At 45.0% G+C, this 144,179-nt stretch overlaps 1 pseudogene; it reads left to right on the forward strand.

Annotated features, from left to right (window-relative positions):
• The first annotated feature begins 7,522 nt into the window (after positions 1-7,522).
• Positions 7,523-8,396, forward strand: LOC114705777 (annotated as a pseudogene).
• The last annotated feature ends 135,783 nt before the right edge of the window (positions 8,397-144,179 follow it).

A 144,179-nucleotide genomic window follows, 5' to 3' on the forward strand; every position in this document is an offset into this window, starting at 1 on the left:
TGCTTTTTGGTCATGGTGTTTCATCACAGCAATAGAAACCCTAAGACAGCAGGTATAGCGTCCTTTGGGTATATGCCCAAGAGTGATAGAACTGGATCATTATACTACATCTATTTCTAGCTTCTTGAAAAACCTCCACACTGATTTCCATAGTGGTTTGCACCAGCTTGCACTCACACAAGCAATGAATATGCGTCCCTCTTTCCCCATATCCATGCCAGCATCTGTCTTCATTTCATGTTTTCCATCATAGCCATTCTAAGGTTGATAAGATGAAATCACAAAGTTGTTTTAATTTGCATTTTTCTGATGGTTAAAGTTGTTGAACATTAAAATATTTTTCTCAGCAATTTGTGTTTTATCTTTTGAGAACTCTGTTTAGTTCCATGCCCCATTTTTCAATTGTGTTGTTTGTTTTCTTAAAGTTGTCTTTTGAGTTCTTTGTATATTCTCGATACTAATCCTATGTCAGAGGCATAGCTAGTAAGGATTTTCCCACCGTTTTGTAGCACGCCTCTTCATTCGAATGATGGTGTCCTTGGCTGTACAGAAGCTTTTAGTTTTGTGAGGTGCTTACTGTTAGTTGTTGGTCTTAATCCCTATGGTATCACAGGTCCTGTGCACAAAGCCCTTTCTTGTGCTGGGGAGTTTAAGTGTATTCCCTATTTTCTCTTCTATCAGATTCAGATTACCGAATTTTAAATTGAGGTTGCTGATCTGTTTGGAGTAGAGGCTTGTGCAGGTGAGAGATAAGGACCCAGTTTCATTTTCCCTTTGCTCTCACGGCTTTATTAGTCCCCTGGCACAAAGACAAGATGGTGCTCCTGGGGCAAAGACAAGGTGATGCTTGCAGCATCTTTGGGCCCATACTGTGATCTGCTCACAATGGCTTCCTGGAGATTTTCTTCACTTGTTTATTAATTTAAAGCTAGTCCAGACTCCTTGGGAGGCCATCAGCTCCTCCATCCTGAAATTCCCCACCCTCAGCAGCTGAGAGAGGCAACTTGACAGACTCAGTTCACTGAGGGTGAGGGTAGAGACTTAGTTCCCATCAGTCAGCATGTGTTAAGTTGGTCCTGTGGCATGCACAGGATATTTTGTATGTGTTCCTTCGTGTGTGTGTGTGTGTGTGTGTGTGTGTGTGTGTGTGTGTGTGCAACATTGAGTGTGTTCCTCATGAACCTTCCACTTGTTTTTCTTTGTGAGACAGAGTCTCTCTCAGGCCTGGCAACCTGGTAGTGTCCCAAGTAGGTTAAGCTGGCTGGCTAGTAAGCTTCAAGGATCCTCCTGTTTTTGCCTCCTCTGTTGTGGGATTACAAATGAATATGCTTTAGTATGCTGGATAGTTTTATGTCAACTTAAGACAAACTGAAGTTATTTGAGAGGAGGGAACCTCAACTAAGAAATGCCTCCTTAAGATTGGTCTGTAGGCAAGCCTGTAGGGCATTTTTTTTTTATTAGTGATTTATGGGGGAGGGCCTAGCCCATTGTGTGAGGTGCTATCCCTGACCTGGTTTTATAAGAAAACAGGCCGAGCAAGCCGTGAAGAGCAAGCCCATAAGCAGCATTCTGCATCAGCTCCCAGGTTCTTGCTTTGTTTTAGTTCTTGTCCTGACTTCCTTTGATGATGGACAGTGATATGTAAATTTAAGCCAAATAAACCCTTTCCTTCCCAGCTTGCTTTCTGGTCATGGTGTTTCATTGCAGCATCCCTAACTAAAGCAACAAGCTTTTTAATTTTTGCAGGTCCTGGGGATCAAACTCAAGTTCTCAGGTTTGCAAGGAAAACACTTTATTAATGGAATTGTCTCCCAGACTCCCCTGTCCCACACTTAAATATATTTAGGACATAACTTTTATCCTCAAAACACCAGTGTTTAGAATGGGGACTTAATTTCCAACACAGAAAAGAAAAAAGAAAAGAAAGGGAAAACAACAACAACCTCCCCCCCCCCCCAAGAAAAAAAAACCCAACAAACGAAAAGAAACAAAGGAAAATGACTGCTGAACTGGTTGAGCTCCAGAGTCAAGATTTGCGGGCAAGATCATACATGAACTCCAAGGTCAGAGAAAGAGGTTGTCCTAGTTAGGCTTACTATTGCTGTGATGAAATGCCATGACCAAAACAACTTTGGGGGTGGGGGAGAGTGTTGATTTGGTTTACACTTCCACATCACAGTTCATCATTGAAGGAAGTCAGGACAGGGATTCAAACAGAGCAGGAACCTGGAGGCAGGAGCTGGTGCGGAGTCCATGGAGGGGCGCCACTTACTGGTCCACTCCTTATGTCTTACTCAGCCTCTTTCTATAGAACCCAGGACCACCATCTTGGTGCCATCCATAAGTGGTGGGCCCTTCCCCATCAATCACTAATTAAGAAAATCTGATGAGGGCCTTTTCTTAATTGAGGTTCTCTTCTTTCGGATAACTCTAGCTTGTGTCAAGTTGGTGTGAAACTAGTCAGCACAGAGGCCTTGCCAGACTTTGAGGTACAGAGGAGCATGGCATTTCCTGCAGGGGATGAGACAGGATGGGAAATGTTTTCTGACAATAGGCAAACAAGGGCTTCAAAACAGGTGATGGCAAGGAAGTTGGTGAGTGCCAGACAGATGAGGCATTGGATAAGCCAGCACTATCACAGGCCAGGGACGATCACAGATGCCAGTCTACCAGTCCTGGTTCCCACCAGGAGGACTTCATTCTCAGACTGCTGAAGCATGCTCATAACTCATTTTTTTTTTTTTTTTTAAAGTGGGTGACTTGCCTGCCATGGGACATTAGCACTCCCAGCTCAGCCTGACTCTGTCTGCCCCAGGCCCCAGACACATGAGTGTGAATGCTGAGCTGAAGGGGATTCACCACCAGGCGCTCAAGATACCTCCCTCTTCCCTTCTTCTGAGCTGTGCCTTGCAAGATGAGTGGCCAGCTAAAGAAAAGGCCTTTTTCTGGCTGATTCTAGACAGGCTGTGTCATCTTTGCCTCCTGGTGCTAGGAATTCTGTAACTCTTCTCCACTATCAGCAATTCTGGGAAAAGACCAGAAAATGAAGCATTTCCCGTGAGGCCACATTCTCCTTTCGGTCAGGAGTTACAGGAGCCGTTCCTGTCCTTGTGGGCTTTGTCTGAAGACCCCACCTGAAACCACTGCTAGTGCTGAACAGTATGTGAGGAAACAGATCTATCTACACACTCAATGCTCTATTTCCTACACAGTCATGTCCCGCATCACGAAGTGTGGGTCGGGGCCAAGGGGACCACTTGGTGGGTAATAGCGCTGCCTTTGCAAGTTGGACGAGTGCTTTATTCACTATGGAAAGCAGTGTGGAGAACTCTCACAAAGCTAAAAATAGAACTGCCATATGATCCAGCTATACCACTCATTGACCTCTATCCAAAGGACTCAGCATCCTGCTCTACCACAGAGGCTTGCAAAAGCATGGTCATTGCCACTCCATTCACAATAGCTAAGAAATGGAAGCAACCTAAATGACCTTCAGCTGATGAGTGGATGATGAAAATGCGGCACATATACACAATGGAATTCTATTCAGCTGTAAAGAGAAATGAAATCATGAAATTTTCAGGTAAATTGATGGAACTAGAAATGTTACATTGAGTGAAGTAACACTGACTCAAAAAGATAAATGCCACATGCTCCCTCTTATTTATGGATTCTAGTTCAGAATCTTTATATATGAGTATATAGCCTGGAGCAATTATATCTTAGAAAGTGGGTGCCCACACTGTCCAGGGAAGTAGGTCGGCTAACAGCTGATCTTCCCCTTCCTCCTCTCCTCCAGATCCAATCCCCCCAGTCTCATCCTCAACTCTATAGGCCCCAACTCCAGCATGCATTCCCTGATAATCTTTCTAAGCTCCTCTCAATTCATTCCTGTGTCTATCTATCCTAATCTGGGTCAGCCAAAAATTCTATGGTTTATTCTGGCCAGCTGAACATGGTCTCCACCCTCTAATTCAAGTTTTAACTTTATTGGCAGCATTGGAGTGACAGTGTGAACAAACCTCCTGCACAGACTATAATAACGAATGCAAAAATAGGATTCATCCTTCTGCTGCATTCAGGCAAAACACTGTAACATCATGGATGGATACCACTTCAGGGTAAAAGGATGGAAAAAGATATTCCAAGCAAATGGTCCTAAGAAGCCAGTTGGTGTAGCCATTTTAATATCTGACAAAATAGACTATAAACCAAAGTTAATCAGAAGAGATAAGGAAAGCTACTACATATTCATCAAAAGAGAAATAAAGGGAGAGGACAATGCAATTCTAAACATTTAGTCACCAAACATGAGGACACTCAAGTTTATGAATGCAATACTACTACAGCTTAAATCACATGGATATGGGAGACTTCAATACCCCACTCTTGCTAATAGACAGGTATTCAGACAAAAACTAAACAGAGAAATGTTGGAGCTAATCGACACCCTAAAGCAAATGGATCTAATAGATATTTACAAAATGCTTCACTCAAAGGTCCCCTCCCCCAAAAAAAATGCCCTCTTATAGGCAGCTCATGGAACTTTCTCCAAAATTGACCAAGGACTGGGACACAAAGCAAGTCTCAACAGATACAAGAAAACTGAAATAACTTTTGATCCTACCTAACTACAGACTAAAGATTGAAACTGGGATAACAACAACAGATTAAAGCTGGGTAGAAACAACAGAAAGTTTACAAACTCAAACTTATGGAAACCGAACAACTCACTACTGAATGAAAAATGGGTCAAGAAAGAAATGAAAAACTTTTTATAATTTAATGATAATGAATACACAACATACCTAAACTTATGGGACATAGTGAAGGCAGTTCTCAGAGGCAAGCTCGTAGTACTACATGCTTACATAGATAGAATTAGAGAGATCACATACTAGTAACTTAACACATTGAAAGCTCTAGAATAAAAAGAAGAAATCACTCACAAAAGGTGATCTAAATGAAATTGCAAAATAATGGGGAAGACAGAGTCCCAGCTGGCCATCTCTTGTTACCAAATGAAGCTTCCAGTACCAGAAATGGGGTGCATCAGACTTGTTGACCAAAGGGGTCCCAAACAACCCAGACTGTTGCCAAGACAGTTTGTGGCTGCTCTCCACAAACTGACAGCAAGGTCTGTTCCTTGAAGACAGCACCCACACAACTTACTGGATGTGGGGAAGTTGAGCTGGTGCCTACATAGAGCCTTCACACCTACAGGCTAGTGTCTTTGCTATAGGAAGGTACTCTGCATGCTATCAATGGGGAACTGTAAACACCAATACAGCTACAAACCCCTTGATCTGTAATAGTGTCCTACCTGCAAGACATACACACCTTGTGGAAAGAGATGACCAAGAATCTGAGACTAGATAGCCCAGGGTCCTAGGGTAAAACCAAGTACTATTGTAAATGCGATAAACGACTCCCGGTGACATTCTGCTCTACTCATTCATCATTGCTTTGTTCAGCCATCACCAGAAGCTTCCTCATACAGCATATGGCAACAAATACAGAGATCAAAGCCAGAATATATAGAGAGTGAGATACCTTGGAACAATCAGCCCTAAATTGGACATCTCCATCAAATCCCTCCCCTTGGGCTCAGGCAACCATGTAGAAGAGGAGGTAGACAGAATGGAAGAGCCAGAGGTGATGGAGGACACCAAGGAAACATGGCCCTCTAAATCAACAGGTTTGATGCACATATGAACTCACAGAGACTTAGGCAGCATGCCCAGGGCCTGCACAGGTCTATATCAGCTGCAGTCCTAGAGCTGAAAGAAGTAGACACATGACCCCAACCCCAACCCAGAAGTAATCTCCAATTGATAAGCATTTGCAAAAGAAAATTTAGTTTTTTCCAAGGGAGTCTCACTTGGGAAACAAACTACTTCTATGGGTAGGTTGCATGCCCAGCAGGAGATGCCCAACAGCCACCAAAACAAAAAAACAAAAAACAAAAAAAAACAAAAAAACAAAAAAAACAAAAAAAAAACAAATTCAATGGTATCTCAGAAGTTCTTTGTCTCATAATGTCACCTTTTTAAACAATTTTATTTTATATATATATGTGTGTGTGTGTGTGTGTGTGTGTGTGTGTGTGTGTGTGTATTCCCATTTTTGCCCTACAGGCCCTTTGCATATATATGATGATTTCCAGTTTTGTGTTTTTATAAGATTCCTGAATATGCAAATGAGTGGGTCTCTGCATCTATTCCTGTTTTTTGGGCTCTTTTCCTTCTGTGTATTTGTATTGCCCTATTCGGATGTGTTAGCTTTTGTTTTACCTTGTTATATTTTATTATTATCCTTTAGAAATATCCTTTATTGTTTTCTGATGAGATGGAAAGGGTAGATCCAGCTGGAAGGGGAGGTGCTATACAAGTCATCGAGGGAGAAAAGCTGTCAGTAGCCCTTCACAGCTCTAATACCTATGAACCGCAACAATGACCAGGACAAGAGAGTCCTCAAGGGTGTAACTTTGGCACTTACACCTTGGGGATAACCAACAGGCATCTAATGGGACTTAAGGGCAGCCCAATAGGAGAGCATTTATTCCTGGTAGTGTAACCCTAGTAGTTTACACTGGTGAAGTCATGAACCCTAGAGGAGCAACTACTATTGCCAGTTTCATAAATCAGTATAAACATAAACTGCATTCTAAATTCCTATCCTTCTACCCACGGGTAAGTAGTTCTCACTCCCGTTCTCAAAGGAGCTCCATTTTCAGCAGATAGAAACCATCACAGGAATGTACAACTGATCAAAATGACTGTAGTGTGCCCATCTTCAGTGATACTTCTACAGGCTCAGGGGACATAATAGGGGATGGAGATACTGTAAGGACCAGGGACCACAGCATCTGCTTTATGACATAGTGTCTTCTGTATATGACGGATTGGCCCACTGAGTCTTAACAATGCAGTCACCTAATTACCAGCACAAAGACATCAGCAGTTGATGTTCCAATGTGGATGATGGGAATCCCATAATTCCATATCCTTAGATGAAATGCCACAGGCAATTCGTGGATGCTGAGAGAGTGTGAATCAGTCTTCTCCAGGGATGAGTTCCATGAGAGGTTATCCAATCCCAAGTGGTCAGCCCTAAACACATATGCATATAGGCAACACTAAATAGACTCAGCAGTATATATATATATATATATATATATATATATATATATATATATATATACACATACATACACACACACATATAATGTGTGTGTTATATGTATATATATGTGATTAAGGAAGATGTATATGTTAATATGTATATATGTAACAACATTTGTATATATATAACAATAATTAAAGACAAGGTCATAAATTTGAGAGAGAGTGAGGTAGAGAGCATGGGAAGAATTGGAGGGGGTAGAAAATGGAATGGATTATATAAATACAGTACTCACGTGTGAAATCCTAAAAAAATAAATGCATGCTAAAAAAAAAAAAGTCTGGAGGAGATGCCACCACTGCCACCAGCACAGCTGTGCCAGAACCTCAAGGAGATGGCTGTGGACTTCCCCCCTTACCAGTTGCCTAGACAAGTCCTTGGATTTGTTCCGATAGTATGTTAAAACATGGTGGTTTACTATGAAGTTCTGGGGGTGCTGAGATGTGTCTCACTTGAGGACATTAAAAAGGCGTATTGGAAACAGGCACTTAAATGACATCTGGATAGAAATCCTGAAAATGAAGAAGAAGCAGAGCAGAAATTCAAAAAAGTAGCTGAGGCATATGAGGTGTTCTCAGATGCAAAAAAGCGAATCTCTATGACAAATATGGCAAAGAAGGATTAAGTGGTGGTGGAGGAGGAGGTGGAAGCCATTTTGACAGTGGTTTGAGTTTGGCTTCACATTCTGGAATCCAGAGGATGTCCGGATGTCAGATTTTTTTGGTGGAAGGGACCCATTTTCATTTGACTTCTTTGAAGACCCATTTGTCTCGTTTTTCCCTGCCTTCAGTAGATTTCCGTCTTTTGGGGATGGATTTCCCCTTTTTTGATACAGGATTCACTTTGTTCGGGTCACTAGATCACGGGGGCTCACTGCATTCTCTTCCTCACTTGGCTGCAACGGAATGGGTGACTTCAAATCAATATCAGCTTCTACTAAGATAGTTAATGTCAAAAAATCACTACAAAGAGAATTGTGGAGAATAGTCAAGAAAGAGTAGATGATAAAAAAGACGGACAGTTAAAGTCCTTGTGGATAAATGGTAAGGAGCGCCTGCTACGCTTGGATAACAAGTAATTACACACACATGTTTAACAGAAATGCTAAACCATAACAAGCACCATTTGAGGAATAACAGGAACTTTTTTGAAGATTTCAAACGAACTCGACTTTCTGTATAACTGTACCTAATCTAAAGTATTTATAAAGCTCACCGGAGCCCCTATTTGTCATAGACCACAAAATAAGACCCTTTTTTTGTATTTAAAAATTGTTGTAATCTCTGTATGCACTTTACTTTAAGCAAAACAAAACAAAAAATGTAATCCAAGGTGAGCCCTGTGACTCTTGAGTGCTGGGACAAGACTGTTTTTAACACCAACAGGATCTGCTTCCTTCCCATCCTGTTGACATGTGAGTGAGTAGTGTCAGCCTGCAGTGAAGTTAACATTGCCAGATGAACCTTCCACAGAAATATTTCAATTTTATTTTCAGTATTTAATAATGAAAGCTGTTACTGCATCAATGGTAATACATTTCTGGTTTCATGTAAATTAAGGATGTTTTCTAGTTGTGCATGGATACTGGCAAATTTGTCAGTTCTGACAGTTGTTTAAATATGTAATGTTAAGCTTAGGTTTAAAAAAAAGCTGGTAATTTGGGTCTTTGTCATTTGCTAAAAAGAAAAGAAAAAAAAAAGAAGTAGAATGTGTTTGGTACAAAAAAAAAATAAAATAGAAGAGCCTGTTATGTTGGCCTTCATCTGTAATCCCAGCTATAGCCAGATGGAACGTGGAAGCAAGAGACTTACCCTGAAACTCCTTGGCCAGCCAGCCTGGAGGACACAGCCTAGCCTCAGAAACAAGAGAGACCCTTGACAATGTGGAAGGTGAAAACTGACTCCTGAAAGCTGTCCTTTGACTTCCACGTGTGAACCATGACACATGTATTCACACACACACACACACACACACACACACACACGTAAGAATAAGTCTCACAGTGACACCAATAAGTCCACAGAGCAGAACCCCTTTAAAGCTAGCTGCATGCAATGGCTGATCCCATCAAAGACACTACCAACTTTCCTCCCACCCGAGTGTCCCTCAGGTCCTTCTCCCTCACTTTCAGCCTTTTGTCATTGGACATAAGGTACCAAAATCACGTAGGTAAAGGAGGAGGGAAAAATAGCTTCTTCTTAGGCTGTGGATGCTACACAGGTCTCCGTTCTGCACCCTCTCAATTCAGCTCTGTGGATGGCAGTTTAGAATGTGCAACTTAACTTTGTTTGCTTAGGCAGGCTTCCTAGCCCAGGCTGGCCTCCAACTCCCTATGTTGTTCAGAATGTCCTTAAGCTTCTGACACTCCTGCCCCACCACATCCCACATGCTAGAATTACAGGTGTGTGCCACCATGGCCAGCCTCTCTTATGCAGTGCTAGCATTGAACTCATGGATGCTAGGTGAGCATTCTATCAACGGAGCTATAGCCCTGGGTCAGCTTTCCATAGCCCCAGCTGATTAGCGCCATTAGCCCCAGGGTTCTCTGCTACAGGCAGAGACATAGGATGCTGCTGCTGGTACCTGGTCCACAGAGGGGACCAGCCCCCCCCAATGTTTTGCCTCCACTCTCCACAACACCCTACCCCACTGAAAAAAACAAGGCACTCCTTGGTCCCAGTATTGTCCCGTGGGTAAGCTGCAGGCTCACTGGGGTGGAATCCTGTGAAAAGACTATGAAGAAAATAATTTCTCCTTCAATCAGGAGAAGTATAAAGAAATTCCTTGGTGGATAACCCTTCACAGATTTTGACAGTTGTTCACCCTTGATTCTAAATGTCTTTTTGCATGAATAATTTTCTCATCTTTACGCAGAACTTTTCTACATTTTTTGTTGACTAAAATATTACTAATCTAATTTCCTATTAAAAAACTAATTTCCAGCATTGCAGAGCTGAAGGGTGCTACCAACCATTTAGTCTGCAATTTACATCCACCAAATCCTGTAATCGGATGGGAGCTTTGACACACGGGTGGCCGCAATTACACAGGCAAGGAAATGCTCAGTCTGCGGCTGTGTGCTGTTCATCGGCTGAACTCCCATTGAGATTTCGGCTATTGTCAAACGTCTATTGATGGGGACTTAGAGGGGAAGTCCATCAAGGGAAAGGCGTACATTGTTTGTGCTCTAATATTCCCATTTTGACTATAGTTTGGGAAATTGGGGTTTATTAGAGAGCAAAGGAGGCACCGGACTGGAATCGTTTATTCATTCTTCACTCAGCACTGTGTGTGACAAAGACTATTTCAGCTGAAGTATTCATCTAGGACAGTTTGAGGGGAAAAAAATCTCACATCAGCAGAGACTGAGCTCTGGGGGGTTAGGACCTGGGCTTGCAGGGTGTGAGGGAGGAAGTGTTAAGGGGCTAGCCTGGGCCACCAGAGGGCTATCCACCTAAAAGGGCTTGGTGCACTTTGAAAAGCTAATTCCTCCTTTCAAGAGGAATGATAGATAGCTGCTGAGTCAGCTGTGGTCAGGCCAACACAGCCCCGTCTGGTTGACTGTTTCCCCACCTGTCCATCTATCCATCTGTCATCCACCCCCCTGTCCATCTGTCCATCCGTCTGTCATCCGCCCACCCAACTGATTGTTAAATATCTATTATGTCACTGTGTGTTCATTCAACTAACACTCTGTGCATCTGTGGGCTTAGCACCATGATAGTGGGTGCCAAGGGCACAAGTTTTTATGTAATCATAAAACATGGACTCATGTTGTTTATATGAATATATGTTCATTTGTGTAAGTTATATATGAGTTGATAAGTATAAACCATATACAGCATAAAATCATATATAAATCCTATATATTCATATATGAACTATACATATCACATAAAACAATATACAAACCAGATATTATATAAGTACATATATGAATCATATATGTTCTCTAAATATGAACCTCATATATGTTCATAAAATGGTCCATATGTCTTACATATTTACATATATAATTTTGATGGTTAACTTTTAATTTTATTTTTTGAGAATTTCCTATTTGAGTACTATATATCATTTTCTCCCTTCTTTCCTCAAATCCTCATGTATCTATTCATCCTTCTCTAATTAATGGCCTCTTTTTCTTTATTATCATTATATGTACATAATATACATACATACAATCTGCTGAGTCTATTTAGTGTTGCTTTTATGTGTGTGGTTTTAGGGCTGAACACGGGGTTGATAACAAATTTGTAAGCTCATCCCTGGATAAGACTGACTAATCTTCTCCCAGCAGATGTTAACTACCTGTAGCTCTTCATCCAGTGGTGGGGCTTTGTGAGGTTTCCTCTGTCTATGTTGACATGTTACCTGGTGTCATTGTCCTGCTTAGACAGCTGTATTGTGGAGATGTCCAGTGTGCAGCCTCCCCATCATATGTCCTGGTTCCCTGGCTCTTACAGTCTTTCTGCCCCTGCTTCTCCGATGTGCCCTGAGTCTCACATGGAGGGTTGTGTTATAGGTATTCAGATGTGGTTACACTTGATTGTCATCTTGACAGGACTTAGAATCACCATGAAAACAAATGTCTGAGTGTAGCACAAATCTTAAAAGGTCTTATTAAAAAAAATCTGGAGCCAGGTTTTGAACACTGAATGATCAGAGAAACAGAACAAGCCATAGCCTCACCTTACCAACTCTTCAGCTGACCCTGTTTCCAGAAATCCTTGGACTGAAAGCTTCTGAGTCCTCATCCTAATGGATCTCAGACAAACTGCTGCTAAAAGTTTAGAAGCTTAACCAGGCTCTAGTTCCTGGTGCTCACACCTTTTATACCTTCCTGCTTTCTGCCATCACTTCCTGGGATTACAGGTGTGTGTCACCATGCCTGGCTATTTCCAGTGTGGTTTTGAACTCACAGAGATCCAGATGGATCTCTGCCTCCGTAATGCTAGGATTAAAGGCATGTATGCCACCATTTTCTGGCCTCTATGTCTAATCCAGTGGCTGTTCTGTTCTGACTCCAGATATGTTTATTAGGGTGCACAATATATTGGGGAATACAATATCACCACATCTGAGCATATCTGTGAGAGATCATGGAGACTGACTTAGCGAGGTAGGAAGACCCACCCTGAATGTGGGCCTCACCATCACATGGGCTGGGTCCTGAGCTGAAGAGAGAGGAGATAGTAAGCTGAGAACCAGCATTCATCTCTCTCTGCTTCCTGACTGTAGATGCAATGTGACCAGATGTCTCAGACTTCTTCTGCCATGCTTTCTCCATCATGATGGACTGTGAGCCAGAATAAACCCTCCCTTTCTTAATTTTCTCAGCTATTTTTGTGAGTGCAACAAAAAAGTAACTAATATAATATTCATGCATATAAACTATATATATCATATATTCATATGTAAAGTATATATAATATGATTTTACATAAACTGTATCATATACAAGTAACATGCATCATATATTCACATATATACCATACATAGATCATATTTATTCTGTGTATATATAAACCATATTGTATATTCATATATAAACTATATAGATTTATATTCCTATACATGAACCACACACACACACACACACACACACACACACACACACACACACACACTCCTATCTGTAAAGCAGAGCTTTCTTCCTCAAAGGGTATCATAGGACCTCTAACTTCCCTTCTCTTTCCTTTTTGAAGCTGGCCATAAAGCCGTCTTGTCCTTGTCAGGTCTGCAGACCTTACTCATTCCAAAGGGCCCTCCCCTTCCCATTCATAACCTAGAGGGAGGAACTTACTGCAGGGAGCTGAGGAGAGTGGCAGAGCAGTTTGCTAGGGACTGTGTCTCTGGATGTACATTTCCATGAACCTCGAAAGGGCCTGGTGGGTCTCACCTGAAGTCCCTGCCACTGAGAAGGATGAGGCAGGAGGATTTCTTGAGGCCAGGATCTTGGAACCCAGCTGGGCTGTTGTGGTGGTTTGAAAGAAAATGGCCCCCAAAGGAAATGGCACTATTGAGAGTTGGGACCTTGTTGGAGTAGGTATGGTCTTGTTGGAGGAAGTGTGTCACTGTGGGGGTGGGCTTGAAGATCTTTTTCTTAAGTTTCACTCAGTGTGACAGTTGACTTCCTGTTGCCTTTGAGTCAAGATAAGAGGACTCTCAGCTCTAGCACCACATCTGTCTACACATTGCCCTGCTCCCCTCCATGATGATAATTGACTGAACCTCTGAAACTATAAGTGAGTCACTTTAATTAAATGTTTTCTGTATAAGAGTTGCCGTGGTCGTGGTGTCTCCTCACAGCAATAGGATCCTAACTAAGATAGCTACATAGCAAGATCCTGTCTCAACTAAGCAAAACAGAAGACTGAAAGGGGCAGAATTAGGAGGGCTTTGAGAGCCACACTCCTGGAGGTCTTGGAGGCTAGCAGTCAGGAGGGTGTGGAAACTCCTGCTCCTCCCTGAATAATTTGTCCTAAACATCTCTGACTTATGTCCTTTGTAATAAATCTCATGGTGACTAACTGTGTTTCTATGAGTTGTATGTGTGACTTAAGTTAATGGAACCCGAAGCTGAAGTAGGGCTCCAATCACAGCAGGCTAGTCAGAAGGACAGAAAACATGACCTGAGCTTGTGCAGGGCACCCATGGTATGTGGAGCAGACTTGGGCCTGATTCCGCCTCCAGGAAGGTCAGAAGCCCCTGGCTGGTGCCTGCCACTGCGCTAACACCTGCCTTTCAATCCTACACAGACCACTGGGTTCTCATAGAACCCTCTGCTGTCCAGGAGGGATGGATGCCATGTGAAGGAGGCTCTGTGTACCTGGGGGGGGGGGGCGGTGAGGAGTAGAGGCTGAGAAGCCTTTCTGTGGAGAAGGGGGATATGAAGTCTCCAGGGATAAACAGGTAATTAATTCTAAAACAATATCTGTAAGATAATAGTTGACATATAATAGCTGTGTAAATTCAGAGGTTCTGATGTATGTACACAGGTGTGAGATCAGCAGAAAGGGCAATGTAAACACCTGTCACCCCAACTCCATGATGCTGTGGTATGGACATACCACCATTTGTTTGTTCATCCCTTTGTGACCTCTGGAATGCTTTCAGGTTGAGAATTATAAATACCATTGCTGTGACATTCACGTTAAGTGGAAGTGGCTTTCTTTTCTCTTGGTTGAGCTCTGGGATCACAGAGCAGTAAAGTGCACCTGAGACTGTCCCTCATCCTGTCTCTACTTTAGAATCTCTGAAACCGCGCGGTGTGCATCCTGGTACACCAGTCACTCATGGAAGTGAGACAGAAGAATTATGAGTCGGAGGCCAGCCTAGGCAGCACTCTAGGATCTTGTCATAAAACAGGAGAGTTTATTGTATCTGTTCGCCATCCTCAGACTTAGCCCTCAATGGTGGGGCAGAAAGCATGAAAGATTAAGAGAATGCTGGAGTATGGCTGGGGTGGTGGGTTGGGGGGGTGGCTCAGCTACTGAAGTGCCTGCCCTGCAAACATGAGGACTTAAGTTCCATTTCCATGACCCAGGCACAGTGATGCAGACCTGTAATCTCAGTGCTGGGGAGACTGAGATGAAGGATCACTTGAACTTGCTGGTCAGCCAGCCAAGCCTAACTGGGCAGTTCTCAATCCCTGTGAGAGACCCTGCTTCAAAAATCAAAGTGAGGAGTAATGGAAGACAATGCCTTGTGTCCACTTCTGGTCTCCACATGCACACATGTATGGATGACACCTGTACACACACATGCACACATACACACATACATATATATATATGCAAACACTTAGACATGCCTTCCAAAATGGTGAAATTCTCTATGCAGAGACACAAGGTGTGTCCATCCAGAAAACTTGGTGATCTGATAAACCAATTTACAGTCATCTATCTTCCAAGTGGATATATACATGTGTGGGGGTACACATGTGTGTATGCATATGGAGGTCAGAAGTCTTGCTGGTTAAAGTTTTTTTTTTTTTTTTGTGGCCAACTTGACCCAAGCTAGGGTCATTTGGGAAGAGACCGCCTCAATTGAGAAAATGCCCATAGTAGATCGGCCTGTAGGTAATTATCCTGATGTGGGAGTGCCCAGCTAACTGTGGGGTATGCTGCCCCTGGGCAGATGATCCTGGGTTGTATAAGAAAGCAAGCTGAGCAAGCCATACAGAGCAAGACTGTAGCGGCACTCTTTCATGGCCTCTGCTTCAGTTCCTGTCTTCAGGTTCCTGCCTTGAGTTCCAGCTTTGATTTCCCTTAATGATGGACTGAAACATGGAAGTTGTAAGCCAAATAAATCCTTTCTTCCTCAAGCAGCTTTTGGTCATGGTCTTTGTCACAGCCATAGAAACCTAGCTAGAACAGAGGTCAATCTTGGATGTACTCCATAGGGCATTACTTCTTGTTTTTTGAGTTTCTCTTATTGGCACAGAACTCACAGGTAGGTTAGGGCAGATAGCCAATCAGCCCAAGGATCTGTTTGTCTTTGCCTTCCCTGTCTGAAAAGGAGCTGTGTTGTCCCCTCTGAGCAGGGTGGACAGTCAGAGGCTGGACATAGTCATCACTGAGGAGCATGGTCTAGCATTACCATCTGTCAGGTTTGTTGATTCCCAGTCTGCTGGGAAACTTCGTGTTTTGACTTGGACAGCGCTTCTTCTGGATGTCTGTAAGGATGTTGTTGGAAGAGATTAGCATTGTAGCCAGTGGACTGGATAGCAATAACCCCCATCAGTGTGGGTGGTACATCATGCAGCCCAGCAGGAGTTTGGAGAGAATAAAAGACCGGAGAGTGGATTTGTTGTCTCTTTACAAGTTGGGATGTCCCTCCCTATTCGTCTGCCTTGGAGCTTTGGTGTGTCCGGTTCTAGAATGTTCACTCTCCGGGACTTATATGGGTTCTGCACTCTCCATGCTGTCCCTCCGGCCTGGGACCATGAGTTAGCCCACTAGCTTTGCTAGAGCTCTCAGGTGTTTTGTTTGTTTAGATTTTTGTTTCGAGACAGTTTTATGTGTTCTAGTTTAGTCTTGAACTAGATACGTAGCTGTTGATGACCATGGACTTCGGGATCTCCTGCTTCTATGTTCTGAGTGTCAGGATTAAAGGCATGTGCCACTGTACCCAGTTAATGCAGCTATAGAGAGGAACCCCAGGCCTCCTACACGCCAGGCAAGTACTCCACCAACTGAGTGATATCCCCAGCCTCCAGGTGTTTTGACTCAGGCTGAACCATATCACCAGTTTCCTGAGGCTCAAGCTTGTGTCCAGCCGTCGTGGGTCTTTTCAGCCTTACATGAGCCAATACCGATAATAAACCCCTTCTTATGCATCTATCTATTTATCTATCTATCTGTCTGTCTATCTGTCTGTCTGTCCCGTCCCCCCGCCTGGGGTGTGTGTGTGTGTGTGTGTGTGTGTGTGTGTGTATAGCTTCTATCTAGTATCTATTTATATATCCATCCACCCATACTCTCCTACTTTACTTTCTCTGGAGGACCTTATTAATAAACCACAAGTATTATGTATCTCTCACACAATTTCTCTCTTTTTCAATAAAACAAAGACCCAGAAAGTCATGGCTCAGCTTTATTCAATTTGAGTGTTGACTATTCAGATGGTACTGGGCATGTGCAGACAGTCCCTCACATATGACAAGAAAAGTTTGGCCTTGTGACCTCAAAGGAAAATATTGGGTGATTCTTTTTTATAGAAGTTGACAAATGAGATTTGGCTTGGGATTATGACTGCTGACTGGTTGATGCTGCAATCAGATAGCTCTCCATGTTTAATGAATAAGACTGTGCTCAGGTCCTCCATTCAGGACATCCCATTGTGAATGGTGAAGGGCAGAAGGCCTGGGAAGTGGTGATTCTTTCTGGGGCTGTGCAGTGACAGTAGTGTCGTTCTCTCCTCATCACGCATTCATGATACCTCAGAGGATGAGTTCAGTCAGAACAAGATGCCACACATCTCACCAGGGTTCCTGGGAGGTTCTGAGACCCGAGCTGGGCAACAAGAAACGAGGCAACGTTTGTGGATGGCAGAATCCTGAGGCAGAAAGAGTCATGTGTTAGCTCTCTTGACCCTGAGACATGACACCTGACAGAGCGACTTGAGGGGGGAAGGTTACTGTGGCTCACAGTTTGAGAGTGCAGTCCACCATGGTGGGAAAGCATGGCAATGGGAACACGAGGCAGCTGCCTCTTGCACAGTCAGGAAGCGGAGCGAGGGGAATGTTGGCGCTCACCTCACTTCTGCCTTCTCTTTTAGTCCAGGACCCAGCCCACAGGATCGTGCCGCTCAGATTCAGGGTGGGTCTTCCCGGCTCAGTCAAACCTCTCTGGAGACATGTCCCAGATCTGCCTGAGGTGTTTCCTGGGTGATTCCAAATTCAGTCAAGCTGGCAAGTCCACCCATCATGCCAATACATCAGTTTGCTGGCATACCACTACAGTCCAGAGCTCAAAGAACAAAGTTAATTTTCTCCCTTCTGGAGGCTACAGAAGGTGTCATGGTTGCTGGTTCTAAGACCTCCTTGGCTTGGCATGGATGGGCTCCCTTCTTTCCAGGTCTTCATGTGGCCTTTTGTCTACAGTCTGAGTCCTCCTGTTTCTTTCTTTTAATATGGAGGCTGGCTGGATGAGGACAAATTCTAATGACCACATTTTGCTTTAAATGTTGATTTAAAGATGATATCTTCTCTCCAGGCAAGGTAGCATATGTCTATAATCCCAGTCGTTGGAAGGCAAGACAGGTTTATGAGTTGGAAGCCTGTCTGGGCTACTAGTGAGACCCCTGTCTCAAAAACAAACAACAAGCAAGCAAATAAAGGTGAATCCTAAATACACTCACATTCTTCTAAATTTTAAAAAAGATCTACTTAATTTTCATGTTATATGTTTGAGTGTTTTGCCTGAACACACACACACACACACACACACACACACACACACACACACACACACACACCATGTGTGTATCTGGTGCCTGAGGAGTTGAAGAAGAGGGTGTCAGATCACCTGGAACTGGAGTTTTGGAGTTCTGGGTAGTTGGGAGCCATCATGGGGATGCTAGGATCTGAACCCAAGTCCTCTGGAAGAACAATAAATGTTCTTAACCCCTGAGTACTTTCATCTCTCCAGGCCCTACAGCCATGTATTCTGAACTCTGCCCTTAATGCCTTGTCTGATGTGATGGCTGGAGCTGCTGCAGCCATCACGCAACAGCCCAAGAATGAGTGGAACACAGCATAAAGGAAGAGCGTGAAGAGAAGAGAGAGGTCCAGAGCCTGAAGTCTGAAGGCCCCGAGCTGCTCTTCCTCTTCTGTGTAGAACGACAAACTTGTCCATTAATGAATTTGAGGTGGGGTTCTCAAAGAACCTGACGAGAGAGACTTGAGCAAATCCTGAACAGCTGGCCCTTGTAGGGCTTCCCTGAGAAGGGCACACAGGCATTTCCATCAATACCCGGCTCTGGACTGCCTGTGGTCGAGGGATGTCACGGGAAGGAGGGGTTTTGTTTTTTAAAGTGGCTTCTGTTCCTTCCTCAGCTTGTGTTTATGTTTTTTTTTCTTCCCCCTCCCTTCCTCCCTCTCTCTCTCCCTTCCTTCTTTCCTTTTTTTTTTTTTTTTTTTTTTTTTTTTTTAGGCAGAGTCTCACATAGCCTACTCTGGCCTCAAACTCACTCTGTTGCCAAGGAAACTTGAACTCCTGATTGTCCTGCCCTCATTTCCTGAGTGGTGGGGTTACCGTGCATCTCCGTGCCCAGTTTCCGTGATGCCGGGGATCAAACTTCGGGCTTCCTGCATGCATGCAGGCATTCTACCAAATAAACAACACCACCCCCAACTTTGGAACATGCACACACAATATTTGAGCACCGCCTCCGAATCCTATGCCTCCGAGTTCCCGAAATCTCTGTTCTCAGCCACAGTCCCATTTCCCAGGGGTAGCCTTCTCAGTATGAGAACACCATTGCGCCCACTGGACAGTTCTCCCGCGCTCTGTGCGAACTGAACTGAATTTGTTCCCCTTTCTTTCCTACTGAGTCAGGCTCTGTCCTATGAGTGGTGCACAGTAGCATCCCCAGAAAGCACAAATCCTGGGCATTGTCAGTACACGACACACAGTCAGTGCTCTGTGACAAAAATCCACAGCACTTGATGACACTAGTCTGTTTGTTATTCAGAGTCTGAGACAGAAGCATTGCCAATGTGGGCCTGCCTGCTTATGTAGCTTAATGAGCCCCATCTCTCTCTCTCTCTCTCTCTCTCTCTCTCTCTCTCTCTCTCTCTCTCTCTCTCTCTCTCTCTCACACACACACACACACACACACACACACACACACACACAAAACCATACACCTAGCACACAAACATAGTGTACCTACATATTTTTCAGGGCTGAAGATAAAGCTCAGTGGTAGAACAAGTCCCTAGCATGTATGAGGCCCTACATCTTAACTGACAGGGAAAGAAAGAGTAAGAGGTGGGATATAAAGGGGAGGGAGAGACAGAAAGAAAACATATGGAGGGAGGGAGGCAGGAAGGCAGGCAGGCAGGCAGGATAAGAAGAAGGGACATAGACAACATGGGTTGTCCCTAAAGTATCTGGGGGCAGTGTAACTGGTCCCTCATCCTAGATGTCGTTCCCAAATACTGCTCCTGGGGACAGGGAGGAGGGCTCAAGCTCTCTGAGAATCAGACCACACACACATCATGTTACATCCACTAATCAAAGCAGTGTGGTCCAGCACTTGAGTGGTTCCTCCAAGAAGAGAGCAAAAGGAGGCTTGTTTGTGCAACCATGTGCACCTGCAGTCTAGGGCTGGCAGGGCCTTGCCGCTGGAACAGCCGTAAGTGTGGGATCCCCACCACCCCACCAGTGAGTTCCAGCTGAGCTCTTCTCCAAGGCTGTCACAGCCACTGCAGCTTGGGGCGCCTGTGATACCCAGTCAGCTGGGAAAGCCCATGGCTGAATCAACTTGAGTCAAGGATAGATTATGTATTTGGCCAGAAGTCCCGACTCAGTTCTTGGACGCTGAGTTTCCTCTTAATCTGATATATTTTTCTCCAGCTGCACAATAATATTGTCTGGGTTGCTAAGAAACTTCCAATTTAACACTGGGTCAAAGAGCTATAGGACCATAATATACTACACAGATGTCAAGAGAATGTGGCACACTGGCCAAGTCAGGGTAGATACGGCTCCCATCAGACATGGCAGACACACCCAACATTTCTACAAGTTTTCCTCACAGGGCGCTGGAGTCTTGACTTGTGATTGTGTATGTCACGATCCATCCCCAGGTCTGTGATCACATCTACAGCATGCCATCCATACATGCCCATACCAAGCTCAGCTCTGTCTTATAGGCTGGCTACCCATTGGTGTTAGCCTGAGAACCATTCTGAGCTCAGATAGTTAAATTGGCGCCTTAGTTTGCTTCATAATAATGAAATGATGCTACCTCAGCTGGCTGGTTGTCATGATAGACCTTGTACTATCTCTCTGCACAGCACAGTGCACATGGTTCTTATGCAACCTCTTCGAAGGCAAAACCTATGCCACATCAAAAGCTCACTGGAGTGATGGTTTAGTGAGCAAAGTACTTGCTGTGAAAACATGAAGACCTGAGTTCAGATTCTGGAACTTGAATAGAAAATTCTGGTATGCCCAGCTTGGTGCTGGGCATGGTGGCGCATGTCTGCAATTCCAGCACTGGGGAAGCAGAGACAGGAGGATTCCTAGGGCTTGTGCCAGCAATCCAGCCTAGCCAAGTTGATGAACTCCAGGTCAGTGAGAGATAGTGTCTCCAAAAACAAGGTAGAGAGTTACAGAGAAAGACACCCAACAATGAATTTTGGCCTCCACTGCTGTCCACACAAATGGACATGTATACATGCCTACATAATGCACACACACACACACACAGAGAGAGAGAGAGAGAGAGAGAGAGAGAGAGAGAGAGAGAGAGAGAGAGAGAGATGGGAATTTAATATTCCTAATACTAATTCTGTATTGAAAAAAAAAAACAAACAAACAAGAGATACTTCTTGACTAAATCTCTAGAGGGAGCTTGTGGTAGTTTGATTTAGAATGGACTCCATACCCTCATATATTTGAATGCTTAGGAAGTGATATTAGGGGGTGTGGCCTTGTTGTAGTAGGTATGGCCTTGTTGGAAGAAGTGTGTCACTGGGGGTGGGCTTTGAGGTTTCAAATGCTTAAGCTAGGCCCCAGTCTCTCTCTCTTCCTGCTGCCTGCCAAGATGTAGAACTCTCAGCTACTTCTCTAGCACTGTGTCTGCCTGCATGATGCCATACTTCCCACCATGAAAATAATGAGCTAAACCTCTGACTGCAAGCAAGCCCCAATTAAATGATGACAATGATTGATGAAACCTCTGGATATAAGCAAGCTCCAGTGAAATAGTTTCACCGTGGTCATGGTATCTCTTCATAGCAATAGAACATTGACTAAGACAGAGGTGAATGGAGCATGGAGAGAGTTCCTGCTCTAAGTGTCCCAGTAGAACTGATATATGCCCGTACTTTAGAGACCCCAAAAGCCACATTCATTTTATGCCAGGCAGTTTTCTTGTTTGTCTGTGGGCTGGACTGGAAGACTGGATACATATTTTTTGAGAAGTCAGATACATACCAATGTGGGCCTCAGGGTACTGACCTCAACTGGGTCTTTTATTTCTTACCTTGAGGTGCTAATTTCAGTGTTCAAAACATGCTCCGAATATCACAAAAATTACTCAATTATACAGCTTTAAAAAATCTTTTTGTGGAGTCTGGGGATGTAGAGTGATTGCTTACCTTGACTGAAGCCCTGAATCCCAGGCCTAGTTTCACATAAACTGAGTGTGGGGCTGCATTTTTGTACTTTGGAGGTGGAAGCAGGAAGGTCGAAGGTTTAAAGTCATTCTCTACATAGAGTTTGAGACTAGCCTGGACTACATGAGAATCTGCCAGAGAATAATATCTTTTACTGAGTATAGATAAATTTGTGTTTGTATATTATGTGTACCCCTTTCTGATCTCCTCTGAACAAGGAGCCAGGGTTTTCTGGTGGCAAGCTCCAGCCACGTGGCTATGAGTCTGGATGCTAGTGCTCCATCTGTCTCCTGATATGGAAAGATGATGCATATATTAGGTTCTTTCTTAGTACTCTGGCAAAGTACCAGACAAAAGAAAGGAAAGGTTTGTTCCTGTTCACAATTGGAGAAGACAGTCCATTGTGGTGGGGTGGGCAGTGCAGCAGGAGCATGAGGCGGCTGGTCACATGGCATCAGGAGATGGGCCAGCTGGTCACATGGCATCCATAACCAAGAAGTAGAGAGGGATAAATGCTGGTGCTCAGCTTGATTTTTCATTTTTGTTCAGTCTAGGACACCAGCCCATGAATCTGACTTCTCAGCAAATAGATGGTGCCTCCCATATTCAGAGGGGAACGTCCCACTTAATTAATCTTCTCTGGAAACTCCCTTACAGACAAGCCCAGAGGAATGTCTCCATGGTGCTTCTAAGTCCTTACAAGTTGACAATCAAGATTAAACCTTCAGAAGTAGAGAATATTCCATTTAGTGGCTCTGAAGGGCAACCCTGGGGTTTCTGTGGAAGAGAGACTCTCAGGGCATGGGGGATGGGTCTTGACTATGGTGAGTGTCGGTGGACTCTGGCAGGCACAGGGGTTGCTGTGATTTTATACAGGAGAAGACAAAGGATGTGTGGAAGCATTTCAAGTGATTTGTAAATCTTTTGAATGACTGAAGTCACTCCCTGGTGCTGAGACTACATGCCACCCATTGGCCCAGGACACCTTGATAGTTCCTTCAGGATGGGGTAAAGAGCAACTGGATTCTGCCTCCCCACTTTAATTACTTTAATTCTGTGGGTGACTTCTCATGAAGTAGGGTGGTCCCCGGGTGTGGATTTCTTCTGGGCAGACACCATGGGCTGTCTGTTTATCATCCAATATCTTCTGTCTACAGGTGTTGGGGAGAATAGGGACAAGGTCAAGGTCAAGGTCAGTAAACATTCTATGGCAGGCTTGAGCTGTTGGTTGCTCACTGTCCTGCAGGAGCAGGCAAACCTGAAGCAAACTACATCTAAGCCTGTTGCTGTGGAAAGGAATGAATGCTCCCACACTTAAGTCACTTGTTTTAGTTTTGTCCAAGTTTGAGTTGTTGACTAGCTGTAGAACACACAGGGATTTATTTCTTGCAGGTCTGGAGGCACAAGGAGCCCAAGATTAAGACACTGGAGACTGGTGAGGGCCTGCCTCCTGCCTCTGCTGTGTTCTCACATGTGGAGGGTGTGGGAAATCCTAGTGCCTTATTCTCTAAGGTAACTAGTGAAGTCATGAAGACCACACTCCTAATCTTGCCATCTCCCGAAGTCCATCTCCTAATACAACCACAAAATGGGGTTCAGGTTAGCACATGAATTTGGAGAATGGGGAATGAACAATATGTAGGATTGTTTTTGTAGAGTAACGGGGGCTATCTTAAAGGTGAAGCCAGTGCCTAGCAGCCTGCGAGTGATCCCATCCTTGGAGCATTAGAACAGGAAGACCACAGGGGAATCCTCCACCGGGCCCCTGGAAACAGCAGCTTCCCTTTCCCAAAACATCCTCTTACCCCACCGAGTAGCTCCTGGGGTCCCCTTCCCCGACTCAGCCCTCTTCTGGGCAAGGAGTCAGGCATGAGTGGAGGCTGAGGGGTCCTCTGGCGGGAGGCGACTGGAGAACTGCCCCTCTTTCAGAGCTCAGTTTCCCACCATCACACAGGGGTGGGAGCAAGCTTGATCCTTGGCCTCGCCTCTCAGCCTCAGAGTTCCCCCACAGGCCTCACTTTGGCTGTGGCCACTAGCTCTCTGCCCACATGCTGGTCTCCGCCCTGGCCTCTGAGCCAGTCCCGACTCCAGACAGGAGGGCTTCAGGACTTGGCACCCCATCACTTTCATTGCACAACGTCTTTGACCTTGGGCCACATCTGGCCCTGATAACTGCACTTTTATTTGTTCCTGGAGCTCCTTATGGTTTTGTATAATTGGATGTTGTCCGCTTCCCTGGACAGAGTCCCTCTGGCCACCATGACTGGCAGGATAGTGTTCTGGAAGCATGGAGATAGCATGAGTGGGTGGCTGGAGCCTTGTCCACACTGACCTGCTCCCCTGGAGTTTCTAGCTGCTTCCTGCTGGGGCCTCTCTATGTCTCTTGTCCAAATACTCAATTCTTTCCCTAGTATGAATGATAATTAGAGTGTCAACGTACCCCAAGACATGTTCCTTTGTTTATGTAAAAACAGCCTGGAGTTAAGCTGTCCAGGGCTGCCAGCTAGCCTTCTATCTTTGTGCTTCACTTCCCTGAGAGGGATCCTCAGCTCTAGTCCCTGGGAAGGAGCAGCCAGTAACATCTTCATATTCTCCCCAGGAAGAAAGGAGTAGCAAGCCGAGGGAGGCACTGAGGAACACTGAGCAGGGCCAGTGCCCTCTACCCAGGGAAGTCGAGGAGACGGTGGTGGTCTGCGGCGGCAAGTTCCTGTGTTGCTTGTTTTTGTTCTCTGGACAGGGCCTCATGTGGCCCAAACTCACTCTGCAGTCAGGAATGGTCTGGAACTCTAATCCTAGTGCTTCCTCCCGAGTGCTGGGATTACATGTACCATCCCTTTTAGGACGTTCTGGGGTGGAACTCAGTGCTGCTTCCTGTGTGCCTGGAAAGTGCTCTCCCCGCGGAGCCACATTCTTAGCGTGGTCTGCAGCATCTTGCCTTTTCCCATCCGCTGAGACAGAAGCTGACCTCTGGCTGGGGGCCAGCCTGCGTTCACCTGCGCACTCTGAGCCTGTCGTGGCCTTCTCTCCCTCCACAGCCATCGAGCCGTTCCTGTGGGATCCCGAGCTGCCTCAGTGCGTGGATCTGCAAGCGTGAAGCACAGAGCAAACTGGAAGTGGGGTGAGGCTCTATGCTCTCCATGCCCTCCCCCAGGACGTGCTTCCTTTACATCCTAAAGGCTTAAAACCCTCCCCCAGATGGCACCACCAACTGCCATTGCGCACCTATAGTGCTCAAATTCATGAGCCTATAGGGGATGATTCTCATTAAAACCGTGAAATCAGTTGAAACATCCCAGCCCCTTAAAATTTCGTTGGTCTTGCCTCTGTGCATGGCTGGTAGAAAGAGGGTTATGTCTGAGAACACTCACACAAGTGATATGTAACTCTGTACAGACTGACCTTGAGACTTGACCTTGCAGAAATGAGAGGGGGATCCTCATATTTTAGAGGCTGAGGGAAAAGCTAAATGATAACCTGTGTGCTTAACATGAATGAACCTGGATTCCCTGGCCTAGTACCAAAATAGATAAATAAATAAAAAGTATGCTTAGGGTCCTGGAAAGAAGCACATGAGTCCTGAGGTCAAGCTGGGAAAGTGGGGTGGGTGGAAGAAATTCACCATGGGAACCAGGGTGCCTTGTACTTGGGGGCACTAGCATGTGTCCCACCTGGACCTGGCGCAATACACAGAAGAGTATGAGCTGCTGGTCCTGTTCTTCAAAGCCTGCTGACGTTTCTTATTGATTAGTCAGTGAGTGCTAATAGTTTAAGCCTGTTTCTAAGAGGCTAGAAATGGTTCTTTGATACCTTTAGCACACATGGAATCCTCTGACTGAACTAAGGGCAGGTGCATTGTGTAGCTATCTGTAGTGAGCAATGCACCTGGCCATCCCGGGTCCTGCTTCCCAGCTATTTGTGACCCAGGGGAGGAAATGCCTACCTTCTCAGGAAATGAGATTCTGGGATCGCTTGTCCCTAGCCCTGTTTCCTGATGAATGTGTGTTGGTAGAGGCCTAGGAATGGACTCCCAAGTGGTTTTGAGGACTCAGCTCTGAGGCAGTGACTGAGGACAGAGTAGCTGGGCAGCTGATGCCTTGACATGATGCTGAGTATGAACCGGTGTGGGATGTGGGCAGCTCCAGTCAGGTGATACCATGGGGTTCCTGACTCTGCCCTGACTCTGGGGCTGCTAGCCCAGCGGTCATACTTTAAACTCTGATTTTCCTGCCTATCCTGAAAATCTCACACTAAGTTCTCTTCTAACTTACGTGACTAAGACTGGAATTTGTTACTTCCACCGAAGAACTGCTGGACTGAGAAAGTTGCTCATATACATGAGGACCTAAGTTCAACTCCCAGGACCTGATGAAAAAGCTGGCATGGTAGCACAGGCTTAGCATCCCAGGACTTCTTAGAGGACAGGGACAGGAGGAGCCCTAAGGCTCACTGGCCAGCCTGGTCAGCTTGATGAGCTCCAGCCGAGACAGAGACCCTGCCTCCCCACCCTCCACACCCCAAAAAGGAAAGATAGAAATAGAGAGAAAGGTGGATAGTACCTGAGGAATGGAATTTGAGATTGACCTCTGACCTCCGTATGCATACATACATGTGCACTTACATCTATTCACTCATGAACACACACACACACACACACACACACACACACACACACATTACCTCTAGCCATGTTAATTTGGGCTTCCTGTGTTGGGACTAATTCTGCTGTACCTCTTTCACTGTGAATTGCTTTTTCCCTTACTGTGAGCCTCTATTCCTGCCCGAAGAATGCAGACGTTTCCTTGGATCCTGAGGGAAGGACAGGAAAAATTGTCCCGTGCAAATGTAGTTGGGGATGTTGCTGAGTGGAAGAGCGTTTGCCTAACACATGCAGAGGTCTGTGTGTAAAACCCAGCACCACACATGATAACAGTAGGGCTGTGGCAATCGCCCAGTTGGTAAAGTGTTTGCCATTTAAGTAAGAGAAGCTGTGAACACACCAAGAGATAAGACAACTGGACAATGCACAGAGTGAGAGACTGAGGCACTCAGTCCTAAATGGGAAGTCTTCATTCAGCCCCTCCCCCACAGCTCAAGGATCTACAGTGGAAGAGGAGGCAGAAAGACTGCAAAAGCCAGAGGTGATGAATGACTCCAAGGTAACTGCCATGCGGACACAACAGGACAGATACACACATGATCTCTGTGGCAGCACACGCCAGACCTGCACGGGTTCAGATCAGACAAAATCCAGCACTGAGAAGGGAAGTGGACACAAAGTCCCACCCATAACCAAGAAGATAATTGCAAATTATACCTGCTGGAGGGAAAATCAGATTTCTCCAATGGAGTGCCACTGGGTGTATCAATCACAAAAGAAGAAGAGAAAGTGAGGGGGGCGGGAAGAGGGAAGGAAAGGAAAAAGAAAATCAATTATATCAATTATACAAAAATAGGGAGGGGCATACACACATACATACACACACACACAAAAAAAAAAAAAAAAACAAAAACAAAAAACCAAAAAACAGGAGTCCATTTTGTGTTGTCCAGCCACTCCTAGGCATGGGGCTTACCAGCCAGTGTGGTTGATACACCCAGGGACACTCCATTGGAGAATTGGTTTCCCTTCCCCAGCAGGTATCAATTGCAAACAGCTTCTTGATTATGGGGGACTTTGTGTCCACTTCCTCTTCTCAGTGCTGAGATTTCGTTCGGTTTGAAGCTATGCAGAGCTTGTGTGTGCTGTCATAGTCTCTCTGAGTTCATATGAGTATCCATCCTGCAGTGCGTAGCAGATTACTGTTTCCTTGGAGTCCTCTCCCACGCCTGGTTCTTACAGTCTGGGCTCATGACCTCTCTGGTCTCAGGTTCTTGATACATTAGCATAAAAATAGCTGCACGTGGTGGTGTTCACTTGGCACCTCAGTGCCAGGAGATGCAGCTAGGAGGATTCCTGGGACTCACCAGCTAGTCAGTCTAACTTAATAGGTAAGATCCAGGTCTCAGTGAAAGACCTTGTCTCAAACAATGAGACAGATGGCACCTGACTTACAGCTTACACACACACACACACACACACACACACACACACACACACACACACTCACAGATACACCTCCTCACAAATAAGAGAAAAACCACACAAAGGTTGGAAGAGAGACAGGTAGGAGAATGCCTGATTTTAGTGACTGATCTGGATAGGGGAAAGGAGGGTGGGCATGTAAAGGGTTAGACGGGAGGTATGGAAGAAAGCCAGGCTGGGGTGCGGGTGTGAAACTCCAAGGCCCTACAGAACAGTTGAAGAATTCTGAGCAGGCACACCACCTGAAGGGATCCAGCTGAAAAGCAAAAGTTGGTAGCCTGCTCGTCAAAACTCCACCCCCCAGATCCCAGTGAGCAGGTTCCAAAGCTGGATGGATGGTGCCTGGAGTGCCACCACTGTGCCCCAGTGCTGCAGCAGAGCTGGGGTCAGAGTTCACAGGGCATCCTGAGCAGCACTTTAGTCCAGAAGAAGGAAGTAACCACTTCTGGTCACTTTGTCACCGAGGCTGAGGTTCCCACTGTGCAGTGTTCAGATCGGCCAGGACTGTACGAGGTAGATGATGGGAGAGTGGGTGGACTTGTCAAGCGTCAGTGCACTTTCCGTGAAACACAAATCACCCAGGTTTGTGAAATTCACAACACAGCATCCGTTGTGCACCTGTCCATACCCAGGACTTCACACCTTAAAGGCAGGATGCACTCAGGTGTCGATGGGGAGGAGAAACCGAGAATGATGTGTTCGTATAAATGAGAATAAAGGAATGGAAGATGGGGAGAGGGATGAGGATAAATATTTAGTTTGGATTTTCTCACTAAAGTTCCTGGAGGTGTTTCTGATTTGCTTGCAAGAATCGGTTTCTTAAGCTCTCATTGCTTTGAAGATTCCATAACCTGTCCCTCTATCCTGGGACACAGTTATTTACAAGGATGCTCACACAGAATCATTGGTCCTGTGGCCTTACACCCCGTGGGATCCCTGCCTGAACCACGACTTCTGTCAGCAGCGTTTATTTTCTCTGGGTGTTCATAATAACACTGAAGAGAAACACAGTTAATTCCAAAGTTTGTTTTGGGGAGTTTTTTTCAGAGACGACTTTCTCAAGTGTTTTTTGTTTTTTTTTTTTTCACAGTTACCTATACCATCATGAAAAGTAATAATCTATGGACGACTGTGTGTGCATCACCACACACTGTATTTTATTATAAAAGAGGAGGGAATTCTCATTTTCTTCTCTCCCCTCCCCCCCACTTTCTAGTGAGATTCACTGTTCCCACCACACAGATTGGAAATCCAATTTAATGAGCAGTCTCACTAACTCAGCCTCACATTATCGCATATCTCCTTAAAGGGAGATACTCAGATTCCGAGCCAGTGTATTCCCAACAAGACCAATCTTTTTCTGGGTGTCTCTTCATTCTTGTGTCAGAGTGCAACCCTCTTGGGGATCAGTTTCTTCTTGTCTGAAGCTCATCCTTTGACAGCTAGCTCACTGAAAGTCTAGCTGATGGATGCTGCCAGTCTGCACACTCTTTCTTGTCTAACACAGAGAGGCGGCATCAGGGAGAATATTAACCCGGGGTACCATGCTGGCATCCCCGAGGTATCCAGTCAGTCAGACTGGAAATAAATGCATAGACAAAACCTCCAACCTGCTCCTTTGCTTCAGGAGTTCAGGATGCTGCTGGGGGTTCCCTTTGAGACAGGGTGCTCTGTGAAACAGCTCTGACTGTCCTGGAACTTGCTTGTAGTCCAGGCTGGCCTTGAACTCAGAGATCCACCTCCCTCTGCCTCCCGAGTGCCGGGATTAAATGTGCGTGCCACCACCGCCCAGCAGGACAAGCTCCTCCTTTGTACTTTAGCTACAATTTTGGAAGGTGGGGGTGGTGCCTATAAATGTCCCCGTTGGTGGTCATCTTCTCCCATTCCTAAAGGGTACTTTGCACTGGTTTTCAGCTTCGGGGACATCTTGAGAATTTAGCTCTTGGTTCTAACTGGACTCATTTTTTTTCTGTTGCTGTTCTCAGGCGTTTTTCTCTGATTTCATTTTTCCTGCAGTTTCTCTATGTGATGGGAAGGGGAGTCTTTTCACTCACTCAGCTTGGGACTTCCCATCTCCTCAAACCTGTGCTGTGGGATGTCTTTCTGTATGCTGTGAATATGTGTTGCTCCCATTGGCTGATAAATAAAGCTGCATTGCCCTATGGCAGGGCAGGATGGAGCCAGATGGAAAAATCCAAGAGAGCGAGTGAGAGGAGAAAGGAGAGTAAGAGGAGATGCCGAACTGCAGTCCAAGGAGCAACATGTAATGGGATGTAGGTAAAGCTACGGAACATGTGGCGATACACAGATTAATAGGAATGGGTTAATTTAAGATGAAAGAGCTAGCTAGTAAGAAGTCTGCCATAGGCCATGCAGTTGTTAATTAATATAAGCCTGTGAGTGATTATTTTAGATGCTGATATGGGACCTCAGGGCCGGGCGGCACCCAGGAAAACTTCCAGCTACAAACCTGTAATTCTAGAAAAGCCTGAGGATACTACTTCAATGTTTGTTTCTTTCTTTTTCCACTTTCTCTTTGGGGACATCAAATAAAATGTACTTTAGATATTTCAGTCTGTTTTTAACTCTTAATTTTTGTTTTACAGTCAAACTATGATACATTTTAGATATTTCTCCAGAATCTCAGTCTCTTTGTGTGTGTGTGTGTGTGTGTGTGTGTGTGTGTGTGTGTACATGTGAGAGAGGGAGGGAGACACATACACACAGAGAGAGAGAGGGGAGAGAGAGAGAGAGAGAGAGAGAGAGAGAGAGAGAGAGAGAGAGAGAGAGAGAAACAGAGAGAGAGAGAGAGAAACACAGAGAGAGAGAGAGAGATCACGGGGGGGTGTGAGCTAGTGAGTGTATATGAGTATATGTGTTGGCCGAGTGCCACACATGCCATTATGTAATGGCCTATTGCCCCAGGCTACACTGGAAAAAGTAAAACACAAGGTGATCAAATCACACACAAGAGAAAATAATACAATCAAGAGGCATAGTAAATTAAAGATGTGTGAGTCTGTGACTGGTGTAACACAGCATGGTGCTTTCCAGGAAACTCATATGAGAAAGAAGGCATTCTAAAATAATGATTAAAGAAAAAAAGCCTAGTACAGGAAATACTCAAGGCAGTACTCAACTATTATCATTATTAAGTGTTGTACACTGTACACAGCACACCATTATACTCTATGTGTGTAGGTATCTGTGAAAGTGCTTATGAACATGTGTGTGTGTGTACACGTGTGCCTCAGTGTGGAGGTTAGTGATCACTCTGTAATATCATTTCTTAGGTGCTACATATCTTGTTTATTTATTTTAAATTAGAAATTTGTTTTTGCGTGTGTACAGGATGTGGATGTGGGAATCTGAGTACCACGGGGCATGTGGAGGTCAGAGGACAGCTGTGTGGAGTGAGGTCTCTCCTTCTACCTTTCTGTGGTTCCTGGGGATTGAACTCAGGTCTTCATGCCCAAGGCAAACACTTTATGGACTGAGTCACTGTCTCCCCGGCCCTGAGCACAATGCCTTTTTACAGCTGGCACTATACTGAGGTTGTTTCACAGCTTGGCCACACACGTGTGAGCAGCCCATCAAGCAGTGAGTGACATTAACACAGTTGCGATGTCACCAGGCTATGGGAACTTTACAGTTCTCATATAATCCTGAAGGGCTACAATTATGTATATGGTCTGTTGTTGACCAAAATGTCAGTGACTCTTGACTAACCCTCCCTTACCACTCTCTGATAGTCATGGTGTAGAAGGCAGATAGTCCATCTCCAAAGGGTTTCACTCACAGCCAGTGGGAGGCACTAACTGCTGTCAGAGATGGGAAAGGTCACAGAAGAGGACTGTAGATGTAACCAACCGTCTTATTAAATAAGAAACACAGAACCAATGTAAAAGAGAAAGCCGAGAGGTCAGAGCTCAGAGCTAAAATCTTACCCTTCCTCCTGCGGTGCTCCTAGCTTCCCTGAAAGAGACCTATTTCCTGTGTGAATGTCTTTAAATAATCTTTCTGTTCTGCCTTCTCATTGGTTGTAAACCCAAACACATGACTGCCTTGTCACTGCCTGTAAGTACAGCCCTCTAGGTCTTAAAGGCATATGTCTCCAATGCTGGCTGTATCCCTGAACACACAGAGATCTATGGGAGCCGCCGCCGCCATGCTCTTTCTATGGCTCTAATAGCTCTGACCCCCGGGCAACTTTATTTATTAACATACAATTAAAATCACATTTCAGTACAAATAGAATACCACCATAGAGGACCTTGATTCCCTGTTGTTAAACTGTGGCTGAGAACAAACTGCATGCTCTGAATTGTTGGGTTACACAATTATAGTGCACCAAGTATAACATGAGGTGGGACAAAACACAACCCTTTGGTGATGTTCAGGTGGAAGAATTTGTGGATATTTTTGTCCTAGGAAATATTTGGAATACAATTGAGGACTTCCACACACATGAAAGACAAAACAAGACAAACACCCCCCCCCCGTCTTTTTTTTTATTTAAACAATCTATCTGCAAGGAACACCTGAGTCCCCCATGTCCTACTCTTCAGACTAGCCAGTCATGTGACTAGTTCATTGCAGTTCCCGACAGTTCTGTGAGTAAACAAATTTGCTGAGATGACAAGTTGCCAAAACCGTTATACTACGTGAGCATTTATGCAGCCAGTTCTGCTGCAGATCCCATGGAAGCTGAGGGAAGAGGCAGTGGTGGGACCACAGAAACTGCTTTGGGGAATGTGCTCAGGACCGCTGGATGACATTGACCTCTGGCTCTGTGATCCCTGGCTCCAGCTGCATTCCAAGTCCATCCCAGCAGCCAGACTATCATCCAGAAAACATGTGACAAGCAGGGTACCTCATGGGCCCCTGTGGAAGTTGAACCCTGAACATAATTCTTTTACTTAATTTTCATTAAGTGTACGAGGGAATGCCATTTTATTGTTTTTCTTGTCTTTTTTCAAGTTAATGTTTGTGCTTTATTTCACTTATTTATTCATTTTTGTTTGGATGTCTATGTGCATACTTGTTTGAGAGCTATGTGTGTGTGTGTGCAGATGTGTGGAGTGCAGAGGCTAATATCAGGTGTTTTCCTCACTCATTCTCCACCTTGTGTTCTGAGATGGGGTCTTTCATGGAAGCTGAAGTTCACTGATGCAGGTTGACTAGCTGGCTGGACAGCACGTTCCCAGGATCCTCCTGTTTCCACCTACTCAGTGCTGGGGTTACATACATGCATGGATTCTGAGGATCAAAGTCTGACTCTCAGGCTTGCAAGGCAAGTACTTTACCAGCTGCGACAACTGCCCGGCCACCTTGGATTTTTGGAGACTGGCTTTCAGGGAAGCCTGGGATGGCTTCAAACTCACTATGTAGCCAAGAATAATCCTGAGCTCTGATCCTCCTGTCTCCACCTCCCGGGGGCTGGGGTCACAGGTGTGGCTGTGCTTGACTAATAATTTTGCTTATTAGTTACTCCTTCCATTTTAACCCTTGCTTCTGCTAAGAAACCACACTTATTTTAAGAAGCTCTATCGTGGATGGAGATAAATAGGTGTGGGAACAGTGAAGTGAGGCGGCAGTGGCTGCTCTCGTATGAAGTTAGACATGTCACTTTCAGGACTCGCTGAGCTGCACAGGGCAGGTCAATGGTAGAATAGAAACTGAGGTCTCGGAACTGTCACTAGCTGTCCCAAGCAGTGGTTACTGTCACAGACCCTTCTGGGGGAGGCAACAGTAGGTCCTGACTCGTTCCCGGGTCTGGACAAGCAGGTAATTCTTCAATGGCAGGGTCCTAAGAGGGATGGCCCGGAGATGAGAAGACAAGGAAAAGGATAGAAGAGCTGGGGCTGGGAGGTCTTGCACAAGCGCTCTTGTGCTAAGCAAGCTGATGAAGAAATACTGCATCTTCTGTACTAGTTCGAGGGAGAAAATGGGAGAGTGCCAGCAAAAAGCTATCATACAATGGGATAAAGTCAGCAAGACGCTAATCAAATGACGCTGCACAAAGGGAACACAGGATGTCTCAAGAGTGATAATCATAGTCCCTCGGGGTGGGAAGAGTTGGGCTCTCAGGATCTGAAGCTGCAGCTTCCCCAAAACCCTAGCTCCAGGCCATTACTGGCTCTGTGTGCTCCTGGTTTTAGACAAGGAGCTATGTTCCTTCTCCGTTCATCAGGGACTCAGGGAAAGCCTTGGATCAGCCCAGCCCTCAACAGAGTCCCTCCTTAAAAATCAGTCAGCAAAGGATGGCCAAACATGAGGCCCCAAAGACCAAATCTAAACTACCACAAACTCTCTGTCCCTGCAACGGAAGGCAGGGCAATGTTGGCTGGCCATGGGGAAACTTGGGAGGAGGAAATGCTGAGCATTAGGTGGCATCTCCCAGGAACATCTCTCCTGAGCCCCAGAAGAGACCATGCATTGGCCAGGGACTCTAGCAACCAGAGTGAGTGGCTCCCCTAGGCACTCCATTCTCGAGTATCACCCCCCCTTTAACTTGTATAAGTCATCCCTCGCCTCCGCAGCCTCCTTTCCTTCCTGTCCTGTGAGGCTCTGCTCCTTCTTCTGCACTTCTTTTGCCGCATGCGTAGGTGTTCTAACGCAGCTGGAGGTCAGAGGTCAACCTTAACTAACATTCCTACAGCCCCATTTACCTTGGTTTTTGAGATGCATTTTCTCATTGTTCCAGAGCTCACCGATAAAGCTGGGCTGACTGGCTAGTGAGTCCCAGAGATCCTATCCTTTACAGAGCCAGTTCCCAGCCCTAGGAGTCACCTCTGAGTAAGGAGTTTGCAGATGTGTACTCATCACCTAAACTCCCGTTGCTCAAACTGTGGTCTGCAAAGTAGCAATGCCAGGATCACCTGGGGGCTTCTCAGGGGTCCACCTAGACCCCCAGAACCCAAACCTGAGTCATAGCAATATCCCCTGATGAACACATACAAATAGGATTTAAGAAATGCAAACCAGGGCAGGCACATTGTTCTAATAGACAATGCTCTTCTTCCTTCATAACCAGGCATTTGACCCTGTGTCTAGGCCAGAAAAGTAGATGAAGGCTCTTGATGAACTTGTCTTTCCTGAGACAGAAAGGCTAGCAAAAGAAACCTGGGGCTCAGGGTGGACACTGCTAAGAGCTCATGCCTCTATGTATGAAATAGGAGTTGCCGGAATTTTTTACTTTGATGCAATGAGATAAATATATCATTTGGGATTCTTTCACTCCCTCTTCACAAGATAGTTCCAGAAATAAAGAGTCATCCATAAGCCTTAGGAGGGCTGGAATGACAACTTCTGGGACACAGAATCTTGGTCCAAATGGGATTTTTGCTGGAGTTACTAATTAAGATTCCCTTCAAAACTAGGCCAGCCCATGTTCTGTAGTTGGCAGTCTGCTCAGAATCTCTCTGTAAACACGCAGTGGCTTGTACAAACAGGGAGGCTTTACTTTCCCACCCTAAAGAGGGCCTGAAATAAATCCCAGACAACTCTTGGAGTTTGCCTTGCTATAAAAATAGTGGAATTCATTGAGAGCAGTCTCATCCCACTCAGACAGGCTGGGCGGCTAATTGGCCCCGGGACCAGCTTGGGGTATGTTGGCTTTGCCCAGTCTGTCTTTGCTTTGCATTCTGGGTATTCAAAGCTTTACACTGAAGAGATTCCAGTGTTCACAGAGTGGAAGGAGACTGTACAGTACTCAGTCAGGCCTGGACTAACCCTAGATCTGTACTTGACTTGGTCTGTCTCCATGCTCTTGGAGACATGATTGTCAGGACTCTGGCCTCTGTACTGTTGATAGAAATAATTATCCAGCTCTCCTCTGTTGATACCAGGGAATGTAGTTATGGTGGTCATTCAGTCTAACAAGCTGAGAAGCTAGATGGAACTAGGCTTGGAGAGCTAGAAGTGAGTCCCCCACCTCAGCCGTGAGTTTTGACTGTGAGCCATGTCTATCCACACGTCCTTGGGTAGGTAAGCAATGTATTCTCACCAGCATCACTTGCCCGACTCCACATCCTAGCTGGCCTTTTTTTTTGAGGAAAGGACTTCTGTCTTTCCTCTTTGTTGTATTCATGTCTACAGATTCAGAAGCTAGACGGGTGCCTGACATCCAGTGGGTATTTGCTAAATATTTGAAGACTGTGTAGATGGCTTAGACCATGCATCTTTTGGAGTAACAAATGGAAGTGAGTCCACTTTGAATCACTTGACTACCCACTTTTCTGCCAATCTTGCACTGTCTGCAAAGTCCCTATGCCCCAGTCCATTACCCGATAGTTTCTTCCAATACCTGAGCTGATCTAAGCATCGTAGCTTGTACTAAGAGTAACTGCATATTTATCAAATCAGAACATGGAGAATGAGATACAGCTGAACCCAGCTTACATACTTCATATAAATGTCATTAGCTACTTCTTTTTGGTGTGACAAAATACCAAACAAAAGCAACTTCAGGAAGGGAATCTTCATTCTGGCTCCCAACAATGAGAAGAAAGATGCTGGGGTTCTGGTCTCGGGGTCCTTTTTATTCAGTCTGGGACCTTAGCCTGCAGGATGTTGTTGCTCATATTCAAAGGGAGTCTTCCTTGCTGAGAACTCCCCTACCTCATAAACACACCCAGAGGTCTGTTTCCATGGTGATTCTAAATCCCATCCAGTTGAAAATGAACATCAATTATCAAAGCAGCCACAGGGATTGCAACTTGGAAATTTGCTAACAGCTAGTGTAAGCCTGACTCATCTCACAGCATTGCAAGCGTTTTAACTGAGTCGTTCAGCCCTGCTCAGGGGCCACACACATCCCTGTGTGCCGATGTTCAGTGAACTCACATAAGGAAGCTAAACAAGCATGAGGTCTTTGGATTTTGTTCCATGATACTGGCTAGGAAGGGGAGGCAGTGGCTACAGTTGATTGTAGGAGTTGTGGAGGAGGCAGAAAGCAATGTTGCCTTGGCAGGTATGGACAGGTGTTGCACGTCTCCTCAGTGTTCACAGTCTGTGGAGCAGGAGGATGGGGGTCATTGGTTGCTCTTTCCACCCAAGCCTTGGAAGATGACATAGGGATCCATGTGCAGGCCAGGGCTTCATCCCTGTTTCCTTCCCAGAGTGAGACGATGTTCTGTCCAAACACTGCAGTGACTGTTCCATTCACAGGTGCTCTGTGGGGGAGGGGACACCTCCTTCTGACCCTCCATGCTGATTTTTCCAACAGATTTTTCTTTTTGGGGGAGGGGAGTGTTTCGAGACAGGGTTTCTCTGTAGCTTTTGAGCCTGTCCTGGACTAGCTCTGTAGACCAGGCTGGCCTCGAACTCACAGAGATTCACCTGCCTCTGGCTCCTGAGTGCTGGGATTACAGGTAACATTGCTTTCTGCCTTCTCTACAACTCCTACAATCAACCATAGCCACTGCCTCCCCTTCCTAGCACCACCACCACCCGGCCCAACAGATCCCAAGATGATAGACTGTTCTACTCTGTGATCTAAATGTTGAAAAAAGTCCATTTTGCATATGTATGTGTACTGATGTGATTTGGGGTGTGTGTGTGTGTGTGTGTGTGTGTGTGTGTGTGTGTGTGTGTGTGTGTGTATACATGTATGTGGAAGTCAGAGGACAACTTTGGATGTTATTCCTAGTGCACAGTCTGCCTTGTTTTTCAGACAGTCTCTTACTGAACCTAGAGCTCCATAAGCAGGCCAAACCGGGTGACCATGGAACCCCAGGGATCCACCTGTCTTTGTCTCTCTAGCATTTGGATTCAATGTGCTCACCACTGGACCCAGTTACTTTTTTATGTGAGTTCTGGGATCTACCTAGGTCCTTATGTTTGTAAGACAAGTGCTTTACTGACTGAGACACCTCCCCAGCTTCTAAATTCATTAAAAAAAAAAAATCTGAGCATTTTGCATTCCTACTTGGCATGGTGGTAGATATAAGTAACCTCAGAAGAAGGATGCTGGGGGATTGTGAGACTGAGGGCCCTCTGGAGGCTGACCTCCACCTGGAGTGCAGGAGAAAAAACTGCATTCCAGCTGATGGAGTGTGCACAAGAGCTTCCACCCCACCCCTAACCCTTGATCTGAAGGTGGGCAGGTCGCTGTCTCTCATGGAGTACTTCTAACTCCAGTGGCTGTTGTAACAAAGTGCGGGGCCACTCTGAAGATCACAGACAGCGACTTGCAGCACAGATCACAGCCTTTGACATGTGGTAATGACAATTGCTGGTATTTACCGCATCTGCAGGTGTGAATGTTTAAACTTAACCGTATAGGTTATAAAAGGGACAGTTATCCTAATGTGCTGACCAGGTGTGATGGCTAACATGGATTGTCAGCGTGACAGGATCTAGAGACACCGGAGAGACCATCCACTGGACATGCCTATGAAGGGTTATCTAGATTGGATTACTTGAGGTGAGATGACCTATCCTACCTGTGGACAGCACCATTCCATGGGCTGGGCCCCTGGGTGGATACAAAGGAGACAGCATCCCTCCCACTCTGCGTTCTGATTGCGAATGCAATGTGACCAGTTCCCTCATACTCCTGCTGTCAAGACTTCCCTGCCTGAACACAATGCGCCCTCAGAGAACCCAAGGGAAGCTTCCGTCCTTAAACTGCTAGTCAGGTATCTTGTCACCGCAGGAGAAGAAACTAACACAGATGTTCACGGAGTGAGAGGATGTTTACACTTTTAGTGGTTCTGCTCAGAATGGTAATTGGTTACGAAGGGGACAAGAGCCGTGATGTGTCAGAGGCTGGCTGATACTGCCATCAAGCTGGTGGTGAGCCTCGCATTAACAGGACTGTGGGAGAGTGTAGTTCCCTGTAGGATGATCAAGAGTCAGCGTCATTTCCGTCATGTCCAGCCAAATCTGCACTAGTCTAATTGGGGATTTGTTCAACCCACGTTGAGGGGTGTCCTATGTTTAACTGGTCCACCATAGCACAATGTATTAGGGTCTTGAAAGTCAAGCAAGGATGGAGAAACACACCCAGGCTGAGAGGCTAAGGTAGCATGAGAGCTGAATGTGAATGCAGCTGTGTCTGTGTTAGCGCCCTTGTGGTTCAGGCTAGGCCCCCTCCTTCCTTTCCTTCCCTCCTTCCCTTTCTTTTGGGTTCAGGTTCTTATTTTGTAGCCCAGGCTAGCCTCAAATTCCCAATCCTTATGCCTTAGCCTCCTAAGCCTGTGACTACATATAACCACCATACCCAATTAGAAACATAAATTTTTAATATTATAATTTTGATGAGCATATTGTCTCTGTAGAAGCTATGGGAAACACAAATTAAAATGCTAACCACACACCTTGTAGAAGATACAAATTAATACATCAGAAATAATGGAAAATGAGGCTTGTGACTTGGTCTCAGAGAATTTTTACAAAGGGAAAACTTCCACTTTCCTGTAAATTTGATATTGTTTCAAAATTTCCTTAGAATCTATAGGGGAAGGTAAATTCTACAAGGATGTTGTAAATTAATATACAGTGTGGCTTTCTAGAGAGTGATTCTAAGCCAAAAGCTTACAAAATCTTCTAGGGATTTTTGCAAACACACACATCCAGCCCACATCCAGCTGTGGCCTCTGTTGTTTATTGAGAGGGTTCCAGCAGGGAAGTGTGGAAGCTGAGCCATAGAACAGGCCTGTGCTCATCTGTCTCTAAAGAATGTTCAGTGGAACATTTGCTGGCTCACCTGCATTGATAGAGTACCTTGATGCATTAACCCCTTGTCTCATTGCGGCAACAGAAAACTGGACAGAAGGAGGGAAGGAAGGAAGGAAGGAAGGAGGGAGGGAGGGAGGGAGGGAGGGAAGGAGAGAGGAAGGGAGGGAGGGAGGAAGGGAGGAAGGAAGGAGGGAGGAAGGGAGGAAGGGAGGAAGGGAGGGAGGAAGGAAGGAGGGAAGGCATTATTCATTAAGGCAGGGATGGCATAGGAGCAGGACTCTGAAGTGTCTGGTCACATTGGAAGTAGAGAGGAATGAACGTTTGTGCTCACTCCCTTCATTCTTTTTCTTTAATCCAGAGCATGGATGCTAGGTGCCCCTGTTGTGACTAGACTGTTGGCACATTGTTTTTTCAGTAGATAGAATATGCATGCGTGCAGAAAGAGAAGAAGTTTTGTTTTGTTTTTGTTTGTTTTTTTGAGACAGGGTTTTGATGTGTAGCTTTGGAACCTGTCCTGGGACTCGATCTGTAGACCAGGGTGGCCTCAGACTCACAGAGATCCCACCTGCCTCTGCCTCCTGAGGGCTGGGATTAAAGGCGTGTGCCACAACTGCCCAGCCAGAAAGAGAAGTATTAACTACAAGAACACATGAATTTGCTACTATATTCATTTCTGTATGTATTATTTAACTATGGATCTTTTTTGAAGGCTTTGAGTGGTCACACCAATACCTCCAGCTCCGACCCAATGCCCTGGGGTTTATTCTGGTTCCTCTCCACCTTTTTACAGCAGTTAGAAACTCCAGTCCCTGCTCCCTAGCACATCTGTGACTAGTTCTCTGCTGGCTTACCTTCACCGTTAGAATCACCATGGAAACACACCTCTGGGTGTGTTAGTGAGGGGGTCTCTAGAGAAGTCCAGCCAAGGAGGAGCGATCCATTAGTGTTGTCACCATCCAATGGGATGGGGTCCTAGGGCGAATGGCAGAACTACTGCAGCGTCCTGTGGTTTGGACAATAAGGGTTCCCTAAACTCCAAAAGATTGCTTCAGTTCAAATCAGCCCTGAACCTGAGCTGGGGTCACCACTGCTATGGTCCTGTGGATCCTCTTCCCCGGGTCTGCTCCTAGCTCAGCCATGGCCTTCATCAGCTCCATCATTCATCGCTTTCTTCTCTGTCCTTTAGTCTTTACTTGTGATTCCCAAACCAAGCAACCAACCATTCTACAAGACTTTCCCCACCATTAGTGTCCCTGATGATGGCGTGGAAAACAAACACCACATCTAGGTGTCACCTAGGACCACTGCTTCACTCAGCCACTTACGGTGCTTTCCTTATAGCCTTCGATGACCACCCATCCCTGAGAGCCTGCTCTGCTCTGCTACTGGAAATTCTGGGGCCCTGTGGTTCTGTTACTGAGGAACTGGCTGGCCCACATGGGGGAGGGGCACATGCAGCATTACGATCAGAACAGCCAGTCTCCAAACCAAAGCACAGGCCACACTGACCCTTGGCTGTCCACCAGCCCCGCCTTCCCGGACCACGCCACCACCCACTTCAGGACAGGGTCACAGTACCTGGTGCTCTAGTCTGTGGAACCAAACAAAGCATAATCAAACCTTCCTAAAACAGTGGCAGCCCTGGACTGTTGTTTTCATACAATTTCTTTCAGGAACATTACCAGCCTACAGGTAATAGTCAGTGTAGGGGACGCCCCTTGAGGTGGGAGGAGTGGTAACTTTGTAAATACAAGACCCTCATCATTGTTGACGTTAGCTTCTTAGATATATATATTTTTTCCTTTTAAATGAAACATTCTGAAAGCATCTGAAACAAAAAAGCCACCTACACCCGCCTCCAGACAGCACACTAACAAGCCTGAGTGCTCCTCTCTCCCAGACACCCAGGGCTGACTCACAGCTCCACTATGGTCCCCGTTTTCCCTCACCCCCATCACACCCTTGACCCAAGCCCAGTACCAGCCCTTGCCCTGTCCAGGCCCTGCACCGCCCTTCAGCCTTCGGCATAGTATCCTGAAGCAAGAATTCCCAGCTACTGAATTTACATCATTTCCCCGCTGTGCTTCAGATGTCATTTTAAAATTCCATTCACACTGCGAGAGGAAACAGTTTCAGCAAAATAAAGGGGTGGAAAAATCTATTTCCTCCACGGGTCCATAATTCCCACTCTGCCAATTCTCAGTGAATCAGAGAATCGGCTCAACAGACATTAGCTGGAATGACCTCTGGAGGTTTCAAAGAAGACGTTCAAAACACAACATTTTGTGTCTCAAAATGGCCAGAAGATGGAATTTTTGGATGCACTTACCATAAAGGGAGGACTGGAAGTTTAACATGATAGATGTGTTAGTTTTACAGTAAGTACTGTGTGTTCATCACACGTTTGTAGACCGTTTGTCACCAAGGGATACAGAAAAACATGTGCATGTACGTATATGTGTATGTGCATCTGTGTGTTGTGTCGTTCATCAGGTGCTGTCCATCTTGTCCTTGGGGATCTCTCATTGGTCTGGGCTTGGAAATAGGCTAGGCTGGCTGGCCACGGAGAGTCAAGGATCCAGCTGAATTACCTCCGCAGCATGAGCAAGTGCCGCCACACCTGACAGTTTTTAACTGCGTTCAGAAGATCAAGGTCAGATCCTTGTGTTTGAGCAGCAAGTACTTTATACTGACCAAATCTTCACTTCATCTTCTCAAAAATAGATAGATGATAGATAGATAGATAGATAGATAGATAGATAGATAGATAGAGATGGATGGGTGGATAGATGGATAGATGGATACATAGATACATAATAAATAAATAAGAAGACAAAACCAAAGATGTGTTTGGGAAGTTGGGAGCATGGTGGTCTCCATTGCTCCATTGTTACTCTATACTGTTACTGGTCAGGGAGAGAAATCGAGGCAGCACTAAAGCAGGGCTGGTGGATGAAGATGTGCCAGCCATTTGGGTTCAAGATGCACCCAGAAAAACTTCACATGATGGTATACACCTGTGATTCCAGTACCTGGGAGGTGGAAGCAGGGAGATTGGTAGTTCAAGGCCAGCCTTGGCTTCATAGTGACTTCAAGGGTAGCCTGTCTTCCCTTCGGTGGACAAGCATGGGGTGTCAGCCAGCATCCATCTCTCAGGGAAGCTTGTCTTTAGTTTCATCATTTTCAAAGAGCAAAACCAATAGAAACTGTGGGTAGAAAAGTGCTTAAATTAAAAGTCATCTCAGTCACCAGTGTAAGAAGCCGCTGGAGTGATTGTTGGAGCAGTTATCTATACAGTGTGATCACAGTTCTCAACAACTCTAATGTGTCAGCATGGTCAGGCAGGGTACAGAAGGTCTGGATTCTGTCCATAAACATCAGTGGTCAGGGCCAGCTGGCTCAGCGAGAGGGTTCAGCCTTGGACATGTGGCATACTCATATTGCTGGTGGCCGGGAAGGTCAGGGGACAAGGTCTTGTCCCTGCTGTCTGCTTCAGCAGAGTCACCTCTTTGAGTCTTATCACCCCCAGCTTCAATGGGAAAGTCATATGATCTGGAGACAAATCAATTTGGGGTCACAGTTCCATTGTTCATGATTGAATAAGAGTAGGGGCCATGGAGCCAGCTCAGTTGGTAAAGTGTATGCCTTGCAGACACAAGGGCCAGAACCCCTGTGAAAACACAGAGTGTGATGGGTGGTGTACAGTTGTAATCTTAGTGTTGGTGAGGCAGGGGTAGACACCTGTACCTTACTGACCAGACATCCCAGCAGAATCATCATACCCCAGGCTAATGAGAAACCCAAATATTGTGGGGATTTATCATGGCAACTCCATGTAGTTAAAAAGGAGGTTTATTTTTGAGATAACATACAGCCAGTAAAGGGGTTGGTTACAGGATCTGAGAGAGGTGAGGTGCAGTCCAGCAGGGTTCTCTGGAGAACTCTGACTCATCTGTCTTCCAGCATCCAGGATCACCAGGAACCAAGAGAGCTGGCATATCCGGATCTCGGGTCTTAAGGGCTCTCATCTCTGCCCTGCCCCAAGGGCAGGTCATAGGTGGGTGTGGCGGTTACCAGAAGCCTCACTAGGGGTAGTACTTCCAGGTCAAAGCTGGAGCAGCTACTCACTACATCCAAATCCTGAGAAGGGATACTTAAGGTGGTCCTCTGACCTCCACACTTGTATACACGTGCATGCATAAGCACCTCCATATACACATGCACTTGTACACACAGCACAAAAACACACCAAATAGATAGATGATAGATAGACAGACAGACAGATAGATAAGAATAGATGATGCTCCTCTGGTCTCATAGGTAGTCCTCCTCTTGACTAGCTCACAGACCTGTACTTCTGTCTTTGGACAAGACTTGGAAAGTTGTGATACTGAGGATGATATTCAGCTTGCACCATGCAACTGAATCTTGACACTTTGGTGATAGCATTTTCTGGATTAACTGGTCACATTACCTGTTAAAGTAGACACCAGAAAGAGGACCCAGAGGTAGGCACCTTTTGGTCTGGAAGAAGTAGCAGAGTAGATCCTCTGACTCTTCATGCCAGGGGCCGGGCTTCCACAGGAGACCCCCAGAAGATCCTAGGCCTGCCTTCCCTTAGAGAGCTTCCGAATTATTGTCATCATCCAAGCAACAGACTTCCTGCTTGTTTGCCATGGCCGGAGCACTACGACTCGAGTCATCTCTCTTGGAGTTGGCCTGCTTCTCTGCTGTCTGCCCAGTCCACCTCTCTGGGTTCTCCTTGGCTGGAGAAGGGCAGTGGAGTGATAGTGAGGAGTCATCCACAGAGTGCATAGACATGTTCATGGGCTTAGGTGGGCTAGATGGCTTTTTAGGCTAAGGTACTTGCATCCAGCTTTGGCCAACTTGAGTTCAATTTCTGGGTCCCACAGTGTGAAGGAAAGAACCAGCTCTTGCACATTGTCTTCCCACTTCCACTTGGGTGTTTCCATCTCACAAAACAAATCAACCAATGAATAGAAAAAGAAGTGTGTTTAAGCTCTAGGTTTCTAATCTCGAGCAGGAAATGAAAGCCAGGCACAGTGATGGAGGTTGTCTGGATGGAGGCGTTCCTGTAGTAATCACACGTGGTTCATCTCTGGCCCAAGGATCTGTGGGGACCTAATAGGAGCTGGTAACACTTTGCCTTCAGGGGGCTTCATGAAAGGAAACTCCATGCAAAGTCTTTGTTTTAGCTATGACAGCCGTGACTTTATGGAAACAAGGCAGCCTTGGTGAGTACCCAAGGGATAGGAGTACAAGCCAGTGAAACTTTGGGGCTGGAGGACGTAAAAATTGTGAACACGCTGGCACTTACACGGGGCTGTCCCTCTTTGTCTCCAGAGTCTGGAGTAGAAACTCTTTCATTGGTGATCTGAGATGGAGACTTATTGGTTGGGTTAAGGGAAAAGCTTTGAGCATGATAGAGATGTCCCATTGTCTAGGTATCGTCAACCTTGTCCTGTTAATAACACCTTGGCATTTCTCCGCACGTGCACGACAATGGAATAGTAAGACAAGATGACTATAGACGGTGGCTTTTGTTGTGGTGGTGGTGGTAAGATGCCAGGAGACATGAAAGCCTCAGAAACTCCATTCTGAGATCTCTGCATGCCTGAGTGGAAGATGGGGGCAGAGCACATGGTGCCGGCCCCATCTCCATCTGTGATGCTGACTGAAGAGCTGAGGCCCACGCTGCATGTGTGGCAGATGGCCAGGCGGCTCTCAGAGTGCAGGGTATGTATATGGTATTTACATAACACAAATACGCCCTGAGCAGCTGCCTGCCTGTCTCCCTGACAAAGTGGGAGACACAACCTCCTGAGGTCAGCCACCTGGGGTGTTGTGTCACCCGCTCTGATGTCCACTGAGGTAGACAGATCACCGGGTTCTAGCCTCCGCTACCCCTGGGCAACCCTTGCCCCAAGGATCCAAGAAGCCAGCTTTCACTGTTAAGCCTTGCACGTGTAACACAAGCACTCCCCCTCAAAACCACGCCCCGGCCCCCAGCCTCGCCCCCTTCGCTCTTTGATCACATTAAGTTGCACAGTTGCGAGGACAGATTGGAGCTGAAGAGGCCTGGAAAGGAAGAGTGGCTATTGATCTCAGGGAATTGAATTTGATACTCCCAAGAATGCAGCCAGATGCAGGGTCCCGCATCCTACTTTCAACTTGAGACCGAATCTCCCTTACACCCACCCAGCTTTCTTCCAGACCGCTGTACTGTCATGTTCAAGGATCTGATTGACAAACAATATGTGACAAGAAGCTTTGTAGGAGAGAAATTTGTACTGAGGACTGAATGTAAGTGAGATGCATGGCCAAGCGTTTCTCTGAAGAACATAATACCCTCTATAGTGTATTATTGCATATACATACACTGTAGTATACTGTAGAGTCTACACAGGTTTTTGTGGTAGGAAGGACCTCACCAGGGTCCCTTGGTGAACATTCCAGAGCAGGTGGTTGTCATCCTCTGCGCAAACATGATGGTGACAACTAGGGTTCCCCAGGAGCGTGAGGGTAATGACATGGATTTTTGGCATGTATGTTAATGAGAACACAGTAAAATATCTAACAGTGAATATCTACACGGCCCTTTGGCTCTCTACTAAACTCATAAATGCACCACCATCTCTCTAAGCATGTATATCTCTTGGTGATGTGAGTAGTCGTAAGAGCTCATCCCTCCTTTTAATAGCATGCAGAGGCAGAGTCTAGAGTGTGGCCCTGTCTTGACTGCACCCAGGAAGAGACATGCTGGGCAACTTGCCCTTTTTGGCTTCCAGTTTGGACCATGAAGACAAAATATGAACCATCCCAAAGAGAAATTTTTGCATGTGATTCTGGAGTGGAGTGGATATGAGCATGTCCTCTCAGTCCCTACACTCCACCTCAACACCACTGGCCTTTCTCTGAGCAGGCCCCAGATGTCTCCACTCTCTCCACCTGTGGCACACTCCGCATCCCTCCACCATCTGTCATGGTCCCGCTGTCTCCAGGGCCCACTTTGATCACCGCTCTTGGGGCACCATATGACAGCGTTCATCTGTCCTTGAACTGGTTGTGACTCCTTGCTTTCCCTCTTGGCTTTGCTCCATAAATGTCAACTCTGTTCTTGACCAGACACATTGAAGTACATTTACCTTGAAGAAGGGAGGTTGCGTTACTCATCCAAGTGCCTCCTCCTCCCTCCTAGCCTCAATCACCCGCCATGCATTGGGAAGCTGGTGTCCCGTGGATGTCTGACTCAGGTGAATGGAGGTGGGGTACTGTGCTGGTTCATTTTTGTCAACTTGACACAAATTAGCATAACCGGGGAAGAGGGAAAGTCAACTGAAGAATTGCCCAGATCAGATTGGCCGGGGACCATGCCTATGGGTCATTTGCTTAATTGATAGTTGATGTGGGAGGGCCTACCACTGTGGGAGGTACCATCCCTAGGCAGGTGAGTCTGCTCTATAAGAGAGGCAGCTGAGTACACCATGGAAGAAAGAAAGCCAGTAAGCACAACTTCTCCATAGTTTCCTTCAAGCTCCTGCCTTGGCTTCCCCCAATGACAGACTGCAACTGGCAGGTCAAATGAGGCCCTCTTCCCCAAGGTTACTTTTCGTCAGTGTTTACTCACAGCAACAGAGAAGCAAAAGTAATACAGGGTCCCAGAGTGTCACCCACCAAGTCCAGCTAAGAAATTAGTGTCTGCCCTGGCCAGATGCAGGGTCTCTTCCAGCTTTTTCTGTCACAGCTTCATCCACTCCTCCCAACACTCCTCTCCTGCCCACGCTCTCTTCTTAATTCCCCCTTCCATATTCTGCATTGAGGTTTTTGGTGCACACACCATTCAAGTGCATTTAAACACAACACTGATCTTACTAAGAAGAATTTGCTTCCTGCTAATGAACTACAAGGTTCTACTGCCTGCTTTGTTCATAGATAGCTTGGCTGCGGGCCCCAGTATCTCACCTTTCTGCTTGAGTTGGACCACTCTGGGCCTCTTGATCTCTCTACAGTACTACACTTCAAGGAAGTTGGGGACCTCACAGGCAGATGTCAAAGCCAAGAGGCTTCCTGGAACATAGTTAAACCTCTCCTTTCAGAGTGGATGAAAGGACTCAATGGATAAAGGCACATTTGCTGTGAAGATCGATGACCCAAGTTCAATCCCTGGAATACACAGGGTGGAAGGAGAGAAACCATTCCTGCAAGTTCTGTGGTATTTGTGCATATGCATGTTCATCACTGAAAGAAGTCAGGAAAAGAACTCAAACAGGGCAGGCACCTGGAGGCAGGAGCTGATGCAGAGGCCATGGAGGGGTGCTGCTTACCTGCTTGCTCGTTATGGCTTGCTCAGCCTGCTTTCTTACAGAACCCAGGATCCAGAGGTGGCCCTCCTCACAATTGGCTAGGCCCTCCCCCATTGATCACTAATTAGGAAAATGCCTTACACACTTGTCTACAGCCTGATCATATGGATGCAACTTCTTAATTGAGGTTCCCTTCTCTCAGATGACTCTAGCTTGTGTCAAGGTGATATAAAACTAGCCAGTACAGGTACTAAGCCAGAGTTGGGCAGGAATAAGGATGTCTCATGTGTTCTGCACAGCTGGGACCCTAGATGTGATGTGCACATCTCAAAAAGCCCAAAGAAGGGTTCTGAATGCTTCTACCAGAAAGAGGTATCCAGTGTTTGAGGAGAGAGAAGTAAAGACTCATGTGTTAAACTATCACCCGGGCTCCATTAACACCTGCAACTTTTGCATGTGCATGTGTCAGTCAAAAACACTTCAAAGAAGGATTACACTTAGCTAACTCTACCAAGGTCTAAAGATAAAAACTTGCTATTGAGTAGTGGCTTCATGATGTTGTATGACTAAGACACACACACAACATACTCATGACAGATAGGACACCAACAACAGACCAAAGAAACAATTCTATCGCAGTCCACCTTGGTGAACCAATGTGTTTTTTTGGGGGGATTATTGACACGGGCTAGGGTGAGGGGTCACTGACAGGAGTGTGGGTGACTCAAAAGCAGCCACATCACTGAAAATCCCACTTTGGCATAGGTGAGTAGCAGCTCACGAAAGTTGTACTCCTGGAATACATAGCAAGCAGCTCCACAGGAGAGTCTCTTTCCCAGAAGAGAGGGGCTGGGAATGTTCAGCTTTTTGAGTTTCCTGAGTCTTGTGAGTTTCTTTAACTTCCAGAGTGCGATGATGCTCCTCCTCCTCCCTCCCTCCAGTGCGGAATGTTTCACTTGGGAACATCACTACAAAGCAGCAGAAGAGCAGAACTTCTGGTAATGAATAGGTGGAGTGGTAAATGAGGTCCATGGGCTTGCTTGGACCATCTGGAACCATCCAGAAGATTTCCTTACCCAGTCACCCCAGTTCCTGCTGGCTGCTGTGTGCTTTCTTACAGAACTGCTCCTTGGAGATGCTGATAGTCACATTGCAAGGTAGAAAATCATACCTGGTGCTGGGATTTCTGGACAAAGAATGAGAGCAGGAAACCGTCATTTGGGGAGGAGGTGGGTCTAGCGACTCCTTACTTGCTTCTATTGCGTGTGAGGAAAATGACAAGGGTGACACCCTTGGGTGATGACAGGTGGTCTGGGATGGCTGGCAAGTACTGGTCACTGCCATCTGGGAGGTGGAGAAACCGAGATGAATATGGGACGTGGGGAGAGAGCAGGACGAAAAAACAGAAAGAGAACTGCTTTCCCAAGCTTTTTATTTAAATCTACTGAACAGTTGGAAGATAATTATGCTAAATGCTTTCTGTTTACCAGTTATCATCACGTGGTCACGACTGCGCTCTGTCTCTCTTTCACACACACATATGTGTTTTTCATTCTTATATCTGAATGATAGCATCACAGGACACATCCAATCTCTTCAACCAGCCAAAGATTTCTTTTGTAGCTGCTATTTTCCAATACACGAGAGGGAGAGATTTTTAACAGTTTGCAATTTTTTTTTTCCATGAGAATAGGAAAATTGCAGGAGCAGGAACGCTGCCTGGAGATAGCTAGAATCTTCCTGGTGTAAATTATTCTGTAAGAGGCAGGGCTTGCCATCATTGTGCTATCTCCTCCAAAAGAATTTATTCATGGACTGTGATGGCAGAATGCTGTCCTGAGTGCAAATCTACCTAGAGACTAGTCTCAAGGAACTCGGGGGGTGTATGTGTATGCATGAGTACATATTTGTGCATATCTGTGAGTGTGCATGAATGTATTCATATATAAGTGTGTATATGAGGATGTGTGTGTATTTATGTGTGAGCATGAACCCATGAGATTACAGGAACTAGACTTTAAGCTTTAGTATTCTTAGGAATCATCACCAGAGAGACATATATCTACACACACACACACACACACACACACACACACACACACACACACACACACTTTATTCTTTACTGTTTTTGTTTATTTTCTAATTGAGTCTCACAGTGTAGACCAGACTGGCTCTGGCCTTGGGATCTTCCCATCTTAGCCTCCTAAGTGCTAGGATGACAGGTGTGGGCCTGACAAAATGCACACAATTTTAATTTGAAATGAATGAGCCATTAATGATGATCTTAAAAAAAATGCACTCACAGATCTGGGGAGCTAGGGAACACTAAATGGGGAAATACTCTATGTATAGGCATGAGGACCTGGAGCTGGAGTTTTCTCCAGTTCCGCCTGGCCCACGGTCAGGACAAATCTCTCTCACTCGCCAGTCCCGCACCTGCTCAGACCCAACAGAGTAAACACACAGAGACTTACATTGCTTACAAACTGTATGGCCGTGGCAGGCTTCTTGTTATCTAATTCTTCTATCTTAAATCAACCCATTTCTATTAGTCTATAAGTTGCCACGTGGCTCGTGGTTTACAGGTATCTTACATCTTGCTTGTCATGGAGACAGCTGGCAGCATCTCTCTGCCTCAGCCTTCTACTTCCCAGAATTCTCCTCTCTGCTTGTCCCACCTATACTTCCTGCCTGGCTACTGGCCAATCAGTGTTTTATTTATTAACTAGTCAGAGCAACACATTTAACATACAGAACATCCCACAGCAAGGACCTGATCTCAGAGCTCAGAGCTTAGAGCCCAGGTAAAAAGCCAGATATGGTAGCAGGGACCTGTAATCCCAGTGCTGGGAAATGAGACAGGGACTCCCCGGTCAGCTATTCTAGCCAATGAGGTGAGCTCCAGGTCCAGTGAGAAATGCTGTTCCAATAACTAAGGAAGAGATCAATAGAAGAGCAGGCACCTGAGGTTGATTGACCTTTACCCTCCGTACACACACTTGAGGACATGCACACACAGGCATACACACACACACACACACACACACACACACACACACACACACACACACACACACCCCTAGAGGCCTCCACTTACTTGTTTGTCTGTAATTTGTATGTCAAAGGCTACAGGCCATGTGACTAATCTCATATACAACCTAGGAAAGGCTGCCGTAAGCTAGAAAATAATGGGACTCCAGTCCAGGGGGATGCGTGGAACCCAAGTCCGAATGGTTGTGCAGACTCCGCTCTTCTGACTATCAGAGGAAGAGGCCAGCATTGAAGAGCCAAGCAGAATGGTGCAGGAGAGGCTCCGTCGGTGGAACACTTGCCTTGCAAACTTGAGGACCTAAGACTAATTCTCTGAATTTGGTGACAACAGCCAGTCACAGGAGTGTTTGCTTACAATCCCAGCTCTGGGGAGGTGGAGACAACATATCCTTCGGGCTTGCCCTCAGCAGAATCGTACAACTGGCAAACTCCAGGCCAGAGAGAGACCTTAGACAAATTGAAAGGAGCTTAAAGAGTGGTGCCCATGGTGCCCAGAGCAGTGCTCTGGCTTTCACACACATGTACGCACACGTGTGCATACACAAACATGCACACACATACATACAGAACACAAAATGAACTCAAGCAAGAATCTACAATAGCCTGCTTGCATGCTTCCAATTCTACTCCTGGAAGCATAGTCCCGGAGCTCTTAGAATTTTGCAATGATCCAAGACAGGTCTCTCTAGCACTAAGCCGTGCCCTGGCCACACTGCGAACACCTCCTAAATCCCATCTTGCTCCATCATTCTGATCCACATTGTCCAGCAGGGAAAATTAAAAACTTCCAGCACTTTCTCAGGGAGCTAAATAGGAGATAGCAGTAGCTACTAGAGGCTTTCCTGAGAGGGGCCTTGGGGATGCAGCAGCATCCTGTCCATCTTTCCAATGGGTCTACAAGGTTGGTATGAGTCCATGGCAGAATCCAGAGGACTGGGTGTTGTACCAGGAGAGACATTCCTCTGAGCAATTTTTTTGCAACAAGTGATTAGAATGCATATGTGCCTACAGAGGCTGTTTAAAAGGACACGGGCACATAGCACATCCTGTGCTTGGAGTAAGAGATGTGGATGCTGAGACTTATCTCTGCATCTTCAGTTTGCATTTGTTTGCTTTTACAAAAATATTTGACACGCTAAACGTCTCAGAGTGCTGGCGCCAATGTTGGGGAAAGCAGCTATCCAGCTGAATGACAGCCATGAACTCTCTAAAGTTCTGTCTGTGTGACAATGCAGCTGTATTAGTTAAGGCTCAGGCAGGTTTACAGATGTCTGTGGGTCTGTTAATGCTGTGCTCTTTTGACTTGGGTAAGTTAAAAAGTCATAAAAAACAGTATTTAGTGAACTTCAACACTTTTTCATGGCATGCGTGTCATAAGCAGACATCCCTAAAGCCCAGGGCTTTCAAACAATGCTTTCTCCATAGCATCATGTTTTGAAATATATCAAAGTTTTCTCTGTATTTTCTTTTCTTTTCTTTTCTTTTTTCTATTTTGAGACAGACTCTCATATGTCCCAGGCTGGCCTTGAACTCTATATGCTGCTGAGTATGACTTTGAGTTTCTGATCCTCCTGCCTCCACTTCCTGAGTGCTGGGATTACAAATGTGCACTACCACACTGGGTTTATGCAGTGCTGGGGGCCGAACTCAGCTTCCTGCATCCTCAGTTTCTCTACCAACCAGGCCCCAGCCAGCCCAGCCTTCCTTTCTTCCACTTTGCTCTTTCTCTCATTAATGCTGTTGGGGATCCCCCAAGGGGACAAGGCTTGTAAAATCAGAGGGAAGGGTGCAAATGTCTGCTTGTTAAGAAGACTTGATGGAGAAGGTAAGCGTGCAGTCTGCTCAGAGAACATCACTGGTCAGGATGAGGCTCCCCCCTCCCCCAGCCTCTGTAACGTACTTGTTGGCCTCATGACAGCTGAGAGGGCACACGCCAGGACAATAGGGAGGCCCAGACTTTGACACAGGCACCCGAGCTTCCCATGTTATAGGTCAGGTTTATGTAGATATACAGGTGCTGGATGTGAGTGCGCAGAACTCTATCTCTTGTAGCTTATTACATGGCAAGGTAAAACAGCTGCCAGGGCTTGCTTTTCTAGAATGGGGATATGACTGCACCATTTCCCAGGCAAAAATCTCTGGAGGCTTCCGCCTGCCTCCAAAACACTATCTCTAAGAAGCACATAAAGCACTCTTCTGGTCTTGCTCTTCACACAGCATCACATGGCCCCAAGACCTCGTGGTGTTGGGAGATCCAATCTCAGTGTTATGATGTTGAGAGGTGGTAGGCCCTTTAAGAGGTGTCTCCTAATGAGGAGTCATTACAAGCTCACTCTTGTTTCCTGTCTCACTGTATGATGACTTCCTTCCTTCCATATGCACACTTCCATTGTGATGTCATCTGTCATGAATGAGACCTTCATCAGAGCTGCACAGATGCTGGGATCACACCCTTGAGCATCTATAACTGTGAACAAAATAAATCTCTTTTTTATAAGGGATGTGGATTCCAGGTTTCCTGTCTTACCTGTGACAACTTGCACACACACACACACACACACACACACACACACACACACCCCACACACTTGTGTAGGTGGAAGTTTCTCTCCCTCCTGTCTGCTCCCAAATACCTTCTTAAATAATTGACTCTGAGGCTTAATATTACTTATAAATGCTCAGCCAGTAGCTCAGGCTTATTACTAACTAGCTCTCACACTTAAATTAACTCTTTTTCCTGACTGTGGGTACAACGTGACTAGCTTCCTACTTCCCTCTGCCATGTCTTATTCAACACCATGGACTGCCCTTTCAAACCTCAAACAGAAACCCTTCCTTCCTTCCTTCCTTCTTTCCTTCCTTCCTTCCTTCCTTCCTTCCTTCCTTCCTTCCCGAAGCTGCTTTGATCAGACACTTTATAAGCCCCAGGGACCCCCTGTCTCTGCCTCCCCAGCATTAGGACTATAGGTGCATGCTACCATTCCTGGCTTTTTTAAAAAATGTGGATTCTGGGAATTGAATGTAGGTATTCAGGTTTGCAAGACAAGCACTAGACTGGCTGAGCCATCTCTACAGCCCTACAGGGGATCTTTGAAACACCATTCCAGGAGATATCTTAGAAGAAAACTTTCCCTGTCCCTTACCAATGCTCAAAAATCCATTTTAGGATGCTCCTTGGATATGATTTGTCTCCACCAGGCTCAAGCCTGGTCCTCAGTGTAGTCAATGGGGACAGAAGGAACCTCCTTCATGAATAGGTTCGTGTTTTTTTTTTTTTCACCTATTTTGAGAGTTTAGTCTTCTTTCCTTTTCTTCTGCATCCCCCACCCTCCTCAGTACATGGAACAGCATGCACTAAAACCATGAGTCAAAACAGCCCTCTTTTATGTAGTAAATGACACACTGGTGGGTATTGTTATAGTAATAGGAAATAGCCTGGAGCACCGTGTGGCATCTTGGGCACTAAACAGTGCCCTATAGGCTGCTAGACTGTTTCTACCATTCCACGGAAGATCAAGTGGAGTCAAGGAAGTGCTGAAGGACATTGCATGAGCCTTGGCTACATCAAGCCCTCATCATTCCTGTCCTATTCCCAGGACCTCCAAAATAGTCCAAGGTGAGACGCAGTTTGGGACTGTCTCCAGGGAGCAGGCGCTGTGGTGCTGAAGTCTGCGGCTGTTGGCATGCCAGAGTCCTCCTGAGCTAGTGCCTTTGTGCATCTGAAGAGAAGGTCATCTCTTCTTCTGCAGCGTTGGACATAGGCAGCGAGAGCGGGAACTGAGTGCCTCCAGCCTGTACTTGGCTTCCAAAAGTGAAGGATGTTCCAAGTCTTTTGCTCAAGACCCAATTGAGTCATAGTTGGCCAGAGAGAGGCCCTGCAGCAAAGAAAACTCTGGCAGCTGCTTACACTCCTTTGCCACAGAGGGAATTTGAATTTCTGTAGATAGAGGTCATTGGGGATGGGAAAGCAGTCTCAACAAATAGACACCCAGGGCTGGGGAGGGGGCTCAGTTTTGTCACACAAACATTAGGCCTGAGTGTGGATTCTGAGCACCTATGCGCAACATCCAGACGTGTCAATGTGTGCTTATCTCAGCTCTGGGGAGGTGGAGATAGGCTGATCACTGAAGTTTTGTGGAACAGCCAGTCTCTCTGAATCCATGAGCTCTAGGTTCTGTGAAGGATCTGTCCCAAAACAAGGTGGACAATGCCTGGGAAATGATACCTGATGTCAGCCTCCAGCCTCTGCATTCACACACACATATTCATGTATACCTACAAGAACATATACAAACACAATAGACTTAAGTCCTCTATGTGTCCTTCAGCCATGCCTGACCTCCAAGCTGGACTGCCAGGGCATGTTGCTAGGCCAGTCGTAAGGGAACATGTCCTCTCTTGGGAGCTGGCCAATGGCTGGAGGCTGGGAGTCGGAGAGGAGAGTGAGTATCCTTGGGACTGTTTGTACCTTGGTGGTCATATGCCCAGTGTCTCTGAAACTACATGGACTGTGTTGTGTCCAGAGAAAGGATGGTGGGAAGGATGCCATTGTGGATATTTGGATGACAATTCTCATCCTTCTATGATGAACTTCTGCCCACTTCTGAGGGTGTCTCCAGGTGGATGACGCATCTTGCACACAGAAGTTCTATTGGGCTGTATCTGCTTATAGAAAATCGACTCTGCTTCCTTCTGAACTAACTCTTCCTTCTCCATCTGCCTTGGTCTTCAGCCTGCTCACTTCTCCTTTGCTGCTCCAGCCCTCGAAACATCTACAGTATACACGTGGGCAGGATCCCATGGATCCCGGGCTGGCATCGGACTTGCTATAGCTATGCAGCAGAGGATGACCTTGAACCTCTGAACCTCCTGCCTCTACCTTCCTAGTGCCCTAAGTACAAACATGTGCCACAACCCCTGGGTTATGCGGTTCTGGGGATGGAACTCATGGCTTCATGCATGCTAGGCAGGCACTCTACCAGCTGAGCTACAGCCCCTACCTACCTAGATGGAAATAATTTCAGGACTTGATTCTTAAACTGGACGGCAGAGAATAATAAATGGAAGGGATAGGTTTTATTTATTCATACAGCTCCCAGAGGAAGGCTGAGATGATCACTGGGGCAAAGCATGTAGATGCTTTTCTTTGTTTTAAATTCTAGGACAGTGCTAGGAGAGAGGTTCCGATGGGACATGGTAATCTGTCCCATCTCAGGAAAATGGATACCATATTTATAAGTTAATAGAAATAAAGCCTTTTGTTTCTTTTTTCTTTCTTTCAGTTTTACCTGCTTTTAGAGCTCATTGCTGTTCCAGGTAGAACCAGCCACCGCTGTCTTTGTCCCAGGGTCTGGAAATCCTTTTCACTAGAGACTCCTAGTGGCATTCAAATCCTTGTCCCTCCTTCTTTTCTTGCTGGTGGCTGCTCGGCAGTGAAGACCTCCTTGGTCCTGGGAATGGCATTCCAGTCCTCTGGGGGTGAGTTGGCACAAATGCCCTTACCTAGTCTCATCTGCTTCAGGAGCCATAGGTACATCTCAGGGGCTCGAAAGCATAAGCTCCCTTTATGGGGATTTTTCTCATAAACATCTAAGATGTCACTGGAAGAGAGGAGACAGAAAGATCATGTGACAGTGGCCTCACACCATGCTTTCTCCTCTCTGACAGAGGCACTGAAGAACAGAATGAACAGGGGTGGATGGAGCTCAGTATGCCTCAGCAATTGCACACAGGTGGGACATAGAGTAGACACTGGGTATGCCATGGTAAACTATTGTCTCTTTATGTGCTTGCCCGGTGCACACAGAAGGACTGCTTACCTTCCTCATGACCAAAGTAACTTATGGGAGGAAGGGTTTACTTAAGCTCACATTTGAGATACAGTCTGCCATGGAAACAGACATGTGGAACAGCTGGTCACAGTGTAGGTACCCAGGAAGCAGAGATTGATGAACATTTGTACTCAGCTCTCTTTATTCCTTTTATGTAGTCTAGGACCTTAGCTCACGGGATAGTGACTTCAATATTCAGTGTGGGTCTTCCTTCTTCAATTAACTTATTATAGAGAATCCCTTACAGACATGTCAGAAGGCTTGTCTTCCAGGTGATTATGGATCCTGTCAAGCTGACAGTCAATAAACCACCATGACTCTCAGGGCCTATCATGAATGAAACTGTCATACTTTGTGCATGGACAAGTGCATTCACCAGGGGGTGGGCAACACTGTCAGGTGGAGCAGGGATGAAATCTGGGACCAGACATTGGTGGAAGACAAGAGATGTGGGCACAGGAAGATTGTTTGATGGCTCCAGAGTGATGGCCTGATGGAGGGGAGCTTGGAGATGATACTCTGAGCCAGCTGGAACTCTGTGAACATTCAGTATGAGCCATGAAATTTCTCACAACAGCTCCATATGATGGGAACTGTCCTCTTTGAAGGTGGAGCCACTAAATCTTAGAAAGTTGATTTCCCTGAGGCAACATTTATACACTAAATGATGGAGGCAGGATTTGAATCCAGGTCTTCTGAATCTAGAATTTGCGACTTCAAGTTGTACACTCAATGTGCTTTCAACACTTGGTGTACTTACGATCCTTGCAGTATTCATTGTGATACTTTCAGTTCTCAGAGTATTCACTGTAAGCACTCAGGGCACTCTCCATGGCTGCAGATGGTAGTAGGCAGGCATGCGGTACTGAAGATGCTCTTTCTTCATGGCAGGGTCCAGATGCTTCCAAGAAGAGGATTTCTGCAAACGTGGCAGATGCCAGTAGATCTTGAGGATGGGTCTCTGTGGTAACCAGAGGAGCTGAGGAAATCCTGGCTTGGTCATGTGGATGGATGGGAACTATGATCTGAAACTCATTAGCAAGAATGATTCAAACACTTCATCATCCACCTATGCCATAAATCAAGAGTCAGAATGCTTGAGCCCCAAAACCAGGTCAGAGTGAGCCTTGCTGAATGACTCACTGCTGACCTTTGTCAACCCAAAATACAATTTGACCTCAAAGGGAATAAGAGAGTTTATTTTGGAGACAAATGTGAGTGGCCAAGTCCTGGGGACATGGTTCCAAATTGCTCCAATTTTCATGTCCCAGTGTGCAATCACTTGATAGAGTTTGAATAGTTACAGAACAAAGAACATTATAAAGCCAGACATTTTTCAAATGTCTTGGTGGGAATGTCAGATTGGTGACTTACAGCAAGGCAAGCGAATTTCTGCTCTAGGCCTCGGATGCTGTCTGGTGACCTGTTCAGCTAGCGGTCTAGACATACATTCCAAAATGACTTACCCAGGAGTAACAAGGAAGTTAGGTCACACATGGAGGTGGGCAACGAAACGGTATTAAGATAGCTCAAGCTGGATGGCAGTGGCACACGCCTTTAATCCCAGCACTTGGGAGGCAGAGGCAGGCAGATCTCTGTGAGTTCGAGGCCAGCCTGGTCTACAGAGTGAGATCCAGGACAGGCACCAAAACTTCACAGAGAAACCCCGTCTTGAAAAGAAAAAAAAAAATTGCTCAAGATGGTTTGGCTCTCATCCTGCAGCATTCCAACAGTCGAATTCTCCATGATTGTGGGAGTTTTAATTTGGGCAATGGGAAAGGTTTAAGGTGTGAGATATAAGTGTCAGTTGGAGTTCATCAACAGCAGTCTGACATGGCACAGAGGCTCCAAGTCCTGTCCTGCTGCTGTGTCCCGAGAGCCTCACCTGTGTCTTAACCCTACTAGATCTGTAAGAGAAGTGCCCTTCAGATATGGCTATGCTCTTGACAAGGGTGAGGTGGACCTTGGCTTGGACCTGGACACATACCCACAGCTGATCGGGAACAGATAGGACAGCCAGGTGAAGGCATAATTAACCATCTCTGTCACCTGGTCTTCAGTTACACCAGCAATTAGGTGAATCCAAGTTTGGGCTTCTAGGGGTTCCACCTGTAAAAACATGCACCTCCATAGCTGAACATTTATACCCAGTTATGCAATGAATGCTATAGTTCAAACCTAGAGTCAGGGGTGCTGGGGGAGGTATAAGACAGCCAAGGTAACCAGACAAGAAGAAAAACGGGGCGCTGGGCAAAAACAAAGCCATCATTGGCAGGCTCTGGCTTGCTTCTGTGAAGGCCCCTGAGGAGCATGCACAAGCCCCTATTGCCCTTTCCCCTGGTAAACTTCTCAGTGTTATAGGCAGTTGTATCTTTGTACACATCCCTGCATCGAACGCACCTGATTGTAACAGACTGAACTGTGGGGATGGATGTCGAAGAAAGCTTCCACCTGTCCCAGCAAAGGGACCACCACGCTAGGGAGGGGAAGAGAAATGAGAGACCAGGCCAGGTCCACCCTCTACTCCAGCGATGAGCTTTGTTTTTATCTTGTTTGCCTGCTGACAATCAACCCCGAGTATTTGCTGTCTCTACCTGTGTCCCCAGGTGAATTCTCCTTCAGAAGCACAAGAACCAAGATGGTTGCCACGGTGGGGATTAGTGGGAAAGAGTGAAGGGATGATTCCCCATCCACAGAACCAGAAGCGAATGATTGCTAACTGCTAACAAGGGGCAGGGGGAAGTAGGTTAAATGAATCGGAGGCTGACTTTTGCCTTCGGTAAGGGATCTCGCTATTCTGGGAGTCCAGGATCCTGCTGCCCAATAGCTCTGCCATTCCTAATGTACCAATCTCCCTCATCACCTCCAAGATGGTGCCTACCAACTGCATATCAGCTCTCGGGGTGGGTGGAGAAGAAGGGCAGGCATGCCTTGCTTTTGGGTTAGAGCCTGGTAGGTGAATATGCATGCCACTTCCGCCATATCCCATTGCATGGAACTCAGTCACATGGCTACTCATAGCAGCAAGGAGGCTGGGCGGTGTCCTCTTCTTTCTATAGTGGTCTGTAGAGCTCGACCCAGGCATTCTCTGATGAAAAAGAGGGATGTTGAGGGATCCTCTGCAATCTCTATGGCAGGACCCTTTCTATAGGTTGGATATTGAGTATCTCCCAAGGTCCATGTACTAGAGTCTTGTACCACAGAGTGGCCCTTTTGAGAAGTTGGTGAATTTTTAAGAAATGGAGGCTGGCATTTAGGTCTTGGGGGATATGCCTTTGAAGTGAGTAAAGGCACCCAGACTTTCACTCTTCTTTGCCTTCTGATCCCGAGGCCATGCTTTATCATGGGCTCCCACCATAATGTACAATCCAGGCCCAAAGGTCAGGAATCTAGCACTCAGGGCCTGAAATCTCTAAACTGTGAGAGAGCGAGCTAACATGCAACCCTGAATCATCTACTCAGCTACTCATATGTATCCTTTCTCCCTTACAGACCAAACCTGGCTCTTCTATAGGGAAAAATCCCTGATGCCTGACTAGGTCACCAGACCCAGCCCATCAGCTGGGATCTCGGTCGCCTCTGTGGGAGGCTCCTCTGCACACTAAAACAAGTCATTCTTTCCTCGCTTCCCACCCAACAAGTAGCTTCAGGACAGCAGGCCTCCATCCAGACAAGGGACACACACACCAGTTCCTGTTAGTAACAATGACAGACACCTGGATAAAAGAAACGGCTGCAGCTCCTCACCCTGGTGGAGGTCCAGACAAACTTCTAGTGCTTCCTGCTGAGTGAAAACCCGAGGCCCTCCTTGGCTAATTCACAGTGACTGTGAATTTCCTTTCTTTTGTTTTTCTAAGATAAGGTTTTGCTTTGTCTCCAGGCTAGCCTTGAACTTGAGATCCTCCTGTCTCAGCCCCGAAAGAGTTGGAGGAAGACAGCTGTTTAAATAAGTTTAATATTTTTACAGAAATACATTTTGCATTCTTCTTGCTGGGCATGACTGACAGAAGTATACGGTCCAGTGCCCCAGCACCCACTCACTCAGTCAACTGGTGTCCTTACCGCTGAGGGGACAGCCCCATCCACCAGCTTGGAGTGACTCAATGGGTTGACTCAGGCATCCTGGAGGCTAATAAGGAAAGCAAGCCATAAAATTCCAGACAGAAGAGAGGAAGCTAGCTAACAATAAAAAATGGCAGGAAGCTTCCCAGCCCATCTGCAACCGATTAGAATGATGGGAAGGAATTTTCAGGGTCTTTTCCTGGTGTTGTGTGGAGCTTCTGTGCTTGTTAGAGGAGCTCATTCGGGAACGATGACCCTGCAGTTGAGCAAACACACTTTTTAGGCACACCAGGCTCTGCGCTTTTCTTTGGAGGCTCCTGTACTGTGAGTTGTAAAAACTGCATGTCAGAACAAGCCTCTGCTAATGTTTGTGTGCCCTCGAACCAACTTCCATAAAAGTGATTTACTAAAGATGAATGTGTGTAACATTGACAACGAAGTTCCAAGGTGACCTTGTGAAGAGAGCTTGTCTCAGGAGAAGCTCTCTAATCCTTGTCCCACCAAGGGACTGAGTGTGCTGCATGGCTGAATTCCAATTGATACGAGGAAAGTCTTTTACAAATCTTCCTGTGTAGTGAAGACTTATATTTTGACTAGAAGGTCCTATAACCTCTGGCCTAAGATCAGGGCATTAAGGACACCAGCTGGGACAGTGTCTATGCAATCCACCCATGTCCTTCAGCTCTTTCAGAGTTCAGTGAGAAAGCCATTGACGAATATTGAATCAAATTTGTGTTTCATAGCTAGAAAATTTAAATCATATTGTGTGAAAATCTAAAATAATAGACAAAAGTGAAGCCAAGTGGTTCTACTTTAGAAAAGCCCTGAATTATGGGCCAGATGGTCAAGCAGGATGCTCCTTAAGAGGGACCTGAAAAAAATGATTTTTCATTCCTGTTCACAATGGTGTGCCCACTGAAGATGTGTGCTAAGATTCAGCCCGTGGGGAAAAAGGATGTGTGGGGTCGTATTTTAAAATGAAAGATATGCGAATGACATTGACGACTGTACCTTTTGAGAGAGAGAAACTTTTCCTAGTTTGAAGACCATTTACGAAGACCATGCCCCTTGCCCCCCATTCCTCCACACAACACGCACACTCGCACGCACGCACGCACGCAGGTGCGCATGCACACTGAATAAAAATAAATAAGAAAGCATACCTAGTTGGATTTCTGTCATCCCTTTCCTGAGACGGACAGGAGTGATGCTGTCCCTCCTCATAGCCCAGTCGCTCAATCACCTTGAACCACTGTCTCCTAACCTGGACTGTAGGGGATGCTCAAGACGGATGTGAGGACCAGTCAAGGAAATGTGTGCAGAGTATTTGATCACAGAGATTTCCAATCACTCTGTTTGGGTCACCATGCTGACCATTCCTGGAGACTAGAGTTCTGTCTAGATGGGGACTCCGCCACCTTGGTGAACTGGCTGCTGACATCACTCGGGAGGCTGCTTGTCCTTCCTGCACTCAGAGTCAGCAGCTGCTCCCCACAGCATGTGGAGGTTCTGAAGAGAGAGCATAGAGCTTGTTTTTCCTTTTAGCTGTCTACCCTCCTGTGTAGGCTGGGTTGGGAACAGGCTCTCCCCCTGCCACCTGTCAGGGGAATCGCTCTGCCAGAACAGAGGGACTGCTCTGAGCGCCCACAGGCACTGGCCGTCAGCTGCTTCCAGTTTTTCTCACTTGAGGGGCTTTCAGCCAGACTCACCAAGGCCTGGCATGAGCCCTGAGAGAAGAGAATAGAAGCATCTGGTACCAGGCAATCCACTGCCGGCTCATTGGAGTGTGTCACTCCTTTGGGCTCCCGTTCAACTGCCAGCCAGCCTTTCTTGCACTCAGGCTGGAGCTGTCTGCCTCTCCACGCCCCCTGGATCTGCTCTAGCAATCCCTTACAGCCTTCTCTTGGATTCTGAATTTCTTGACTTTGTACCTGCCATCTCTGTGGTATTTGCATATGCAGTCTGATTCTGACACTGTGCCTTTCTCTTCCTCCAACTTTCTGTTCTGTGCAGAAAGAGAATTGCTAGGCAGAGAGAGCGTGGGAGTGACAGAGTGAGCGCGCGCGTGTGTGGAGGGCTTCAGTCCAGTAGGGCTCCCCTGAGTCTGAAGGCCAGGCACAGGAACATTGTTTAACCCTGCAGCAGCCACAGCTTGTTCTGAGTGAGTATAAATGTCTCACTCGTGGAGAAGGAGCTGCAGATGACCATGCGCCACTATCACGGATTCAGCACTCAAGGTTCTCCAAGTGGACCATGCCCAGAAACATTTTACCTTTGCCCAGAATTTTGTGACCACCACATTCAGGCCCACAGCTGAGGAAAATGGACATTGGAGAAAAAGAACCTGCAGGAGAGGTAGATGGATGATAGGTTAAAAATAGAACTTTGTATGTGATCCCTGGTACATAGGTACATAAAATAGATACACAAAATCAAATGATTTCTGATAATAAATCATGAAAAATTTTATTTTAGAACAATTCTTTGATATACATTTAATTTTACCATTTAGTAAAGATGAAGAGACTTTGAATATTAATGAGACATGTACTTGTTTACATAAAGAATTAAATCTCGGCAGGATCCCTTCACACTGCAAGATTTAGAGTATCTTCAATGTTTTGCAGAGTTGATCTACATTTTGATTTTACAATTATCAATGCTGAGAACACCACTTTGTGTAAATACATAGTAAAACATGGCAGCAGATTGCCTAGGGCCAGGTCGGAAGCTGTGGGAGATTCTGTCCTATTTCTAAGACAAAACCCATTGAATTTTTTTATTAAGCCCAAACAGCAATTTTATTTATCTGCCTTCCATTTATTTTTGTAGCCCAGGCTAGCCTTCAGCTTAGTGTGAATCCAAGGATAATCTTGAACTTCTGACTCTCCTGCCTCTGCCTCCTGATGCTGATATTGCAAGTGTGCCCCATTACGTTCAGTGTCACGAGGTGCTGAGGATGCAGCCTGGAGCTTCGTGAATGGCAGAGAAGCGCTCCAGCACTTAGCTACATTCCTAGCCCCAGATAGGAATTTTCAGAATGAAACATTCTCATATAATGCCACTCAACAATGTTCTAATCTTCTCCTTAACGTCTGAGCATTATAGGGAAATACTAAAAGTTTTTGTTTTCATAATTATTCAATTACATTTCTATAACAGGTGAAAACTTTATTTGTACAGTAAAAATGCTGCAATCTCTGACCCACAATAGTTAAACCTGATCAGACTTGCTTTTGTGTACAACAGCAGCTGTTGTTGTTTCATGGTATTAGGTCTCAAACCTGGGACAAATGGTTGAGGTGCCCATTAACATATTAAAGTGAACCTGGCCACCAGGTTTTCCCAGCATCCCTCAGTCTTTACCTGTTACAGGATATGACTGGCACATCTGGCCCCCTACCCTTGGGGCTGGGCTGCCCTTCTCCCAGCTGCCCTTCCCTATATAACCCAACCATTTTGGTTACCTGGTCTTCCCACACTCCTGGCCTCTTGATCTGCCTCTCCCCTCTCCTACACAGCCCAGCTCTGTCTGGTCATGTCCACTCTGGACTCCCAGATGTCTCTGCCTCAGACTATGTTCTCTCTTTTATCTACAATAAACTTCTCCCCCACCATACCTATGAACAGTCATGCCCTTTCCTTTTTATTTATTTTTTCTTTCAGCTGGTGCTGAAACCTGGGAGTAGCATAAATGAATTCCCTTCCAAAGAGCTCAGCTGCTTGGAATCAAGCTGCTGATGTGCCTCTCCTAAGGTATGTCCAGATCATTTGTTTCTGCTGGCATCTATCACCCGCCAAATTTGATTCTCGAGTCTGCCTCAGCTACTTCTTCCCCCCACCTTATCTGACCATCCATCTCTCCTCACCTGTTCAGTAAGTGCCCTCTCTTTGACCCCTGGAGCCTGTACTATACCCTTGTGGTGCCCCCCACGCAGGCAACTTTCTCCTTACTGAGACACTTGCCCCTCTCCCTCTGTCGGAACCACCCCTTTCCCAAACCTCTCCAGGGCACCTCTTCAGCTGCTGCCTCCCACTGCCACTTTCTAACCACTTGTCTCTCATCGCTCTGGGCTCCACCTGCTACGCCTTCCACACATTATCATGACACACACCATGCATAGTGGATATGTTGTGTGTTCTGAACAAACCTGCAGGGAAGTCACATGATACAACCCAGGCAAACACTGCCAGCAACACCTCACATTAGACTTGGAATTCATTTTGGTTGTTGTATGTTTGGAAATATTTTACTGTTGACAAGTTTTGTTTCTTTTCTTTTCTTTTCTTTTCTTTTCTTTCTTTCTTTCTTTCTTTCTTTCTTTCTTTCTTTCTTTCTTTCTTTCTTTCTTTCTTTCTTTTTTTGTGACCAGCACACTCAGACCCATAGATGAAGAACCTAGACTGCAGAATGAAGAATTAAAAGGGGAGATGCATAAATGATAGGCGACAGATGGATGATAGATAGATGGATGAGTGGATAGATGTTAGATGGATGAAGGCACAGATAAAAGAAATGATGTATGTGTGCATGCATGTACAGATGAATAGGTTGATAGATGGTGGATAGATAGATGATGGATGGATAGATAGATACATGATAAGGGTTAGATAGCTCATAATGAAGTGACTTACATACTGAGGAGATTAAGAAGTCCCAGAGCACCAGACTGAAGGTACAGGAAATAGATGGTTCCAGGTTCAAGGTTCAAGCACATGTCTGAAGGCTAAAGACCAAAATCCCAGCTTAAAGACCATTGGGTAGAAAAAAGCAATTTCTCCCATGACCAGATTTTTGTTTGTTTGTTTCTAGTCAGACCTTTAGTGGATTATCTGGGGCCCTCTCACATTCAGAGGAGCAACCTGTTCTCCATCATTCTGTTGATTCAAATGCTGATTTCATCCAAAAATCCCTGACAACATACCCAGAATAACATTCACCAAATGTCTGGATACCCTACAGCCAAGTCATGAGGACGTATGGACTCTTTATCACAGAGATTAGTTATAAGTCAAGAGAGACTTGAATTTGTAGATCGACAGCAAGATGATGGCTGATGTTATCTCAATCCAATATTTTTATGGTAGTTGTTGCTGTATAGCAAACACTACAATTTCTTCAATGTCCTGTGTAAGGGTCTGTTCCTATTCTTGTGAAACCAGCCTGAGGTTATGACCCAGGAACATGAACCAAGTAGTATGTGGCCATTGGGGACTTTCCACCAATGGGATTCTTTCCACCAACAGGCCACTCACAGAATGCCACAGAAGCAGCCACCAAGGCCACAGACTGGGGAAGTGAAGAACACATGTAGGACACATTTTCTTTTAATTCTTTCCTTAAAATTGTACCTTATTTTATGCAGCAGTCTTTCGACTGTAAGTGGGCCAATTAATCTCATTTGAACATTTTATTCAATACAATTACTTAGCAATTGAATTGTGGTCTACCAAAATCCCCATTACTTTAAAAGGCATTTAGAATGAGAATCGAGACTTCCGGCTTTCATGACTTCAGTACCCTTCTGTGTCATGACAGTCCATCTAAGCACTGCCAGCTTCCTTGGAGCTTCAGGACCTTAGGCCTCACCAAGCTTGTCTAGCCCTGTTTATTAAGACAGCCCTTCCACACTTTCCACGGACAGGGTGTGGCTCCCAGAAGCCTGCTCCCTTTCTTTCTGGCTCTGGGACCTTAGCAACAGGGCTTAAATTGCATCTAATAGCTGAGTGCAGAGTTCCCCAAATCAGTCAAGCACTTGGCATTGATACTACCCACGCCTGGCTCTTAGAAACAGGCATCGATCCTGTCCCTGTCACTTTCTGTTCAATGAAGAAGCCCTGTTTTCCAGAGCTCTGGGATTCAGTAGCATGAAGGTATGATCTTCACTCTGGTCTGGACTGTGGAGCTCACCACACTGTCCTAAGACAGCACAAGAGATATCTCCAAGCCCACTTCTGGTGATGATCTCTTTTAGAATTAACTTCCATAAAGGTCTCCAAAAGCTATCAATGCAACTTGATATAATGAATGTAACCAATACCCTTTTAATCACTGTTTTTAGAATTTTTATAAGCATGTTTTATTTTTTTGTTACAGTATGCCTATGGACAAAGTTAGTTAATTATCGAAGTGAAAGTAGTTGGTTTTAACCTCTTGGTCTCACAGAATCAATCTCCATTTCAGACAGACAGACAAACCTGTGTTCCAGCCTCCAAGGAATGCCTTCTGCAGCAGGATCATGCAAAAGGCTCTAACATCAGCCCCCTGCACACAGCACCTTTTTCAGAATGGCCATACAGCAAAATTCATTCTCTGGAAATATCCCGTTATTTTACCACTTCTGAATTGCCTCCTGGAGATGAGGAGGATGTACTCCCTCAGAATAATAGTATTGGCAGATAATGAAGTGCAAGAATGCTCTGTCTAGCCACCTCCATCCTCACCTTGGTGCACCTGTCAAGATATGTAAGTATTTGAGTCATATTTTGACATACATTGCCCAAATAAGTGAGGGTGTATGGATACGAGTGTGTTTGCATCTGCAAGCACATGGAAGTGTAAGTATACCTCTGTGTACATGTGGGTATATGTTTGTCTTTCTGTAGTGCATGTTAATTTGTGTACATTTTGTATGTATGTATCTGTGTGCACATATCCATATGTGTGTGCTGCTGTGTGCCTATATGCATGCTTATGGATTTGTATGTACATCTTTATGTGCATGCACATATGAATATATATTTGAGCATGTACGTGTACGTATGTCTATGTAAATATGGTGGTATATGCTAATGGTGTGCATGTATATATACTAGGTGTGACAGAGTGCTTGCTTCTTAGCTCTGGGAAGAGGAAATAATGGTCTGCCATTGTCCTAATTTAGCTCTAGAGATCTCAGAACAGGCCACGTGACCAGGAAACTGCAGAGAAGGACCATGGAGCCTTGGGAATGGCTTCCATGGTGAAGGGTCAGTTCTGACTGTCCTTGATCTGTCCCATCCTCTCCTTCCATGTAGACATGACTTCCATCTGCTCCCACCTCTCAACTGTGGGCTGTTGTTACTTTTGGTTGTACCAATTGGATGTCCAGGGGAACCCAGCAGCCCCAATTACACAGGCAAGTCTCACCAGGTTCCTCTGGTGACAGTGTCCAGGCACACTGCCAGGGTCCAACCTCTTGACGACCCCTCTGATGACCTTGCTTTTGCTTGCTTTCTAGTTCAGATCTTCTCAGGAATGCTGGGAAAGGGGGTTTGGCTTCCTCACCATCCCAGGCTTGTGTTCTGAAGTCGCTACCTATAGTCAGATGCTTACACACAGTCTCCTTCATCTCTCACATCCACTCACCCAAGTCCAGGAACCAGAGCAGCAGACCAGGTGGATTAGCTAAGGACACAGCTCAACAAAGGAGGCAAGAGCCCAAAGGACACTGCTCATGCAGATTGTCACCCTGAGTTGTCTCAATTCCTGGTGAGATTTTCAGACAACATGTATCCCCGAGCTTTTCCATCGTCGGTGCAGGATCAGGGTTGAACTGGAACTCTTTGAGCTGTGGCCTGAGGACTAGGGATGACCTGAGTGAGCTACACGTGGAACAAACAGCAGTCACATGGCGTTCTTGTGCCTTCAGGCATTTGGTTCTCTGCTAAAATGCATATGTTCGAGCTAAGAGGGCCTGCAGAGCCAAAGAGAATGCTGGACAGCAATTTGGTTTCAGCACTTCTTATCTAAGAAGCCTGTAGAGGGAAGCCGGGAACATTCAAGATGAGAGGACTCCTAGAGACTCACACCATCACACTGCCCAGTGGGTGAAGTCCGTGTAAAACCTCCCAGGATGTCTGTGATGGGAACATCATCGCCATGGGCTCAGCCATCTTCTCAGGATGCTCTGCGTCCCTCAAGTGGAAGTCTGCATGCAGATGTCCTGTGTGTGTGACCACCGTTCTTTCTCTCGTGTGGACACCTTCGGTCCCTTTGATTTTCTTCTCCGGCTTTGCCACCTGCCCTTCCAGCCACACACGTGCATTTCTTTTGCATGGAAACATGTAGAAGGTTCTTGGTGTTGCCTGAACACGGAGAACAGGGAGGCTACCCCATCTCTCGATGTTTCAGGAAGACCTGTTGTATTATTCCACCTTTTCAGTTAAAACCAATGGAAGCTACTAGTTTTCTTCAGGAGAGCTGGCTTTTAAGCCATTGTCTCTTCCTGTTTTGTCCCCCTGGGGACAAGTAAACAACCTCAAGCCGTTTGTGGTGTGCAGGGGGCTGGCTTCAAGCAACCACAAAAGGTTTCCTTAAGTTGCTTGAGTGGTTTTCTGAGGACTCTTTGGTCCTAGCCAGAGAGAGAGAGAGAGAGAGAGAGAGAGAGAGAGAGAGAGAGAGAGAGAGAGAGAGAGAGAGAGAGAGATATGACTCGCATGTGACCTTCCATGATGTATGTAGTGCCTATGACATTATCCATACAGACTATCATAGCTACACTCTATAGGAGACACTTTCCTTATTAATTCAGTCACATTTTAGTACATATTAATCATGCAACTTGTGTTAGAAGGCAGATGCATTTTGATGATGTGGGAGGGTCTTTCAGTTGGAGCTTGATGATGTGGGGGAAGTGATGGTGAGGTGTGTACTGCCACTGGGAGGAGAGGCAGTGTGGGGCCAAAGTCACTTACTCCTATGAGTTCCTTAGAGCAACCTATGGGGGGAGCATGCTCGGCTAGAATCCTAGATTCCATCCCTGGAGGATGCTGTAAGGATGCACATGCTAAGACTCGAGGCACCCTTAGGAACCCCAGTGAGCTATGCAGAGGGCTGTGTCTTAGGGTGGCCTGGAAGGTTCCTTCTTATACCAAGGGGCCCAGCAGTACCCTCAGCCTCAGACATTCTCTGCCAGAAATGAGTTGGGGCTTGGGATACCAAAACAGTCGCCTTTTATAGAGAAGCTGAAAATCTGACATTTTGTGTAAAATACTCCATTTAAAAATGTTGACTCAATTAAAAAAATATCTGTGGATTCAACAACAGACATCTGTGGACCAGATCCCACCTCCAGCTGTCAATGTGGAATCTTTGCTCAAGATGCCTCCAGAAAAAAATAGCAAATGCAACATCTGTCTCATGGACTGTCACTGATTAATCCCAGCCCATGGTGACAGGCCACTAAGCCCAGGTGAGCCATGCATATGGCCTAGTAGGCTGGCATGGAGGGTGATCGCTCCAGGACACAAATGGCTGTAGTTGCACAAGGAGAAGGCATGAAAATGTGTTGGGATTCTTGTGGCTGTGCTGGAGACAAGGGTGACTGTTGTGAGGACACAGGTGTCTGCTTTGGGGGGCAGGAGTAGCTGTGCTGGGGATGGGAGTGAATGTTTTGGGGGCATAGTGGCTGTGATGGGCTCAGATGAGCCTGTGGTGGGAGGAGGCTGTGGTAGGGTTAAAGAAGGAATAGAAGGCAGGGAGAAAATATGGTTTCTAAGTACACTGGATGCAGAAGCCTAGAGACGTTTAAACAGAGCTGTGGAAATAGAGGAAGTGGGAGAGGAGGCAAGGACAGATTGGTGACAAGCCTGTTTGGGTTATCTTGAATTCAAGGCATTATCTATTGGTGGTTGTTTCCAATCAGGCCTTCCATCACTTATTTGTCCAGAACTATGGGGGAGATATGTGCATACTGCAGGTGGAGCTAAGACAGGATCTCCTGTGACCAGGCTGACCTCTAACTCACTATGTAGTATGTATCAGCATAACCATGAACTTCCGATCCTTCCACATCCATTTACTGAATGCTTGGATTATAGGCATATGCTACCACATCTGGTTTTATATAGTGCTGGTGTTATGGCTAATCTTGATTGTTGACTTGATATACCTGGGAAAAGGGAACCTCAACTAAGGAACTGCTTCCATTTGATTGGCCTGTGGGAAGGTCTGTTGGGGCATTTTTTTTTTTTATTGCTAATTAATACAGGAGGGCCCAGCCCACTGTGGGTGGTATCATCCCTAGGTGAGTGGGCCTGGGATGTAAAAAAAAAAAAATCTGGATCTGAGCCTGTGAATAAACCAGTGAAGAATGTTCCTCCATGTTTTCTGCCTTGGCTTTCCTCAATGATGGGCTCTAAAGTGTAAGATGAAATAAACCCTTTCCTCATCAAGTTGCTTTTGGTCATGGTATTTATAAAGCAACAGAGGGGAAAAAAAACTATAATAGATGAAGATTGAACTAATTTAAATGTAGTGGCTACTTTTTAGCCTATCACCTATCATTTGCATTGAACACCCCCGTCTGTTTTTTTTTCTTCTTCAAACATTCTGTTCATTTGCTTTGGGGAGGCCACACACTCAGATTCCCTCCTGTTCTGCCAGCCGCTCTTGCTCAAGCCTCTTTCTGAGTTTGTTCATCAGCCATTGTTAGATGGAACTATTAATTAAAATTCTGTTCTTTTTCTCTCTTGAATTCCTGTTCTTGTCCTCCAATGACTTAGTCACCGTGTACTTGTTAATGACACCCAGAGCTGAGGTCCAAGGCAGATCCTTGTCTGACAGACCGCAAAGTCACAGTCTAATAGATAGCCAAAGTTCATCTAGCTCAATGCCACAGACCTCTACTATTTCCCATTCCTTCTGCCCCTGAAGCCCTGATTCATAGTGAATAATGATAGGTATTAATGGCTCCTTTGAACAACACTAGTTGGTTATAGACCCAGTGAACAATGCTAGGTCTCATGGACCTTGTGGATGACACTAGGTGCTTATGGACCCCGTAAACAATGGGAGGTGCTCTTGTATGTCCAGTGAACAATTTAAGGTACTCATGGGCCCAACACACAGTTCCTGGAATCACGAACCCTAACCACTGCTCACACTCATGCCAGCCACTTCCTGATTCTTGCTAATGCCTCTTCAGTGGCTGGGAAGCCCGAGCTGCCCACTAACTGTCTTGCCCTGCTTCCCCATCACAGCCTGCACCTAACTGCTGTCTTCATGTCAAATCTTGATCATCTTCTCATTCTCTACATGACAGCTCCACACCATTGGATCCTTTTACTGAAGTGTCTTAGAAGAGATCAGAAGATTACCTTATCACCTACATCAACTCTAGATATCATCGCACCCAAGGTATTCATATATGCTTTTGGCATTACCCCTCCCTATTTCTCTCTCTCCTTCCTGCTATCTGTACCACTGTTCTCCTTTCTTTTTCCTCTCTCTATCCCTTTCTTTCTCTTTCCTTCCCTCCTTGCTTCTTCCCTCCTTCCCTCCCTCCCTCCCTCTCTCCCTCTCTCCCCTTTTCCTTCTCTTCCTTCTGTCTTTCCTTCTCTTAGTGCATACTCTATACTCTCTAGGTAAGCTTGAGTATAGAGTTCCTCCCACAATATACTCTCTCTTGTCTCCTCACTTTCCTATGACTTGCTGTGAATATCATTCTATATAAATAAAACACTGATGGCCAGTGACCAGACAGGAAGTATAGGTGGGACAAGGAGAGAGGAGAATTGGGGAAACAGGAAGAAGGAAGGAGGGACACTGCAGCCACCGCCAGGACAAGCAGCATGTAAAGACGCCCGTAAGCCACCAGCCACGTGGCAAGGTATAGATTTATAGAAATGGGTTAATTTAAGATATAAAAACAGTTAGCAAGAAGCCTGCCATGGCCATATAGTTTATAAGTGATATGAGCGTCTGAGTGATTCTTTTATACGTGGATTGTGGGACTGCGGGGCTTGGTGGAACCTGGAGAGAAGCCCTCCAGCAACAATGACTAGTCCTCTTCAGCCTGGAAAACAGCCTTGACAAAACTACCTTAGCGTCTTACCGGGTTGAGGGTAGAACCCAAGGCCGTTTCATACTGGGAAGCTCCTTATCACTGAGCTGCAGCCCAGCCTCAAGCTGGTCCTTTTTGCTGGAGCTGCAGCGGCTCCCTCGCTTTTTCTAGGGTAGCTTTCCTTTGGGAAGATCTTCCTGAAGCTGGGAGAACTTTTTTTTCTTTAGCATGTGACTGCTGAGTCACGCGTGCTTTCTAAACTCTAATCTAGGCCACAAGTTTAAAGAGCTACGCTGTAGGCCACTGACTGATATTTAACAACCTCTTAACAAATATTTATTGAATTTTCTATGAATAAGCCAAATTTGGCAAACAGTGAGTAGATGGTGATGTGAATAGTCACTGTGAGGGAGAGGAGGGTAGCTCACACACCACATGATATGTTTGTAGTGTTGTGAGTCTTGGAGATAAAAAAATTAATAAATGAACACCGACTTTGCTGTTGGGCAGTTGGGCAAAAGTAATTATAGTATGCCAAGGCAGAGAACCACATATTATATTTTATACAAATATAGTTTTATTATTTTCAAGTACTAAAATGTTAACAGAGTTAATGAGGAGGAAGGTTTATATTAATGTACCAATTTTCATCAAGTAGTTTTATCCACGGGGCCCAAAACTCCTCCAGAGCCTTTGTTCAAACATTGTTTCAAACTGGGTGAAAATTCTGGCTATAACTACTTTTGAGTAACTAATTAGCAATTATTTGTAATTTTTGCTAGTCTTTGGTCTAAATCTGTCTATTCAGATGTTTTTGGATGGTGAAAATGGTAAGAGAAGTCTGACTGGCTTCTAAGCTTCTTCAGTATGTTCTTAGTCCTTGGTTACTCCTCTCAGGTCCCTGGCATTCATCTTTAGATGCCTATTCACATGACAACACACTACTCAGTTCAGGTTATGGTCTCAGGATTCTAGAGTTTCTTTTGCAGCCATTTTCTGATCTCTCCTTTTTAGATGAAACTAGATGGAAGATGATAGTTGACCTTAACTTTTTAAAAATAAGGTGTGGTGACGGAACTCAGTGGAAGAGTCCTTGCCTGTCGTGCACTGGGAGGCCCTGGGTTCGACCTGCAACACTAGAGAGAAGTGCGGACTTTCTGTTAGTTCATCCTTTTCTTGGGTCTTGAAATTCTTGTTCAATTTGGTCACAGGGAATGAGTTATAGTAGTTTTGGCTCATTGGTTTACTGAAGTACATTCTACATTTTTTTTTTTACCACCTATTACTTTCTATTTGTATCTTAATACTTTTATGATATTCTATAACTTTCTGACAACTGTTTATAGACTATATAATTTAGATATGTACTTGAGAATAGATGAAATGTTTTTCTACTGTTAAAAATTTGTATCAAACACAATAAGCTTTTTTTTAAAAAAAAAAAAAAAACATTGTTTTAGGAGTTGTTTACCTATTCTGTTAGTTTGTCAGAAGCTCTTGTATTTTTTTTCCACAGATTGTGCTAACTTCCACATTTCTGAGACATTTGACTTCAAATCAGTAAATAAGAATTATTAGAGGGGTGAAAGCCCATGAGGGATTTAAAGAGTGTCTACTCCAAGTCCCTCACTGCTTTTGGCTTAGATAATGAGGTCTTGGCCTATTCAGCCTCCAAAACCAACACCTACTTCATCAACACACATTTACTGCTTATTCTGTGAGCTGTGTGGTCTGAGGGTTACAGACATGTGATGTGGGTCACTTCTGTAGTCTCCTGGGCTGGCTGTCTTTACCACCATCTCTTAGAGCACAGGAAGTTAACACAGACAGACCATTGACCCTGTCAGGCAGAGCAAGTACCAAGTGAATGTTGGCGATGAGTGATGGAGACCAGGAAGGGAAGGCAGCTGAGCTGATGAGATCTGAGGCAGGAAGCAGATCTGAAGATGCTGATGACTCTTGGTACCAGACGTTGACTCACAGCCAATCCTCTCTCTCTTGATTCATTTTCCTTGAACAGCAGGCAAGCAACTCCATCTTCCTCTGCAAAAACTAAGGCAGAAAGAGAGAGAAATCTATCTGATATGGACCTCTCACCTCCACACATATGTGTACACATGTTTATACCCAAATAAAATAAAAGTTAAACGGTGCTAACAGAGCAAATCCTATTTAGAACAGCAGAGAAAAGGCTTGGGTACATTTCCCACCTGGCTTATTAACTCCAGGTCTTCTTGTCCTTCTCTTAGTTGCTTATTTGGGTTCTCCAAGACATCAATCACAAGCTTTCTGACTGCTGACCTTTGGTTCCCACTTACATCACCTAGAGCTGGAGATTTACACCTGAGGAAATCAATTCCTAGCACCTTCACTGAGCTACATTTTGAGTTAATGAGGGTTTCACACACATCTGGAATGTCCCATTGGATTTGGTTTCTGAGATGACATTCTAAAAATCTGCAATTTGGGAGGCATGTTCCCCAACTCCTATCGGAGTGAGATGCAGTTCAATGGCCCAAGACAGAGAGGCAAGCCATGTTTCTGTTTTCCAAACATGTTCATATAAGCTGTGAAACCTTTAGGGAAACTGAGGCTTTAATTCTGCACATTTCCAGATTCATTACAAACTCGTTCATCAGTCATATCTTACATTTTTAGGAAGGACTTTCTGCTGGCCATACTGGATTGGACTGCTGGCATTCAGCTTAACTGTCATTCTAATGATGGGTCAGCTACATGGGTCAGACCACTGGTCTTTTCCCGCCTAGCAGAGTGAGGGGTTGTGCCTCTTATTTACCATACCCTGGCAGGAAGATAAGGTCTAAGTATATTTACAGAAAGCACTGAAGTCCCAACTTGAAACATTCTTATCTATTGGATCTTTGATACAGTTGGTGTCAAAATAATTTGGCTACCAAGTACCAATACAATAGATTCACCTTTAGAAGTGGTAGTTAAATCTTTAGCAGGATGCCAAAACATATATGTAAAAAAATAAATAAATAAAACCAGGATAAACAAGTTACTTTGGAACTTAGTGTCTCTTTATGTGTCCAGTTGTGTGTTAAATGGTTGTACTTCTGTTACTGTACAAGAATCAAAGGGTACGACCCTGTGTCATAAAGCTCCTTTCCCTGGACAGTTGGGAAAGGGCTGTGCTAAGATTTTGGAGCTGAGAGATTTGGAGGAGGTGAGAGATCCTGCCATCTGTGGAACTGCTCCCACAGTAGTGGCCTTTTACAGAATTCTCCATCTTCCCTGTTGGGTCTCTCACAATTTTACTCATTTAATTTCTTTAGGCAGGATCCCATGTGTACTAGACTTGCCTTAAATTTATTACATAGTCAACAATGATCTTGAACTTCTGATCCTCCTGCCTCCATGTCCCCAATGACTGGTATGCCTCACCATGCCTGGCTTATGTGGTGTTGGGGATTGAACCAGGGACTTCATTCTGGACAAGCACTCTGCCACCTGAAGTACCTCTCCAGCACTAGATTTTTATTTTTGACATACCTTCTTCTCTTCTTAAAGCAACTAGTGTTCTGGTCCAACATTTCCAACTATATCCTTCTAAGATCTCTCCGACAACACAAGACAAAATCTAAACCATTTGTTTCCTTTTGGATTCCCAGTTGAGGGGACTCTGTTCTGTGTCTACTTTGTTGGGCTACACTAGGCACAATCAGGTAGAGAGCAGTTATTCTCCAGATGGGTTTCCAGAAGTGTTAATAGGTCTGGGGGAAGTATCAGTGCTGGCTCCCATTACACCAAGACATTTTCTTCTGAGCCAGCCATTCCTCTCCAAAGACAATGAGCTCATATAGGGTTTAACTAAATGAACCCAGCCACAGAATTCAGGGCTTTGTTGTGCTGGTTCAATTGCCTTAGAAGGGAAATGACTTCTGCTCAATTGCCTGTGAATTGCAACCCCTCTGATTAGCGAGGGGGTCACAGAGTCTCTCCTGGTCATTGACCTCTTAGTTCTTCTGTAAGGTTATAACTTGGGGGCTGATTTTGGCCCTGGTTTACAGGCACAGGGCTGATAAGATTAGGAAACTTCCCCAGTGCTGGGATTAAAGGTGTGTGCTACCATGCTGACCATCGATGTGAGTTTGAGAACAATGCAGCCTGCATAGAATGCCCCAATCCAGCCAGGGATACACAGTGAGAACCTATTGCAAACAAACAAATAAACAAAAAACCAAGAAGCTTGCTGATCAGCGTTTATGCTCCTAGTGGATTCTTCAGAGGAATGAATTCCTATTGCCTTATTCAGATCAAGGTGTTTTTTTAATGCTTTAGTTTTATTAATTCAAAAATGGCTTTTAGTTTTTCCTTAAGAAGTAAGAGAGCATGTGTGTCTTGCTATATTTGGTAGAATTTAGTGCCTTATTGTAACAGACTTTTTAACTAGACTATTCATATCATTCCATTTCGAACATTGCATTTGACAGGACTGCTGAAGTTGAAGAAAGCTGTTGGATTCAGAACGCTTGTTTGGGAAAACAAGCTGCGTGTGTTTACTCATCTTAGCCCATGCAAAGCTTTCCACCCAAGACCCAAATGGTCCCCATCAGAATGTGCCAGGCAGAAAGGGAGAGATGGAGGCATCAAAGACACTGCAATGGCCTCTGTCCTTTCGAGGTCTCCTAGGTGATTTACAAACCCTAAGGCAACAGAAGACTCGGTCTCCAGCTCCTTTTGGGGAGAGTGAGGCCAGTGCATATAGTCCAGCTCCATTACTGTGCTCTGGGCCCAGGACCTGTAAAATGTAGCTTTAGGAAAGATCAGTCTAAGCAAAAGCTCCATAGCTTCCCGGGGACAATGACAGCATCCACTGGGCTGTAGTTGGGAGGCACTTCCCCAAGGAACTTTTGGCTCTGTCAACGGTTGTGAGGATGACTCTGCCCATGATGAATCACTCCCTGCCACATTACAGATTATCCGGACATTCTGCCCAGCCCAGTTGATTTTTCCGGCTGGGCACATTCTCTTTATCTCACCATTGATCAGTGTGGCAGCAGTGTTCCTGTTTATCGTGCGCTGTTCTGTACTGCCATCTAGAAATACAGTCTTGCCCAGTGGATATTGATAGGATAACTTCAGAATGAGATAAAACGTGATAAAGGGAGCCCGTCTTCCCAGCGTGATAAAGAACGTTAGGATACATGATAACGTGTAATAAAAACCAATGAGGCTATTATTGAGAACGGTCTGTGGTGTGCCCTACCCGCAAGGGTAGGGGCTGAGATGACATGCTTAGTGTTTGGATCTGCTCTTTGAAATATTTGGGGCTTTTCACTTGTGAATCTAAGGGAAAATCTCTTTGAAGGTCATGTTTGAGCTAAAAAGCTGTGTCTTTCCACACAATCTATTTAGCAGGTGCATATCTAATTTGGAAGCCTCGGTATCTCCTGAAGGTAGTTATTTCCTAATTCCTCTTTTATCCTGCCCTCTGGAGTAGAGCTTGCTGGTGCTGATAAGGCAGGAAGAGCTACCTGACTAACATTATTGTCCTTCTTTCCTGTCCTTCTGGCTAGTCTGAAATGGTTATTGCCTCTGGACTCCAGTCATCCGCTAAAGATAACAACACAGCTTCCGGAGAAGCCCCTCCCCCATCACGTAGTACGACAGGTGCTGGGATCGCCAGTTACTGGGCACTCTGGGCATTGTGCAAATGAGCAAAGGGAAGGGAGCTGAGGAGGAGGCTGAGCCTGGGACTAAAGTGAGCAGAGAGAGTTCCGTTTTCATAGCCGAACTCCGGGAGCTCACTCCTTGCTCTATTTCACAGCAGACAATGAATCTCCCTCTCTCTTTGGGATGTGGCTGCTTGGCTGCAGTGCTCTTGTTATGGTAGGTAAGGCATAGGTGGGCCTGGGCCCCACGCAGCATCCTTGAGCTGACCTCATTATGGAAATGCCATCTAAGTGCTTAGTACTTAAGTTTGGGAATTTGAGAGAGAAACAGTAATATTAATGTAGAGCATGTAATATTTATGGACAGTTCACTATGTGCCAATGACATGGATTCTGCTAAAATCTGCCATCCTCAAGGTGATCTGCAGTCTCCAAGGTCACACATGCTGTGGCAGAGGTGGGAACCAAGAATGTACGATCTTGATGTCGTTGTCACGGGGATTTCTCTGCATTAATCAGGGTCCTTGAAAGGAACAGGTCCAACAGGGCTCACACAGAGAACCAGGTGACTCCTCAATAGGAGGCATTTATTTCTCACCATTATGGAGGCTGAGATATCTCAGGTCACGGCCCTGGTGCAGAGGCTGAGATATCTCAGGTTGTGACACTGGTGGAGAGTGGTCCCTGGCAAGGACAGAGCCACTTTCTGGGTCACATATGACCTCCCGAGTTCTAACATGATAGAAGAGCTTTAGGAGAGTTCTGCTTCCTTTTCTTTGTGTGTGAGAGTGTGGGATGCATGTGTGCACATGTGTGCACACGGATGTGGTGAAGGCAACCTCCTCTGTGGTTCCTTACATTCTGTTCACCTTGTTTTATTTTGTTTTGCTTGAGACAAGGTCTCTTATTAGCCTGGGGTTCACCAAGTAGGTCAATCAGCGAACCCCAGGGAATCCTCCCGTCTCCACCTCTGCAGGTGTGGGATTATAAGCACGTGCCACCACACCTGGCTTTTTCATGTGGGTTCTGGGGATAGATCTCAGCTCTTCACGCTTGCGATGTAAGCCCTCTACCAAGTGAACCATCTCTCCAGCCCCCACAGGGCCCCTTTCTTAAGGGTACCCATGCAGGAGGGATTAACCTTTAAGACCTAATCACCTCCTGACACCTCCGACTCCTACTGCCAGAAGAATGTCACCATGTGAGCTTTTCTCAAACCATGGCAGATAGACAGAGGCATAGAGGAAGAGATTTGTCATGGCGGACTTGACTCACAGGGTTATGGACACTGAGATGTTAATAACCTTCCATTTGGAAGTCCAGCAATGGCAGGGGCATAACTCCAGTGGAGACGTCAAGTCTGGAGGACCAGGTGCCCAATGGTTTCTAGTTCCAGCTGACAGCTGAGATCCAGAAGTACCTCTGCTAAGTGCAGGACATGAATGTCCTAGCTAATTTTCAGAGACCAATTCTGCCCTTCTTTATTGTTCTCCTGCCCTGAATGATATCCACCCACATTGCTGCAGGTGATCTGAGCTCAGTATGCCAGAATGAATGCTAACTTCTGGAAACATCCACGGTGGACACAACATGTATATCAGTAATCTGGGTATCCCATAATCCATTCAAGTTGACACATGAAACTAACCACAGTCAATATCTTTCTGGTTTGAAGAGAAAATGTTGCTTCCGTGTGTGCGCATGCCTGTGTGTGTGTGTGTGTGTGTGTGTGTGTGTGTGTGTGTGTGTGTGTGTGTGTGTGTGTGTGTGTGTGTGTGTGTGTGTGTGTGTTTGTATGCATGTCCATGTGTACATATGTGGAGGTCAGAGGTTGACACCAGGTGTGTTCCTCAGTCATTCTCTGCTTTATTATTTTAAAATATTTATTTGTGTATGTGTGTTTTGCCTGAACATGTGTGTGTACCGCATGGGTGCCTGGTAACTGTGGAACCAGGAGAGCACATTGATCCCCTGGAACTGAGGTTAAGGACAGTTGTGAGCTGCCATCCCAGTGCTGGGGGCCAAACCTTGGTCCTCTGCAAGGTTAGCAGCAGTGTTCTTAACCACTGAGTCATCTTTCCAGCCCCTGACTTGTCTTGTGAGACAGAGTGTCTCTTTCTCTCACTGAACCTGGAATTCACAAATTGGCTAGACTGGCCAGTGAGTTCCGGGGCTCCTCCTGCCTCGTGTTTACAGGGCTTGGATTACAGCTCTCTGCCCACATTTGTATGTGAGCAGGAACGATGAAGACTCATACCCTGTGCTTCCTTGGCAAGAACTCTATCCAGTGAGCCATCTCCCCAGCCCAAGGATGTTGTTTCTAATCATGCCCTTCTGTAACCCCTGGAGCAGCCTGGGCAATCACCCATAAGTGTGCAAAGTCCAGGACAAATCCCTTTGAGATCAGGAATGTGTTGTAATCCATCTCTCTTGCCCCATTTCCCTCATCCAGTTCCCTGTTGAGCTGAGGGATACCGCTTCTGACTGTGAAATCCTATGGTGACCATTCTTAAAACAGCTGTGCCTCTCATGCCTCATGGTCTCCATTCTCCTCCACATTTTTTCATTGATTATGGACTGGAATTAACCATTCATGCAGGAACTGTTGTTGAGTGCTGTGTTTCAGGCCATGTTATCTAACTGAATTCCCATTTTACCGATGAGAACATTGAGGTCCACCAAAGTTAAAAGGACTTTCTCACATCTTGAAAATGGGAGTCCTCAGAGCGGCAGCTGGGTCACCTTGGTGGCAGAGCCAGCCAGCCAGCACTGTGTTACTGTGTGTTTGAGTATGTGATCAGACAATACTCACTCTGGTTTTGTTATCATTTCTGTCCCTTGAAAGTGCACATGCCTGTAAGAACAAATGACATTTCTATGATCTTGGTTGAGATTTTGAGATTTAAAGGAATGCAGATTCTTACTGAAGCTCTGTAGGAAAAGGCACAGTCAGGAAAGCCGTGTCTTCGATTCTGCAGGACATGCACCACATGCAGACTGAACTCCCGTGCACACCACATTGGCAGAGGAGTTTACGCAGGTGTGGCCATGGGGGGGCTCCAGAGTGCCTCCCGCCTTCTGGTTCAGGGAGAAAGGAAGCTGGGCTGGGCAGGAAAGGCTTGCATTCCTTCACACACACACACACACACACACACACACACACACACACACACACACACACACCTTGGCCCCAGAGCACCTACCTTGTCTTGCTCTGGGTTCCAAGGGAGTTTACAGGGAGAAAACCCGCTGAGATAAAACATCTTCAAAGAAAACCTAGTTCTCAGAAGAACAGTCAAGAGAGAAGTGAGAGGCAGAAAAAAAATTCCCTGAATTTTTATTTTCCTTCTGGTTCCTACTTCTTTTTGTGAAGTTACTGAGAGGGGCTTCCCCTGCCCTTTCTTCCTGTTTACTGCAATTATTTATGAGTTTCCCTTTGATTATTGGAGTTTCTAGGTATGTGGTGTCTTAGACCAGTTAAGTGTTTATTATTAGTGTTTATTATCCCTGCTTTTTTAATTCCTAGAGAGACTCATATTTATATTGTTTATATATTTTCTTTCATCACTTCATTTCTGCTTTACTGGCAGTTTTGTCTCATAATCCAACTTTCTCTGATCCTTAGGACCGAATGAACTACTTTCGTGAAAAATGGAAATAATTGCTGCACCGACTCATGAAATTGTCTTTATTTCACTCAGAGCTGTCACATTTCCTTGTAAGATAAGATTGTTTTAAATGGAATGAAATTCCACAAAGCTGTTGGCGGTAAGGCAAAGTGACATGCAGTGAGGAGAGGAAGCTGCATCTCTGACTGAAATCAAAACATTGAGTATATGTTTTGCTAGCCTTGAAAATCATTTCAACAAGTACCACCGCGAAATTCCAACTTTCTCAGCTCCTCACTGGGACTTCTCTAGGCACTTAGACACTTGTGATGCTGAGAAAGTTAATAGAGAATGCGAAGAGAATGCCAGTTTGTACTTCTTACAATACAAAGAATAAAAAATACATTTCCATTCCAGAGTTCTCAGGATCTGTCCTGGATACCCGAGTTAATTTAAACGGTTGTGAGCATCAGCTTGTCTGCATTTTCCCTTGTCTATTTATTGTGAACATGGACTATAGCTGGTTCTCAGGGTAGGGGTTATAAAATGAATTCCATTAAAACACAATACACAGATAGATGGGCATGGTGGTGCCCATGTCCTGTCCATTCTAGCACGCAGCTGGGATAAGAGGATAGTGAATTCCAGGCCAGCTTGGACTACATAGTAAGACCCTGTCTCAAACAAACAAACAAATAAACCAATGAGTAGCTCAGTGGTACAGCAGGTCAGAGACCCTGTGTTGAACCCCAGTACCCCAAAAATATCCCTACACACATACAGTGTATTCAGCTATGGAGAAAAGTCATTTAAAATGTTCATAATGGCTTGTAATAAAGTGTAATAAACATAGGTGTGTTCCATCAAATAAGTTCATTCACCTGCTTTTCAAGGGATATTTGTCCTTCTGTTCAGGTTATCTTCAGATACGTAGAATGGAAGACCATGCACCTTGGAAACCAAATAACAAAAATGTTATTAATGAGTGTAGAAATAAGGAAAATAAAACCTCATTGCTTACTTCAGTGTGGAATGGGGAGGTGGGCCAATGAGTTCCTAGACCTTTGAGTTAGTGTACAAAAGAGTGGGTTTCGTTAAAACATTTTCTTGTTATATTAGTTTCTTTTCTATTGTTGTGATAAGACACTATGACCAGAGTTATAGAAGGAAGGATTTACTTGCCACTTACAGTTGCAGACGTTTATGACTCCATAACCATCATGGTGGGGAGCATGGCAGCAGGTAGGCAGGCAGGCACAGCACTGGAGCAGCAGCTGAACGTTCACATCCTGACCCACACAGAGGAAGCCAAGAGCTAACTGGGAATAGTGTGAGTCTTTTGAAGTCTCAAAGGCCACCCTGGTGACACACTTCCTGCAATAAAGCCACATCTCCTGATCCCTCCCAAATAGTTCTACCCACTGGGAACTGAGTATTAAACCATATGAGCCCATGGGGCCATTCTCAATCAAGCCACTATACTTTCATTTTGTGAACTTTGCTCATGTTCTTTCCCCTATCGCCCTTCTTTGTTCTTCCTGCCTTCCATGGACTCTTTCTTCACTTCCAAATAGCCTCCCTCTACTTTTAAGATAGGCAAACATAGGCAATAGTTTAGCAGCCTGGGACTCCATGCATATGCCCCTCTTCTAACAATGCAGTTGATATCCTGAGACCCTTATCTATATAGGTTCTATGCATCCATACCCCTCACTCTTTCTCTCTCTGAACAACAGAATAAATTTCTCCTCCAAACATATTCCTATATATCTGGGTACAAGGGAGAGAGGGATGATTTGGCCTAAACTGATTTTGTATGCTGACACAATAAGGCAAAACTGTGTCCTCAAATAAACTTTTAGGGAGAATTCCCTATTTACCATTCTATGCTTATGCACAATTGGACATTCATGTTTAAAATCACATACATTATAGAAAGGGATATCCACATAGAGAAATTTTTACATAACCTAATCTGTTAATCAAGATAGAAAACTACCCAAACTACACCTAGCAACCAAACTCCTCCTTCTCTTGAGCCCCATAAAAAGAAGTCCCAACAAGAATTGGGGCCCTAAAACATCTTCACTCTGTGGACAGTTGCTATCTTGCAGTGTGTTCTGATTTTTTTCTATTGCTTTGTAGTATGTGGCAGTTTGAATGTAATTGGCTCCCATAATCTCATAGAGAGTGCCACTATTAGGAGGTGTGGCCTTGTTGGAGTGGGTATGGCTTTGTTGGAGGAAGTGTGTCACTGTGGGGATGGGCTTTCAGGTTTCCTATGCTCAGGATACTGCCCAGTGCTACAGTTGACTTCTTGTTGCCCGTAAGATGTAGAACTCTCAGCTCCAGCACCACATTGGCCTGCATGCAAGATGTCAAGCTCCCCATCATGATGATAATGGACTGAATCTCTGAAACTGTAAGCAAGCCACCCCACATAAGGGTTGTCATGGTCATGCTGTCTTTTCACAGCAATAAAAAATCCCAACTAAGATAGAAACTTGTACCAGAGATTGGAATATTTCTGTGATAGGCCTGACCATGTGTATGTTTGGAGGAATTTAGACTTTGGTATTTTAAGTTATGAAAGCAGTGGAATGATTTAAGCACTGCTTAATGGGCCATACTAGTAGGAGCATGGAAGGCAGAAGTGCTAAGTTATTTGGACTGTTGGGGGCTCACTCAAGAGGTTTCAGAGGAGAATTTTAGTATGTTGCCTAGAGATCATTCTCGTGATATTTTGGTGAAAAAAGTGACTGCCTTTTGTCCTTGTCTGAAGAGTCTGCCTGAGGCTAAAGTGAAGAGATTTGGATTAATTCCATTGGCAGAAGAAATCTCAAAACAGCCTAGTATAGACTCTGTCATGTGATATTAGTGGTAACTCTAACTTTATTCATTAACATACAAATAAAATCACATTTCAGCACAAATAAAATATCACCATAAAGACATATAATGAAAAGGAGCAAGCTGAGTGGGGTAAATTACAAAAAGTACATTTTGAGGAGAAAAAGTCATCAGGAAGTAGAATGGAGCTAAATCCTGTGTTCAAGGAGATACATGGACTAAGAGATGGAATAGAGAGTGGTAACCTCAGAACAAGATCCCACCCCACTAAGTTTCCTACTTGTGCAAAGAAACTAAAGATAAGCTTAGAGCCAGATGTGGTGGGGCACACCTTTAATCCCAGCACTGGGAAAGCAGAGGCTGGTGGATCTCTGAGTCTGAGGCCAGTTTGCTCTACAGAGCAGCTTTCAGGACAGCCAAGCTTAGGCAGTGAAAGACAGAAAGTTGATGGAAATATAATTGAACATGGGGCCATGTTCCAGCCCAGCAAGCCTCAGAACTTGGCAGCTTTGGCCACTTGGTTCTGGCTCTAGGGTTAAGAATAGAAGAAGGGGCTGGGCAGTGGTGGTGCACGCCTTTAATCCCAGCACTCAGGAGGCAGAGGCAGGCGGATCTCTGTGAGTTCGAGGCCAGCCTGGACTACCAAGTGAGTTCCAGGAAAAGGCGCAAAGCTACACGGAGAAACCCTGTCTCGAAAAAACAAAACAAACAAACAAACAAACAAACAAAAAAAAGAATAGAAGAAGGGAGTTATGGAATTAAGCTGCTAAGGCCAGGCACATGTCAGGGATATCCCTGAATGGAGACCTAATAGAGAGGCCATTGCATGAAGCTGTGAGGTTGAAGCCTGGATTGTCTTGGAGAACCCAAGATGTTAGTGATGCCAGAGTAATGCAATAACTTCCGAGGAGATCAGCTAACAGTGAGTGGAATCAGTCCAAGAGAAAGAATGTGTTGCAGTCAACAAAGCTGAAAAGAGTTGGAGATCTGAAGAGCGTTTTGACATTAGATGTAGAGATGCAAAGTTTAGAGTTTGCCCAACTGTTTTCTGGTCTTGCTTTGGTCTAGCATTTCCTCACTATGCTCCCTTTCCTACATTTCGAATGGTAATGTATATCCTGTACCATTAAACATTGGAAGTATGTGATCTGTTTTTCAATTTTGATTTTATAGGGGATTACAGTTAAGAGATTGCATGACTCTCAGAAGAGTCTTTGAACATTGGACTTTTAAACATTGTTGAGACTGTGGTAGACTATAGATACTTTTGAAGTTAAACTAAATGCATTTTGCATTATGATATTGTTACAAGCTTAATGGGGGTCAGGGAATGGAATGAGGTAGTTTAAATATAATTGGCCCCCATAATCTCATAGAGTGGCACTATTAGGAGTTGTGACTTTGTTGGAAAGGGTATGGCCTTGTTGGAGGAAGTGTAACACTGGGGGGCAGGCTTTCAGGTTTCCTATGCTCAGGATACTGCCCAGTGTTAGAGTTGAATTTCTGTTGCCTATAAGATGTAAAACTCCAGCACCATATCTGCCTGCATGCCACCATGCTCCCCATCATGATGATAATGGACTGAATCCCTGAAACTGTAAGCAAGCCCCCTCAATTAAATGTTTTTCTTATAAGAATTGCCATGGTCATGGTGTCTTTTTACAGCAATAAAAAACCCTAACTAAAATAAGACACAGTACTTTACAACTGTACAGGATTTTATGTCATTCTTGAATAAGAGACCAAGAACCTGGAAATACCCAGCCCAGACACTGACCATCAGTAACACTTCAATGCCATAAACATATAGAGAAAACATGTAGTATTGTCTTTCTGAGTCTGCCTTAATTTGTTTATTTAATTCCATCAGTTTCTTTAAATGACAAAAATTTAATTTTGGGTGGTTGAATAAAACTCTGTTGTGTAGATGAACCACATTTTCTTTATCCACTCATCTCTTGAGGGGGTTCGTATCTTGGCTATTGTGACTTCTGCAACAATGAACATAGATGTGCAGATATTGGTACACATGCTGATTTATTTCTTCACGTAGATTCCCAGGCATGGTAGAACCAGAGAATATGGTAGATTGATTTAGCTTTTGGAGGACTCTCAGAGTGGCTGTGCCCATTCAGATCCCCACCAGCAGTGTATAAATGCCCCCATCCCCATCCTCTCCACCGTCTGCCATTCTCTGTGTCCATAATCATACCTGTTTTGACTGGGGTGAGATGGAATGCCAGTGCAGTTTTAATTTCTATTTTCTTGATAGCTAAGGATGTTGAATATTTTTCATGTGCTTATTGGTTATTTGGATTTCTTTTTGAGAACTATTGTTCAGTTTATTTGTCCATGTATTGATTTGATTTTTGTGTATATGTGTTTAATTTTATGTGTTTTGTCTGTATTCTTCCATCAGACACATAATCAGGCAAATATTTTCTACCATTTTGTTATGTGTCTTTCACTCTGACAATTGTTTCCTTCTTTTAAATTTTAGGCAACCTATTTGTCAATTTCTTTATTTTATTTTTATTTATCTGTGTGTGTCTATGTATGTGTATATGCATGTGAGCACAGTACCTGCAGAGGCCAGAAGAGGCATTGGATGTCTCAGAGCTGGAATTATAGGTGGTTGAGAGGGGCCTGACACTGGTGTTGGGAACTGGATTTGGGTCCTCTGCAAAAGCAAGAGTCAGTCTAAATGGCTAAGCTATCTCTCCAACACAACTATTTGTCAGTTCTTACTATTACTTTTCTTGATGTTACTTTTTGGGCATTAGAAGTCCTTTTTAGAGCCCCTGCCTATGCCCAAACCTTGAAGGGTTTCCCCTGTGTTTTATTCTAGCACTTTCACAGTTTTAATTCTCCAAGTCTTACACGAAGTTCTTTGGAACCGATTCTTGTGTATGGTAAGAGATGGAAGTCTGGTTTTATTCTTCTCACGTGAAGACCCAGTTTGCCTAATGCTATTTATTAAAGATGCTGTCTTTTTCCAGTGTATGCTTTGATATCTTTGTCAAAAACAAGGTGGTCGGTCAGACATGCTGACTCATGCCTGTTATCCCAGTGCTTGGAAGGTTGAGCCAAGAGGATTGCTGTGAGTTCAAGACCAGCCTGGACTACAGAGCACATTATGGGGCAATCATGGACTATAGGATGAAACTCAATTTTAAAACCCAACAAAACAAAACAAAACCAACCAAACATCAGCAAAATCAGCTGTGTTTGTGGCTGTGTGGGCTTATTTTGGGGTGTTCTATCTTGTTCCATTGGTCTACACATCTGTTTTTATATTGGTACCATGCTGTTTTTGTTACAATGACTCTGTAGTATAATTTAAAACCAGAAGTTATAGTATCTCTAGCATTGCTGTTTCTGTTCAGGATTGCTTTGGCTATGTGAGGTTTTCTGTGGCTTGTATTAATTTTAGGTTTTAAAACATGTATTTCTGTCATGAATGTCATTAGAATTTTGACTGGGATCACACTGAATCTGTAGCTCAATTTCCATAGCACAGTTGTTTCTACAGTATGAATTCTCCCAGCTCATGAGCATGGCAAGATTTTCCATCTTTTAGCATCCTCTTTCATTTCTTTCCTCGGTGTTTTTAAGTTTTCACTGTCGTGGAGGTCTTTCTCCTCCTTGGTGAGGTTTATTGCTGTGTGCATTGTTTCTGAGGCTGATGTGAATAGGATCTTGCCCTGATTCTTTCTCGGCGTATTTGCTACACAGAAAAGCTACTGATTTCTGTATGTCGAGTTGGCCCCCGAGACCTTGCTTAAAGTGTCTTTCATCTTTCACTGTCCTGGCAGTCAAGGGAGATGAGCTTTACTGTCATCTTCTCTCCCACACGCCCTGCATCCTCTTCAGTGGGATTGCTACTGATTGGTCCATTAGAGAGATGCAGCCTATGAACTTAAGCAACAAGAGACAGTTTGGGAGAGAACACCTATCAGAGAGGTATGGTATGAAAAAGGCTCGCTCTTTCTTTCTCTCTCTCTCTCTTTTCCCCTCCCTCCCTCCCTCCCTCCCTCCCCCCCTCTCAGGTAGGCCTTTCTAGGGGAAGCTCAGGAGGGCTTTTGTTCACTGTGAAAACAGAATAGTAAATTTATGTATATTTATATCCATACATGTGTACACTGGAGTTACATAACTCATGGAACTCAAAGAAAGGGTCCAATGGGTAGAATTTAAATACCTCTTTACTAGGTGAAGGAAAGTGTGAGTGTGTGTGTGTGTGTGTGTGTGTGTGTGTGTGTGTGTGTGTGTGTGTGTAGGAGCTGACAATTTTAGAAGAAAAGGAAATGATTTTCAAAGAAAATGAAAGAATATGGAGAATGAATGCACAGTGGCCTGACAGAAAGCAGTGTGGGCATCAGGTGCACTGTGTGAAGCTAAGTCTCTTCCTCCTCGTGGAGCTTACTCTTCTGGCTAATGAAATCTCAGGAGAACTGAAGGCAGCTGCAACCCTCTTTGATCCTTAGGGAATGATGAACTTGAAGCAACACCTCAGCTAGAGCTTGAGAAAAGAAAGATCAAGTGATCCAAGACAAGGACCAGAGAGGTCAGAGAGACAGCTTCTGAGCGTGTTTCCCAGCTCAGTGTATACAGTGCCGCACTTTGGTGTGTTGTGGGCCACAATGATGTGAATGTGGAGGAGCTCTCGGGGCTGAGTTTCATCAGTCCAGGAGCAAGTTCAGTTAACATGGAGAGACAAGAGCTGTGATTTGGTCTGATAAGGTCTAGATGGCTGAAGCCAAGGGTTATGGATGGAGATGAGACATGGGAGGGATCTTGTGGGCAGCCAGGAGTGGTGGAGCTCTGAAAATTTGCTTATAAAGTTGATGCCATCAACCTTTGCTAAAGATCTACTTAGTATGCACAACGGTTCATCAAAGCAGGGCGAGGTCAACTCCTGTTCATCAGAATGCTTCCTATGAGCTACATGTTGTGTTGTATTATGGTGTTTAACGTTGCTTGAGTAGGAGGCAGGAACCTTTAGCCATGTTTTAGATAGATGGTCTAACATTCAGATGAACAACACCACCTGCTCATAGCCACATAGACAGGAAAGATACGGTTCAATGTTACTTTATTTCGTTCGTGTTGGGTAGCAAGAAGGCAATGATTGAGGCGGCAATTTCTGCTTCAGAGAAAGTCTTGGGGTCTTGAGAGAGAACTCAGTTGGTGAAGTGCTTGCTGGGCAAGTGTGAGGACATGAGTTCAAGCACTAGCACCCATGTGGGAAAAGCTGGTATAGTGGTGCTGGCCTATAATCCCATTGCTGGGAGGGAAGGATGGGAAGGATAGCGACTGGAGCACCCTTGGGCTCACTGTCCAGCCACCTTAGTCTAACTGGCCAGTTCCATGCCACCGAGCAATACTGACTCAAACAGCAAGGTCACTGGCACCTGTGGAACAATGCCAAAAATTGACCTCTAACCTCTCTACATATGCACACACACACACACACACACATGCACACACACATGCACGTGTGTGCAAGAAAGCCATATTTAGTGCTTGGCAGCTGACTTTTCTATGTTAACCACTGACTTCATCACATGCTTAGGATTATTTCAAGCAATATTGGCCTTAATACGATTAGGCCTGTTCAAATTTTATCCCTTAACTAATGGCATTCTGAAATATCCTTTGTGCCCGATGTTGGGAAAGCCAATTCAGTATGAAGTCTGTGTATAAAACACAACTAAGAGCATTGATTTCCTCATTTGTGCACCTCTGGAGAGCAATTCATAAAGCAGGGACGTTCTAACTAGTCAATCAATAGTCACTACTTAAATCAGGGACCAGCAGAGCAGTCTGTTGTTAAAAAGTGCGCATCTGAAGATGTTCAGTGAAAGTAAGGAACCAGCCCGGCTCATGATCTGTATTCAGTTTCACGAGGTGGTCTGCAGGAAAGAGCCCCGCTAACCCTATTTAGAGCTTTTCCTGTTTTTGGTTCCTGCTTGAAGAGAAGTCGGGGAAATCCAATTTCTCAAAATCTACTTAGCTATTATTAAGCAATTCATGGAAATTGGGCTAAGCAGCGCGGTTTGCAGGGCTTCCCCCTGGATAATTGCACAGACCCAAATGGTATTCATCTGTCTCTTTGGGGCCCCTGTTTACGTACAGAGCAAACATCTGTGCGGGGCTCACCCTTGGAGGCCAAGGCAACCAGACGCATTAACTACTGGAAATGCCATCATCTTGCCCATCCTGTAATCCTATTTCAGGAGTTAGTTACATAATTTTACCCCACACAGAAAAGGCAGCTCTGACCTGAATTACATTAAAAACCGGACCTTTCACTAAATCAGGAAGAAAGATTTTTCTTTTCTTAATGAGCCGTGATTGGAGGACCGTGACAGGTGCCAATGTGTGTGGATGTGGAGAGGAAATAAGAACTCCATTCGTCATTTCAAATCATTCAAACACTTCAAGTCGTACTTTAACATTGCAGGGTGGGGCTTGAATTGCATGGTCAGTCTTATCTGCCTAGTGCTTTGCTCGCGCGCCTGTGTGTGTGTGTGTGTGTGTGTGTGTGTGTGTGTGTGTGTGATTGCATGCGAAAGTCCAAGGACAACCTTAGCTCTGGAGCCACCCATTTTGTTTTTTAAGACATGGTCCCTAACCACAACTGAACCCCAAGGATGTCCCTGTCTCTGCCTCCCCAGTGCTGGAATTACAGGCATGCATCACAAATGCCAGTTGTGTTTTCAAAGTGTGTTCTGGTGACCAAACTCAGGTCCATGTGCTCCCAAGGCAAGCGCATACCAACTGAGCCATCTCCACAGCCCCTATCACTTCATTCTTAAGGACTGTGACAACTGGTCCTCTATCCAGAATCTAGGTTCTAGATAACTGAGGCTCACGAGGGTGCAGATTGCTTGAGGCCCCACAGAGGCTGGACTATGAATTGAACTGGGAACCTTGGTTCTTATTCCAGCATCCACTCCACCCTTCACCCCCTTTTTCCAGAAATGGTTCTGAAGACAGGGTAGTTGTATCCATGTGAAGTCTATTGTTCTTTCTCATCAGTAAAACAGCAGTAAGGAGAACCTCAGTTCACAGGCGGTCTGCGAGTTTCCTCTCTGTTTTAGGCTATAGGCATTTCTTTTAGGTAAACAGAGAACAAAATATGTGTGTCTTATTCCAAGTATTTTGAAAATGCCAGAGGATGGGGAAGCTCACAGTCATAGACTGCAAAGTGCTACCCAATGTGGCATTGAAATACATAAATACATACATTCACATATATGCATATATATTATCACGGTTTTATTCATGTTTTAAATATATTCCTTTGTTGTTTTTATTTTTATCAATTAGCCAATTAGTTAATTTTTGAAGCTAGTGATTGCACCTGGGGCCTCATGCATGCTAAGCACATGTTCCACCTCTAAACTCAGTTTATGATCAGCCTGTGTCCTGCAGAGTGGAGATCTCCTCATGGTTGGCTTCTCCCTAACCTCTGCTCTGCCTGGACATTAGGACCTGGAATCTCAAAATCAGAGAAACACTTCCTGTCCCCAACTGAGGAATGTTAAGAATTCCTTTTCAAGGCTCAACCCTCTTAGCACAGGTGGCATAGAACATTTTTCTTCCTGAGCTCTGAGCAGCTTTCTCCACTGGGGGTAGTTTCTGCTGCATGAGGAGGCACCAAAGTTAAGTTTTGCCTGCTTAACAATTTTGCCTGTAGCAGAACTTGAGTATTACTAAGAATAATAAGTGAAAATAGCTGAAACTCCATTAGTGATGTGATTCCAGCCAATCGACTCCAGACCAGGAGAGGATGCTATTATAAATCATTATTATTTTATGTTCCTAAAATGAATATACGGATGTTTACAGCAGAGGAAATGCAAGCCAGCACTCACAGTCCTCCTTGGAAATGATGACCAGGCAGGCACCTGGAAAATGCCGAATGTCTTCTACTCTAGCCAGCCTGCCCCTCTAGCCATACATTTGCTGATCTTAAAAGACCGGCACGTATGACAAATATGCTTTATCTTTGAAAGAAGCCTGTGGTGGAGGAAGGTATGGGCATATGCACTCTCTGACTTACTGGAAGCGCTTTGCTATATTCGGAAATGCTTCCTCTCTCCTGTTTCACTTTTAAAGGTAAGGTGTCACTCAATCACGTGGGCTGATGCCCCAGCGTTTGCTTGTGTTGCCCGCCTGCTTCCCAATGTTTCTCTGTCAGGAGAATCCTAGCGATGGATAAACGGACATTGGCAAAGGATAGGGCAACAGTGCTGGGCTGCCCTGAGCATCTTGGAGTCAGACACTCCAAGTGAAGACCAGAGCACATCTCTAATTCCATGCCCTCTGGTTACTAGTAAGTGGCAGGTCCTTAACTTTGTCCCCAACCCCTTTCCGTCACCACCTTTTCTTTTTCTTGCTGTTTTTGCTATTGTTCTTTTTATTTGCTCCAGGGTCTCACCATTTTTTTTGGGGGGGGGGCTGGACTCTTCAATTCTCCTGCTTCCTACTCAGTCCTTAATATTTAGAAACTATGTAATGAATTTGATCATTGAGTTCTTAAAAACCTCACTCTATAATAAATTCTTGAGTTCATTTTTAACATGTGGATCTTTAAAAATGAAAGAGAAAAGGTAATATTATTTTGCTCCATTGGCTATGGAAAATTTAGGAAGCATCATGGATAAAGTTGTTTAGTGATCCATTGCCAAAAGATGCAGGACTTGAACATCACAAAGCACTTTACTATCTTGAAGCCTGTGCACCCATGAGAGGGAAGAAACTGGCCAGCTGCCCAGTGTCTTTTTATTCAAGTGAAACTACAGGACAGAAACCACAAGACACGAGTAAAATACTATTATGTCATACATATATTGCTAAACAATATCAACAGTTTGCCTGTCATTGAGGCCCTTCCCAAGTTTCACAAAATAGAAGAACAATGCATAATACCACACTTCAGTGGTTCCTTATCGCCACTCCACAAAGCAAACATGCCATGGGAAGAGGTAAGGTCCTGTTTTTAACATCATAGCATGAAACTAGGGAAGTACTTCACTAGGGTGTTTCATAAGATGTTTCCATCAAACACAGAATACAGTCACTTGCCTTAGAGTTGTGGGGGTTAGAAGAGACCTCCCATGTTAGAGCAGGGATGTTAACATGGGGATGTGAATTGTCAAAATGTGTCTTAAGCTCATGCCCAGACCACCAGGCTGGGGAGAGATGCCAACTGGTGGAGATGCTGTACTTAGATGATAGTTGATGAAGTGAACCAATGTTATAGATTTTATCCACTTCTGCCCAGAGGTCCTGTCCTTCTCATAAATCATCATTATCATACCAGATACCACAGCATCCTCAATACATCTAAGATGCACAGGGGAGAAAGATACATGCTCTTATTAACAGTTTCTTCTGTGGCAGGGTGAGTGGAGCCAAGAAGAGATATGTATTCTGTAAAAACTTCAACATCCAACAGTGAACAGTGGTATGGAATGATGAGACAAATGTTTCTTCTCAGAGCACTAATGATCCAACTGTCATGAGCAGAGATGTGTATTTCAATGTGGCATTGAAATACATAAATATACGCATACACATATATGCACATATATATATAATATCATGGTTTTATTCATGTTTAAAATTTGTCCCTTTGTTGTTTTTATTTTTTTATTTATTTTTTGGTTTATTTGCATTCCCATAAAGCCATAATATTATGGCTTCAGCTTTCAGTGGATTCGTGGAATGTAGTCATGTCCACAATCCACCATGGAAGAGAAACAGACTGAAGATGACTTGAGAACAAAGAGCAAATGGAGGGTCCACACACTCACCCTCCAGCACTTGGTTGAGGTTCTAGATTAGGAACCATGCCTTTCCTTGAGGCCATGGATTAAGAACCACCTTTCCTGCCCTTTCTCAGTTGTCAGCAGCAGGAGTTGAAGTTCTAGAGCTGGTCATCCATCACTCTCCATGACAGGTCTATTTTTGGGAGATTGTCCAGTGGCCAGCCTACCTGCTGACCTGACACTCCAACTTGACAAGACTTCTCCATCCTGGCCAGGCAGTTCTCCTGTGACAGTCTTCCCTGGGTACCAGAATGGTCAACATCCTCTATCACTACTTCATATTGACTCTGCACTCTGCTCAGAGTGAGATGATTGCAGCAGAACTGAAAGAAGAGAACTGAGTGCTGTGTGGATGAAGATGTACTTTGTTAAAAATGAAAGGGCAAACATTTGTGCTCATGCTATTCCTTTTGTATGTGTGCTTTGTGAAACCTGTAGACAGACAGACAGACACACACACACATACACACACACACACACACACACACTCATACACACATGTATATGCACACACAGTACATGGACACTCATGCACATGTGTGCATGGTTTGTGAATTAGCTAGAAGATTAGATTGGAGTTGATAACACCTTCCTTCAATACTCCACTGTTTCAGATTTTATTTTTAAAGCACCACTGGTGATTGACTCTAGGTACTTGTGCATGCTAAGCAAATATCCTACCACTGAGCTACATCCCAGCCCTGTTTAATTGAGTTTTGAGGAACATTTACCACAAAGTAAGCATCAGGGGAGTGTTTCTCTTTCATTGCCTGGTTCCCATGGACTCGGACCTGCATTTAGTTGAGAAAGCAACTGTGATATATGGGATCTTCTTAGTACCCAGGAATTTTGCTGCTGCTGATCTGTTTGGAAGCAGTTGGCAGCTGTATACCTTGTGGCTGGGATACAGAGAAGAATGTCTCCTCACCACGGAGAGCAGAAGCTCCGTTGGACCCAGGATATTACGTACTTGTTGGAGAAAAAAGTGCCTGAATCAGCTTCTAAGCTGTTCCATCTTCCAGTGGGAAGGAAAACGGATGATGTTTCCAGACTTGAATCGCATTAAATGGCTTCTGGGAGAGTCCCTTCGGCTTACAAAGATTAAACCAGACATCCATTTTACTATAAAAACATGAATCTCTTTCCTTTTTTGAGTCACTTACGGGCCCCACCCTTTATAAAAATGGATTAAGCTGCAGTGTTACAGTGAGACAGGCCTTGCTTCTTAAAGATGGCCCAGGTAATAGTACAGTTCTGATTCCCATAATACAGAAACACTATTTATCTGGGCTTAAGCTTCGTTGATTTCACTGCTCTAATTCAGATATCTGGAACATGAATAAGCAGGTTTTGTTTTGTTTTGTTTTGCAGGGGCAGTATGTGGAATAAACTCATGCAGTGAAAATTGTCATTTAAACCCATCTTCAGTTACAGATCACGTATGTTTCCCAAAAGGTTGTGACCACTTCCAGTTGGTCTTCCTCAAGAAGTGTCTACCTTCCTTTTTTTGAGACATTGTGTCTCACTGAAACTGGAGCTGGATGAGACGAGGTGGTTGGCCAGGGAGCCCAGACGTCTGAGTGCCTCTTCAGCACTGATGTCACAGGTGCGTGCTGCCATGCCCAGCTTCTTTTGTTTGGGTTCTGGGGATTGAACTCTGGTCTTCATGCCTGTCCTGGAGGCATTGACAGCCATCTCCTCCCCTCTGAGTGAGTCTGAAGAGGTGAAAACATGTGGACTTCAGTATCAGACTAGCAGGGTTCTCCGCTGGTCTAGAGAAGGGTCAGGAGAATTGTTTCCTCCCTGAGCTATCTCCCCGGCCCTTCTTGGATTCTTCCTCATGTTCCACAGCCCTGCACTGTTTACTCGGGGCCTCCTTTTAATAGTTGGTTCCTAACTCCAGTTTTTCTCCCTTGTCAAATTGCCTTCTGAAGCTCCATAAGCGAACACATGTTACTAGCTCTGGTGTTTGCTTCATTTCTGGACACAGTCTCTGAAATCCGCCTGTCCTCCATTGTTCTTACATTCCCCCAGCTGCTCTCATCTTTAGCCAATGCCTGTTAACTAGTGTCTTTAGAACATTCCTTCTGAGCTCAACAGACGATACAACTTCTGCCTTAGCAGGCTCCATAGCCCCGGTGGCTGAAGAGTGCTATGCATTGTGGAAGAAACAGGGTTGAGGGATCTGGAGAAGGTTCTAGAGCATGGGGAAGCAGTACTGGGATTGGAGGTGTGAGGAGAAGGTAACTCCGAAGATAAAATGGATTACTAATTATATATCAAATTAGGAATTTTTTTATTTTCCTTTTTTTTTTTTTTTTTTCTTTTGAGACATGGCTTTATGAAAACTGGGCTGGCCTCAACTTCACTATGTGGCTGAGGATGACATTGAACTTCTGATTCTACTGCTTCTATCTCCCAAGTTCTGGGGTTATTGGCATAGACTACCACACCAGGCTTAAATAGGCATTTTGCATTTCAGAATCTTTCTCAGTATAGATGTGGCTGGAACTGAAGCCATGCCCTGGCACAGATGAGAGACTGTGTTCTCTGACCCTTTAAGATCCCCATGACTTCCTGGTCAGATATTTCCTCCCTCCCTCTCTCCCTCCCTCCCTCGCTCCCTCTCTCCCTCCCTCCCTCCCTCCCTCCCTCTATTCATTCCTCTTTTCCTTCCATTTTTGTCCAGGGGTGGCCAATGGCAAGTCAAAGAGAAGCATCACATAGAAGCCCCATCCAGGCCCAATTTTTATGTCATGTCTCAGTTACTTTTCAATTGCTGTGACAAAACACTGTGACCAAAGCAACGTATAGAAGAAAGAGTGTATCGGGGCTTGATCACGGTTCCAGAGGTGAGTCCATGATCATCATGATGGGTAGCATAGCAGCAGGCAGGAAGGCATGGTGCTAGAGCAGTTGCTGTGAGCTTATATCCTCATCCACAGGCATAAGGCAGAGAGAGAGGCAGAGAGACACACAGAGAGAGACAGAGATGGAGAGAAAACACTAACCAGATCACTGTCCTAGGAAGAGAGTCCTCCTGTGGTCTGGTATCTGTTGGTCCTCTCTAGAGCACGGCTGGCTTTCTGTTGACCATCTTGACTTGATAAAAAGTTCTGTCATTATGAAAGACTAACGCTCTCCCCAGCCCATCATGCTAACCACAGGCACTTCATTAATGTAAACCTTCAGTCCTTATAAAGGAGTATAACCTGGATTGGAAAAGAGGCAGACAGACAGAGACAGTGAGATAGAGAGACAGACCCACACAGAAAGAGAGAGAGAGGTAGAAAAGAAAAATATTTCATTAAAAATTTACCTACTATGTGCAAGAAAACTGAATTTTATTGGACAAATCATAGTTTTTGGCAGTGTGCTGCTTGCGGGTTCTGACTCTAGTTTCCTCAGGAGCAGACAAGCTTTGCTGAGCTCTCTACAGAGACATATATGAAGTGGATCCTTTAGAGTTGCTCTTTGGTGAGGAACTCCTGGATGAAGGAGTGGATGCTAGATGACTCCTTCTGAATGACAATGCCGTGTCATGGGTCGGGCAGATGCTCCGTCAGCCAAGTGTATATCATGCAAACATAAAAATTTGACTTCAATTTTCAGAACCCACATAAAAAAGACAAGTCTGGGTCCAGGTAGCATGGAGGTGGAAACAGATCCCTGGGGTTTGTTCCTTTCAGGCTAGCCTAATTGACAAACTCCAGGGCAATGAGAGGTTTCAGCTCAAAAGAACAAGGTAGATGGTAAGATTGATTTGACCTTCTAATCCTCACATGTACACATCCACTCACCCACCCACAATGCACTGTTGATTTCCCAATCAGAGTGGGTGGCCTTCCTCCCTTAACCAAGTGAGGCATTGCTCCCTACAGTTACCTGTGTGATAATTTTCTGGACTCCTGTAGAGGACAGGTGTGCAGTCTGGATTTCCAAGGGAAAGTGAGGTAGAGTCAATACTCTGAGGAACCGTGCTTGCATAATTTTATTTTTTTCTATTTTGCAGCTTTAAAATTCAGTACAACTGTCATGAAAGCCTATTTTTGTCTTATAGGAAGCCAATTAAAATTTCAGCTAGACCAATTCAATAAAAATGAATTTGGAAAATATAACCAGTATAGAAAAGGGGACGTTAAATGTGCATTCAGTTAAAAAAAAAAGTTACACATTTTTCTTGCTCTGCTGAGAGAGATGATTGCGATGGGATATTCTTGGCATTTGTTCATTTAAAGATAAGGGTAGCTCCCTTCATGCAGCCCGAGAACAGGATGGAATGAGAATTTCATCAAAGGCTGTGTAATTCAGTAAACATGTTCTTGGAGTTATAGAAATTCTTACCCATCCTCACGTAATTGTGCGTGCACCCTCCACGGAAGAGGCTCCTAATTTGTGTTGGATGAATGATGTCTTTTTCTAATTAGGCAGATGCTTCCATTTCCACTGAGAAGTAGAAGACAATGGCCAATTGAGCTTCCTTTTCATTGTTGTTTTTGTTTTGGGACAGGGCTAGAATTAGCCTTGGAATTTGGTTTCCCAATTGATTCCCATTCTAATTAAAACCCAACTGGATTGATCCAGCCCGTGGTTTTTCACAGGAAGGAGAATGGCCTCCACCATTCATAGCGAGTGCAATCCTCAGACTCCTTCCTCTTGCTCACCTGCTCTCTCCCAACCCCCAGACACTTCATCTAGAATCCCATCTGCAAGCCAATGCTCCTCTTCAGCCCCACTGTGGACAACATCCCCCCACACCTCACCTCTCAGAACTTCTTTGTAGAAATGTGTATTTTAAGGAAGTTGTAAAGCACAAGCTTATGGAATCAGTGGCAGCTTTCATTACCTCTTACTTTTTTTTTTTTTTTTGGTTGTGAGTTTAGCCTTTAATGACTGAGTCATCTCTCCAGCCCTTAGACCAGAGAGTAGGATCATTCCCAGCATGGAGCCAGGCCAAGATGGGTGTTCTTCCTTCTGACTTCAGCTTTGAAGACCTCAAAAGTCCTTTTGTCCTCACAATGACATTGGCTGGGCACATGCATCTAGATGGCACTGTCCTATGTTAGGTTCAGCTGTTCCCTGCACCCTCACATGAAAGAGGCAGAAGGTACCAGCAGCTTCCTGCAGCACAGAGTGTGGGAAAGGGGGGAAGGAACCGAAAGTTCCAGCAATGCCCTTGCAGCAGAGCATGTGGAGCTTCCTTCGGAAGGGAAAAGTCAGGCTGACAGAATCACATCTACATAAAGTAAAATCTCATTTATGAGAAAAAGGGTTTGGGTATAACTCATGAGCCAGCTTTTATACATTTCATTTCAGAGAGCAAGCTAACCTATGTGCATTTGTAAGTGACCACGAAGGCCTCACGCTTGAGGAAGGAAGAAGACACAATGCTTGGAGGGCGGTGTGGTTGGAGTCTCCTCCAGCATTTTGTGTTTGATAGACCTGTTCATCTGGTGCTAGTCAGTCTTTGGCAACTTGACACACGCTGGGAAGAGGGAATCGCAATTGAGAACATGCCTCTATCAGATTGGCCTCCACCAGATTAATGACCACTGCGGGCTTGTCAGCGGGCATTTTCTTGATTAATGATTGATGTGGGTGCGTCCACTCCACTCTGGGTAGTGCCATCCCTGGGCAGGGGGTCCTGGGGTCTGTAGGAAAGCAGGCTGAGCAAGCATGAGAAGCAAGCTTGTAAGTAGCACTCCTTCCATGGTTTGTGATTCAGCTCCTGCCTCTAGATTCCTGCTTGGGATCCTGTCCCGACTTCTTCAGCAATGGACTGTGACACAGAACTATACGATGAAATAAACCCTTTCCTACCCGAGTTGGTTTTGGTCAGTGCTTTATCCCAGCAACAGAACGCAAACTAGGACATGTCGTCTAGCCCAGACAGAATCAATGTCTCTCCCGAGAACCCACATATTTCTTCTTGAGGTTTCACATCCCTCTACTGTGTGTCAACCTTACCTTCTACTGTCAAACTGTAAGGGTCTTACCTCGTTTTCTCAATGTCGGTTAAGCATGTTTGAGCAAAGGTTGCACTTGTATAACTAGGTAAACTATTTCCCCAGCATCTTCGAATAACGTATGTGCTACATGGGTATGTTTAATATGTAGGGGCTTACAGTGTCTAGAATGGCCTAACTGCTTGCTGCAAAAGTCTAATGAATGCAAGGCTTCCTATGCAGTCCAAGGTTGTCCATCATCATTAGTTAATGCAAATAAACTTGAACAGAGATGTGGCCACACACCTGCTGAGGGAGTGGAGTGGTACCAATTTAGCTAGCATCTCCACCAGCTGACTGTGGGATATTCACTGAGTTTATTTGTTAGTGTGTGAAAGCTTGCCTTGCTGGAGACAGGCAAGGAGACCGGCTTCTCCAGAAATCTGGAAGGAGGCTTTGTGTGGATGTCTTGGAGACAAACTCTTCCTAAGGCTTGTGTAGATAAGTTTTGGCTGTTTTTCAAGTCTGCATTGAGCCAAGTCAATAACCACAAAATAATCTGTTATTAATTATTCTAATTTAAACGGAAGTTAGAATAGATTCCATTGATCTGGCCTGGCAGCATTAAGACACTCAAAGTTTTGGAACTTGCCTTAGCAGAAATGTTCAATGCTGATCATAAGGGATGTTTCCTCTGTAGAAAACTATTCAGTAAGTGAACTATGTTTCAAGAGAGGCAGTGTAAAGGAGAGAGAGAGAGAGAGAGAGAGAGAGAGAGAGAGAGAGAGAGAATGTGTGTATGAATGTGCTTGCCTGTGTGATATATATGGAGGCCAGAAGTTGATGTGGAGATGTCTTCCTCAGTCACTTCTCCTCCTCTTCTCCTCCTCCTCATTATTATTTGAAGACAGGATCTCTCACTAAACCTGAAACTCACTGTTTTAACTAGACTTAGTGGCCAGTGAAGCCCTGGGGTCCTCCAGTCTCTGTGCCCACTGCTAGAGCTACAGAGCTGTACCAGTATGTCTGCCTTTGGCTTGGCTCCTGGGAATCCAGACTCAGGTCCCTGTACTTGCAAAGCCAACTCCCCAGTCCCCATGCCTGGCCTTTTTATACACGTGCTGGAGATTGGACACCGGTACCCCAGCTTATAAAGGAAGCTCTTTACCAAGTGAGCTCACGCCCCAGCCAATGTCAAGAGTTTTTAAAAAATGTTGTCAATGGAATCTTGTTTTAAAGTACCCAATGAACATCCCTCTGTAAAGAATTCAAGTTCTATGGCCTATAACAATTTGCCTGAGTGTAAGCTTGGATTTCCAAGTATCAATTTTACCTTGAAGTGACACACAGCTGTACTTGAAGATAAATAACTATTTGGCTACAGACAGCAGCATTAAGTAATTTTAGAAAATGAATTACCATAGTGACCTTGTGGAGCCCTGGTATGATGGCTTGCCAAGATGGGGCTATGGCCAACTTCCTGTCTCATTTATGTAATTTAGATTCCACCTATTCTTCTGATTTATGTTCAGCTTGCTTTAATAAAACAGATTGTTCAAGTTACATTTAAGGCAATGTTCATTCCTCCTACCCTTCCTGTAAGTGCAGGGAACTTAAGGAATCTTGCTAGAGGGTAGAAGGTCAAGGGCATAGGTTCTCGAGCGTGGACACAGGCTCTAGAGTGGAAAGACTAAACACAGCAGTGACCCACAGAGTAGAAGGGTGGGACAGATGCCTTCAGGGTCCTGTTTCTGCCCCTGAGTACTGATTGGGTCACTGTGACAAATAACTGAGAAAAAATCTTAGCCCTTGCCATTTACCTCTATTGCTCCTGGGCGTGTACTGAGAAAGAGCGCCATTGTGAATCCATGTGGTGTAGCAGATCTGCCTACTTCAGAGTGCCCAGGAAGAAAAAGAGAGTCATGCAGGGGCTAGGGCCTCCATGTTTCCTTAAAGACACGCTCGCTCCCTGCAATGGTTCACCCTCATCATCAACTTGATGGGATTCAGAATCACCATGGAAACGCTCCTCCAGTGTGTCCTTGAGAACATTTCCAGACAGGTGTAACAGAAAAGGGAAGACCCACCCTGGCCTTCATCATCACATAAGCAGGGGTCCTGGGCTGAAGAAAAGAGAGAGCTGGCAGAGCAGCAGCGTTCTCTCTCTGCTTCCTGACTGCAGATGCAACATGTCCAGCTGCTTCCCGTTCATGCCACCGTGCCTTTTCCAATGTGATAGGCTGTACCCTCAACCTGTCAATCACAGTGAACCCACCCCTTCTTATTCGCTGTTGTCAGGGACTTCGTCAGAACAATGAGAAAAGTAACCAACATGTCCCATGTGACCTACTTCCTTCAGCTAGGCACCATTTCCTGTAGTTTCCAACACCTTAGTAATGTTATTAGCTGGGGCTGAGGTGGGCGGTCTAGATTCAAACACTGACCAACTGTATCTCAGAATAGATGGAAACCTGCCCAACCCAGCTCTTGCCTTGACCCATCCCTGATCTCTCCTAGAGGCACTATCATCCTGTGGACTGTGGACATGGGAGGACCGGTGTAGGTGAAGCCCCCTGAGGGTGCACAGGCACACAGTCCTGTTTGTAAAGCTGTTTTCCACTCACTTCCCAGACAGACAGGTGTGAGCAAAAGCCTTCAGGGAAAATGATGCTCTGTTGTAATCCACCAAGCTCTGAGTTCTGTTTGTGCCTCCCCTCAGCACACCCTCCTGCCTGCCTGGGATTTGAGCTGTCTTCACATAGTGGTGTGCCTACTACTCTGCCAGCCAGTGCTCATGCTCTCACGCGGCATGGTCCAGTCTCTTGCATCAGTTTCTCCTAGATTCTGGGATGGTGTTTCACCTGGGACCAACTTTATCTAACCAGTGGGGTTTCCCTGAGCTACCACTTCCTTACTTTCCTTTCAGTTCTCTTTTCTTTCTCTCTTCCCCACGCTTCTATTTTTTATTTTGAATGAGGGTCATGCTTCATAGCTGAGGCTTGCCTAGGCAGGTCTTAACTAGCAACTCTCCTGTCTCAGCCTCCTAGGATTATAAGCAAGCACCACCGTATTTGGCTTTCTTCAGTTTTTTTTTAAATTGCTTAGAATTGGTGAGAAAACTGTGGTTTATGTTCACAAGGGATTATTTTTCAATTATAAATGTGTTTATGGAATCTGAGGGAAAATGGATACAATTAAAGATGACTGTGTTAAGTGAATTAAGCTGCTCTCAGAAAGACAAACTTCGTATACTTTCTCTTATTTGTGGCTCCATAGCCTCATATATCAGTCACATAAAATCATGTATGTGTATATGAAATGACCACAGAAATGAAGTTCTCTGGGAAACCAGTAGGGACTGACTGGGGAGGAGAGGTGAGAACAGGGAGGGCTGGGGAGGAGGTCTGATGGGGTGACATGCTCAACATACAGTGTGAGCCTGTAAGAAACTTCAGAAAATTAAAAAAAAAAAAAAAAACTACTGTGAAATATGAAATCGACTGGACTTGTTATAATTAAATTTCCAAAGAGTTCAGATGTCAAGAACATGAACCTAGTTAATTTTTCTCAGGAAACTCCTGTTCCAAGTGTGCAGTGGAGCCTGTTGGGAGAGCTCTTCATCACCCCCCTCCCCCACTATTCTCCTCCAATGAGCTGCAGTGTCTGCTCAGGCAGTTACCCAGATACAATGGCCGAACTAGCAGAAGTGTACAGATGTGATCTGTGCTGCACAGCGTGGCAGGTGCCTGGACACAGGTGTCAGGGTGGTGGCCTGGGGGAATTCAGATAACCATCGGAGCGCTCACAGCTGCACCGTAGACTGTGGCCTGTTCTGAAAATGCTCCCCGTTGCAAGGTTCCATTCATGATTGCCATCCGGGAAGGGTGTAGAGGCACATGCTTATTTTGTTCAGCTTGTTTGTCTAAACTTTTAGCTCCTTTTCTTAAAGACAAATCTTTTTTTTTTTTTGCCACTATTATTTCCAGATGTCTTTATCATAAAATTCAAGAGAAATAGAAAAAGAGAGCAGCACACCTGTGCACCTGTGTGAGTGAAGGGTGCAGCTAGAATGGGCGTGAGGAAACCACCCTTTATGAAATAGTCCATTAGTAAGTTTTGCTGTGGTTGTGTTTTAAAAGCCAAGGCTCACTGTATCATCCTGGCTGGTCTGGAACCCATGATCTTCCTGTGTTACCCTGATGAGTATTGGGAAGACAGGCATGCGAAATCACACCCAGCTTCATAAGGGCATTTTGAAGTTGCAGCAGAAGAAACTGTGAGTACAAGGGTTGGTGACGGGTGCTGGAGGAGGAGCTGGGGGTGTAAGACAAGATGACTCACAGGCAAGAACCAGGATGGGTTCACAGCAGACGGAAGACCCTGTTTCCGACGAGCTGGCATGGAGAGAGAAGGGTTAATACAGGTGATCTTCAGGCTGAGGAATTGGGAATAGGAAGATTCTGGAATGAGGGGGAAACTGCAGCTCAGCCCCAGTCTGTGGCTGACTGGGCTACCATCTTCTCCAGCAATGCTGAGCAACCTCGGAGGCAATCAGAGAATTTCAGGTCGGGCTGTGCAAATGTTAGCATCTCTAAGGCCAAGAGGAGTGTGCACAGAGGGACCAGGAAGCTGAAAAAGACAGAGAAGAAGGGGAACATGCTTACAAAGCAGCAAGAGGACAGGGTGCTGAGCGGCTGCAGCAGCTGGTAGAGGAAAGCTTAAAGAACAGGTTACAGGAAGAAGGAATATAGAAGAATAACAAGATTTTTATTCATTCTTTGATATTTTCATGCATTATATGTTGATCATATTCACTCCAATTTCTTCCCTAACCCCTTTCAAATCTACTCACACCTTCTTTCTCAATCTCCAAGTTTATGCCTTCTTCCCCCTCCCCCTCCTCCTCCTCCTCCTATCTATCTATCTATCCACTCTAATTTGGGCTACCTATATATACTCCTGGTTGTAGGGTCATTTACTGAAGTGTGGTTGACCTACCAGGAGTTACCTTATTACAAAAGAAGGAGGAGGAGGAGGAGGAGGAGGAGGAGGAGGAGGAGGAGGAGGAGAAGAAGAAGAAGAAGAAGAAGAAGAAGAAGAAGAAGAAGAAGAAGAAGAAGAAGAAGAAGAAGAATGGACTCTCCCTCCCCCAGAAGCCATCACATGTCTCTAGCTTCTCAGTTAGGGGTGGGGGCTCATGTACCCCTTCCCACTCGATGCCAGTGTTGACTGGTCCACTTGCGCAGCCAACCACAGCTGCTGTGGGTTCCCGCAGCCTTCCAGTGAGTGATATTTAGAAGACACACTGTTTCACTCCGGTTCTTCCAGACTGCAGGCTCTTACAGTCTTTCAGTCCCCTGTCATGTGCTGCTCTCTCAGGCTTGGGGAGGGGTATCCTATAGATTTCCATTGGTGGCTGAGCACTCTGCTGATGCTTGGTCTCTGCATGTTAACCAGCTGTGAGCTTCTGTGTTAGCCACCATCCACTGCACAAAGCGACTTCTCTGATGAGGTCTGAGAGCTACACTAATCTATGGGTAGAAAAAGGTCAGCTCAGAGGTCAGTTTGATACTATGTCCATTTAACAGAACAATAGCAGTAGCTTCACCCTGGGGCCTGTGGGCTTACCAACCACGTATTATTGGCCAGATTTACAATACCAGGCTTGTGATTCCTCCTGTAGAGTGGACTTAAATCTAATCAAAAAGAGGTTGGTTACCCCCAGTCACATTGATGAGACTGTTATACCCATGGATATATCTTTCTATATCACTCATTATTACAGTTCACGGGGTTCACAGCTGGGGAAGACTGCTGATGACTTCCCCCCACCCCATTCCCTGCCCCAGCAGCCTGCATAGCACCTTCCAGTGCTGTGAGAACTAGCCAGCAGGGAGCAAGTTTCCTGTTCAGCACCAACTTGATTTCTCCATGGCCTGTGACAAGTGTGTGGTATCTTGTGCAATAGGATCTTGCCATCAAGTTCTGGTGGAAATCAAAAGCAGTGTCTGTACTGTTTGGGGGTCTCTAGGACACTTCTGATCAATAACTTGAGGGGAGGGGAGGTATCCCACACCTGGCCCTGGGCTTTTTCTTTGGCAACCTATGGCTTCTGGGAAGGACATAATCCCCTGTGAAGTGTAAATCCAGTCCATCTCTTTTATATGAAAAATTAGATATAAGAAGCTTATAAAATAGTAGATTTCCGTGCTGCTTTTTCATGCTTCGGGTTTGTCATCCCTCCCCCAAATCCCTCCTCTGCCTTACCCCTCCATCCCACCCCCCCCAAGTCCTTTTTCCTCTATGGACATCAATTTTAAGACTTAGAAGGCAGAAGACACAGAGGCATGGAGGATCACTGGAGTCACAGAAGTCTGGGGTCCTCAGAACAGGACACTGATGCCAACCAGGAAGATGGAGTAGAAGGCGGAGGAAGAAAGCGGGCAGAGAAATGTCCCACAAATGCATGAATGGCTGAAAAGTCAGCAGACAGCAGACAACAAGGACGGGGGAGACTCAACTGCTTCTGCCATCTGTCCTTTAATTCAGAGCATTTCCTGGTTGCCTGGTTTCTGAGAGTCACTCTTGTGAGGGTCGGGCCTATCCACAACTGGAATGGAGTTTACACACACTCGGCAGCTTCTAAATTGTTTCCAGTTTTCCACTATTAAATATAATTTATCTCCATTTGTATTTGCATATAAGTTTGCAAACAAGTAAATCCAGCAACTGCTTTTTTTTTTTCTTAATATGTCCACTGATCACACTCGTGCAAATCACTTGGGGGCTGGCTTTTATATTAACTACTTTTCTCACTGCTAGGATAAAATGTCTGACAAAAAACGACCTAAGGAAAAGGGGTCTATTTCAGCTCATGTTTTCCAATACAGTCAGTCCGTCCATCATGGAGGCGACCGCTTTGCTGCAGAGCATGAGGCAGCTGCGCACACGGCATCCTCAGTCAGGAAGCCCAGCGACGTGAATGCAGGGGTTCAGCTTGCTCTCTCCAGCCCCTGGTATGACGACACTCAGGTGAGATCTTCCTACCTCAGTTAAATCTCTCTAGAAACGGTCTCATGAATGCAGCCAGAGTTTTGTCTCCTAGGTTGACTTAGTTAGGGTTCCTATTGCTGTGACGAAACTCCATGACCCAAAAATAAAATAAAATAAAATTAGAGAGGAAGGGATTTATTAGGCTTTCACTTCAGCATTGCTGTTCATCACTGAAGGAAGTCAGGACAGGAACTCAAACAGGGCAGGATTCCAAATGCAGGAGCTGACGCAGAGGCCGTGGAGGGGTGCTGCTCACTGGCTTGCTTCCCCTAACCTGCTCAGCCCACCTTCTTACAGAACCCAGGACCACCAGCCCTGGGATGGCACCACCCACCATGGACTGAGCCCTCCCCTACTGATCACTAATTGAGAAAATGCCTTACAGCTAGATCTCATGAAAGCATTTCCTCAGCTGAGGCTCCTTCCTCTGCCGACTCCAGCACATTAACACACAAAACCAGCCAGTACATAGGTGATAATCTAAATCTAATCTTCATTGACAAAGGGGATTGACCATCACACTGGGTGAATTGATTTAATTTCAGCCACTTCAAAACAAGTCCCCACCCTGGGTATGGCCCTGGATGTCTATCCTTAAAAAAGAGGAGGTACGGAATGGGGGGGGGGGTACCGTGTGTTTCCTTTGTACCACACAAAGGCAGTTTGTGTCCTGATTCCCAACTCGAGAGAAAGCTTCCTGGTGGGGAATTGGGGATCCGTCATGTGTGTTCAGCGAGGGCATGTGAACAGCAGATACAGTGAGCTCCAGGCTCTGAGGGGGTGATAGCTACTAGGAGCGACATGTAATGAGTGATTATCTGAATGATAAACACAGTGAGTGGATATTTGAGTTAATTATTGGAAAACCTGGGAATGATTATGGCCTCTCCGAGGAAGACCCGGGAGGGCCTGGCATTCCCAGTAAATCAACAGGACCTGGGCTTTCAAGTGGGAAGCGGAAAAGTGGAGGAAGAAGGAAAAATTTATGTGCAGAGATGAACTGCTGAGATACCAGAAAAATCTACAAGTGGGAGTCAGAGGAGGGGCTTGTTGTGGGTTCACCTTAGAGGAAAAACAAGAGAGGACGAGTCCTCAGAAGTCAACAGACTCTGGGCACAAAACTTGGATGCCATTATATAACTTAGGACCTTACCTTCCGAGAGCCTGCTCTGTGCCAAGTACATTAATAAATTATGTCATCCTCACAATGGCTATATAAGAAGAACAGTCCCATCAATTAAAACCTGGCTCGGCTGCCTGTGAGAGAAAACTCAAAACAATGATGACTTAACTCCTGGTGTTTATTCTCTCAGCTAATACAATAGAGAGAGACGTGTTAGTCTCAGGGCAGCGTGACTTTCCGTGGGTGTCAAGAGGGTTCTAGGCACTCGCCTTGTTTTTCCAGAATATTTAGAGTGTGGCTTCACTTTCAGACCCTGGGATGACTGCTGGAGTTCCAGCTATCACCCCTGCTTTCCTAAATTAGAATGGGGGAATCCAAATGGGTTTACTAATGACCCCCTCTGCTTTGTTGTTGTTGTTGTTGTTTTCCAGACAGGGTTTCTCAGTGTAGTTTTGGTGCCTGTCCTGGAATTCTCTCTGTAGGCCAGGCTGGCCTTGAACTCACAGAGATTCGCCTGCCTCTGCCTCCTGAGTGCCATCTCCTCTGCTTTGATGAAGACTTGCCAGAAGTCCCATGATTAAATTTTAAAACACTAGTTCACATCTATTTGTAAAGGAGACTGGCTGTGTCCTAAAATGAACAGAAACAGTTCTGATGTCATGGAGACCAGAGTCTGGATAGCCAGGATGCACAGAAAGGCTATACCTGATTTCATGTCTCTGTAAGTCAAACTTTAGAAGGAGGGTATTGAGGCAAGGGATCCATGGAGCTTGTGGGTAGTTAGTCTAGCCAGCCAGTAAAAGCTGGATTTAGTTCGAGGCCCAGTCTCAAAAGATAAGGTGGAGAGTGACAGAGGAAAGACATCCGACATCCACTCTTGGCCTCCCCTCGATCGAAAGCACATGTATACTAACACACACATGCATACACACACACACACACACACACACACACATCCATGCACATATCCATACACACACAAACACACTACACACATCCATGCACATATCCATACACACACACACACACTACACACATCCATGCACATATCCATACATACACAACACACACATACACACAACACATACATTCATGCACACACACATACATACACACACCACACGTTTATATACATACAGCCATTTTAAAAACATTGGTAGTTAAGGAGGTCAGATACATTTTGGCCAGACAGCAACATTCTCAGGTGCCTTAGTCTCACCTTCAGCTTTGGATGTGTGGGAAGCCAGACTCAGTATGACAGCCACGTCAGGTTCACAGGACTATGCTTTGAAGCTGAGAGACCATCCCTGCTTCTCCCTTGAAGCGGTGAAGCCCTACTCTGGGCTGCATCTCACTTAACAACTTTGAAGCCATCTTGATATTCAGTGTTGAAAAGCCTCTCTGCTTTTTCCAGGATCTCTCACATGTGGAAATAACTGGGTTGTGTGTGAAGGTTCCTACCCTGGAATGCTCACAGAAACCTTATTCATTCTATCAGAAAACAACCAAAATATCCCAAAAGGAAAGTGATCAAGTTACCAAATCCTGAAACATTCATACAGCCCAACACCGTGGCCACTAGAAATGTGTTCATTAAGAATACTCGCAGGCAGGTATGGCAGAGCTAGTACATTATAATACTAAAAATGTTGAAAGTAGTCATTACTAAGATGCCAACTTCATAGATAGGAAGCCTGCAGTCTGGAGAAACCTGGGTGTGTTTCCATCAGCAGGATGGCAGGGTTCTTATTACTGTCCATTTACTCAGGCTTTTCTGAATTTTACACATTTATATAATTAATAGGTTTTGCTTTTGTAATCAAGAAAAGCTCATGATCTTTATTTGGAAATATGATTTCTACCTAAAGACAGCCATTTTTCAAATACTGGAGTGGTTGTTCAGCAGTCAGCTGTGACTGGAAGGTACAGCAGATTGACTTCATAAACATTTAGTGAACGCTGGTCATATATAAGCAACCTCCAACTGCAAATTGGAGGTATGGCCACAGACAAGCAAGCCATGGTATGTGTCCTAAGGAGGGTTCTTTTCTAAGAGCAGTGTCCCTGGGAGGTGGTGCTCATGGAAAAAGACTTGTGACTCTTGTGACAATCAGGAACCAAGGACATCTCCAAGACTGGTTAGGAGGTCAGTTAAGTATACTCTTGTTTGTGTGTGTGTGTATGGGGGGGGCGGTATACAGAGGACAAATTTTGTTGGCATTCCTCGGGAGCTAGCCACATTTTTTTTTTTTTTTTTTTTTTTTTTTTTTTTTAGACCCACAACTTGACAGTTAGGCTAGGCAGGCTGGCCGGTTCCAAGCATCTTCCTGTCTCTACTTCCCTGGCTCTGGAATTGCTGGCATGCACTGTCTTATCTAGTTCATTATGTAGATTCCAGGGCTCAAACAGCCCTTCATGCTTACAAGGCAACCACTTTACTGACTGAACTAGCTCTCCAGCCCATGTTGTCCAATTTTCAAAGATGAACATTTTCCTCTGCTTCAGTGGTGGAGTGCTACATGCAGGCTGTTCCTCAGTGGAGCTGGTTGCTCAGTCTCCTTATGGGGGCTTACATATTTAATGGCTCTAGAACCCATTGATAAGATTGTCATCTTCAATGAAGACATGACAACAATGATTGGCAAGCAACCACACTCAGAATTACTCAGAATTACAGAGAATTACCTTGAACTTCTCTGATCCTCCTGCCTTCTGATTCTAGTGTTGGTACTACCATTAGTCAGGATTTCAGGGAAAAGATATAATTCTAGTTTTTCCTTGGTTGGAACTCATGAGAACACTGAGCCTCTTTTGGTACAAGGTTATAGCACGGGAAAGTGCTATGCAGTGTGCTGGGGTCAGGGGTAATCATCAACAATCTTAATCAGCTGTGAACTATAACAATGATTGGTGTGGGAAGATATGACCATGAACATAACAATGGCATGAATGTTACAGGATAACTGAAATTTTCTGATTGGATTTAAGGCCCATTCCACAAAGGGAAAAACATGCCTAGTACATGCCTAGTGTGGAAATCTGCTCAAGAATCCATGTTTGCTGAACTGCTGAACTCCAGGCCACATTGCTTCTTCTTACAGTCCAGCAGGCTTGCTCTTGCTCCAGCCTGGGAGTTATTCCTCCTAAAATCCTCTGGGGGAAAGCTACACTGTCGTGGCTCTTGCTTCCAGTTCCCTTTCAGGAACAAGTCTGAGAGTCACGTAGTCTTAAGGAGGCTTTGATTCCCAGGCCATCTGTGAGGACACCTTGGGGACAGGCACTGGTTGCCTTCTCTTTCTCTCAGCTTCCTAGGTCTAGTCTTTCTTCAGTGTTGGTGTCAGGACTGCAGGAACAGGGGAACCCAGTGACGCACAAGGCACACAAGGCGTCATGACATGGTAGGTTTGGAGAACCAATGGATAACCTCTGTGTACTTTGTTCTCTTTACTTTTGGTTTTTAGGTTTAATTTTGTTTTAAATATTGAAGATGAAAATGTAGTTAACATTTTTTCTCTCCCTGTATGTGTGTTGTGTGTTAGCATGTATATGTGTGAGGTTGGAAGACAATGGCAGTTGTGGATGGAGTGGCTCTTTGCTTCTACCATATGGGTTCTGGGAATCAAACTAAGTTGCTGAGCTTGGTAGCAAGTACCTCACTTGCCCTTTTTATCTCTTTCCCCTCCTGCTCCCCCCGCTTCTCCTAGTGTCTCATATATCCCAGGCTGGCCTCAAACTTGTTAAGTAGTCAAGAATTACCTTGAACTTCTCTGATCCTCCTGCCTTCTCTCTCTGTCCCTTTCCCCGGGTACTGGGGTTACAGCTGTGAACACTACCCTGTTTATGCCGTGCTGGGAAATGAGCTGCAGGCTTCCTGTAAGGTAGGCAAGTACTCTAGCTGCTAAGTCTAAGCCACAGCCCACTCTGAATGCTTTAAATTATCTCTAGATTATTTTCAGTGTGTGAATGACTGTCATGTAGAGTTGTTTAGGGCATAATGACAAGAAAAAAATAGCTTATCCCATTCAGTGCTGAGAGTCTTCAGAAAGTAGTATAATTGTCGTAGGTTCAATCTGTAGATGCGGAACCTGTAGGTCGTAGGCAAAGCTGTCTGCTCACTACTCCTGTGTTTTCTGCTGTGTTGTGTGGAGGGATCTGAAAGCTCCTTTGGCCAGCCATGTGCTTTCCTGACTGGATCAGAGAGGAGATGTTACAGACAGTGGAGAAAAACGCTGGACGTCTGCAGGCCTCTGTCCTGAGCCCGATTTGACTTGGCTGGAGCACTTGGGGAGAGTGGGGAAATGGCCAATCCTATCCTGAGTCCTGCCTGGCTGGGGCTCTGTGGGAAGTGGCTATTGCTTCTAATGCCAAGGAGATGACAGGTTGACACACATTTCCTTTTTTTTTTTTTTAGGGATCTGGTTTCAGGAAACACACCACACCTGTCTTTTAAAATTTCTCTTACAAATAATTTAGCAAAGCCACTACTCCATTTGATAGCCCCCTTTTTTTTCTAAAAATAAACCAAGCATCCTTTCAACCCTTTCCCTTCCATTCTCTCCTACAGGAAATGAGACCATATGTGTTTTCTTGGCTCTGACTTGGTATCTTAGGTTCTCTTTTGCAAGAGCAGAACAACTTCCAGTGGGTCTTGGAGTCCAGGCAAGGTCCAGACCCTTACCTGAGGCTGAGGGGCTGGAGGACATCCAGGTTTGAATTGAGCACAAATGTACTCATGCTCCAGGGAGGGGCTCCGAAGTCGGTGTTCACTGACTGTGACAGGCTTTCTAACCTAGGACAGCCACCAAGGCAAGTCATGCAGTCATCCTTAGAGGAGGCCCAAGTGCTGGCAGACATGCAGCACTCTAGTGAGTGTCTTGGTGGTGCTCAGATAGCAGGTTCATCTGTTGCCTATGGAGATCTCTCACAGGGCTCTCATGACGGAACCTGTGGACTATGGCAATGACTCAAAAATGAGGCTCTGTTCCAGTCAAATAGATGATAGTATTTTATTTCCAAACATAAACCATTAGGGTAAGCTATGGAGTGAGACCCTGCCTCAACACACACACACACACACACACACACACACACACACACACACACACACACACACACACACACACACACACAAATAATGATGGAAAACCCTCCAAAAGTAAGACGTTGAGCTGGGGATGGAGTCCAGCTTGCTTATCATGCACAAGGCGCTGGGTGTGAGCCACAACACCCCATAAATGACTGGTGTGGTGGTACATGCCTATATTCCCAGCACTCTGGAGGTGGAGGCAGGAAGACCAAGAGTTCAAACTCATCCTTGCCTACTGTCTTAATTTGGGTTATCATTCTGATGATGAAACACCATGGCCATGAAGCAACTTAGGGAGGAAAAGAGTTTATTTGACTTGCACATCACTGTCCATCATTGAAAGAAGTCAGAGCAGGAACTCAAACAGGTCAGGAACCTGGAGGCAGGAGCCGATACAGAGGTCATGGAGGGGTGTTGCTTACTGGCTTGCTCCTCATGGCTTGCTCAGCCTGCTTTCTTACGGAACCTGGGACCACCAACCGCAGTGGGCTGGGCCCTCCCCCATCAATCACTAATTGAGAAAATACCTCCATAAGAGGTTCCATCTTTCAGATCACTCTAGTTTGTGTCAAGTTGACTTGAAACTAGCCAGCACAGCTTACATAGATGGAAAGTTTGAGTCTAGCCTGGGATCTATGAACCCCCACTCAACACACTTGGACATTTAACATTGTATTGACATTTTTTGGGTGGTTGAATATACTCTGTATGCTAACATGAAATTTTGTGTATATCTTTGATGCTTGACAAGACGGTAGCTTCTGGGGACTTTGGTTTCTGGTAGACACCCACTTTACTTTCTTCTACCTCATAGCATTTGGGGATCCTGTACTAGTTAAATAGACCCCTAAGTAAGTTGCTTTCACAGGTTCACCTCTGCCCCACCCCCACATCCTGCAACTCTACCACCCCAACCTGTCTCTCACATGAGAAGCTCCACATGGAGACTCAGCTCCTCCTAAGCGTTCAGTCTAAGACTGCAGCCTTGTACCTTAGGCTCTGGGAAGGGCAAGTAACCCTCCCCAAATTAAGCTGTAGCTGATCTTGTCTGGGAATTGGATGGATCTTATTCAAACAGGTAAATGTAGTCTTTCTTGGTGGCTTGTGCATTAAAAAAATGTAACAGGTTCTCTCTAGGGGTTAAGTGAACATTTGACTGTAATCATTTTGTGTCCTCCTGTAGCCAAGTGTCTTGTGATATGTTCAGAATCAGAAGGAGGGAAGGCAAGGGGGAGAGAGGGCCCATGGGAGGGACTCTTCCAAGCTAATTTTGGTGGAATAGGCAGCACATGGCAGTCTGGAGCACCATGTGGCTTGCATCACAGCTCAGTGGCTGTTGGCGCTTTGTTCTTTCAGGCTGAATAGCCTGTGTTTGTGTGGGAACGTTTGGCATGGAGCTGTTCCAACACATTTGTTTGAGACATTTCAGATATTGCAATTTAATGAGTAGAAATAAAAAAAAAAATCTTTTTTTTTTGTTCAAGCAACATCTTTGGTTATTGGTGTAGCGTATAGATAGGTTCATATTTTGTGGCTTTCTTGGGGTGAAGCAATTTGAATTCTGAAATGGCAGGCATGTGCACCATGGAGAAGCTGCTGGGGAAGGGAGACTGGGTTACTCTTAGAATGTCACTCCAGATGGCTAATGCCTGTCAAGCATGCTCCTCTGTGGTTACAGGCTACAGTTCTGGGCCCCGGTGGTTCTGGGCCACACTACCCACCTGTGAGGTTCCTCATGGAGAAGCAGGGGAATGGAAATAAGTATATTTCTCCTAAATACAGCCATTCGACCTATACCATTCGAGCCTATACCTTGCACTGTGAACTGCTGGCTTTCACATGAGATCATAAAAGACTATTGGGGGAAGGGAAAACCATAATCAGAATACATTGTATGGAAAAAAAAAAATCTATTTCCAATTTTTTTTTTTTGAAAAAGGAAAAATGCTGGAAAAATCCTGCTAGAAAAAGGATAAAACTATGTTTTTGCTTAATTATAAAAGAGAAGGCTAAACCTTAGGGAAATTATCAAATATACACAAAGACTTCCCTAGAATTGTGCCATCACTAGGAAGGGCGATATATCAGTAAAGTGTTCACCACGCCTAGCACTGCTGTTGAAGAAGGCCACCTGGAAGATGGAGAAGGCCACAGACACAGACCACCAGGTACAGCAGAGGCAGTTTCTCAGTTTCCCGTGAGTCCTATTATTTCCTGGAGACTTCTAGATGTCTTCTGAGTAATGTCCTACATTATACATGAAACGTGGTGCCATGGAGGGTAGAGATGGTCTGGCTAGTAGCTGCAGCAGCAGCAGCAGCAGCAGGGAGGAAGGCACAGCTCCACCTTGTCCCCAGCAGCTGCTGAGGACTTCCGTTTAATCGTTGAGGAACCTCAACTCAGGTAAAACCGGGTCTTTGGCTTTAACACAGAAAGTGGTTTTAGGAAGAGCCCGTGTGAAGCACAGCTGGGCTTATTAAAGGTATGAAAATGCAGATTTAAAGTGAGGGTTAAGAGAAAGGCACTCAGGAGATTGCCCCGAGAACCTGGGCATGGGCTTCTCTGAGGGAGAAGTGCACCGTTGTCTTTGCAATAGTCAAGTACAGGTTTCTGGTGGATCTTGAAGTCGCTATCTTCAGAGGATTGTTAATAACTTAAATGAGGTCACAGGGTGGCTCCAAGGGGCACCTTGTTGGGATTCTGCTGTGCTCCAGCTGCAGGACCGCACATGAGCAGTTCAGGAGGTAGTCAAGGGGTCTCGCGTTTTACGTCATCAGTGTGTGCTGGTGATTACATAGGCGCGGGTGGTCATGCAATCTGCGCATGCGTGGCGTAGCTCCCTAAGCCCATCTGCACCTTAAAGAGCTGGGCACAGACCGCTCCTCCTCTCTCTGTGCTGTTCTCTCTTCCACCCACCAGATCTCTCTCTCTCTGTTATCTGCACGTTCGTCTCTCCTGGTTCTTCTGCCCTCTCCCCCCTCCTCCTAATAAAGCTCTGATACTGATACCAGGTTTTGTCGTGGCTGTGACCTTTCCACGTGGTAACCATCACTGTTTATCATTCTTACACACCTGAAAGGATTGAAATTGTCAAGGAAACCTCTAGATCATGGAATGCAGGAAGGTAGGATATCTTGGTTATAGACAAGGTCAAGAGCCCTGTTTGAGATTCCCAGAAAATGACTGGAGGAAGGAATGAGGTCCTCCCTAAGTCACACACACTCAGGCCTGAAGCTGGGTTACTGTTATTTTAACATAAAATGTCTATAGACAAAAGAACTATAGACTTTAGAGCACTGAGAACTGCCCCTTCTCACTTTTAGGGTGAGCCCCTGAGAGGCATGAGGGCAGGACTTAGTCCTGAGAGAGGATGGACCTCTAGTCCTAGCAGGGCCAGAAGGTTTCTTTTTTGGGAGTTTGGAGGTAAGTAAGACATGGAGGATTCTCATTAGCATCATCTTTGTTACTGCCAAAGAGAAAAACAGTGGTAGCAGGATTTTGTCGTTTTCCAGATTTGTCCACTATGAGGTCCAGTAGCTATGGAAAAAAAAAAAAAAGGAGTAGGGTCTATGTGATCATATATTATTGGGAAGGCTATTTCCTGGGCTGTTGTTTGGATACCAAGAGGAGCACAATGAGAAGCAGAGAAAGCAGACACAATAAAGAAATCTGTTTGGAGCTGGGTATGGAGGCTTAGGTCTCTAATCTGAGCACTTCGGGAGGCTGAGTCTAGAGAATTGAGTTCTAGGCCAGCCTAGTCCATCTACTAAGATTCTATCTCAAAAACAAACAAACAATAAATAATCCAGTTCCACATTACTCAAGTTGATGTTTTCCCTGGGGTATCTGCTCTGGTAACCCTTTATTTGTATAACCCTGAGTTAGAGTGCTGTGGTATGTTCCTTGGAACATTGTGCCTTGGTGGTCTGAAAGCTGGGAATACAGTAAGACATTTCTAATCACGTGTTGAGCTTCTTGCCAACATTGGTGAAGGAGGCTCGGGGGTTGGAGGGAAATAAAGCCACGGGGGAGTGAAAGGTCAGGTGAAGATTAACTGTGGAGAATCAGAGAGTCAGGCTGCAGCTCAGTCGGTAGAGAGCTTGTCTTGTTTACATAAAGCCCTGGGTTCGATCCCTACCACTTCAAGCTCTCATGGCAGCAGCTGCCTGTAAGACCAGCACTGAAGAAGTAGAGGCAGGAGGATCAGAAGTTCCAGATTATCTTATCCACACAGTAAGTTCAAGCCCAGCCTGAGGTACAAGAGACCCTGTCTCAAAGAACAAAACAAAACAAAAAGTCCAGAGACTTGCCTAGGAAACAGTTATAGTTCTGAAAGGGATTATGAGGCTGTGAATTACAATAGAATTACCAAGGTTAAAGGCTTCTTTTCACACCAGATAATGTGGCAGTTGGATAAAAATGCACTGCACAAGAGTGTAATACACAGCATCAACAAGACAGGATCCCTAACATTCAGCCTTCCAAAGAGGCAACAAGAGTGTGTCAGCAAGTGACAAAGGAAATGCTTCTTGATTGCATGCACAAGAGATTATGTGAAGCGGAGTACCCACATATCTACTTGTAGCGAGTGTGTTTCTAATCTAGATCATCATGATTATCATGGGGTTCTGAAGTGATCAGGGAGAATCCTAGAAATTATCACATGTAAGTGTTTTTCCTTTGGAAGTATCTTTCATATACTGGGAGCTCTGAGGTAATCATGGTGTGGATGGATAGAGAGATGTTCTGAAACACCACATCATCTCTTTGGCAAGCCAGGCAACTGTCATTTCTTAGGTTGCTTGCTTTCCAATTCTTGTCCGTGGTAGCCACATTTCCATGATTTAGTAAACAGAATCAGAAGGGATAGATCTGCTCTTATGACAGCAATGATCTGAAAACCCGTCGTTAGTTTCTCTTTATAGTTAAGTAAAACTGGAAGCGTCCTTGTGGTCCACAGGGCTCCCCAACTCTGAATGCCTGCACCCAAGGCTCTCTTCCTAAAGGGCTTCTGTCCTGGGCAACCCAGCCACAGTCTCTAACCTGCTTACAGTGTGTGTATCAAAACATCTATCAGTTCTTCTGTGTGAATTTTTTTCCTGTTATTTCTTTCTTGTCATTTAAATATCAACATGCCATTTAAATATCAATGACTGCCATATTTAAGGAAGTCCTAAGTATGTTCCATCAGTTCAGTTTTATGGCTTCATACTTCATAGACTATATAAAAATTCTAATTACTAACTTGTGTAATTAGTTTTGTAATGAGCAAATCTAAACTTGAGATTTTAAGTCTTGTGGATGCAGACTTTTGTCTCATCTGTGCCTATCTGATGCTCATTATAATTCCCTGCATTAGTAGGTATTCTACTTTTGTTCAATGTGGAGAGGAAATAAGAAAACAAATGATAAAGGACTCCCAGTGACATGTGATCAAACATAAAGTAGGCCCAGTAGCTAGACAACTGCTTGTACTGGAACTGAAAGACTAGTCAAAGCATGAATAGACCTCAGAGACAATCCCTTGTATAGACTTTTAAAAATGGCATCTGATAAAAAAAAAAAAAAAAAAAAAAAAAAAAAAAAAACAACAATATGCCAAAGAGCTAAGTGAGATAAAATGTGTTCACTGTATGGAACAGGACAATGGGGGCTGTTTTTGATGAAAAATATAGACCTTCATGTTCTGGCAAACAAAATAAATGCCAATTAGAAGAAAATAGTGTTTCTAAATGTGTCCAAGGAACACTTGACTTGCAGCTATTAATAGGGTTAACACAAAGACTTGGATTTTGGCTGTGTCTGAGGAGTTCAGATTAGCTTACTTGCTTCCCCAGCTGAGATGTCCACGGTGACAATGTGGACTCACAAGCTGCAGGACAATGCAGCAGTTGGCACAGACATGAGGAACTATTTTTATTTTCAAAGTGTAACACCAACTTGGGAAGTTTGGATTGGAAACTCCAAACAAAAGATGGTGTGATTCTGAGAAATGGCTAATTCTGCTGTCTGGAGACCTTTCTAAACATATCAGAGATAGAACTCCAAAAGGAAATTTGGAATGAAGGCTCTTTCCCAAAAGAGAAACTGTTCCAGCAACGTTATAAACACCGAGGAAGCTCTTTCAGCCACTAAGTGTGACAGATGGGAATCACCGACTCCGAGCATTTGCTCAGTCTCCTTTGAGAAGGGTCCACTTCCCATCTTCTGCAGAACTTTGGCTTGGCCACGTGACCTGCCGTGACTAAAGAGAAATAAGCAGGATATTTTGGCCCAGAATATTTAAGAGGTTTAACTGGTTCTTCCTCACGCTATCACAAGGACAGTCTACGTTGCTGGAGTCCTCTTGCTGGAGGCCTCCTAAGGAGAAAGACCTTCCAGTAGCTCAGAAATGAGCCGTGGTGAGGTTTGCGGGGCTCTTTAGTTTCTGTGACATTGGTTTGCTTCTCTTGCCTTTGGGCTCATATGAGGAGCTCTTGGGTACTAGGATGGAAATGGCTGAAGACCCTTAGAAACTGCCAGGTTTGGAGAATGGAGCTCACCATAAATTCCTTGGATACTAAACTAAAAAAATAAAAATTATAGAAATGATTTTATAGCAAGAAAAGGAGTGGTTAAGACGTGTCAACTGAAGTTGCTGGACTCTTCTTTTTTCACTTCTTCTTTAGCTAATAAAGTTTCAATTTGTGTGTTTATGTTTGATCACATGTTAACTCAATTGTTAAGAGCGGGGGTTCTACTTACAGCTCCCCCATACCTAAATGAGGGTGGAGAAAACACATGGGAGTTTTGTTAAGGAGAGAAAATAGGACTAGAGAGATGGCTCGGGGGTTAAGAGTTCATGTTACTTTTCCTAATGACCCTAGTTGGGTTCCTAGTACCAGTATCAGGCAGCTCACAACTGCCTGTAACTCTAGCTCTATGGGGATCTGATGTCTCTCTTAATTCTGCTGGTCTATTCTCTCTCTCTCTTTCTCTCTCCTATATACACATACACACAGAAAATAAATAAATAAATAAAACAAAACTACAAAAACAAAACAAAAATAATAAAAATAAATATTAAATTAAAAGAAAATAAACATGTCAGAAAGCCAAATTCAAACAACTACTACACAAAAATCAGATAGATTTGATCATTAAAAAATTCAATGGATAGAAGAAGAGAAAACAAGCAAAACTGTTTATGACCTGTGTGTGAGAGCAAAGGGCTGCTATCCTTAATATAAAGAACAAACACGTGGCAATTAGAAGGAGAGCCAGACACAGGAGGAGTCCAAAGCAATCCACAACTGTAAGCTTCCTTCCAAAGTATAGACTGTAAACAACCAGGAAACTGGGGGAAAAATGTCAGTTTACCAGGATTCAAAGAAATGCAAATTAAGGCAAGATATTTTTCATCTGTCAGAATTCTCAAAATAGATTATATTCTCTTTCTAAAGGGGAAGCAAACTTTCACAGAGTAATGTCAGATCCCGGGGAAAATAGTGTTTTTCTCATCTGGAGATGAATTTAAATTGCTTCCTATAGAACCGTATCAGAATGTGTGCTCTCAAAGCCCTACAGTGCTTATACATTTTGACTAAATAATTCTTTTCTGATGAGTTTAACTTCATTCTCAGAGATTCGGGCAATTGATTCATATTTATTTCAGCATAAAGAATAAAGTAAATGGCCAATCATTCAGAATTGATAAAGAAGTTATGGCCTATCTATGTACTGATGCACCCATGAGAAATGATGTGTTACAGCAGAACTCTTTAACAGGGCAGCAGAGACAGCTCAGTCTATAACCTGTAACATGCTTGCTGCAGGCCTGTTCAAGGCCAGGGATGGTGGTGCTTGCTGGTAACCCCAGCTCTGGGAAGTAAGAGACAAACAGACCCCTGGGGCTTGCTGGCCAGACAGAACTGCCTACTTTATGAACTCAAGGCCACCTGTCTAAAGACAAGCTGGATGGCCCTAAAGAATGACACCAGCCTCCAGCCTCCTCAGACATGCACACCTGCACAGGCACACACAGTCACATGAACTTACATACATACATGCACACACACACACACACACACACACACACACACACACACACACAAACGCGCGCACGCGCGCATGTGGACATGTACATGCACATGCACATACATAACCTGGAAGACCACTGGCATATTATTAACTGTGCTGAAAACAGTTCTAAAGAGGTCAACTACATAGAAAACCTCCAGGATCGTATGACAAAATGTTATTAATGAGTTTATTTTGACTTCAAAGGGTTTAAATTTATTTTTATATGCGTCTGTGTTTTTTGAATTGTTCTGTGATGGTAATAACTTTATCTTCACAGTACAGTCAAACACACATTCGTGAGGTGTATCCCTGTAGGACATTTTAAGATTGTGAGTGACAGGCTCTGCACGTTATAATATATTACTAGAAATAACGTTTGTCACAATTTTGCTTTGTATGCAAAACCGTTCTGGAATAGTTGAGGTGTTTGTTGTCACTGTGACCCACAAATCTGCACTCACTGAAAGATCCTTTTGCTAAAGTTAAGCTTAACAAGTGTCTTTCAAGTGCTTTGATGGGCTTGAGATCATGGCAAGACTCTCCTGAAAAACCCAGAGCCGGGGAATAAGCTCCACTGAGCAGCAGAGAATCCCTGCTAGGTGAAAAAGGAGCATGGATGCAGCTGCACCCAGAGGACTGGACTCTTCCATTCACCATGGGGCCAGTTACACCAGCCCCTTCACCGTCTGCTTGGTCGGCAGCCAACGTCTCTTTGTGACATTAATAACGAAAAAGCTGTGTGCTTAAGGATTTTATTTTCAGGTGTTCTCTGACCCGAGAAACGTTGCAGGCCAGGGGTCAAATTTTAAAGAGAAAGACTGATTTCAAATCTGAGGTTAGCTTGGAAGTTGCTTCAGTCTTTGAAGAATGTGTTAGGTTAACATTTTGGCTATGGCCCCAAGCTGGTGAGACTTCTACTTTGGATTAGACAACTGTATGGGAGTGGATATTTCTCTAGAAATGTCTTTTTGGGTCGTTGCTTGAGTCATCATTAGTCATGTACAAATATGAGAAAACATGGACCACATTCCATAGTCAGCTACAATGTGTCTGTTGGTGTGTGTGTGCGCACACATATGTATCACATACAGAAAGCAAACAACAGGGCTGACAATGTAGCTTAGCTGGTAACGTGTCTTCCTAGCATGCCTGGATCCTCGGGTTCAATTCCCAGTGCCACATAAACCAGACACAGTGGTGCATACCCATAATCCAACACTGGGCAAGTTGAAGCAGGTGTATCAGAAGACCAAAATCATCTTCCTCACAACAAAAAGAGTTCAAGGACAGCCTGGATATCTGATGTCCTGTCTCGAGTAATGGAAGAAAGAAGGCGTAGAGGGAAGGAGGGAGGGAGGAAGGAAGGAAAAATTTAAAAAAATATGTTGTGGGATATCTTTCTGTATGCTGTGAACATGTGTTGCTTTGATTGGTTAATAAAGAAGCTGCTCTGACCAATGGTGAGTCAGGTTATAGCCAGGCAAGAAATCCAAGAGAGAGATAGGAAGAAGAAAGGCAGAGTCAGAGGAGAGACACCAGCTGCTGCCTAAGGAACAGCAAGATGCCAGCAGACCAGTAATGTCACAGCCATGTGGCAACTTATAGATTAATAGAATTAGGTTAAGTTATAAGAGCTAGCTTGCAAGAAGCCTGACCCATAGGCCATACAGTTGGTAATTAATATAAGCCTCTGTGTGTTTACTTGGGACCAAGTGACTATGGGACATGGGTAGGAGAGATTCATCTCAACCATGGGGCCGGGCAGGACCAGAGACATTTCAGACTACAGAAATAGACTGTTCAAGTCTCCAGCTGACCAGATGATAGGGTTCCTGCTATCCTGAAATGTTGAGTAATCAAAAGAGACTTTAAAGACCATTGCTATACAGTACAATTTCTGTTATAAAGACAGAATAAACCATATGATAAATCTACATTTAAAAATTCATTTTCACCTGGGTGGCGCACACCTTTAATCCCAGTGCTTGGGAGGCAGAGGCAGGTGAATCTCTGTGAGTTCGAGGCCAGCCTGGGCTACAGGGTGAATTCAAGGAAAGGCACCAAAGCTACACAGAGAAACCCTATCTCAAAAAACCAAAAAAAAAAAAAAAAAAAAAAAAAAAAAAACCAAACGACTTCAAAAGTTAGTGTTCTGTGGCTGGTTCCAGAAGTGAGCCACATCAGTTAGGAGTAATTATTTCAAGTAATAGTGGTCATGAAAAGTCAGGTGAATGAAAACTATCTCCAAAACACCTGTAATTTTATAATAATTCTAGAGCTGTTGTGGTAATCAAAGTGTGAATTTAAGAATGGAGCCAATTTGTGTGTGTGTGTTCCAGTGGCTTGACCATTGCTATGATGAACACCATGATTAATAGCAACTTAGGGAGGAAAGGGTTATTTCAGGTTACAGGTTACAGTCCATCACTAAGGGAAGCCAAACCAGGAACTACTCTAGCAGGACAGAAACTTGAAGCACAAACCGCAGAGAAACACTGCTTACTTGCTTTCTCCAAGGCTCATGTTTAGCAATCTTTCTTTATACAGCCCAGGCCCACCTGCCTAAGGATGGTACTGCCCATAGTGGGCATAGCCCTCCTTCATCAGCAATCAAGAAAACACCCCGCCCCTCCAAGAGGCCCACAGACTAATTTGGTGGAGGTCATTCCTCAATTGAGGTTCCCTCTTCCCCAGTTGTTAGGTTGACAACCAAGATGAGCTAGCATGGTGTTCAATGTCAGAAGAGAGAGGAGGTGAAGAACCGTGGAATTAGCCCCGTGTGTTTGTTTCCCTGCTGGAGACCAAGGAAGAACCATCACAAAGTTCACTAAAAATACCTTGAGAACTTCTTTCCCAAACAAGGAAATTGCTCTAGAAATCATCACATTTTCTTCCCAGTAGATTATTCTTAATAACATGCAGTTATGTGATTTTTTTCTCATGTTTGAATGAAATAAGACAAATAGCTGACACTTCTCTAGAGTTCCCTTCCCTTCTTGCTATTACGTTGATTCCCTACATTAATTAATTAATAAGCCAATTAATTAAGACAGTGTCTCATGTAGCCCATGGTGGCCTCAAAATTAACATGTAGTTGAAGATGACCTTGAACTTCTGATTCTCTTGTATTCATCTCCTCAGTGCTGGAATTACAGGTATGCACCACCATGCCTCATTTATGTGGCGCAGGGGAAAGAACCCAGGCCTTGGTGGATGCTGCAGGAGAACTCTACCCTCAGAGCCATAAACCCAGCATCCTTTTCCTTTTAATGAGAATGAGTTGTGAGCTCATATACATGTCTCCTCTCATTTCCCTTGATCACTGCTTCCTGTAGCCTCCCGATCAGAGTTTCCTGAATCTTCAAAATGCACCTCTCATTAATTAGCCTGGTTTTCAGCTCTCTGCTGTTGGACCATCCTTCATGACCCACAAGCAGCACTAGACACAGCTATCCCCTGCTATTTCTTGATGTCTTTTGCAATGACTTCCAACACCCACTCTTTCAAGGTTTTTTCCTTCCTTACCATTACCAGCCAATCAGAATAGACTCTTACCTTACCTCCCCAAACTTCACACACTATTGGAATAGAGAACAGAGGAACAGCCTTCCTTCCCATTCTGTGTCTTTTATGTCTTGATTGTATCTGAGATTTCTGAGTATAAGTTCACCTTTGTGTGTGTGTGTGTGTGTGTGTGTGTGTGTGTGTGTGTGTGTGTGCATTAGTCCACACCGTATTTTCTATTTGCAGAGCTTCTCTGAAAACTTATTTTTGCACAACTTTAATTTTTGAGAACATCATACATGTATATAATGAAATATGACCATATCTACCCCTCACAACTTCATGTCTTTGTTGTTGTTGTTGGTCTGCTTGTCTATTTGAAAGCACTAAGTACTGTGACTACTGCCCATTTGTGCCTGGGTATGTGATCACCGGAAGCATGGGAAACCCAGCAGTGGACACATCTCAGAAAAGAAGGATTCCCCTTCTACCAACAAATATTCCCTGCCCGTCTGTGTGGGGCCTGGAGATAAGCCACGTCATCCATTCCAGGATCGCTGGCTTGGCCGTGCACAGATCATGTGCGGGTAACTATAGGTGTTGTGAACTCGTGACTGCAATAGCAGTGGCATATAAAAAAGACAGCATGTCACAGTACTTTACTCCTCCCCACCTGCTGGGTCTTCCACATTCTTTTGCCTCCCTGAACTCTTCTGTGAAGTAAAATCATCTCCTAGTTTGGTTCCAGACTCTGACATCTGAAATGTCCTTAGATACTACCAATCCAGTTATCTCCAGAAGTAAGAAGATGAAGGCAGGCAGTAGTACCCTGTGGACTGATGTGAGTGACTCAACACGTGCTCCTTGTCCGTCTGAGGAGGTGCTGAGCACTTTGCATGCACCATCACGTGTGACATTTACAACTCAATGAGTTGCGTGTTGGTCTCATTTTAGTAAAAGAAGAAGGCTGAAGCCGAGGAGTGTCTTCTCCTCAAGGGCACAGGACATAAATGACGAAAGTTCTGATCAAGCTGATGTCCCTCATAGTTATAAAGCACTTGCCTGACATGTTTCATTAATAAGCAATGGATTGGTATCTGAAACGCATTTTTCCGTAGTGAAGCCTTTCTGTAGTGGCTCTGTCTCCTGGCATGTTGACGTTGGTATATGGACCTGATCCTGGTGGTGACAGTTGTGCTGGTGGATCAACTGATCACACAGCCCTCATCTATTCTGCATGATTTAGGAATATCTTCATAACAAGGTCAACAAACCTTTTGTTTATACACTGTGAAACCACCATTCTCCAGAAGCTGGATGATTTTAACAGTTCTGTCATATAAGGACTTCAAGGTGGCTGTCACGTAGATACGTGCTACATGGGGCTGTTTACACATAAACATACACGGAGATTACAGAGCAGTCCAGTGCAGCCCGAGAAGACAATCAGGAAAGTTTTTCTTTTCTTGCATCACTCAAAAAGTCATTTACTCTTTTTAATGACAGAACAATCTGTGTATTTTTGCAGTCACAGTAAGCAGCATTCGAAAGCAATGAGATAACATCAATAGAAGCGCAGTATGCTAATGCAAAATTAATGAGCAAGATGGCAGTCTCCTTTCTAGGCAAATAGTGCTTCGTAATACAGTACGCCCTCTCCATTAAGTCTCGTCTCAGGAGCCAGAGAGTATGAGTATTATGGAGGAGGTGTGGGCTCAGTGCTGTGGGAGTGACTCGAGAAGATCACTGTGATTGATAGACAGGGGCTGCACATGGGAGCGAATACCTAGGCACTGAAAAGAGCACATCACTCTTTTTAAACTTACTCCTTGATTATCTCACAGGTCAGCAACATTGTTGAAAAGTAACTGGTGTGACTGATTTGCATTTAGCAAGATAAAGTAAGTAACTCAGTAAAAACAAGGTAGATATGTCAGTGAGAAAGCCCTGTGAACACTACTCTGAATTTGATGTATATTCAATGATCGTCGGGTCCAGCAGCATGTATACAACTCTAGCCTTGCTTGCTGTAGAAGTGATCACTTCACCACCGGGCTAAGCTTCAGATTTCTCCGCCCAGTGTAGAGATCCACATTCTTAAAGGATACCAAGCTAAACAAGCACCAAAGGGCTACACTGCATGTTCAGACACAGTGGGTTGGCTCCTGGAACTGTAAGAAGCCGGCGGTGGAGAGGAGGCTGCGAACTATAAACCGCATGAGTTGCATACAAATCACGTGTGGCCTCAGAGTAAGTCGTCAGCGATGCTGGGTGTGGAGTTCTGCTCTGGCGTGGATGTCGTCTTTTCCAAATGTTTGTTGAAGTGTAACTGCCATTGTCAGTGCTGAGATTAGGAATCATGAAGGGCAGTGGGAGTGGCGTTCTCACAAATGGGTAATGATGTCATCAAACGGATTCATTAGAAAGGCGAGAGTTCCCACCTCCCTTCTCCTGTGTCCCAGCCTTTCCCTGTGACAGGACCCAGCAAAAAGGCCTTGGCAGAATGCAGCATCTTGATCTTGAATGTCCCAGACTCTTGAGGTGTGAGAAAACAAACGTCCTTTGTATGTAAATTACCCAGCGTCCAGCATTCTGCTATAGCAGGACAGAGCAGTCTGAGACAAGCACATGGAGAACTGTGGGACATGCTCCGTTCAGACTGCACATATCCTGGAGAGGGCCGCTTGGTGGAGCTTGCCTTGATGACCACCTGGTCTTCTTCAGTAGAGTTCATAGAGAAAGGTACTGGTCATTGTTAGTACAGTTGCTCAAGGGCTTTGAAATGCTTTTGTCAAAGTTTTACATGGAAATCATAGGAAACAGAAAAATGGCATGTAGGGACACATGCAATAGACAAAGAATTTCTTGACAGTCCTGCCTGCAGAAGAGTTAGCTTTGTGGAGTGGAGTCTCTTAGTGGCTGGAGGCAGAGTGGGAGGCAACATTAGTCAGCTAGAGGCATCCTTGGCTAGCCAGGGTCTAGACACAGTCATTTGCTCGTTTCTCTTTAGTAAAGATGAGTCCATGAATATTTTGCTTATCCTAAAACTAAATTATTGTATGACCGCTGAGTTTAAATGTCCTTGAAGTCTAAGACAAATAATCCACATAAAAACATAAATGTGAGAGCTGAGGAGAAGCTCAGCTGGTAAAATGCTTGCCCTGCAAGAGCAAGGACCTGAGATTGATCTCCAGAAGCCACAGGAAGAGCTGGGCATAGTAGCACACACTTGTAATAACATGGATCCCTGGAGCTCACTAGCCAGCCAGTCTAGCACAGTCAGCAAGCTCCAGGCCAGTGAGAGACCTTGTCTCCCCAAAACAAGATAGATGGCTTCTGAGGAATGATAGACAAAGTTGACTTCTGGCTCCCACATGTGTGTCCATACAAGTGCAGGCACATCTGCCTATACACATGCATTCATATGAACATACACATAGATACACACACACCACAAAAATTAATAAAACTACCACAATCAATTCTAGTCATAGTTCTGCAAGATTTTTTTTTTGCTCTCAAAACATCTTTTGCCTTCATATACTGATAAACAGAAAACAGTTGTTACCTGAGAAGTTACCAGCCTGTTGTTTCAAGACCTTTGATGCTATGCAAAGTGTTAATATCAAGCTGAAAGAAGACTTTATTAGGTGCTACTTATACTTATAGCTACTTTACTTATATAGCTAAAGAACCATTTCTTTGGCATCAAAGGTGGTATGCTCGAAGTTGCCAAAATGGGCATGGGCATGTGGCTTCGTTGGTAGACTGCTCACCTAGCATTCACGCAGCACTACAACCTCCTGCTTGGTACACAGATCTCTTCTACTTCTCCCCACACCCACCAACGAAGGGATGTTTAGCCTCAGGTTAGACATCTCAGGACAAGGCGCTTTCTCCTCCTGCAGATACAGTATTCTCTCTTTGCAGATCTCGCTGAGATTCTTTGAACTAATTCTGAAGAGACTGCTCTGGAAACACAAAGTCTGAAGTATGCAGAGACAAAAAAAAAATCGGGGGCTAAGGTGATGGACAGCTTGATGGTGTGACAAGAACCCGAGGAGCTGGCTGTGCAGAGACGGAGAGGGAATGGAGAGGCAACAATGATCAACCTTGAGGTCACAAGGGGGAAAAGAAAAAAACAAAAACAAAAGAGGAGAAATTGCTGAGGCAAGAGAAGATGAAATCAGTGTAGCAGGACAGAAGTCAAAGCCATTAAAAGAAGGCAAGTGAGCAAATGCTGCAGATAATAAACCAGAAGGTCTCTCAGACTCTTCTGGGTCTGATCTTCATGGAGTGACTTAATTATCTTGTCAGATGTCGATTCTAGGCCATCAGATGTAGCGAGGTGTGCATCCCAGGGAGTGATCACACTCTATTGCAGAGCAGAAACAGTTTCTTATGTACAACTGCAGTTTGTCTGTGTTACATAGGCACAGTACATAGCCAAGCATTTCTCCTACCAATGTCAAATGTTTGAATATGACCATGTAGTTGCCCCGATATAAATGCATATTGTCTCCAATGAGGATTACACTGAGGCTGTCAATGTATCGTGGGGACTTGTTTTTGTTTGTTGTTTTGTTCTCTGAGACAGGGTCTCCTAGTCTTGAACTCCTTATCCTCCTGCTTCAGCCTCTGTTCTGCAGCCATACATGAGCACACCATACCTAACTGTGTGCTTTTACAGGACTGGTTCCTGAGAGTTTCCGTGTAGACTGGACAATGAATATACCACTGAGAGAAGAGGCCCAGGGCTGTCACATGTCATCAGAGAACAAGGCTGTTGATTATTTAATTTTAGCATGTACTGGGCATTTCCTTATATCAGAGAGTTTCTCATCATGATAATTTGCAGAAGTGGTAACTCTGTCCACTGCAGGGCTTCCACTAACATGATACAAGATGTCACAGTCCAGAAATAAGGAGCTTCCTGCAGCATCTGAGGTGATTTCCTACCTCTTGTGACTAAGTCATTTACTTTGTTCTATATGGATAAAAATGCTGTCCGCACGAGAAGTCTGAGGTGACAGGTGGTTTAATTTGAGGAGTCTCATAAAGCATCTCTCAGAAGGAGAAACTGAAAAGATCTCTTCATTCACCCTGATGCACAGCCCCGCCACTGCAGGGCTGCCATCGCCATGCCTGACCCTCCATGATGGGCTGCAACCTGCAGACTGTGAGCCGAACTCTTCCTCCAGCGGCTTCTTGTCAAGGGTCTGGTGGGCACAGCACAGAGAAAGTAACTAACGCACGGCGTTACATCTAGGAGAATGCCTGACACCCATCAGTGTTGACTTTCTCTCCTGCTCCAAACTGGCCTTCCTCTAAAGGGCATGCAGAGGCCGAGAGCGGTAGCAACGTCCCAATTGTCTCTCCAACTTTTGCAGCCTGTGTGTTTTTTGAGGTTCAGTTCCTTCTCATAGGCAGTCCCTCCGCCAGGACAGCATGTGACCATGCTCATGCTCAGAGCCCTGTGCTCAGAACAGTCATGACTTGGTCTCATGTTTGGTTGCTGTCACGAGGGCATTCTAAATCATTGTTGGAATGATCCCTGTGTCTCCATTTTGGTTTGGACTCCACAAACTGTGTAACTGGTTTAGGCTAGAGAACATTCCCAGGGTGACAGAGTCGTGCCCTATGTGCAAAAATAGCACTTGCCTCTGCATTACAAAGGGATGGACTGGGACGAAAACATAGCCAGGCTAGCTGTTTGTGGGGGAAAGTAAAGAGAGTGAGCTAGGCTCTGAGAACTCTGATTTCTGGGGTGAGGGAAGGACCGCAGGAACAAACAAAGTTAGTTACTTTCTTCCTGCCCTGACAGACACCTGGCAGAAGCAGCTTTGGGAAGGAAATGTTTATTTTGGATCACTGTTTGAGGGGACAGTCCAACGTGGTTGCAGAAGCATGAGTCAGCTGGTCACATGGTGTCCTCAGTCAGGAAGCAGAGAGATGAACGCTGGTGCTCAGCTCGCTTTCCCCTTCTAGTCAGTCTGGGACCCCAAACTGTGCAATGGTCTCTTGGGTGATTCCAGATCCTGTCCATATGACAGTGAATATGATCCACCACATCTGCCAAGGTTTCATTGGTCAGGGAAGGCACCCAGGGAAGTGGAAATGAATATCCGAGTGTCTTCTTTCTCTACTTTGTGTTACATATTTGGATTCTCAAAATATACATATTCTCATATCCTTCTACACAAACCAAATAATACAGCTGCCAAAGGACCGAGATATTTTGGGACACATTTGTTTTTCTTACATTTTGTTGATGTCTAAACACAGTCCTTTTGAAATGAGCATTTGCTAGTTGAAGTTAATTTATTCACGGCTTTACATTGACTCTCTTCGTGGTGTTTATGACATAGTATGCAGAAGCCTGATTTCCAACATCTAAAAGCAAAGCTCAAGGTCCTTCGGAGTCTGGGGGAGGCTGAGACCAGGTGAGAGGCTGAGACCAGGTGGGAGGCTGAGACCAGGTGAGAGGCTGAGACCAGGTGAGAGACTGAGACCAGGTGAGAGGCTGAGACCAGGTGGGAGGCTGAGACCAGGTGAGAGGCTGAGACCAGGTGAGAGGCTGAGACCAGGTGAGAGGCTGAGACCAGGTGAGAGGCTGAGACCAGGTGAGAGGCTGAGACCAGGTGGAGGCTGAGACCAGGTGAGAGGCTGAGACCAGGTGAGAGGCTGAGACCAGGTGGGAGGCTGAGACCAGGTAAGAGGCTGAGACCAGGTGGGAGGCTGAGACCAGGTGAGAGGCTGAGACCAGGTGAGAGGCTGAGACCAGGTGGGAGGCTGAGAACAGGTGAGAGGCTGAGACCAGGTGGGAGACTGAGACTAGATGGGAGGCTGAGACCAGGTGAGAGACTGAGACCAGGTGAGAGGCTGAGACCAGGTGAGAGGCTGAGACCAGGTGAGAGGCTGAGACCAGGTGGGAGGCTGAGACCAGGTGGGAGGCTGAGACCAGGTGAGAGGCTGAGATCAGGCGGGAGACGTTCAATAAATGTGTACTGTATTTGGTCCTAGTCTACTAGCCTCCTAAGAAGTTTCTCACCATCACAGATTTACAAAGAATGGGGATCTGTGTTTACAGAATCTGTGACCCTTAATGCAGCCCCACAGTTTGGGAGTCTACATGGAAGCCTATACCTAGGGATAGTTAGTCAAGAAGGGATGAGGCTCAAACTCAGACACTTGGACTGATTTACACAGATGACGTGTGTCGTGGTGACATTTAAAGCAATGGTGCTATGAAATACAAGAAGATGCCTTTGGTCTGGAAAAGTTTTCAAAGACTTCGAATAGCAAAAAAAAGGCATCAAGATAATGGTGCACGAGGGGCCTCCTCACAGCATATTTGAAGCTTCCTTGGGTCTGAGTAGCAGTATTCTCTAAGAGACCCACAAAGAGAGAGGGGTGAAGTGTGCTTGGCTTTACAGCCCCTGAGACCCGAGCTAAGACTCATCACCTTGACAATGGAACGGGGTGTGAATGAAAAAAAAAAAAGAACCCATGAAGGATTTTGCTTTCATTTTTCCTTTCAATTTCTTTTCAGACTGAGGAGTTGAAATAACAGTACCTGGAGAGGTGTACTCTGGGATACCATGCTCCAAGTCAGAGCAAAATAGCCAAAGACCTTGTTACTGTAATTTACAATTTTTTTTTGAGCATGCGTCCATAAACAAGACATTTGTATAAGTGCTGAAAATTTTAATTAAATGGCATGAAACCTGCTGCAATGGATCTGGTGCCCTTTTCCTGTCTGGTGTTGTCATTAGTAATTAAAATCTATTAAACTCCCATGTGAGGCTCGAGTCCTTTTAGGAGAGAAATGAAAATTGTTTTTAGACATAGTGCTTAATTGGGAGATAAAAGTAGTTTTCTTCAGGGAAGGAAGACAATTTGGAACCAGTGAGAGCCAGGGAGTGGGTATTGCCATAAAATTCAGAGAAACACTGAATAGTGGTTAAAGTCAATTCCTTGAAATCACCCCCCAGTGCGCGCGCGCGCGCACACACACACACACACACACACACACACACACACACACACACACAAATCATTCCTAATTTAAAAGGGGGAGTGAGGTTTTACTTTGGAATCCTGACAAACCAACAGGAGGCTGGGAATCGGTTTGGAAAATGGAGAGAAAGTTAGTTGTGTTGCTAGGCAACAGATTTCTGAGCTGAGCTCTCCTTTCTTAAGGACTGGTGTGATGCTTTCATTCTGCAAATAGTCACTATTTATTTACCATTCCTTGTGAATCAGAGTGACTGTTCTCAGAAGAGTGAGACTTACCAAGCTGGAGGAAGCACAATGCAGCCAATTAGAATATGGTTAGGAGGCCAAAACTTGGGTGCATAATAAGTATTTACTGTGTTGAAAAAAAAATGGCTGCTGAATAATGCCACTTGGACAGAAGTGCATTCCATATTCCAATATCATTCCTAATTAGAGCTTCCTTTCTTAGAGAGTTGTGGATGACCAATAAAAATTTATTGTGCCAGTGAAAATGGCTCACTGAAGACAAATGGCTTTCAGGCTGACTAAAAGGCCACCCTGGGCTAAAGGACATGATGTATGCACAAGGTCGTGCCCTGTGTTAAAGGTCATGACGTGTATGCAAGGGCACACCCCATGTTAAAGGGTGTGTGTGAGACTGTGCCTCTCAGGGCATTGTCCTCCCATGCCATTCCTTTACACACACAAGGTGGGGCACTGCCTGTTTTGGGAAGCAGGTTCCAACCCTCCAATGAAGGGACAGGAGGGGTAAGATGAGACTGTAGGTGATGGACGGACAGGAGTCGGCTTAGCTACTCAGTTCTCTTTCCGGAGAATTGGACTTCGAATTGGAGGAAGGGAAGGAATGCACTTCCGGCCCTTGAGAGGAAGGGGAGGATTTGATTAATGCACAGGAGGGAGAGAACCGGTTTTGAGAAAGGAATCTTTGATCAATGGGACGAAGGGGGCTCTTCCAGCCCACCCCTATCCCAGCCGCTTTGAAAGAATAAAAGGAAGCAAAGTCAGGGCACAGCTGTTGTTATTTAAAAACAAAAGCGAAGAGAGAGAAGAAAAGAACGAGGAGAACTGCAGATATCTTCTGGAGGGGTTGTGTGGGAGGAGGAAGAGCAGAGTCTGTCAGAGCTGGCCTCAGAGCTGGGGGGCAAAGTCGAGGCTGCTGTTGGGGCGCCTACAGTTCTGGAAGAGACGAGGAGACCGTGACACAGAGCTAGGCACGTGTCTGGGAGATGGAGATGGGACGGCCAGGTCTGTGCACAGGGACTGGCTTTTGCCACACGCCTGCTGTGCGCAGGCTCTCCCTCCATGCTCCTCTCTTAATCCTTCTTAAAGCTTTAATTACAAAATGTGAACCCCACACGCTATGTTGTGGCTATGTCTGCATGGCTAGATGTTCTTGATGTCTGTTTTTTATTTTTTACCTTAGCATAAAAAGCATTCATTATGGCATTTTCATGCCTAAGTTTTATTGACCTTCCTCAGCCCCCTTCTCCCCTGTCCCTCCGTGTCCTTGTGCGTTGCACACTCTCTAGAGGCTCCTTCCACTTTCAAGTCGTGTGTCCTCTTGTCTGCCTCCATTTCCTCAACCCTGCTTTCTTTCCTCACGTATTCTCTTTTCCAGGGTGACAGCCTATGCCCACACTCACCTCCACCTAGATACACACAGGATCCACATATGTGAGAGAACTTGTATTTGAATGTTTGAGTCTTGGAAATTCGCTCAACATAGTATTTTCTGGATTCATGTTTGCTTGTAAATCTCGTTTTTTTTTTTTTTTCTTTCCAGCTGAATAAAACTCCATTGTGTACATATGCCTTCTTTTCTTTATCCATTCATCAGCTGATGGACATCTGTGCTGGTTCTACCTTCTGATTATTGTGAACAGTACAGCAATAAGCATGGATGCACAAGTATCTCTGTGATAGAGTCTAGAGATCCTTGGGAATGTGCCCTGGAGTGGGAGAGTTGGGTCCTATGGCAGTTCTAGTTTTAGTTTCCTGAGAAATCTCCAGACTGTTTCCATAATGGCTATACTGGTTTATTCTTCCACCAGCCGTGAGCAAGGACTTTCCCACATCCTTGCCAGCATCTGTTATCATCTACTTCCTGATGACATGAGATCTCTATTATAAACAGAACAATTTCCCTAGAAACTCATAACGTATGAAGCTGCAGAGAGAAAAGTGGAGATCCTCTGTCCCTATCTGAAGGGCTGTCAGGCAGATGTGCTCAGGAGGGTGGGCACCTCATCCCACGTGCTCAGGCCTAGCATCATCCCAACTGTGAAGCGAGGGCAGTTTCAGGTCCTCCTGCTGGCTCCTTGCAGAAGCGTACTTGCCCCTTGACTCTCTGTTTGGGGTGTAAAGGTGAGCGGCTGGTGTCCCACCTCTCCTTCTGAGCCTCTGTGGAGCACAGTGCAGGTGGGCAGGACTTTCTGTGGTTTCTCTGAAAACAACAAAGGGTAAAGTACAGGAGTTCCTAGTGGCTAACACACCCCCGGCATTTTTCTCTTGGGCTTGCTGTTTTGTGTTGATTCATGTGAGTGTGTATGTGTGTGTGTGAGTATATATGTGAGTGTGTGCATTCTCGTGTGTGAGTGTTCATGTTGTCTTAGTTAGGGTTTCTATTCCTATGATAAACACCATGACCAAAGCAACTTAGGTAGGAACGGGTTCATTTGCCTTACACTTCCACATTATAGACCATCACTGAAGGGAGTCAGGACAGGAACTCAGTCAGGGCAGGGACCTGGAGGTAGAAGCTGATACAGAGGCCATGGAAGGGTGCTGTTTACTGACTTGCTCCCAATAAGCCTGATTTCTTATAGAGTCAGGACCACCATCCTGGAGTAGCCCCACCCACAATGGACTGAGCCCTCTCATATCAACTACTAAGTAAAAAAAAAAAAAAAAAAAAAAAAAAAAAAAAATGCCCTGCAGGCTTGCCTACAGCCTGATCTTCTGGGGGCATTTTCCTAATTGAAGTTCCCATCTCTTGGATGACTTTAGCTTTTATCAAGTTGACATAAAACTAGCTGGAACAATGTGTGAATGTCTATGTGTGTATGTTAGTGTGTGTTCATATGTGTGAGTGTATATGTATGTGAATATTCAGGTGTGTGAGTATATGCGTTCATGTGTGAATGTGTGAGTGTTCATGTGAGTGTATCTTCATGTGTCTGAGTGGATATGTGGATAAATGTTTCATTGTAATGTTTTGATGATGTTTTAATGTTCCAATGTAATGTAATGATTATGTTATGTGGGTGTGTGTTCATGTGTGTGATTGTATATGTGAATATGTGATTGTTCGCACGTTTGTTTATGTGTGTTCCTATTTGTTAGTGTGTTCCTGCCTGCCTGAGTACATGAGAAGCTAGAGGTCAACCTTAAGTGTCCTCCCTTGGGTGTTGTCCACCTTGGTTTGGGGGACAGGTTTTCTTACTGGTTTAAAGCTCACCAACTAGGTTAGACTGGCTTGCCAACAAGCCCCCAAAACCTCCTGTCTCTGCCTCCCCAGTGCGAGGATTACCATGTGCCACCACGGATAGCATTTTACCGTGGGGTCTGGGGATTGCACTCAGGTCCTCCAGATGGTGCAGCACGCACTTTCCTGCCTGCACCAGCTCTCCAGTCCTTTTTCTTATGTCCTGGATATTGTGACCTCAAGTTTTCAAACGTTTAATGAACTTCCAAGCTCTCCAGTTACATTGTGTGATATTTGGAATTTCCTTTCCACTCTGCCACTTAGATGGAGGAGGTGTGTTCGCATGGCTGCACACCTGTCTAGTGAAATGCGTGAGTGGGACTGTCACATTGGAAGGCTCTTGGTGATAAGGACTTGCCATTGCTAATTGCCACTTGTCCTTCTGGGATTTTCTTAGAAAATGTCCAAGTTCCTGGAAGGCTGTGCTTGCCATAAGGATGCGGGTCACAGCTGCCAGTCAGAGCCATCTGCAGGGTGGGAATGAGGAGTGCAGGGAGAGCAGCCTCCTTGATTAGCACCCCTGTGACTCTTGACTAGGAAGTACTCCCTAGCCTGATTCCAAGAGTGTCCCTGGGGGTCAGGGAACTTCTTTGACGTAGAAGATGTAGACAGAGTCCAGATTCCACAGTGAATCCCATGGGCGGCACCGGGGCTTGGTTCTGATGATTCTTAGCTGGGACTCCTAGCCAAGCTGGCCAGCTTTTCCCCCAGGACCTATTGGCTAGCTTCATATGGTTTTCCACTCTGCTTTGTGGGGCATCACCTGTCAGGACACTGCTGTGAAGGCATCAATCAGCCAGGGCCCTCAGCTCTTTATCTCCACTGAGCATCTCTGGCTGCAAAGACCTCTGCTTCATAACCAGATGTATCGACCAGAACTGTCTCGGGGCTGGCCCTAATGGATACACCGAATAGAGTTAGCCATTAAGCATGGAGCTAAATAGTTCATTTTCTTCCATGAGACAGAATAAGATTGCTCCAAGGAACATTTGGTATTGAAATCACAATAGCTAAAATGCCACAGAACTTAAAAAAAAAAATTAAGTTTTCAGAATTGATTATAATATTTCTAAAGAGATTCTTTACCTTTTCACAAAATCAAACTTTGCACTTGGACTTGTCAAGCACTGGCTTTTAGAGAAACCTGTTTTTATGGCTCTGTCTGATTAATGGAAAGAGTCCTTTTCTTCACTGTAATAAAAACTAGGCTGTCTTACGGTGCCCTTCGAAATAGAAATCAAGAGATGATTTGAGCAGAATATTAACACTGCTCTTTTAGACTTCTGGGTTTTCTCCTCTTTTAATAAACTAATTTAAGGCTGATCTCTCTAAAATGCAATCTGCATTTGTGGAAATGTGAGTGTTTATCACAGGGTTCGGTGGTGATCTCCTGACACTCCTTATTCAGGGAGAGCCGAGGAAAGGCAGGCAAGCAACCATCTCCTTTTGTGCACTGTGTGTGCTTGAATGAGCCAGATGGATGCGTGATTAGATGAATTTGGGCTTCTCAGTCACTTTATTGCAGCTATTGTTACACTTGAGAATTCATGGGGTGTAATTTTTAATTCAAGAACAGAGTGGATCTCGTCTTTGGGATGGTTTCTCAATTTCCAGTGATAAGGTCTTTGAGAATAAGGCCGTGATTTCAGAATAGAGCACGGCTTCTTTTACTATGCATTGATTTGGTTTAACCCCACCCTAGAGGAAATCTTAACACTTCTGTTAATTAGGGTGTTTCCCAGCAGCTCGGAGGCTCCGCAGCTCCACAGGTATCAGAATTACTTTGATATCTGCACCTTTACAATCCCCTGTGAGCCAGGAGCTCGAGCTGGACTGCTGACCTTCATCGGTTCACTCTACCAAACACTGTTTCTATCACTCCCTGCTCTCCTGTGCAAGAGCCTTTGGGGATAGTTCCCCTTCATCATTCCCTTTTCTCACAGTCTTTTAATACTTCTCACACACTACAAAAACCCCTACCACACTTCGTTGTGTGCGCTCGGCACTGTGGCTGCCGGGTATCAGACCTTCAACCTCGAGTCTACGCAGTTGAACTTGGGTACAAAAGCGGTAGCATGCCAATGAATGGAAACAAAGTGGTAACAGGAGAAAAAAAGAACCAGACAAAAGGAGGAATGGTGATGTGTGAAAAGAGCCCAGGCGATAATTTCTTCAATGGTATAGCCACCATAAGTTGCCCAGGCTCTTGTAAGTAGTCCCTGACACACACTGCCATAAGCAACCCTAATTCAGCTTACTGAATCACACACACAAAGACCTGGAAGTCGAAAGGAAACTCGTTGGGAAGAGAAGAGGTTCAGTGGGAACGGAGGAGTGATGGGAGGCTAAGGAGGGTGAATGTGATTGAAATACATGACATACTTGTTTGACTACATCACAGTGAAACTCAAGGGCCAACATGACAGCTAGCTGAGAAAAGGCAGTAGCCACCAAACCTGATGACCTGAGTTCATCCTCTGAGACCTACTTGGTGAGAGGAGAGAATTGGCTCCCACAAGTTGTCATCCTGACCTTCATTCTCTTGGTACACACACACACACACACACACACACATACACACACACACACACACACACACACACACAAGAATAAGAATAAGGAGAATAAGAAGGAGAAGAATAAGAAGGAAAAAGAGAAGAAGGAGGAGGAGGAAGAGAAGGAGAAGAAAAAGATACAGAAGAAGAAGCAGCAGCCATGCTTCAGCTAAGGGGAAAAACCAAGTTTCTGAGGTTACAGATTGCTCTAAAGATCTTATTGTGACTCACAGAATTAGCCCAACAAACTTTAGCTGACCGATACCCTCACCTTACAATGTGGGGATTATGAGGAAAGTGTCTACAGGAAGTTGAGTGTGACTGGCCCATGGCCAGAGAGCCAGAAAGGAAGGATCTAGGAACTGAACAAAAGAAGGTTGGTCCTGGCAGCCATGGTCACCCCCATGAACTAAAACTGTTCATTTCCCCCTGACAGCTCTCTTCCCCTGGGACAATCCCCTGGAAATCCCCAGTGCTTACCACTTGCATCAATTTTTTTCTTCAAATTATCCTTTTTGGAGTCCTTGGGTACTATTGCCTCATTTTGGGTGTTTCAAAAACTCCTTAGGAATATCATCTAAAACTCAGATTTGAGATGGGGATGTTGCTCAGAATGCTTGCTCAGCCTACGGGAAGACCTAAATTTTATCCACAACACCATATAATCTGAGTGCAGTACCACACCCTTATAATCCCCACACTCTAGAGGAAGATGCAGGAAGATCAGAAGTTCAAGTCATCCTTGGCTCATCAATTGTTCCAGGTCAGCCTAGAATACATGAGACCCTATCTCAAAACAAACAAACAAGCAAGCAAGAAAAAAAAAAATCCCAAAACAACAACAACAACAACAAAAAACCAAAAACCAAACCAAAACAAAACCCCCCAAAACAGATCTCCGTTGTCAATACTTGAGAAAGGAAGATTGGGATGTTCTAAGAGGGGTCCTGAGATCTAGCAGCACTCTTGGTCACTGGTCATTGTCCTTAGCATCTCTGACACTCTTGCTTTTGATGGCCCCTTTCCACTGGAGAAGCACTGCACTTTGTTTGCCTATATTTCTAGGCTTTTCTACTGAAAACTCCCTCCATAATGATTCTTCACCCTTGACAGTCCAAAAACAAACAAAGCAAAACACCAACACTCACTAGCTACACTCCCGGAAGTGGTCGTGTTCCTTTTGGAGAGCATCTCAACAATCATCTTCTGATTAGCAAATCACCCATGCTCTTAAGCACAGAAGCAAGAACTTTTATGTATGCATTATGCTTATACTATTTTAGTTGCACCTTTCTTAATTAGGTTAATTACTAAAATATGTGCAGGTAGCAGTCTCCCAAGTATAGGCTTCAGTGTGACAATGAAAATCTTAAGATGTTCTTTCTTTAAAGTTTTTAAAAGATGTATCAGAAAGTTGGACAGTGTAGTTGCCCCCAAGGTTCTGAAAGTCCAGAGAAGGCTGTCCTGGTTTTGGTTGTCAATCTGTGTTTAAAGATGTCACTGATAATTCATAGCCAGGAAATGCCTGCCTGCCTCGTGGACCCCTGGTGCTAATCGGATCCACTGATTCCTGTAAAGTCCCCCCTGTCATCAGCTCAGCAGTGGACGACACTGAAGCAGCTCCTAGTAGTAACTTAAAAATAGCCTGTCTGGCATCTTTCTGGCTTAATACTAGGCAACAATTTTGAGTTTTTAAAGGTGGAATTTGATTCTTTTACAGTCTCTATATAACCTTGCACTGGGAGGCAAGCTTTTTTTAAGAATGAGGCCAAGTTCCATCCCGGAAGACATCCCATTCTTTTAGAAAAGCCAGTTAGAATTCCACTACTCTAGCAGGTAGAGCTGGCCCAAAAGCTCCAGGTCAAACAATTCTGGGACTCTTGTTCCCTGAGAACTGACTTTTTTCATGCCTGTTATAGAAAAGGCTATTTCTGTAATGAAGACCCCATCTCCCGAGTGGGGAGCCCATCTCTGAAATGAGGAACCCTTCTTTGGAGTAAGGAGCCCATCTCTGGAATAAGGAGCCCGTCTTTGGAATAAGGAGCCCGTTTCTGGAATGGGGAACCCTTTTCTGGAAGCCAAGCCAGGAATATACGGCAGAGATCCAGGTGCCAGCAGCCTGAGACTCTGGGTGCTGCCTGCAACACTGTTTTCCTTGGGGCTGTTTTCTTAGTTGCCTAAGCTTGGGAGCATGGTGTTTGTCCTCACAGTGGGAGATCCTGTGGTCTTAGAGCAGAGGCTGGCCCATGACAGGGCCCTGATCTCCGGGAAATGAATGCCTTTGGATATGCTCCAGTGTGCCTAGCATTGCTGTTTTCCGATAGCAGGAGGGAAGTGACCAGTGTTTCTTACCAGGCAACACATCATACCAAGAGCCATTGCCATACAGGGACGTAAGCTGCTCATCTGAGGTCTGTCAACATGTCCAGCTGGGCTTAAGAGACTGCAGAAGCAGCTGGGATCTTTGTCTGAATGTTCTTGTGCTCACAATGTCAGGAAAACTTTGTTACATATGCACACTTAGCTACACGTATAGAGTGGGAAAGGTTGTCATTCCCCAACACAGCTCCTCGCTGACCTCAACAGGCCACAAGGACCTAGTAGTTATGACAAACTCTGTTGTGACTGTTAAGTGGTGATGATGATGGAGTTGCAGAATCAAAATCTCACTGGCATCCCAGCATACCTCTGCCCTAAATGGCTGTTTATCACTCTTCCCATGGACCAATGACCAATGACCAGCCCTGGAATGATTTTATGGATCCCATTCTGCAGTCCTTGGGGTCCATATAGTAAGTTTTATCCAGTCACCAAAGTAGGACACCAAGGAAGGGCTTTTTAAGTCTCGCGGCCTAGCCCTCTGCTCCTCTGCTCCTGGGGCATGTTCCTTCTGGGAACGTCTTCTTGATGCCCTGGTTCAGATTGGAAGAATGCCAGCAACTTACTTCTTCCCCCAGAAATTAGTAGCATAGTCTCATCTTGACTCTTAAAAAACATATTTCTTGATCTATTCCATCCTCCCTGAGAATTTTCGAGCCGGCTTCCTGCGATGGCACCTTGACCTCCCCCTTGGTGTCTCCTGAGATCTGCCAGCTGGGGAAGTTGAGGGCTTTCTAGATCACTGCTTCCTAGACATTGTTTTGCTAAATTTTGCTCTATGTTTCTCTGCATGCTTCACTCTTTGGGTTTGGTTTCTGCATACCCACACATTCCCTTCCTTATTTTTCTCAGACTCTTCACTGATAGATAATATTAATTGTGTGAGAAAGATGGAATGGGGCACAGGGGAGCCCCTTTTGGTACTCCGAGTGGATGTTGAGTCTTGCGGGTGGCTAGTCATCAGAAGAAGACGGCCTAGCTGGTGAAGATGCTGTCTTCCTGAGACCGGAGATAGTGCTGTGGAGCAGAAAATGCAGATTGCTGGATGGGATCCTCAACTTGAACTTATTTCCTATTGGGCAGCAACTTTGCTCATCTCCATGACAACCTCTCTTTCTTGTCACCACCAACCTCCTTATCAGGAATGGAAGACATCCTTAAAATCATCTCCCTTGGCTTCTACAAGATGACCCTAGCCCCAGAGAGATGTTTCCCTTAGTCTGCAGAGGACCTGGGGCCAGATGCTCTTTCCAGGGTTCCAGGCTAAGGCTGTTCTCTAGCGGACAGTAGGAGAAGGCTATGGAATTCAGCACATGGCAAATTCTCCTGAGGCAACTGCTTCCATGAGTGAGCAGACAGTAAGGTGTGCTCAGTGTGCCAAATGGCAGAAAGAGCTGGCAGCATGAGAGAAGAAATGAAAGATAAACCTTCAATTAGTTTTCCTTTTCGGGAGGAAACCGGAAATTAACATAGCATGCAACACCAAATTAAGTGATTTGACTAGGAGGCTGCAGTCATTAGCAACTTCTGGGTTGTCTCTGCTTCATAATTTCCGGTATTCCTTTCTCTCTTCTATAAGTACTAAAAAGTAAAGTTTGGGGCTGGCAACGCAGCTCGTTGGCAAAAGCACTTGCTGCCGAGCCTGATGACCTGAGTTCAATCCCTAGAGCCTGCCCACATGGTGGAAGGGGGAGAACAGAACTCCACAGGTTGTCCCCTGACCTCCACACGGGTGCACAGTGTGCACACACAAACATCCACACATGCATACATACACAGACAAAAACTAGAATCAAACCACTTCAAAGTAAGGTTTTGAGACAGATGCACACCTGCTAGGTAACATTCAGGCGAATTTCTGGGCCTGCATTACTGTTCCTAATTTGCGGCTGAGCAATCCTGTGAAATATTGCTGAGTCACCGTCATTTCATTGCTGTGTATGTGAGAAGAGAGTGTTAACAAAAAAAAAAAGTGATAAATGTACAAGAAGACTCTTCACCATCCGTGGTTTTATTAGCAGTTAACTAAAAACATACTGACGATTAACTCTACCTAAGCTATGACCCACTAGAAACAGTGAGTCAAATAAAGGTAAGAAAGTACACATTATCCATTTTGTCCCTTGAATACCTGAAAACAGAAAAGCCTACTTTATTTCTCAGGCACTAACAAATAATTCATAGAA

The sequence above is a fragment of the Peromyscus leucopus genome, chromosome 5 (genome assembly GCF_004664715.2).
Source record: "Peromyscus leucopus breed LL Stock chromosome 5, UCI_PerLeu_2.1, whole genome shotgun sequence".
Classification (NCBI taxonomy): Eukaryota; Metazoa; Chordata; class Mammalia; order Rodentia; family Cricetidae; genus Peromyscus; species Peromyscus leucopus.